This window comes from Schistocerca serialis, chromosome 8 (genome assembly GCF_023864345.2).
Source record: "Schistocerca serialis cubense isolate TAMUIC-IGC-003099 chromosome 8, iqSchSeri2.2, whole genome shotgun sequence".
Lineage (NCBI taxonomy): Eukaryota > Metazoa > Arthropoda > Insecta > Orthoptera > Acrididae > Schistocerca > Schistocerca serialis.
The window spans coordinates 132,564,648-132,708,826 of record NC_064645.1 but is presented as its reverse complement, the minus strand read 5'-3'; the positions used below and the strand labels follow the sequence as shown (position 1 = coordinate 132,708,826).

At 42.2% G+C, this 144,179-nt stretch overlaps 1 protein-coding gene across 1 annotated transcript; it reads right to left on the bottom strand.

Moving 5' to 3' along the window:
- Positions 1-41,745: 41,745 nt before the first annotated feature.
- LOC126416870 (proline-rich protein HaeIII subfamily 1-like) lies at positions 41,746-106,096 on the bottom strand. Its single transcript, XM_050084754.1, has 3 exons — positions 105,967-106,096; positions 102,464-102,902; positions 41,746-41,812 (listed from the first exon to the last, which is right to left on the bottom strand). The coding sequence occupies exons 1-3, from the start codon at positions 106,094-106,096 to the stop codon at positions 41,746-41,748; spliced, it is 636 nt and encodes a 211-aa protein (XP_049940711.1).
- Between the last annotated feature and the right edge of the window lie 38,083 nt (positions 106,097-144,179).

Below are 144,179 nucleotides of genomic sequence, written 5' to 3'. Positions count from 1 at the left end.
CCGGTGTCAATGTGTTCTTTTTTCCATTTCCAGGAGTGTATATATATATATATATATATATATATATATATATATATATATATATATATATAGAACCATCACTCACTTCAGGCACAGCTCGAATAGGAAAATTTCAGCATGAGGTCTTTGAATAACATCCTGAACATAGGCTTTCCACGACAGTTCACTATACTCATTCTGCGAAGTTAAAACGTCGGGTTTCGTTGAACTGTGTGTTGGAAACTGTAAAAACTGAGTCTTACTGTGGTTTAGTGTTAGTTTACAATCTACAAACTATGTACTTACGTCATGGACTGCACTATTTGAAACAGTGCCGATGTTGCAGACAACGTTCTTTATTACTAAGTTAGTGTCATCAGCAAACAGAAATATTTTCGAATCAGTTGTAATACTAGAGGGCATATCATTTACATAAATAAGGAATAGGAGCGGCCCCAGCACTGATCCCTGCTGAATCCCCCATTTGACCATGCCCCAATCAGACTCCACATAACAGCCATTCTCAGCACTGTGCATAATGACCTTTTGCTGTATGTTGTTAAAAGAGGTGAACCAACTGTGAGCTACTCCCCTATTCCATAATGGTCCCGTTTCTGGAGCAATATTTTGTGATCAGCACAATGAAACGCCTTGGTTAAATCAAAAATGATGCCTAACGTTCTAAACCTTTTGTTTAATCCATCCAGTCCGTCACAGAGAAAAGAGTATACAGCATTTTCAGTTGTTAAACCACTTCTAAAACGAACTCTACATTTGACAGCAAATTATGTGAAATAAATTATCAGTTAGCCTTACATACACAGCCTTCTCAGTAACTTTAACAAACTCCGATGGAATAGAAATAGGTCTAAAGTTGTCTACATTATCCCTTTCTCCCTTTCTATAAAAGCGGCTTTACTACTGAGTAATGGTTCAGGAACCTGACCATTCTTGAAGGAAAAGTTACAAATATGGCTAAGTACTGGCCTTATATATGCAGCACAGTACGGTAATATTCTGCTAGGTACTCCATCATAGCACTCCATCATACCCTTGAGAGTCCTTTGTCTTCAGTGATTTCGTTATTTACTCAATCTCCCCCAAGTCAATATCGCAGAGGAGTATTTCAGACATCAATCTCGAAAGGCATTTTTGAAGAGGGTTATACGATTCCCTTTGGAAACTAAGTTTTTATTCGTTCGCCAGCAATACTCAGAAAGTGACTGTTAAATACTGTACATATATCAGAATCAGAAATATTTTTACTACGAACTGACTTAACATCGTCGACGTCCGCCCCAGTAGCTGAGTGGTCAGCGTGACGGATTGCCGTCCTCTGGGCCCGGGTTCGATTCCCGGCTGGGTCGGAGATTTTCTCCGCTCAGGGACTGGGTGTTGTGTTGTGTTCATCATCATTTCATCCCCATCCGGCGTGCAGGTCGCCCAATGTGGCGCCGAATGTAATAAGACCTGCGATATGGCGGCCGGACCTGCCCCGCGAGGGGCCTCCCGGCCAATGACGCCAAACGCTCATCATCATCAACATCGTCGACCTTGAGCTACTGACCAAACACTTTCTTCACGACTGACCATACGGTTTTAACTTATCGTGTGAATCAGCTATTTTATTTGCGTACCACAACCACTTTGCCTTTCTAATAACATTATCAAGCACGTTACTGTACTGCTTCTAGTGGGACAGTGTAGCTTGATTGTGACTACTTGTGACATTTTGATATAATTCCTGCTTTGTCCTACGTGCTATCCTTATCCCACTAGTCAGCCACCCAGGCTGCCTTTTACTGCTAGTACCCTGTTTAGAAGGCTCTAGTGGAAAACAACTTCCAAAGAGCATGACAAATGTGCTTGGGAAAGCATGCATTAGTCATTTATGTAATTGGCACTACGAACATTCTGCCACTCTTGTTCCTTAACAAGATTTAAAACACAATCTATTACTGTCAGAATACCTTTTCTACATAGTTTGAAATTATATACAACATTAGTTTCAGTACAAGAAACTCTTAGGGTTAAAATTTGTGCATTATGGATTCAAGGACCATTCATCCTTTTACTAACAGAATGCCCATTTAGTAATGAAGAATGGATAAAAATATTTCCTATCTGCTACTGTTTTCCTGCACCCTGGCTGGAAAAAACACAGTCTGCATCAGATCAAAAGATTTTATTTCTTACTTTTTCTTGCACAGTCACATATAAAATTAATATTGAAGTCACCATATCCTTCCTATAAACTGAACCAAGAACCTTCTCTACCTTGAGCAGAATTGCTCTGAAGTCAGAGTTAAGGGACCCATAAACGACAACAATTAGAAGTTTAGTTTCTCTAAATTCAGCTGTTCCTGCACAACATTCAAATACCTGTTCAGTGTTATACCGTGGTACATCTACGGACTCAAATGGAATATTATTTTTTACATAAACGGCCACTCCCCCAATTCACAAAGAACTCCTCGAGAAACAGCCAGCTAATCTGCATTCTAGTAAACGAAGCTTCTGAATTGTCAAATTATTTAAGTTGAGCTCCGGTATACCAATAATGTCAGAGTAAACATCTATAAGCTGTTCACTAACGTTATCTCTAATACCTCTTATATTTTGATGAAATATGCTAATTCCTACTCTACTTCGATCCTGATCTCCTCTGAATTTGATTCCTTTGGTAGAGAGACTTCCTTCAAGCAGGCATACCTATCAGGTGACTTCAATCTAAAAAATGTCCAGCTGTAACACCAAATACTACAAGAATTTTTCAATGAATGGTCACACCACCGCCCACTACGCTGTCACCTGTAAGCTTTGCCAGGTCACTCTTCCCATACTTATTGAGGAAGAGGCCATGTCTAGTGAAACCCGATCTATTGATAGACTCAACCGCCAACCCTGCATTGTGAACCATGCCCTCTGCTATTAGTGCCCTCTCAAGCCCTATGTTAACATGCCGAACAGCAGCATTAAGGTGAGGTCGATCAAGACGCTGAAACAACTGCACGAATTGCACATTAGTGCCACCATTTTAATTAGCTATATTTTCCAGATCACCACCTACATCATACTCCCCGTCCCTATCAAGACCATTCCAGCCTTCACCTACAGTCACAACATGATCCTCTTTCGTAAAATTCCTACATAACTCCCCTATGTGAACATTCACTTGAGCCAACCCAGCACTAGGCTTCACAATGCTGGTGGCCTGGTACTCAGTGCCCAACACTTGCTACAACTGCTTGTCCACAAGCCATGGGAAGTACCTAGCAGCAGAACCCTTTCCTTTCTGTTATAATTTTCACGTTACTTAGGCTCCCTAACAGCTGAGGGCGGTCGCATGTTTCCTACACAAACAGGCAGAAGAGGCTCCTCTCTACTGAATTGTGACAGTTGGTCAGATCTCTTGGTTATAAGCAAAGTACAACTATTTGAATATCTCCTCCTTCTAGCTGCCTTCTACAAACCGCCAATTCCCATTCCCCAGCACCCTTCATCCCCGTCAACCTACCTAATTCCGCCTTTGCGTCTTTTAACTGCACCCTTGAGTTCCTCTATCAACTTATATCTGCTACAAATTCTGAGTTTCCAGTAGAGGATCTCGCTAAAATGCTCACTGTCATCCCCAATGCATTCGAACCACCCCCCCCCCCCCCTTAAATAAAGACGAGACTTCTCTCTCATGGTAAAATTTTAACAGTTACTGAAAAAATTAAGCGTCTACGTTACCTAAGTTCAGTTACAACAATAGAACTATGTAAAGAACTAACATAATGATCTAGAATTTAAATCTCTACTAAGAAAGCAACCTCTTTTGTTAATACTACTAAAACACAATTGATACCAGTCCCACAAAAACCTCACACAATTTCTTATATAAATCCAAAATTTCAAGCGACCACTGGAACATGAACGACATTAAACCCAGTGAACGGAAGTTTTACTGAAATATTTCGCTATAAACAATAAGAAACGTCAGCTGAAAACTACCGTACTAAATTGAATAACTAACTTCAACGCATCAGATACTGTAAAAATTGCAGTGGGCGAAGGTTTCCGAAAGTTTATTAAACCGCTTTTCCGTCAGAAACAGCACGAGACTCCGTTGAAAATTACTAAATTTAATAAGTGAATAACAGTGAGCAAACAACTTTGTCAGGAACTAAGTTTAGAGCCGCTACTGCTGTAACCGGACGCCGCGAAATTTAAACACACGGCTAATATTTGGCTGAACGGTTGAAAACTACTAAATTTAATATTCGAATAGAGCACATGTGTTATACACACATTTAAGAGTCTTATAGGTTAAAAATGATTATTAGGTTAATTCTACCATTGCTTTCCAATTACTAACGAAGGTTGTTGGCATACAATTGCAGCTTATGTAAATCAGAACCGGTCTGTTTGGCATTTCGCAACGGAAGTGTGTAATTTTTATGCGTTTCATTAATATTTTTTCCTTCCAAATATTTCTGGAATTCGAGCAAGGCTTTGGTGAATGTGAAGCCCCACAGAGAGAAATCTGTGAAATAAGTTTTAGTTGAAATGGAAAAAGGGATGGGTCCTCAAACATGTTATGATCGTTAACATCAATACAGCACTATGTTTGTTGTTCCTCTTTCTCTGAAGCGATTGATACTTTAGAAAAGAACTGAAAGAATGAATATTTGTGAATACTAATTCTGCTAATCTGACTGAGACCTGGTACCAAGGATGTCAGGACTGGGTTATGATTGTGTATGGGGCGGTAATCAGTTGCTGTTGATTAGTTTATTTTTCAGTCTCGTACACTTCATTTGGAAACAACAACAAATAAAAGGTGACAGTAAATTAAAAAGAAGGCCTTAATGACAACAAATCGAAAACTATATCTCGGCTGAAGGCCACAACATAGATAATTTAAAACTGTTTCACGGCGAAAGGGCCCGCATCTCGTGGTCGTGCGGCAGCGTTCTCGCTTTCCACGCCCGGGTTCCCGGGTTCGATTCCCGGTGGGGTCAGGGATTTTCTCTGCCTCGTGATGGCTGGGTGTTGTGTGCTGTCCTTAGGTTAGTTGGGATTAAGTAGTTCTAAGTTCTAGGGGACTGATGACCATAGATGTTAAGTCCCATAGTGCTCAGAGCCATTTGAACGGCTAAAGGCCTGACTAGCAATCCTTTAAGAACCAGTTAAACATCTACAAACTTGGAATTACAGTTATTAAATTTTTTTTTATAAAATACAGTCATTAAATCTGACCAACCAAGGACAGATGAAGGGGGGGAGGGGGCTCAGACGTTGCTCCAAGGATAGACCTGGGAATGTCCCTCAAAACTTAGCAAGTGATGAGATACGCACCCAAGAGTTGCATTCACTTCACGAGATGGTGACTCAGGCTAGTGGCAGTTAAAACGCATGACCAATAATCATTTGCCAAATCGACCTAACGTCCGACGAACAATGCAACGATGGAATAATACAGCCAAGCCGGAAGGGCGGTCAGCACTACGTCTTCAGACTCCGGTGTTCATAGTATCCAGAGGCAGAAAGCAACCACTACTACCAGAGAAGAGAAAAAACACACACACATCACCGGGACCACCAATCAAGGAAGCTGTCGAACTACATGCCCTACCGGACAGCAGTGGCAACGTGATGAAATGCCCGCTACCGTAACATACAGAAGCTCCAGGGCAGGTAACTGGGGCGTTAGCGGCCACTAGGAGGGATAAATACCACTGGTCGAACTTCACCGATAGTAACGTATAGAATGCAACAATTAATAATAAGAAGTGGAGGAAGGCTAATTAGGTTCGCCTTCCCCAAACGCTCCATTTCAGCTCTTTGTCTCGGCGACACTGCGAGCAGCAACACACAAGTAAATGGTGAGATCTTACAATGGTGGAGGTTTCACTACCTGAACTAAGATCCACTCAACTTAAATTTCTAGTGTCCGATTGACTATAGGTCCCGGGGTCGATTCCCGGCGGGGTCAGGGATTTTCTCTGCCTCGTGATGACTGGGTGTTGTGTGATGTCCTTAGGTTAGTTAGGTTTAAGTAGTTCTAAGTTCTAGGGGACTGATGACCATAGATGTTAAGTCCCATAGTGCTCAGCGCCATTTTTTTTTGGACTAAGAGGTTGTACCCCATGCGACTGCAGTCCTTCCATCTGGCAGTGCACGCATGCCGCCAGTGGTCCCGGGGTGTTCTGGCACTGCACAGTCCTTGCTGCTCATCCGTCCCCAACCGAACTGCCGATTCAGACCACACGGAAACACCACAACGCCGCTCTGAATGTAGTACCACCGTTACTAGATATCGATAACCACCGCTGCTGCCACTAGCGGCCAGACAACGCTTGCAAATGGAGAGGCGCCAATGAACACAAGAAGAAGAAGAAATCTGTAACTGTACCAACTAAACGATGCCAACCCCCCCCCCCCCCTCCCCTGGCCCCACTCAAACACACACCCGGGGGCAACACAACTAGAAGTCTGGAAAATTTGATTAAGATGGACCGTGTATTGCTTACTGGTATTGCTGTCCTGAATCAGAAGATTGATTGGGCCTTAAACACGCATAATTATACACATACACAGAAAACGGGTAGTGAAGTTACCAAGGTTGCCAACACGGACCTCCCTCCCGGGAAAACTATGTACATACACCTGATATCCCGCCTCACCTCTGAAGGTTCTTCGATTGGAGTTATAACGATCAGCTTGTCTGTTGTGAGCCCTGAGAATATTGCGCTTCGCGTGATTCTAATTTTTCTTGACGGCCTGAGGAGTAATGTACACAGGAATTAGGCCTTATAGTCCAAATAAAACCCGTGGTCTAGGGGTAGGGTCTTTGATTCATAATCAAAACGTCTTCGGTCCCGGATTCGCTCCCCGCCACTGCCTAAATTTTGATAAATAATCAGCATTGGCGGCCGAAGACTTCCGGCATAAGAAGTCAGCCTCATTCTGCCAGCGGCCTCGTCAAAGAGGGCGGAGGAGCGGATACAGGTTCAGGGCACTCTCTTGCCCTAGGGGTGGGAAATTGCCCCTAAAGGCGGAAGAATCGCAATGATCAACGGCATGAGGATGCGGAAGGCAATGGAAACCACTGCATTAAAGACACGTAACGTGTATCCACAGGACATGTGGCCTGTAATTGAAGAAGTGTCATGATGATCTCTCCATTGGCAAAAGATTCCGGAATAGTCCCCCATTCGGATCTCCGGGAGGGGACTGCCAAGGGGGAGGTTACCATGAGAAAAAGATTGAATAATCTACGACTGGATAACGTTGTACGAGTCGGGGCGTGGAATGTCAGAAGCTTGAACGTGGTAGGGAAACTAGAAAATCTGAAAAGGGAAATGCAAAGGCTCAATCTAGATATAGTAGGGGTCAGTGGTTCAAATGGTTCTGAGCACTATGGGACTTAACTGCTGTGGTCATCAGTCCCCTAGAACTTAGAACTACTTAAACCTAACTATCCTAAGGACATCACACACATCCATGCCCGAGGCAGGATTCGAAACTGTGACCGTAGCGGTCACGCGGTTCCAGACTGTAGCGCCTAGAAACGCACGGCCACTCCGGCCGGCTAGGGGTCAGTGAAGTGAAGTGGAAGGAAGACAAGGATATCTGGTCAGATGAGTATCGGGTAATATCAACAGCAGCAGATAATGGTATAACAGGTGTAGGATTCTTTATGAATAGGAAGGTGGGGCAGAGGGTGTGTTGGTGTGAACAGTTCAGTGACCGGGTTGTTCTAACCAGAATCGACAGCAGACCAACACCGACAACGATAGTTCAGGTATACATGCCGACGTCGCAAGCTGAAGATGAACAGATTGAGAAAGTGTATGAGGATATTGAAAGGGTAATGCAGTATGTAAAGGGGGACGAAAACCTAATAATCACGGGCGACTGGAATGCAGTTGTAGGGGAAGGAGTAGAAGAAAAGGTTACAGGAGAATATGGGCTTGGGACAAGGAATGAAAGAGGAGAAAGACTAATTGAGTTCTGTAACAAGTTTCAGCTAGTAATAGCGAATAGCCTGTTCAAGAATCACAAGAGGAGGGGGTATACTTGGAAAAGGCCGGGAGATACGGGACGATTTCAATTAGATTACATCATGGTCAGACAGAGATTCCGAAATCAGATACTGGATTGTAAGGCGCAGCCAGGATCAGATATAGACTCTGATCACAATATAGTAGTGATGAAGAGTTAGCTGAAGTTCAAGACATTAGTCAGGAAGAATCAATACGCAAAGAAGTGGGATGCGGAAGTACTAAGGAATGACGAGATACGTTTGAAGTTCTCCAACGCTATAGATACAGCAATAAGGAATAGTAGGCAGTACAGTTGAAGAGGAATGGACATCTCTAAAAAGGGCCATCAGAAAAGTTGGGAAGGAAAACATAGGTACAAAGAAGGTCGCTGCGAAGAAACCATGGGTAACAGAAGAAATACTTCAGTTGATTGATGAAAGGAGGAAGTACAAAAATGTTCCGGGAAAATCAGGAATACAGAAACACAAGTCGCTGAGGAATGAAATAGATAGGAAGTGCAGGGAAGCTACACACGTTGGTGTGTAGAATATATGAGTCTGGCGATATACCATCTGACTTTCGGAAAAGCATCATCCACACAATTCCGAAGACGGCAAGAGCTGACAAGTGCGAGAATTATCGCACAATTAGCTTAACAGCTCATGCATCGAAGCTGCTTATAAGAATAATATACAGAAGAATGGAAAAGAAAACTGAGAATGTGCTAGGTGACGATCAGTTTGGCTTTAGGAAAAGTAAAGGGACGAGAGAGGCAATTCTGACGTTACGTCTAATAATGGAAGCTAGGCTAAAGAAAAATCAAGACACTTTCATAGGATTTGTCGAAAAAATGGTTCAAATGGCTCTGAGCACTATGGGACTTAACATCTGTGGTCATCAGTCCCCTAGAACTTAGAACTACTTAAACCTAACTAACCTAAGGACATTACACACATCCATGCCCGAGGCAGGATTCGAACCTGCGACCGTAGCAGTCGCGCGGTTCCGGACTGAGTGCCTAGAACCACACGAGCACTGCGGCAGGCTAGGATTTGTCGACCTGAAAAAAGCGTACAAGCTGTTCGAGATTTTGAAAAAAGTAGGGTTAAGCTATAGGGAGACACGGGTCATATACAATATGTACAACAACCAAGAGGGAATAATAAGAGTGGACGATCAAGTACGAAGTGCTCGTATTAAGAAGGGTGTAAGACAAGGCTGTAGCCTTTCGCCCCTACTCTTCAATCTGTACATCGAGGAAGCAATGATGGAAATAAAAGGAAGGTTCAGGAGTGGAATTAAAATACAAGATGAAAGGATATCAATGATACGATTCCCTGATGACATTGCTATCCTGAGTGAAAGTGATCTGCTGAACGGAATGAACAGTCTAATGAGTACACAGTATCGTTTGAGAGTAAATCGGAGAAAGACGAATGTAATGAGAAGTAGTAGAAATGAGAACAGCGAGAAACTTAACATCAGGATTTATGGTCACGAAGTCAATGAAGTTAAGGAATTCTACTACCTAGGAAACAAAATAACCAATTACGGACGGAGCAAGGAGGACATCAAAAGCAGACTCGCTATGGCAAGAAAGGCATTTCTGGCCAAGAGAAGTCTACTAATATCAAATACCGGCCTTAATTTGAGGAAGAAATTTCTGAGGATGTACGTCTGGAGTACAGCATTGTATGGTAGTGAAATATGGACTGTGGGAAAACCGGAACAGAAGAGAATCGAAGCATTTGAGATGTGGTGCTATAGACGAATGTTGAAAATTAGGTGGACTGATAAGGTAAGGAATGAGGAGGTTCTACGCAAAATCTGAAAGGAATATGTGGAAAACACTGATAAGGAGAAGGGACAGGATGATAGGACATCTCCGAAGACATGAGGGAATGACTTCGATGGTACTAGAGGGAGCTGTAGAGGGCAAAAACTGTAGAGGAAGACAGAGATTGGAATACGTCAAGTAAATAATTGAGGACGTAGGTTGCAAGTGCTACTCTGAGATGAAGAGGTTAGCACAGGAAAGGATTTCGTGGCTGGCCGCATCAAACCAGTCAGTAGACTGATGACCAAAAAAAAAAAAAAAACCCAAATATGTTCGAAAGGAAGACTGAACAGGATAAGCAAAGAACTGGGAAACAGCGTTAGCTTTCAAAGCTTCATGGCTGGTGGTATTAAAGGCCAAGCTAAGCCGAGGGAGAATAGAATCCCACTTACTGAGAGACTTCTGATGAAAGACAATCAATGCGGATTTAAGGTTAGCCGGCCGCAGTGGCTGAGCGGTAGCAGGCGCTACAGTCTGGAACTGCGCGGCCGCTAATGTCGCAGGTTCGAATCCTGCCTCGGGCATGGATGTGTGTGACGTCCTTAGGTTAGTTGGGTTTAAGTAGTTCTAAGTTCTAGGGGACTGATGACTTCAGCAGTATAGTCCCATAGTGCTCAGAGCCATTTGAACCGTTTAAGGTTACGACTGACCCTTTCCGCGAAGGAGCCCTGCGGACAATACGGAGTGTTAGTCCCGTGCTTCACACTGCTTTGAAAACGGAAGACGTTGAAGGGGGCCGAAATAAAGGAAGGTGCATTATCACAAACGATTTTCTTAGTCGGTCCAAAAACACTAATTACGTTAGTAAAATGCGCTATGGTAGTAGCAGCAGTGACATTACGACTCGGAAGAAGCCAGGCAAACCTAGACAACGAGTCAATAATAATTAATATGTACTGATGGTCTGCTTTGGTTCGAGGTAATGGCCCCACATAATCAATTTGGAGCTTGTCCATGGGGCAGGATTCGCTCTAATAACTCAGGAACCCCTGTTGAAGAGGATTCATCAGTTTGGCCACATGACACAATTGAGACCGAGAAACCATCTCTCTAACGTCTCGGTCCATAGACGGTCACGTCAGATGCTCTTCAATCATCTACAATGTCTTATAGGTTCCTAAATGCCCGACAATCAAAGAGTTGCGAAAGTATTGGAAAACCGGACGTACTAGGATGGCTAGTAGGCAGATCTTAATCTCCCTGGCACGTACCAACCTTTTTCACAAAATGCCTTTGTTGATAACGTATTCATCCAAACGGTCCTCCGCCGAAAGCCGTTTCTTAACGGGTCCCCAAGTGGGGTCCTGATCCTGATGGTCGGCAGTGTCACTAAACAAATGAGAAATACCGCCTAACACGACACAACTAAGATTGCCCCCCTCAGCTTCTTGTGCACCCTCACTATATGGATGTTATACCTACGGCTGAGGACGTCCGCGAGCCCATTCTCAGTGCCCCTAATGTGTTTAACCTCGAACTGAAACGGCGAAATGTGCACCGTCCACCTCACGATACGGCCGGTTTTACGTGGTCTGGCTAGCAGCAAGCTTAATGCTTGATTGTCAGTCTCTAGCTGAAATACTCTTTGCTCGAGATAAAACCGGTACTTCTCCAGCGTGAACAAGATGGCCAATGACTCACATTCGTAAACAGAATATTTTAGGTCGGCGTTGGTTAACCGACGAGACGCATATGCTAATGGCTACCTTCTATCATCGAACTATTGGAGGATGACTGCCGAAAGTCCCGCATTAAATGCGTCGGTTTGGACAATAAATTTCTTATTAGGATCGGGCACTCTCAGAACCGGAGTATTGGCCACAGCTGCCTTAATGTGCTCAAAAGCGGCCTCTTGAGCAGGTCCCCATTCAAAACGCACCCCCTTTCGGCGCACTTCATTTAAAGGAGCCAGCAGCTGAGCAAAATTAGGGACAAAACGCCTAAAATAATTCGCCACACCTATAAACGTGGCAATCCCACGTATATCAGTAGGCAGCGGCAGAGCCCTTCAGTGCCTTAGTCGGCTCCTGGTCAATGCTAATGCTCTCACCTGATACTAGATGACCTAAGAAGGATACCTGCTGTCTGGCTAATGTCACCTTACTCGCTTAAGAGTCAAACCGACCCCCTGAAACGTAGAACAAACTTGCTGGATATGTTGCTCTTGAAACGAACAACTGTAAATTACCAAATCGTCCAGATAATTGTAAACACAGACTAATTTCTAGTCTCCAAGAATATTATCCAGCAAACGAGAAAGGACGGTTGAGCCAGTAGCCAAACCAAAGGGACCGTGTTAAACTCAAACAGATTCCAGTCACTACAAAATGCCGTAACCTGTTTAAATTCTTCGGCTAAGGGAATCTGATAATAGGCCTGATTCATGTCGAGCACGGTAAACCAATTAATCCTGGAAAATCAAGTAAAAGAGTTATGAAGATCAAGTAAAGGAACTGATTCAAGAATAACATTCGTATTTAGGTGACAGTAGTCAACAACAGGCCGAAAATCCCGCCCTGATCCTTAGGGACGAGGAATATAGGGGAGGCATAAGCCGATGTAGAAGACCTAATAACTCCTTGCTCAAGCATTTTGGAGATCTTTCCCCTTAGTATCTTCATCTATAACTCCTTGCTCAAGCATTTTGGAGGTCTTTCCCCTTAGTATCTTCATCTCAGGCGGTGAGAGACGATATGGGGACTGCCTGACGGGAATGTGGTCAGACAGACGAATATGGTAGTCAAGAACAATTAGTAACACCCAGTCTGTCACAGAGAAGCTCTGGGAACCTCTCCAACAAACACTCTAGTTCGGAGGCCTGCTGGGAAGAAAGACGGGGGAGATCAAACTCACTAAACTAAACTTAATATCAACAGCCAGCATTCCCGCATCTCGATGCACATTACGTTTAGCACATTCACAGAACCCAAATTTCTGAGCAGAAGCGAACTTACCGAAAAAAGTGTACCCGGAATAATCCAAGACAAAATTAGTTTTACCGATAAAACCACACCCCAAAATCAAATCAACTGGCAGCTTCTTAACCAAGGCCAAAGACAAAGGCCATGAGAAATCGCCAACTGAGATATTCAGTCGGACTCAACCATGCCAATCGGCAACTCGACATCTCTGCAGCGGAGAAGGGACCGACCTAAGCCTCGCAAGATAACCAAATTCAAGGAACCATTCCAAACTCAACAATGAAAAGGTGCTACCGGAATCCAAAAAGGCACAAACAGGTTCGCCACCTACTCGAGAATAAATGTAAGGCAGAGGAGGTGATGATCGAGCAGCGACACGGGCACTCCAGGGTTTAAAGACTCGATCGCGGTGTCGCTGACCAGCCAGGCGTCATTTATTAACTCTGGGTGTCAGCGGCTGAACGCACGTACGAACTAAATGCCCGGTCCGAGCGCACCTGAAACAACGCCGCAATTCCTTTTTAGCAGACTCAGGTGATGCAGATAATCCGGAATGCTTCTCGACAACGCCCGCGGACTGAACCTTAAATTCACGGCATCTATCGTCCGAGTGCGGCAACGGGGGTATCGCTACAGCAGCGGCACGAAGTTCCTCCCAAATGGACGGACGACCACGAGAAACAAAGTGTGACTTATCCGCCGCTCGCCTCCCCCTCAGAACAATAGAAAGTAACTCCTTTTCTTTCAAGTCAACTAACAAGGAAAACAGGCCGTCCTGACTCTTTCCACATATTGATGTAACTCCTGTTTTCCTTGCTGCATCTGCCAAATATACTGACAGTCGAGCTGCTTTGCGAACTCCCATGGTCAACCTCTCGCTAATTACAAGCTCCCTCAACTGCTGCAAGGAAAACACTTCGGCCATGGCCCTGGATACTAGGGTCCTCAATTCGACTCTAGTTAGATACAATAGAGACAAAACTACTTGATGCGAAACACCAAACGCATCAGCATGTTGCTCAAAGCGAAGCAACTACCATAACAGCCTTCCAATTTGCTCGAGTCTGTCGACAACTAATTCCGTGATGTCTCGAAAGAAATGCACGAGGGGATTAGGCAATTTAGCAAACGCCCCACCTAACCTCTCAGGAGACATAAGGGCGTTATTGCCGGGCTCGCTTGCGCACCGCCCGGACGATAACAAATCCTGCCCCTCCCCCCCCCCCCCCCCTCCGGTCCTCTTCCCATCAGGTTCTAAGCATGTGACATTAAATTGCAATTTACTAACCAAGGACCCTAATCAAGTTGCTGATTCCTTATCACGATCGTGTAACTTTAATCGCCTTAAATCAGATATCCGGTTGGTCAAATGTATCAACTGCGCCCGTACCCTGTCTAACTGACTGCCACTAGGTTGAGTGCCGTCTAAGAAACTGATGTTATCCTCCAGACTACTAAAGCCTGTAATAAGAAGTCAATGTCTGCCTTTGTCCCATGCACAACCTCCGGCATGACGTCAACCAGCTGAAGTATGGTAGCACGTAATCGGGCTGCTACGACCGTAACACTACCCTCAATAGCCTGACGTCTTATCGCCAGCTCATAATTAAGGTGGTCCTTCCTCAACAGGCCAATCCCGGGGGACTGCCTGACCACCATTAGAATTGGTCACCTAAAACAGAACACAGTACCAAAGACTAATATCGCATAACACTAGTAGAGCTACATCTCAGACCAAAAGTAACTGAAATGGCAGTATTACAATCATAACCACGCTCTGCTACCACTTGAGAACTGGTACCAAGGAAGGCAGGATTGGGTTACGATTGTGGACAGGGCCGTAATCAATTGCTGTTGGTTAGTTTATTTTTCAGTCACGTACACTATTTGGAAACAACAACAAATAAAAGGTGACAGTAAATGAAGAAGTGTTCCATGGCTGAAGGCCTTAATTCAAACTTGAAATTACAGTAATAAATTTTTTTTTTTTTTAGAAAAACAAACATCAATTTTGACCAACGAAAAAGAGCGGTGTGGGGGGGGGGGGGGGAGGGAGCGGAGACGTTGCTCCAGACTAGTGGCAGTTTAAACGCATGACCAATAATCATTTGCCAAATTTACCTAACGATGGAATAACACACCCAAGCCGGAACCGTAGGTCAGCACTACGTCTTCAGACTCCAGTGTTTAGGGCATCCAGAAGCAGAAAGGAACCACTACTATCAGAGTAGGGAAAAAAACACACACACACATCACCCAGCCCACCAATCAGGGAATCTGTCGACCTACACGCCTTACCGAGCAGCTGCGGCTAGGCGAGGAAAAGTACAATGCAGTAGCATAAAATAGGCTCCAGGGCAGGTAACTGGGGCGTTAGCTGCCACTAGGCGGGAAAATACCACTGGTTGAACTTCACCAATAGTAACATATAGCATGCAACAATTAATAATAAGAAGTGGAGGATAGCTAGTTAGGTTCACCTTCCCCAAACTCTCCATTCACTGCTCTTGGTCTTGATGACACTGCCAGTAGCAACGATCAAGCGAATGGCGAGATCTCACAATCGTGAAGCTTTCACTATTTAAATTAAGTTCCACTCAATTTATACTTCCTGTGTCAAGTTGACAAGGAGATTGTACCCTTTGTCACTAGAGCCCTTCCATCCTGCAGTTCATGCGTGCCACCAGTGGTCCCAGCGTGTTCTAGCGCAGTGCGGACCTGGCTGCTCGCGCGTCCAGAACCGAACTGCCGACTCACACACCACACGGAAACACCACAACGTCGCCCCAAAGATAGTACCACCGATACTGGATATCGATAACCGCCACTACTGCCACTAGTGGACAGACAACGCTTGCAAACGGAATCGTGCCAATGAACACAAGAAGCATACGACAACCGTAACTATACCAACTAAACGGTGCCAACTTAACAATGGCATCAACGCGAGCCGCAGCACAGCTCACTGACTGCTTGTGTAAAACAATCACCGAAACATTTAAGTCTCATAGAGGAGCAGAATATGTAGCCGTAGAATCACTGAATTATTCACGAATTTCGTTGAAACCATGACGTATATAAGGTAATGTTTTGATACTAATAAGCAATTTTACGGTCTATATATATATATATATATATATATATATATATATATATATATATATATATATATATATATATACAAATTTTAATTCCGTCGTTAAATTGTAATGTGTCTCACAAGTAGTGTGACAATTACGAGTTTTTATAGGTTAATTTAAGCATGAATACAGTTGGAACTAGATGTTAAATTTTAGCCATTATAATAGTTAGTAACGCTTTTTGAAACTAGGTTATTCACGCAAACGACTGCGGATATAAATTTGCTAATTAAGCCAGTTTACCTTATATTACTACACCTTTCATTCAAACATCTTCATGACTCACAATTCGAGGCAAGACTCGGGACTCCAGCCACGAAGTGACCGCGTGGTTAGAGGCGCGATGTCACGGATTGCGCGGCCCCTCCCGCCGGAGGTTCGAGTCCTCCCTAGGGCAGGGATGTGTGCCTAGTTCTTAGAATAAGTTAGTTTAAGATAGTTTGAGTAGCGTGTAAATCTAGGGATCGATGACCTCAGTGGTTTGGTCCCTTAGGAATTCACTACACATTTTTTCAGGACTCTCACACACAACTTCAGTATATGTCCTCTACTTTTCAAACTTCACAAATAAGCTGCTGCATATTTTGTTGGACCAGCACTTTTACTCAACACCTGAGTGTGGTATGTTTTCAAACATCACAAAGCTTAAAACTATGTTGCACCGAGGCTCGATACTGGAAATTGCTTTTCTGGAGCTTCAGCCTCGACTTCTCTAAAATCAGTACTGAGTCAATAATAGTGAATATCACTTAATATCTGTCGCTTGAAAAAAATCCACGGGAGTCACTTCCAGAATTCACTATTGAACTACAATGACTTCTATCCTTTTCTCGTGTGCTGACGACTTTATCTTTGTATTTAGAGCACAGGCGAGTACATTTTAGCAAAATAATCTGCTGCCCAAGCGTTTTCAGACCCAAGTTCATTGCGTATTTGATTGAGAAACCTCAGTTTCTCAAACTTTGATAATTAGCGTACTTGTAGCACCTAAGCTGTCTAATACACGGTTAGGTAATTTCCGTCGCCCATATCTCGTTGCCAGTGCAGCAGTGCTGTTAGTGTTCGGTGATATAACAGCTTACCTGTCAAACATTAGCCGCACTGTCAAGCAACGCCCACGCCAGAACAACCTGTATGTACACGCAGCCAAAGGCGTCGTATATGCTTGTTAACTCACAGCTCGATAGCTGAGCCTGGTTCCGGTGACTGGTCAACGGTATTCAATGGAACACTATTATTAGATCTCTGTGCTGTGTGCATGTTGACTTAGACAGCACGTGTAGACGAAATCGCTGTCCAGTAAAGTCACTAGATCTCTGGTTTTCTGGGAGTTTTCTGAGTGACCTGAGATCGATCGCTGGATCTAGAGCCCCGAAAAATACGTGCACTAGGCTGGAAGGAACCAAAACACTATGACCACTTACTTAATAGCTTTCTGAACCATCTTTGTAAGGCAATATGACACCGCTTCTGCGTATCATCGATTCTACAGTTCGTTGGTAGATTTGTGGAGCTATGTGGCACGAGGTGTATAAGCACAATTTCCGAAAGTAGCTGGCCACTTATTTGTGTATGTGGTGAAGGCTCTCGATAGCGACGAGGTGGGAACCATCGGATTCACATCAGGCGAATTTGTGGCCAGGAAATTAATATGATTTGACTGTCATGCAGCTCCAACTATTGTAGCGCGATTCTTTGTTCGAGACACGGAAAATGATACTGCTAAAAGATGACTTCGTCTTCAGGGAAGACATCAAGTATGAAGGGATGCAGGTAGTCCGCAGCTGGTGTCTTTGATTACTATCAGAAGCCCCATGCTAGCGCAGGATAATGTTTATCATAGCATAACACTGTTCCCACGTGCCTCCCTCTGTGGCATGGTGCACATTTCGAGCAGCCTGCATGGCGGCATTTGTGGAGACGATCTGGTGTAGCAAAAACGAGCCGAGACCCTTCAAGTGAACATGGCCCTGTGTCGATGATCAGGAGCCGACTACAACCGTAACTAACAATGTCGTTGGCACAATATCTGAACACGCAGGGGTCGATTGCTGCGAAACCCCGTGTCCAACAATGTGCTCTGAATGGTGCGCTCCGAAACTCATGTGCGTCCACCAATATTATGTTCTTTCGCCAAAGGTGGCACAGATTGCCATCTGTCCATTTTTAAAGAGGAGAGAAGCCTCTAAACCGCGCGTTCTCTGAAGAGTCGTGGTTCTCCAACGACTCAGCGCGTAGTAGTACACTACTGGACATTAGAATTGATACACCACGAAGATGACGTGCTGCAGACGCGAAATTTAACCGACAGGAAGAAGATGCTGTGATATGCAAATGATTAGCTTTTCAGAGCATTCACATAAGGTTGGCACCGGTGGCGACACCTACAACGTGCTGACATGAGGAAAGTTTCCAGCCGATTTCTCACACACAAACAGCAGTTGACCGGCGTTGCCTGCTGAAATGTTGTGGTGATGCCTCGTGTAAGGAGGAGAAATGCGTACCATCACGTTGCCGACGTCGATAAAGGTCGGATTGTGGCCTATCGCGATTGCGGTTTATCGTATCGCGACATTGCTGCTCGCGTTGGTCGAGATCCAATGACTGTTAGCAGAATAAGGAATCGGTGGGTTCAGGAGGATAATATAGAACGCCTTGCTGGATCCCAACGGCCTCGTATCACCAGCAGTCGAGATGAAGGACATATTTTCCGCATCGCTGTAACGGGCCGTGCAGCCACGTCTCGATCCCTGAGTCAACAGATGGAGACGTTTGTAAGACAACAACAATCAGCACGAACAGTTCGACGAGCATGGACTATCAGCTCCGAGACCATGGCGGCGGTTACCCTTGACGCTGCATCGCAGACAGGACCGCCTGCGAGGGTGTCCTCAACGACGAACCTGGGTGCACGACTGGCAAAACGTCGTTTTTTCGGATGAATCCAGGTTCTGTTTTCAGCATCATGATGGTCGCATCCGTTTTTGGCGACATCGCGGTGAACACACACTGGAAGCGTATATTAGTCATCGGCATACTGGCGCATCACCCGGCGTGATGGTATGGGTTGCCATTGGTTACACGTCTATGTCACCTCTTGTTCGCATTGACGGCACTTTGAACATTGGACATTACATTTCAGATGCGTTTACGATCCGTGGCTTTACCCTTCGTTCGATCCCTGCGAAACCCTACATTTCAGCAGGATAATGCTCGACAGCATGTTGCAGGTCCTGTACGGGACTTTCTAGATACAGAAAGTGTTCAACTGCTTCCCTGGCCAGCACATTCTCCTGATATCTCACCAATTGAAAACGTCTGGTCAATGGTGGCCGAGCAACTGGCTCGTCACAATACGCCAGTTACTACTATTGATGAACTATGGTATCGTGTTGAAACTGGATGGGCAGCTTTACCTGTACACGCAATGCAAGCTCTGGTTTACTCAATTCCCAGGCGTATGAAGGCCGTTATTACGGCCAGAGGTGTTTTTTCTGGGTACTGAATTCTGAGGATCTATGCACCCAAATTGCCTGGAAATGTAATCACATGTCAGTTATAGTATAATAAATTTGTCCAGTGAATATCCGTTTATAATCTGCATTTCTTCTTGGTGTAGCAATTTTAATGGCCAGTAGCGTAGTTTCACAGCCCTTCTATCACATATCGAAGATGTTCATGACAGCAGTACGTCAATATTCGACTAGCTTCTCCTTTTTCGAGATACTCTTTTTCAGGCTCTTCGTAATAATATTTTAACGTGACCGATCTCAGTGGATTTCTCCATTTGCAGCGTATGTCTTCGCTGGGGTAATCCCCCATCCGTCTTTGCTCGACTTACACACTTTCCTTACTGCATCACGTGTCCGTAACGCCATCAGGAAGCACCAAACCACGCAGTGAGGAGTAATAATAATGATTTGGGTTGTCACTGTATATACTAAATATGCATTTGAGGATGGGTCATGTAGCTCCGAAAGCGAGAAAGACAATGAAAAGGAACTGAAGATCATTTCTGCAGGCAGTATCAATTTATTCGTATCTGAACTTATGACAAGACTTCATTCCAACGTCCTGTCAACGGTGGAAAGTTTAAATAAACCACTGGAATTATTCAGACCAACAGCAAACGTCCTCCGGTACACCATAATCTCACATATTCTATACCAAATGACACAACAGAAACGCACCGTATGCTTTCTGTAAGCCGAAAAACACGACCCCAACCTGGGTACCGTACTCTCCAACGTCTTGGAATCTGTGAGTGAACATTCCACACTGTGTTTCAGACGATTGGTACTTGATCAACCCGAGTTTATTCCAAAATATGAACTATCACTACATAAGAGCACAAAGTACGTACCATAACTGAATAGTGATGGATGTGTTGAAGTAGGTATGTTGTTAGACGTATTTATCCTTCAAACTTAATCAAAAACAGAATCACTCACGATTTCAGCGAATCCCAACGACTTCAATTGCATCGAACCACAAGACCGTCAAATCGTCAAGTGTGTCCCCATTGAGAGAGGAGATACTGGAAAAGGTGCTGTTACAAGAACAATGGCCATCAGTGAAGAAAAGGTCGCAAAGAAACTTACGAAAGAGATTCTTCTTCGGTGAAATGGTAGTATCAACAAACTGATAACATTTAATTTAGACCTGGCAAACGCACTACAGTCATATTTAAAGCTGAAACGGTGTAAACCGCAGTCTAAAGAAATAAATTTTAATGGTGTACTGGCAATCCAAGCAGCATCTACGAACTTTAAAGCGACACAGACACATCACACTACTATGCAACATAGTCACCACCGTATTTGTAAATAGTGGTCGGAACATTCTACCAATACTTCAAATCCTCGGCGTCAGAAGGCCGCTTCCTGATAACGGAGCTATTCGAGAACCGCTGTGAGAACGTCTTGAGAAAATTCGCTGCCTCCAGATCATCTTTCAGCTTGACGATCGCCTGTAAAGTGTCGCCTATATCTGAAGTATGTGGCTTTCCTTCCAGACCTTCATCACCACCTTCACTGAGGACTTGGTAAACTTTTGGCACTGTTACATTATGGAAACGCACGATAACCTAAGGAAAAAAAGAGAAGATCGGTAAATGCGACGCACATATAAAGATAAGAAAATGATTACAGTTTACGAAAAACTTAATGATTTATTCAAGAGATAAGGCTTCAGAAATTGAGAGAGTAACTGACTCGTTGTTCTACCTCTGGGCCTTGTACAGCCATTTATTCGTCCTGGCATTTATTGATAGTATTTGGATGTCTTCCTGAGCGATATCTTGCCAAATTATGTCAAACTGACATTAGGTCGCCAAAATCCCGGGAAGGCTGTAGCGCCCTGCCCATAATGTTCCAAAGTTCTCCATTCGGGAGACATCCGGCACCTTTGCTGGCCAAGGTACGATACTGAAAACGGGAAGAGGAATTGTAGAAATTCTCTTTATGTGTGTGGTCATTATCTTGCTGAAATGTAAGCGCAGGATGGCTTTGACACGAAGTGCAACAGAACTGGGCGCAGAGTATCGTCGTTGTACACGTATGCTTTAAGAGTTCTGTGAATGTTTTCCAATAGTATCACTCCTGGTTGTCGGTTCGTACGGCGGGCAACAGGCATGATGGTATCCCATAGCTGTCCGGATTGTCTGAGTAGAGATGTCTTCAGTGTAGAATCCTGCTTCTAAATGAGCACGATGTCCAGCGAAGGAGACCCGTTATCTTCGTCACACTTACAGCACAGCGCTTCGTCGAAAGTACTCTACGCTCCGTTTTGGTGCTCTTCACGGCAGGCCATCACGGGCTTACCTTTCAGCAAGGTGATGTCCGCCTTTCTGCTGCGTGTGTTCCCGTTTAGCTAATCCCACCTTGACCAGCAAGGTCTCCGGATGTCTCCGCGGTCGGGAATGTTTGGAACGTTATGGGCAGGGCCCTCCGACCCACACAGGATTTGGCGATCTGACGTGTCAATTGGACATAATATGGCGCTGATCAGCCAGAATGACCATCGAACTGCTATCGATACATTCCCGCCCAGGGTGTAGAAGTGTAGGCTGCCGAGGAATGACTGGTAGTCAGACGCACACACATGGTGTATGCAGTATCAGTGAGAACGCTATCCATATGTAGAATGGGGAAGGAGCGCGATCTATCTGAGTTTGACCGAGAGCAGATTGTGATGGCGCAGAGGCTTGGCACGAGCATCGTCGATTGTTCGAGGAGTGCTGTGATAAATGTCTTCAACACGTAGTGAAGACAATGTGAAGACACATCGTGGGTTTCGGCGACCAATCCTCATTTCAGAACGTAGTAGTCTGGGTCTACTGGTAAAAAAGGACAGTAGGCGAACTGTGGCGGAACCAACATCAGAATTTAATGCTGGACAGTACCAGTGTGTCTGAACACACAGTGCACCGAAAACTCGTAACAAGGGGCATCTGCAGCCAACTACCCAAGCATATTCCGTGTTTCACACCACGACATTGGTAATTACAAATGAAATTGACACGTGACCATCGGCATTGTACATTGGCACTGTGCCGAACGTTACATAGTCTGATGAATTCCGACACCTTTTTCATCATGCCGATGGGAGGGTGCGAATCCTTCGTATTGCAGGGGAACAGCCCCTTGACACCTCTACTGCGGGACAGAGCAGGAACATTCACGTGAGCATCCATGGGTCCAGTGAAGCTTGTGCAAGACACCCTGTCGGTCAAGGGGTGTCGTCCACTGGTGGCAGACAACCCCTTCATGACGATCATGTTTCCAGATGGCAGTGGCATTTTTCAGCAAGATAATGCGCTTCATCACAAGGCTAGGAGTGATGGAGTGATTCGAGGAACACAGTGGCGAGTTCCAGTTGATATGCTGGCCCCCTAAATAGCTAGGTCTGAACCTGACCGAACACATCTGGCTTGTGGTTCAACGTGGCCTCAGAGCTCATCGCCTCATCCCCGAAATTTAAGGCAATTTGGTGACTGTGTGCAGATGAGTTGTCAACTCCTACTCTAGTGACTTACCAAGGTCTCATTGCTTCCATGCCACGACCCGTCGCCTCTGCTATCCTTGCCAGATATGGACATACTGGCTATCAGGGAGTTCTGGGTGAGCAGTGTAAATCCGCCGGCCACGGAGGCCTCGCGGTCCTATGCGCTTCAGTCCGGAACAGCGCGACTGCTGCGGTCGCAGGTTCGAATCCTGTCTCAGGCTCAGATGTGAGTGATGTACTTAGGTTAGTTAGGTTTAAGTAGTTCTAAGTCCTAGGGAACTGAAGACCTTAAATGTTAAGTCCCATAGTACTCAGAGCCATTTGAACCATTTTCAAGTGTATATCCCCCCCTCCGAGGAGGATATCAGTCCATACCAGGGTGAATAAATGCTTGCAGCAGGGCCAGAGGCGGATCAAGGCGTTATTGACTTCCTCATTTCGTATAGTCGTTTCTCATGAATAAAGCGCCCATTTTTTTCTGAAATTGTAATCATTTGTTTGTGTATACATGCACGTCAGATCTACCTGTCTCCGTCCCATTTGGATGATTCGCTTATGGTGCGCGTTTTTATATGTCTTGGAATGTATACCAACATCTGTTCCGCAAGCCACCGTATGGTGTGTGACGGAGGGTAGCTTTGATGCACGTACCTCCAAGATTTCTTGGTGGATCGATGTGCTGTTAAGATGATTTGCCCACAAGAATGAGAATGACGTGCCATTTCACTGTCACATTGTGATGCAACTGTACCCCAACAGAACTGGGACTGCAAGAAACACGGAACATGCTCTCTCCTCTCAAAATGCGCTATCCTTTTTCCACAATGGTGTTAGCATGGGACGACATGTGTAACCTACTTTCTGAAGTCTCTACGTACATATGAAGGAAAATAATAAAATATAGCAATTTCCAAACAGTGTTTATTGGTATCCCTTGGAGAATATTGCGAACTCAGAGAAGGCTACACTTCCGCTATATAAGATAGTGCAATTAAAGTAATAGAGCAAATCTTACAGGAACTTGTGCATTCGTGACAAGGACCACACGAGAATCTTAGAGAAGCTTCAACAGTCAGGTCCTGGTGAAAGATCTTTCAGAAAATCTGAGGAATTTCTGGTCATACGTGACATCAATGAAAGGATCGAAACCATGGAATCAATATCGTGTGGATTCGTCTGATTTCGAAATAACAGACAAGCAGCAGGCGAAAAGAAGAAATGTTAAAATTCACATTATAAATGTTACTGTGTGGAGACAAAGGTACTGAAGTTTAACTGCGGCATACTTTCGCATGTGAGACATGATATTAGCTCCTTCTATATCGAAACAGCAATTAACGATGTTTAAAATGAACTACGCCTCGAGCTTTGACAAAATAGGTGTTGTGTTCTGCATTTAATATGCCCCGGAAATTATTTCTTTTTAAATCATAGTTAGAGCAGAAAGAGAGTCTCATGATACTGCAAAAGTATCCATATTTACAAGGAAAAAGGTAAAATATCGGATCTACAAAAGTACAAGACAGTATCGTCTGTTACAGCATCCTAAGGGGTAAGTCTAGTTCGAGCATTATGAACATCTAGGAGGACCTCATGCTTTTCTCGAAGAACAGCGTGGGTTCAAGAAAAACATTTCGTATGAAACACAAGCTTGATTTATAGTCATACACTACTTTTCACACAAACCTGGTTGATGTGTAGAGATATAATCGAACTTTCCAGATTTAGGAAAAACGTTTGACACTGTACCACATCATTCTGCAGTTGACAAAGATAAAATCATACGCAGTGTCTTCAAATTTTGTGTTTGGTTTGATGGCTAATAGGATCGTGCATCTTATATTGGCATCGAATGTTTCTCTGAAAATACAGTATCATCGGCCATGCCCTAAAGAAGAACTCCTATGATTTCAGCATACATAAACTGTTTCTCAGACATGACAGATGCGTGAGAAGATTGTCCGCTGACGCTTCTGTGGGCTACACGAAATTATTGTACTTGCATGCATACAATAAATATTAAGGAATCAATAATTTAGTAGACCAATCTTTTGAGCCAAAAGTTGCTCAGAAAGCAGCGAATAATTTTTCGTTATCTCTGCCAAGAACTTTTCCATTATAATAAAACAAATGCTATGGAAACATTACTAGAACACTCTCTCTGAAGACAAAGACACTCCTAGTATATTAACAATATATTGCTTTTACCGAACAAACTTTCAACTGCAGTTGCAAAAGCTGTATGTCTTAATGTGAAGTAAAACTGAAAAGCATCAGGCTACGTCAGCATGTCAACGGTAACTTAAAGACAAATTGACAGCAAGTAAAAGTAAATAGCCAAACCAATCATATAATTTACACAACTTAGTAAAAATATGATACATAGATCTTTTGTTTTTATTGCCTGCTTCTGCTGAGTGTGGCGTGACCACAATTTTTGTTTCTGTCTGAAGGATGGAACCACTAGGGACACTTCCAAATCATAAAAATTAATCTGAACGTGAACCAAACCTGAAATGGGATTTTATCCTTTTATACCCCTCATTTTTCGTCCTTCATTTGCGTGAGACTGGGGAACGTGGAGGGGGGTGGGGAACAGGGTGCGCAACATAACACACACGTGAATATTAAACGTCGAAGTGTCCCTGCACGATCCCCCAGTTCAGCAACTCCCACATCCATTTGTTTGGCGTTTTGAAATGATCGCCATCCGTAGATTGCCTGGCGCCGGCAGGAAAACTAATCCTTTAGACACTAGCGCCTGCTGGTCAATTGCGAAATCTGAAAGACGATAGTGGTGTGGGTGTGTGTGTGTGGGGAGGGGGGGTTCTTAGAGGGACACGTTGACATTGTATTCATGTGTGTCAATGTCGGACCCCCACCGTGACACACCATAGGTGGGTGCGGTAAAGGAGGAATAAAATGATTAATCACCAGAATAATTGCTGGTGCTGTAATCAGAATAATTGCTGGAGCTCATACAAGATCATCCTGCAGACACTTACTTAAAGAACAAGAAATCTTCACTGTAGCCTCACAATATATATATTCACCTATACAATTTGTTATTAACAATCCGAACGAATTCAAGTAATGGCAGTGTACATGGCTACAACACTAGGAGAAAGGATCATCTTCAATACTCAAGATTAAATCTAACTTTGGCTCAGAAGGGGATAAATTATGCTGCCACAAAAGTCTTTGGTTACCTACCTAATAGCATTTGAAAGGAAATTAACAGAATTTCTTAATGGCAACTCCTTCTACTCATTAGATGAATTTTTGGATATAGAAAGTGGGTAATTTCCCAACCTCCACACAAAAAAAAAATAATAATTATTAAGTGTCATGTAATATTTTGTCTAATGTAGTATCTTGTATAGACACCTTCTATTAACCTGACACGTTCCACATCATTACGAAGTGTCGTATTCATGATTTATGGAACAAGTACTAATCTAATCTAATCTACCATTTTCTGTTTAGCACCAGGTTCAGTTTTCGTCGAATGGTGGGGTTCCGTCTTAAATATCAGAGTAAAGGTTGGGGTCACACTACACTCCAAATGGGTTAGACCACGTTGAAACGGGTTGCAGCCTCACAATTTACTTAGAGACGGGTTAAATAGCGTGGGGAGCTGTCAAGGGTTGTCGAGAACGTCGTCCTGTTACACATCGCAGTGCAAATTTTCATTTTCAGCAGTGAAATGTGTGAAATGAATGACCCAACGAAAAGGGCTGGTTTCACTCATCCACTTTAATACACGTCCCGATTCCTTTTAAAGTCGATTATGAGCAGCAGCAATTTCTAAATCTTTTTATCACTCATCGGTAGGAAAGTCTCGAAATTTCCTTAATGTCACGGGTCTGACTCCATCAGATAGGCGACGATAGGTTTGAGATGTATCTAAGAGGGAGTGTGACGATATCCCATAGAGTGAAACGTCCTCATTCACGTTGTTGATAACTGCAGAAGAATGTGGTGCCACTGTGACGCCATCAACCTCCTTACACCTCATACGAAAGAACTCTTCCTTTTTCACATGTCGACATGTTTCTCTTCGAAGGGTTTTCGAGCCTGAGGGTGACGACACAGGGCCATGCTTTTCTACCATCAAATTGTAAGGCTTTTAGGCACCTTCGATCCTATTTCCGAACTCCTATGTCTCAGTAGGCGGAAATGACGGGGTTGTAAACAAGTGATGCATTAATTTTGTCGTACTATATACAAAAGCATAGAGTAAGATACATAGTCGCTTCAAGCTAGGCTGCATCCTTGCTGACCGAGAAGAACTGAAGAGAAACATAACAGTTTAAGTCATGAAGGAAACATACGACGAATTTGTAACCGTCCTAACTGTCCCACTGTATTTGCTTCTGTCTGAAATTTAGCCCAACTTTACCTCACACTCTATTAAAAGTCTACGTATTACCAAAAGTGTTATCCAGCTTAAGCTCGTATGCTAACTTTTCACTGAACAGAAATTAATTTGATTTGAACTGTAATTATTCTTAATACAACTTGCCTTTGTATAGAATGCACAACTAAATTAAAACAATTGTCTGACCGTAATCAAAGTTTCCACTTACCTCGCGTCTTGACAACATTGTTGGAGATTTCTCGAAAGCACAACAGCAAACAGCAAGCAGCCAGCGGCTAAGCTGGATTTCTGTTTCTAAATAGATTTCTAAGTCTTGCATACCACATGTGTGAAAGTGTAATGGTAAACAGTGGAGTGGGGAGAGTTAACCATTCCTATGAAACGATATTCAAAGACAACGATTTTAGTATGAATTATGTATTAACAAAGGCGGACTAAAACTGCGCTTATCATCATACATTACTCAGCTTTGAACAGTACTATACAGTACAAAGTGGACAATGATTTAAAGATGGTACAGTGTTAACAGACAATTTCTATAGAAACCCAAGCTAAGTTAGTTAATGTGTTAACCTATGACTCAGGGAAGTGGGAGGGACTTTCTCTCATCTATGAGCACGTGAAGAAAATTAACTAGCTTCTGATAATCATTTCTAAAAATTAGATGCGCACTGCTGCAGTCTTACCTCAAACTTCTTCTCTACAAAAAATAATAACGTTATTCTAAATTTATAATCTCTTCGCTTTCTAATATATGCATCTTATTCATCCTTGTTGACCTTTACAATCAATCTTTCTTCAACTAAGAGTATATCAGAGTACGCAGAGGCAAGGACTATTCCACAACAAGACCAAAGATTGTTTAAAAGTAACGTAACGTGATCTCACTCTGAAATACATATCGATAAAATATAAAAATCAGTATGACATTAGCACCTTGTATATCCTCCACTCTCCACGAGTAGATATTTGTACAAGTGTCATTTCAGATAGGAATGGGATGAGGACCAAGTTCTAAACATTATGATATGTATATTACCATACAGAGTTAAAGATTAATATTTGTATAGTTCACATCATTCCTTTATATGGCACAAAATGCATATACAATATTCATAAATTTATTTATTCCTATTTAAGAATTCATCTATGGTATAGGAGGAGTTGTCAAGGATATATGATTTAAATTTATTTTTGAAGCTATTATTGCTGTCTGTCAGACACCTTATTTCATATGGTAATGTCCCAAAAATTCTTATAGCAGCATATTTTACCCTTTTCTGTGCCAAAGATAGGTTAACTCTTTGGAGCACGGTGGTATACATAGTATACCACCTTTTGAAAATTTTCTTGTCTCTTTGCACAGTGGTATAACTGCACGACCACCACTCTAATATGCTCACCTAGTTCTCTACTTATCAGACAGATGGCACTCACTGCCTATAAGGAATCAGTTCCCGCCAAGAATTGCATAGATTACAACTGTGAAAGCTGCGTGCTGAGTTGTGCATGGTTTTTGCGTGTGAATAGTGGTTTATAACGAATTTCTTGTTGCGCCTGTGTTTTTTCCATATCTTGGACGTCACAGCTACGGTATGAACCCATGTATACATTCATATGCACAATCTTCCGTTATTTATATACAATTTATTTTGGTGGTATATTATTTGTACCACCGTGCATGTAGCAGTATTCTATTGCATTTCGTTTCCTAGTATAAAATTCGAAATCCTCCGCTACAAAGTTTAGTTTTTAATTGTGTTGTGACTTATTTTAGCTCTTTCTCCATTTTGTTTTGCTTACGTATTCTTTACTTGGATTCAGGCTGTTGTTTGAAAATGAAAATGTCAAGAAGAGGCTTACGAGATGAAGAAATCGAACGATTATTGTGTGAAATTCCATCAGACGAGGATTCCACTGTTGACACCACAGATGACGAATCTGATTATGAAGCAAGCATTGTTGCGGAGGCTATTGTGTCGTCTGAAGGCGAAGTTTCAGAGAGCGAGGAAGAAAGTGAGTCCACTCCGCCAAAACGCGCTGCTGACACAGCGCCAACTTGGGGACAACAATTCAATGCTACCTCAGGAATGCAGTTCGACAGTGAATCAGGACCAAGTGCTTTTATTAGGGACATTGATGATCCAGAACCTATCGATATATTCGAAAAAATATTTCCAAAAGAGCTAGTTCAGCTAATCGTTTTCCAAACAAATTTATATGCGACGCAATCTGGCAAGTCTTTCACTCCAACAACTGACAATGAAATACGAACTTTCCTGGGAATCAACATTTTGATGGGTATAAAGCGTATGCCAGCATACAGAGACTACTGGTCTAGTGCCCCAGAACTTCATGATCGTTATATTGCATCTCTGATGGCAGTAAATCGGTTTGGATGGTTACTGAGGAACATTCATCTGAATGATAACACATTGCATCCAGAAAAAGGACACCCAGGTTATGACAAACTGTACAAGCTGCGACCAGTGATCAAGATACTATCTGAATCTTTTTCCAAGTGTTACCAACCCAGCAAACACCTAGCAATTGATGAGTCAATGATCAAATTCAAAGGCCGCAACAGTATGAAACAATACATGAGAGATAAACCCATAAAGCGTGGTTACAAAGTGTGGATGCTGTGTGACAAGACCTCTTACAACTTGAAATTTGATATTTACACCGGAAAAGTAGGTGACACAGTGCAAACAGGCCTTGGGGAGCATGTAGTGCTGAGTTTGTCCTCTGAACTCGTAAATAAAGGCCATTATCTTTATTTCGACAACTATTTCAATAGCTATAACTTGTTGGCTGGTTTACAGCAGAGAAACATATATGCCTGTGGGACAGTTCAACCAACAAGGAAACATTTACCCAAATTAAAAACAGACAAAGAATTAAGCAGAGGTGAATTTGACTGGAGGGTCAGCAACTGTGGCATCCTCTACTTGAAGTGGAAAGATAAGAGAGCTGTTCATCTCCTTTCAAATTTTCACAGTCCTGAAGTTACTACAGTGACTCGCCGTGAAAGAGATGGTTCACGCATAGAGCTACCTTGTCCTCAAGCAGTGATGGATTACAATGCACACATGAACAATGTCGACAAGTTCGACCAACTGAAAAAATCATATGAAATAAGCCGGAGAAGTAAAAAGTGGTGGCACCGAATATTCTTTCACCTGCTTGATGTCAGTATCGTCAACAGCTATATAATTTGGAAGGAACTAGGCGATAGAGAAAAAATGACTGCCAAAGTCTTCAGGATGAGTATCCTGCAAAGCTTAGTAACCCAGAAAACACCATTGAGGCCATCTAGACTTCATGAGAGTCAAGTCCACGTAAAGAAAAACAAGCCATATGTTTCCTCACGCCAGCGTCTCGACAATTCATCCCACCAGCCAGAGCGTACTACCGCCAGACGTTGTGCGAAATGCAGTACAAAAAAGAAGCAAGTGCGCACTTTCTGGATGTGCGCTGAATGCAAAGTGCCTTTGTGCCTTAGCAAAACAAAAAGGTGCTTTCAAGATTTTCACAAAAAGGAATAAGAAACATATTTTATTTGTAAGGTTTGTAATTTGATTTTGTATTGTAAATGACCAATTGCCAGAAATAAAATTATTTTACATTAATTATACTAATTATTACTGCTTAGAGTAGAATTTAAAGGTGAGTTACAAGCACAAACCAAGATATCTCAAAAACTTTAGGTACGGCCCTAAGTGGCATGGTGGTATATTATATATACCACCATCTAAAACCAAAATCAATACAATAAAAAATTTTAATTCATGTTTTCCTTTATTAGCAACCCCACCAGACATAGAAAATGCATGTTTTATTAAAAAATTAATTAAACATAAAATCTGTGCATCAAAGAGTTAAGCAAAGGATAGTGTAAATCTTTCTTTTTCTGGTATTGTGATCATGAACATCACTGTTGTCTTTAAACTGGACCATGTTGTTGAAAACGAATTTCATTAGTGAGTAGATGTATTGTGAGGCTGTTGTAAGAATTTCCAATCTTTTAAAAAGATGCCTACAAGAAGTACGACTATGAACCCCACACATTATGCGAACCACTTTCTTATGAGCAGTGAATACCTTTTGTCTAAATGTTGAGTTACCCCAGAATATTATTCTGTATGACATCAGAGAGTGAAAGTATGCAATGTATGTTAGCTTACTAATTTCTATATCCTCAAAATTCGCAATTATTCTGATTGCAAAAGTTGCTGAACCTAGTCGCTTTAGGAGATCCAAAATATGAATTTTCCAATTAAGATTCTCATCTATACATACATCCAAAAACTTAGTATGCTCTACCCTGTCTACTGACTTCTGTTGATGTGTTATATTTATTGAAGGAACTGTACCTTTTGCAGCAGAAAATTGGCTGTACTGTGTTTTTTCAAAGTTTAGAGCAAGCCCATTTGCAGAGAACCAATTAATGACTTTTCCAAATACCTTATTTGTATCATTTTCAATTGGACTTTCTTTAACCGGATTAATAATGATGCTCGTACCAACTGCAAACAGTGTCAGTTCAGCTTCCTGTTTCAGATGGAATGGAGGTCGTTCACATATGTCAAGAACAGAAAGTGACCAATGATTGAACCCTGTGGAAGACTTAATGTAATTTGAACCAGGTTAGATGAAGTGGCAAACTTATTTAATTCACTTGACCCATATAAGGAAACTTTTTCCTTCCTCTTCTGTAGGTGTGATTTAAACCACTCATATGCTATTCGATTTATACCATAGAATTGTAATTTCTGTAACATAATGTCATGGTTCACACAATCAAATGCTTTGGACAAGTCACAGAAAATTCCTATTGGTGAAATTTTACTATTTACAAACTCTATTACGTGGACAGTGAAATTGTATATTGCTGTCACAGTGGAACAGCATTTTTGAAATCCGAACTGTGATTTTCTAAGTATCCCATTACTGTTGAGATCACTAACCACTCTTGAGTACTTCACTTACTCAAAGATTTTTGAGAATGCTATAAGCAAGGACACTGGCTGATAATTATTGACATCTGTGGCGTTCGCCTTTTTGTAGAGAGGCCTGGCAATGGCATATTTTAACCTGTCTGGGAAAATACCTTGAGTTAGTGATGCATTACATATGTGACTCAGAACATCAGCTGTAATTGCTCCACATTGTTTTAATATCTTATTAGAGACGTCGTCTACTTCAACAGAACATTTATTTTCCAGAGATTTAACAATTTTACGGATTTCACAAGAGGTTGTTTGGTGAAACTTATTGTGACTATTTTTTTTTCAAAACAGAATCTTCCATGTACTACCTACCTCTTTCTTTTGAACTGTTCTCAACAATTTTTTCTCCTACACTTAAGAAATGGTTGTTAAATGCCTTAGCTACTTGTGTACTGTTGGTTAGGATGGTCTCTCTTTCTTTAACAGTAACTCTACCTACGCCATTGATTACTTTTCCTGTCTCCCTTCTAACAACTTTCCATACTGATGTTATTTTATTGCCAGAGCTGTTAATTTCTTCTCTAACACACATATTTCTTGATTTCCTTCCAAATTTTATCAGTATGTTACAATAATTTTTATAATGTAAAACTACTTCTCGATCTTTACTAGTTCGTTCTGTCTCATACAGTTTTCTTTTTCTTTCTGAAGACATTTTAGTATCTCTAGTAATCCAAGGTTCCTTTAAAAAGTGTGTGGTGTTACACTTAGTAATTTTCTTTTGGAAACAATGTTCAAAGAGGGATATAAATTTATCAAGAAATACTCTGCAGTTATCCCTAGCGTTTGGCTCATTATATACATCTCCGCAATTAACATTTCTTAAGCTTTCTCTGAAGCACTGTGTAGATACCGGGTTGAGCGACCTCAAATATTTACTTAATGGTTTCCGCACTGTACACCCTGTAAGGTTTTGTAAGTTAATCAGTTGTGCATCATGGTCTGACAATCCATTTACCACAGGGAAAGCTAGTGTTTGTTTTACATCCTCTTTCTGTACTAATACATTATCCATTACCATGCTACTCTCCTGAGCTACATGTGTAGGGAAATTCTAAATTATATGTTGTTAATAACATTTCTAGTTGACTTTTCCTATCAGAATTACTTACAAAGTTTACATTGAAATCACCACAGATTAATAACTTCTTCTTTTTGTCTGACAGACAGCATAATAGTCAAACTTTTTTATAAACAACGCCCAGTCTCCTAATGGGGACCTGTACAATGTTGCTAATATCAATACTACATTATGCAGCTGAAGTTCACATGCACAAATCTCAAAGTGTTGCATACTTCTACAGTTTTGCATTTATATCCTTGTTTTATGAAAATGGCAACTCCTCCTTTATCCATCCTAGATCTGCAAGTGTAAGATGCTAAATTATACCCACCTATATTGACACTATCCATGTCCACAGTTACATGGTGTTCTAGGAGACAGATTATATCAATCTCATTCTTATTTTTGAGATCATCTAAACACACTGATAGCTCATCTACCTTATTTTTTATTCCCCTGATATTTTGTTGAAGTATGTTGATACTGCTTTACCCCAATTAACTGTACGTGAAGTCTTTTACTGTATTTATCTTGTTTGTCATCTGTCTGGACTTTGGCTTTAAACGGAAAAACCTGTCTGCCTGGTCCCATTAACCACAGGAATCACGCCTTGTGTGATTGGGGACACCCTTACAGCTTCTGCTAATAGAGAAGCTAACTTACTTTTCCCCATCCTATTCAGGTGCAGGCCATGTGTAGTGTATTCCCACCTACCAATCGCATTTACTGGAACAACATTTATGTGAGATTTTTCCGGTGCCAGGAGCATCCCATTCAGCTCATTGTTAAGATCCCTTACAGCAGCGTTACCCAGGGCTGGACATGGTGCTGAAAGACCTCCAGCTTGCAGCTTGTATCAGTGAAGTATTCCAACATTCGTCAGAGAATATTCCAGTATACTATCAGTAGACATATTTCTTCTGCCTTGGCATTTCTCAAGCATTCGTGGTGAATGGCCAATTAATTACAATTTGATAAATTTGCAACATACAGTTACCTACACTATTACATGGAAAAGATGACCTTATTACTATATCTACAAAAAAGTAATATAGAATAGCATGATAGTTGTACAACAATCAATTACAGAAACATCAGACAAGTAAATCACGTGAAACAATTCATTGTAATAGGCATGATAAGAAACAATTGTGATATGTACAAAATGACCTACAGAGGATTCTAAATCTATTCAAACAAACATGTATTCCTGTAAAAGTAGTGAACACACACAAGAAATAAACAGGTTAGGGTACTGGTCATACACACATGTAAGGAGAAATGAAATATGTAATTAGGAGAAACGTGGATTAGGCAGTAACGAAATTTCACATCAAACAATACTTTATGCAGTCAGTAAAACATCAGTCTGTTATTACACCTAATATGGTCAGTCTAATACACCTAATATGGTCTAGCTATATTTCATCCTTTGTGCACCTATAATTCATTTTTCTCATAGTTTCCACAAACGTCCATAAAATACCTCTGTTTCTTTAACTGTTTGTTTCTTTCTGTCATATATTTCATGCGTTCTCGTAAGTGCACATTATTTATCTCAACTTCCCTACGTAACCATATGCTACCTGTGCTCTATCTAACCAACTGTCATCTTTGCCCTATCTAACCATCTCTCGTATTTGTAACACCTAATCATATTTCATCTGATATTAACCCTAACTAATCACGTCATCTCAAATACGTCTTTGAAAACTTTTCGTTACACATATACATACTGCACAACTTCCGTTCCTACCCTTTTCTTTTTTATTCCTACTTACACACCTTTCATGACTTCTTAGACATACTTGGTGGCTTATGGGTGCTCGTTGCAGTACTATACTTAACATAATTACTATGATAATGGGGTTGCATCCTATAGTAACAATTTATTCAGAAAATATGGGTTATAAAGAAACTAAATGCATGATATAGGTGTAAGAGGCCAATTCAACTTGAAGATTCCTTAAGCTAAGGCAGTGCACGTCTGTTTAGCGTACGCGTCGTGGCAGCAAATCGCTCGACTTTTTGCATTATAAATGAAGTTTGTGGCACCATGATGGTCGCCCAATTATTGTGAAAAATTGCCTGAAACGCAACGGGGGTCATTCTGGCATACGGTGCAATAGCATTGTTTATCGCTAACTGTTGCTGTGTGATGTAGTGAAAGAAATATTTTCGAATAGGTGCTTTCGCTTCTTGTCTCTCTTTTCGATTATTTTGTTTTGTTATTATTATTATTATTATTATTACTTGCGTAACAACGCATATACGAAAAGAGCCGCGAAATACCTTTTATTAATGCTGTGCCGTGAATTTCTTTATTATCATTAATTTTCAACAAAACAGAATTTGTCGTATTGTTATTGTTCTGTATCTGGCTTTCTATTAAAGGAACATTTTTCGTTTACTGTAACTCACGATAAAATTCAACATATCTTCCCTACTTATAGTTATTGAAAATCGAAATTACTTTGTTATGAATACTGATGTTACAGTTCGCAATGATTGTCCAACATCATAATTTTGCAGTGGATTTTTGTTAAGAGTAAAACATCAATAATTACCACGACTAGCACAAGAACATGAGACTATTATCGGAGAGAAAGACGTTTTTTCTATAAGGTTTGCCAGACCAGAACTAAGCACAGCAAGATTCCTATTATGTTACGTAGGTAAATTATCTTTTTTGTACTGTTAGTAATATATCCTCAGCAGCTGGCGTCAACCTGCAAAACACATCATAAAATCTGCTGCTCTGCTCTGCAAGTCTGAAAGCTGAAAGGAATAATTTTATTTCACTATTACCTTCCCGCTTCATGGCGGTATGATAGATTTCATTTAATGCAGTTTGAACGCGCCGCGGCAGCGGCTCGTTCGTTCGTAGCGCTGCTCTGCACCACGGATAATATTTAAATAACTGAAAATGTCTGAAAGGGATAGGATAATATTCCTAGCGAGCTATTACAAATAAAAATGCAAGATTTCATTAAATAACTCTATTCAAAACATTTAAATATGTTAATTATTACACACCATTAAAATGAGTATGTAATGGCGTACATCTCTCAGTCTCGACAAAAGAAGGGTACGCTAGCGTACAATACAACGTCGCAGGCTATCCTACTCTCGTAACTCCAAGAAGAAGACAGAGAAGTTAATGTTCGTTCTGCATTATTTATACTAGTTGCATATTCTCATCCTTGATATTTATCGTCTGTGGCGGTTTCAGTACTCGCCGACACAGATATTATCGAAAATAAATAATAAAAAAAAGTACATAATTCCATACAAGACCAAAACATGATACACAATGTTTTTTCTTTATTATATAATATGTTTTTTGCTAAGAGACGTTACAATGCCCCCTGGTAGCAATTGACTAACGTTAAGAATGTTCGGCAATATGCTGCCACTAACGTCCGTTTTGTCACTGTCTATCACCTTATTTGGAATATTCACTGTTCACTTCTTTGCTCTATTGCTCTATAGTTTTAATTACACTCTTAATGGTTTTCTCACACTTTGCGAGGTGACCGTAAACCTAGTCCCAGGGTCATTACAGTTTTCTGGCTCCCCCATTCGGGCTACGTGCGTTCAGAAAACCTGGGATAACTGCGCCGGAGCCATGGTCATCTCGCCTGGTTTGTCTTAAAACACAGTTTGATTGTTCATCAAAAAAGGTTGGACTTTATCCAATGTTCATAGATAACAAAGGTTATTTATGACAAAATGTTAAACTCTTAGTCTCCTTGTTAAAAATGTACCTTCTACACTCTTTCACATTTGAGTTCTGTGTCACAATGAAAGTCAATCTTTAAACAGTTTTACAATAGTGTAATGGTTTGTCTCTGTACTTATTCACGACAAATGTTCTACCATGGTATGGCATTCGTGTCAGTTTGCTTCACTAATGTGACGAAAACATATGACATATATCACTGAACCAATGAATATTTTGAGTCTATACACAGTACCTAAAGAAAAAAATGTTTGTCACGTAATTTCGTGTCCAATAAATCATTTTCATATTAGTACATTAACAACGTAGTTGGTAATGTTCGGTTGAATGTCAACAATGTACGAAGCGGGCGGCGCGAAGCAATTGTTGCTTAGCGTCGTCTGGAACGCGGCGTGCCAACGACCGCTGGGGTCGACGACCTGCTCGCAGTAACAGCGACGGCGTGCTGAGGTGGCGCCCGAGCAGTCGCGAACCGCGCCGAACCATTCACCAATGTCGGCGTGTTGCAGTGGTTTCCCGCGACCGGCTGGCTGGCGGCACGGCACTCGTCTCTGCTTCTCCGCATGGCTCCCCGTCGTAATGCATGAAACAAATATTCCACAACGGTGTACTGTCTTTAAGGATACAGATTATTAGCTGTGGGAGAAAATGCAACTTGGTTAAAAGCGTTTATTGTTCAGTAAGCCGTCGCTTCGCTGGTATGCACAGGATGTTTTGGCGTGATAACAGGTTTTTTGTGACACTAGTATTCAGGGTTCGTCACACACACGTTGTACTACACACTTTCACTTATTCTCACGGTCGACACGCTGCCAGAGCGTCTCTCAACACGCGAAAATGTTTCGGTTCACACACACTAAATGGTTCCGTCGAGCGATGTTTGTTTGAATCGACACAGAACGGATCACTAACTACCGTTTTTACACACAGTGTATTGCTCGTTGAGCACTGCACTATGACAGTTAGTCACTCAACACTTAACTTATACCGACGTATATATTGGTGCAGATACAACAGTCATTTTCTGTCCTACTACACACAATATTCCGTCCTTTTCTAGATAGTTTATGCACACAGTTTATTTTTAATGCATATCAACTGTTCTTAGCATAATCACTCTCATCTACATTGAGTCCATTGATTTTACTTGTCATTACACACTTTTAATACTATTACTAGGCATATATGGCTTTTTTGTAATTATTTAAAGGTGTGTGATTTTTGGTACATAGCTTTCTTTTCCTTTTTCAGTGTAGCTTGCCAGGTTATCACCCATCTAGCAAACAGATTTTACCATGTGCATGACAGCTTGACTTGGGCATATTGCTCAATAAATACTTCATTTAGTACTAGTACTATTTTTAATAATCTGTCCTACAGGACTACAGTGTAGTTTCCACGTGACTTGATTCGCGTACCGCGTAATTAATATTCAAGGGCGTGTACCAAGTACACAGGCTTCAATTGAAGCATCGATACAGACAAAGCGTAGGTTACAAGGAACGGGTTTGTTTTTGATCGAATTCTGCTCCAGTGTCGTTCTCAGATCACTACTGGCAGTAAACGTTACATCACATAATTGTTTCGTACTACAAAGTCAATTTTTGGCTAGTAGAGACTCTCTCTCAGGGTTCCTTAATTCTAACACAATTACATCTGTTACATTACTATATGAGATTTCATTATTAATTGTACTTATTTACTACAAATGAAAAATGATTCAAGAAATTAATCATTATTTTATCAACAAAAAGATTATTCATGGCTTGATGAGCATATAGTATTTTAATGACACTAATTGTCTGTAAACAAAGTCTTCCATTTGCATGCTATTGCTCAGTTTACTGATTCTACTTTCATGCTATGCTTACTTATTTATGTTTTACTTCCTCAAAATTTTAAATACACACAAATTCTTTTTTAAAGCTCACATACTTATACTCTATAAACACAATTGAAAACTTCTTACTGCTACTATTTACATCTGACAGGTCATTGCACAAATAATTTTACATCTTTCAAATGTCTCTAACCACTAGTTCCCTCCTTGACCAAGGGATGGAGTAAGATGCGCGACAGTATGTTTTGTGGGGCATCACCTCTATATGATAGTGGTACCCCTTGAATATTCCTGGTCGGTCGGTAAATACCATGGTATATTCCGATAGCAGCTGCGTCAACTGTTGCTTTTGTATGTTGCTTAAACCTTCAGATTCCTGTACTTTGGTTTGAAATTCAACAACATTTGTTTCAAAATTTCGATCTTCTATACTCGGATAATAGAGATCTGTCACAGGTGAATAATCATTGAGGTGTAGTACCCAGGGGTTCCTACATTTGATATTAATTCGATTGCAACATGGCACAAGTACCTCCTCCGATTTCATCATAGACAACTCAATCCTCCTACCTTTATTAACTATGCTTAGTTTTCCCGAGGAGAGGTCGATCACTGCGTCCCTCTCACGGAGAAAATCTACTCCCAGAATGCAGGCAACCTTTAACCCTTTAACAATGAGGAACGAGCTCACTATGGCTTCGCCCTCCTTATAAATCTCCACCTGCACCTTGCACTTAACTAATTGGCTCTGTGCACTTATAGCTCCAGACAACTTGCAATTATTAACCGGGAGAGTCGGTATGCTACGACCCTTCCCCAGCGCTTTACACAACTCTGTACTCGTTACACTCACCGAGGCACCTGTGTCGATAATTATATTCACTGCAACATCATTGATTTTCGCTTCTATTATGGCTTGCACATTTTCGTTGCTATCTTTCTTACATTCATGCGGTTCAGTCAGTATATCTTTATCCATATTTATACCGTCGTTGTATCGCAGCATATGAATTCCAGGCATATTATTGTCTTTCGTGTTGCTCACACTCCACCCCTCGGCCAGCGATGGAGAGCATATCGAGGCCGATTCTAGTTTGTTGGATGGCTTGCTTGCGAGATACTTGGACGGCTATTGTCCGCGACCTCTACTATGTGTACGTTTTGATTTGTAGGCCGCCACGACTGCGCAATAGGCGCGTTTTGCAGTGGTGGTCTGTTGTTGTCGTACCGGTCATTACCCTGTCGCTCTGGGCTTGGTCGCTGATTCTGATTCCAATTGCGATTACTGTCGCTGTAATTGCTATGCCACTGACCTCGCGCATTTTTCCAGCGGTTGGTTCCTGGCAGTCCGGAATCGTACCGGTCGTCAAATCGACGCTTTTTATTATGGGACGGCTGCCTATACCCGTTCTGACTTCTACCATTATTACCATTTTGCGAGTGCTCTTACCGCTTGTTACCACCCCCACCATTTCCATGGTTGTGGTTTTGTGTACTATTATTTCTGTCATGTTTACACCCTGATCCATTATTCCGCGAGTGATCACACGCTGCTTTTGCGTCTTCCTGGATTAAGTCTATTGAATCTAGAACAGACAGGAAATGTTCCATGTCGCTCTCTGGTACGTGTATTAATTTCTCTTTGATATGAATGGGTAAATGTGATTTTAGGAGTCTTATTATGTCTCTTGGTGAGATAGGCTCGTCCCAGTAGCGCGTTTTGTTTATATATTTCTCGAAATACCGTCTCAGATTCCCAAGACGGGGTGAGTACGGTTCGGGATTGTATACTTCTTTTCTTAGCCGCTCTTGTATACGAGGCGACCAGTATTTCGACAAAAACGCCCTTTCAAACTGTTCATACGTCATGCAGCTGTCTGCTACTTCCGTAGCCCACAACGCTGCATCACCCTGAATGTATGACATTACGTATTGAAATTTCTGTGCTTCGTTCCACACACTAGGGAAGATATTTTTAAAGCTTTTTATGAATACTACTGGGTGTACTGACTTCCGTTCAGTAGTAAACGTTTGAAACTGCCTATTTTTGATTAAACTTTCTTCAACTAATATTTTTGGACTATACTGGTTTGCTCCTGGGACATAGGCTGTGTGCTCCGAACCGAAGCTACAGCTCTTCGCATTATCGCCTAAAGATTCACCATTGTTGCGTCGCGTATAAGTTTGTGCGTTGCCAAAAACATTGGCTGTTGGCGACATAGTTTCATGTTCAAGATGTTTGCTGCTCTGTGCTAAACCCTTTTCCAAGTCGGATATCCGTTTGCTCATATTCACTTGCCACTGCGGAATATCCTCACTGAGTATTTGTTTGATGGTTTGCACGTCGTTCTGTACCTGACTATTTACTGCGGTACTGAACGATTCGGAATTTCTATCTGCCATGGCTGCTTGTACCTTAGAATTAATATTTTTGTCGATCTCACTCTCCTTCACTTCTAGCCATGAGTTGAATTCGGTTTCAATTTTAGTCGCTTGTTCGTTCCACTTCTGCTCTACAAGCTGTGTGGAATCTATTTCTAGCTTTTCTAATTGGTTGGCTAAGACACCTATCTCGCCTACCCTGTTAGTGTTTGCTACTTGCAGGTTGTTGACCTGTACAGTCAACTCCTGCACGGCCTTAGGTATCGACTCATAATTCTGTTTCATACAGGCAATCTCTTTTTTCATGTTTTCTAACGATTGCACAAGTTGCTGGTCCCGCTCAGCTTGCTGGCGATCCCGCTCAGCTTGCTGGGCAAGGAAATTTTCTGCTAACTGGCGATCTCGCTCAGCTTGCTGGCGATCTTGCTCAGCTTGCTGACGATCTCGCTCAGCTTGCTGTGCAAGAAAGATCCCAATTTTTTCGTCCTTTTCAGCTTGTTGTTGCGCAAATTTTGCCTGGTAATCCAGCACGCGCTCTAATATCGCCTGAAGTGAATACCCACCAGGCAGATTACCACTCTCTGGTTCCTGCTTTTCTGGAGGTGGTGCAATTTCTTTATCTACCTCTCCTTGAGCACTGGTGGGCGGTGGCATCACTTCCTGTGCTCCTGCCCCCACATTTTCGCATGGTATATCCTCAAAGAGAGTACTGGTACTGCTTAATGCACCCGTTTCTACATTTCCTGCACTAACTAATGGCTGTTCCTCAGTATCCATATTACTCGGACGTTGACTACGCAATTTAACCATATTCATAAATTACCTACTCGAACACAAGATCTGACAGTTTTGCCACTTGCACACAAAATATGTTAATTTATCTACAATAAACTGCACGCTAAAAATTACTATCTACAATCATCTTTGCCCTGTCATAAATACTAACATCAAACTACGCACACCACTAGCGATATGAGATCACTTCACTGGAGTTAAGCTTCTACAAACAGGACAACTACACTGTAGTCTTACCTTTAGTTTATCTGATTTCGGGGTTCGGCTGCCCCCGGATTATGTAGTCGTTACAGTTTCTCAGTACTATCAGGATCGTTTCCTCTGACTCGCTTGCAGTAGTGCGTTTCTTCATGAAAGAATGTTTGTACATTCATTAATACATGGCATTAATCATGATACACATACATACATTTATCACTGAATACATACATATATATAACAATAGACACTGAAAGAAAATACATAAAACAATTATTTTCGTGGCCACTGCAAATTCGGGCCCCGCGTTTTTGGGCGACAGTTTCGCTTCTTGTCTCTCTTTTCGATTATTTTGTTTTGTTATTATTATTATTATTATTACTTGCGTAACAACGCATATACGAAAAGAGCAGCGAAATACCTTTTATTAATGCTGTGCCGTGAATTTCTTTATCATCATTAATTTTCAACAAAACAGAATGTGTCGTATTGTTATTGTTCTGTATCTGGCTTTCTATTAAAGGAACATTTTTCGTTTACTGTAACTCACGATAAAATTCAACATATCTTCCCTACTTACAGTTATTGAAAATGGAAATTACTTTGTTATGAATACTGATGTTACAGTTCGCAATGATTGTCCAACATCATAATTTTGCAGTGGATTTTTGTTAAGAGTAAAACACCAATAATTACCACAACTAGCACAAGAACATGAGACTATTATCGGAGAAAAAGACGTTTTTTCTATAAGGTTTGCCAGACCAGAACTAAGCACAGCAAGATTCCTATTATGTTACGTAGGTAAATTATCTTTTTTGTACTGTTAGTAATATATCCTCAGCAGCCGGCGTCAACCTGCAAAACACATCATAAAATCTGCTGCTCTGCTCTGCAAGTCCGAAAGCTGAAAGGAATAATTTTATTTCACTATTACCTTCCCGCTTCTTGGCGGTATGATAGATTTCATTTAATGCAGTTTGAACGCGCCGCGGCAGCGGCTCGTTCGTTCGTAGCGCTGCTCTGCACCACGGATAATATTTAAATAACTGAAAATGTCTGAAAGGGATGGGATAATATGCCTAGCGAGCTATTACAAATAATAATGCAAGGTTTCATTAGATAACTCTATTCAAAACATTTAAATATGTTAATTATTACACACCTTTAAAATGAGTACGTAATGGCGTACATCTCTCAGTCTCGACAAAAGAAGGCTACGCTAGCGTACAATACAACGTCACAGGCTATCCTACTTGCGTAACTCCAAGAAGAAGACAAAGAAATTAATGTTCGTTCTGCATTATTTATACTAGTTGCATATTCTCATCTTTGTTTGATATTTATCGTCTGTGGCGGTTTCAGTACTCGCCGACACAGATATTATCGAAAATAAATAATAAAAAAAGTACATAATTCCATACAAGACCAAAACATGGTACACAATGTTTTTTCTTTATTATATAATATGTTTTTTGCTAAGAGACGTTACAGTGCTATGTGGTTCTATCGTCTGGGTACAACTGCAGCCAACAGGATTATTCTACATATGATATGATATGCTTTTGCAAGAAAAAGTATGAGATTTAACAAGAATTTTCTGTCCAACTCTTAGATTTTTTATTTTTACTTATCCCTGTTGAGATTCTTTATTCTTTATGTACCCTTTATGATGTTGTTTTCTGCTATACCTACTACTTCCTTACGACGTAACTTTTTCGAAGTTTAAAATGATATTAACTTCCTGATACGATCTGGAGATTGTTGATTTTGGAGTACACGTAATGGAGATTACGGTGTATAGTCGATTGGTAACTCATTGACTATCTCTTGGAATATGTGAATGTGTTTGTCCTAAGTCTGGTGTTTACGATGGCAATACATTCTTGTAAATTTCTCACATATCGCGTTCTGAAGGTCTGGACTGAGGCGAATAGAACGTAATAAAAACAGATCTTATTTTGTGACGCCTTAAAGTGCTCAAGCAATTATTTGAGCGAAATTGTGGACTGTTGACGAAAATGACTTTATCAATGCTTCTCGTAGAAAATTACTGACAAAGGCCTTGGATAGTTTTGGCAGTAGCTTTACGTAAAGGTGTAAATGAAACGAATTTTGGAGTTCATACCAAAGCAATAAAAATGTAAGATAATAAATTGAGTGACCTGACAAGAGGTCCTAACAGGTCTTCTACAGCCAACTGCTTCAGTTTAGAAGGAATTATAGGACGTAATGGTGGCCGATGTATCATGGTTGACGGTTTGGCCTTCTGACACAATTTGCATATTGCTAATACTCTCTGCATTCTTTGCTGCATATTATTAAAGTAAAAAGTTGTTCGAAGTTTGTGAAAGCATTTTCTTGGACCAAAGTGAGCATAGCTAAGATGTATTTATCAAATAAGCGCATTTACAATATCATCAGGTATCCACACAACCAAAAGTGAGCCACTTACTGTACATATTTTCAAAAGAATGTTATTACATGCTAAATATAATTGTCTTACTGCACTGTTTGTTTTGTCATACAATTGATTTTTCACATCTTTTCAGGTAGGGTCCTCATCCTCTTCATGCACTACGTCTCGTAAAGGAGAGGAGGAAAAGTTTTCAGAGGCTGCTTTTCGTATATGCAACTAATTGAAGTTTTTCTCCAAATCATTTTCAGAAGTGTTCTTCACAAAACCATTAGGTGCACGTGATAAAGTATCCCCTACATCATTTTGATTGGGAGAATGTGAACAACATTAATGTTAAACTATTGTAAATACAAAGCCAGCCGTTTGCAGCTATCATGGTTTACTTTAGATAACATTAAAAATTGAATTCCTCGACGATCAGTGTACAGCTTAGTATGTTTCCCAGAAAAAAAAAATGTAAATGCCTTGTAGCTAGAGCCTCCCGTCGGGTAGACCGTTCGCCTGGTGCAGGTCTTTCGAGTTGACGCTATTTCAGCGACTTGCGTGTCGATGGGGATGAAATGATCATGATTAGAACAAAACAACACCCAGTCTCTGAGCGGAGAAAATCTCCCACCCAGCCGGCAATCGAACCCGGGCCATTACGTATGACATTCCGTCGCGCTGACCACTCAGCTACCAGGGGCTGACGTTTCCCACATAAGAAATGTGTTCAAATGCATTTGAGTTCCTAACAAACCAACTGCTTAGGTCATCGGTCTCTAGACTTACACACTGCATAAATTAATTTATGCGAAGAACAACACACACACACACCCGTGCCCGAGGGTGGACTCGAACCTCGGGAGGGAGGGGCGCGCAATCCGTGACAAGGCGCCTCAAACCAAGAGGCCACCCAGCGATGCTCCAAATAAGAAGAACCGAAATAAAGAAAATGCCAAAGTAATTCCCAATGCTTCCAAATTGGTTACAAAATAATTTCTTTCAGATTTAGACAAGATACGACTGGCAGAGGCTATACTTCTCTGCACTGTTATACCAGTCTCTTCAAATTATTGGAACACTTGAGAGCCAAGCCTAGCGTACCCGTTGATAAACAAAAGTCTTGTAATAAATGAGGATGAACAAGTATGGGAGCATTAAGAAATTCATCTTTCAAACTGTGGAACTCTAACCATAGTGTTTACCCCAGTGCCACATGCTGTTTTTCCAGTAAGTGAACATAATTTAGAAGTGGCAGGAATTTTCATATTTAAAAAATGACGATAAAAATTTGCTAAGGGAAGGAAACTTCAAATTAGATGGTTTGTGGATGGAGAGTGGATTGCCCCAGTTGCCTCAGGTTTCTCTGAATCTTGTTTAGTACTTTCTGATGGAATTAAATGACCAAGAAATTCTACTCATGTTTTCCCCAACTCTGACTTTTTTAAATTGACAGTGATTCCCGAATCCTCAGAAATATCCAATAAGCTTGTCAGAATATGGTCACGCTGTGACCAAAATTTTTCTGCTATAAGTATATCATCAACATAGGATGTTATGTGTGTTTTCAAGTAGCCAGGTAAAGCAACGTTCAAACCTTGAAGAAAGGCAGAAGTCGAGATGTTGAAGTCATTAAGTAATTTGAGAAACTGCTAGCACAAGCCAAAACGTTAGAAAACAGTATATATTCTACAACCTAGGTGGAACTCTATTTGCCAAAAACTTAGTCGAGGTCTAGAGAAGACAAAATTTTCATACCATACAAATTTTGCAAAAGGTCTTCTAATGTTTCTGGTCTATCTGTTTCTGCCCAGAATCTAATGCAAGTCTAATCGAGCCATCTTCCTTTTTCGCAATATGTAATGGGTCGTTATAAGAACTGAGTGCAGGTTCTAATAATCCCTGTTCTGGCATCGATTGAATTTCTGCCTTGATTTTTTCTCTATAGCAAACTGGAAGGTTGTATGACTTAACGTAATACTTATTTTGCTCTTTGACGTTGAGTATTCAGCACAAATTCCAGGTCAAAGAGCACAATACGTTTTGCCTTAAATCATTATATTGAAACCCATTAATAGTTCCTACACAATACCTAAAAACAATGCAATGTGTGCGCAGAATGTGGAGAAGATCCTTTCTGTCACTTTCTGTACATTGGTCTACTCTACCCACCTTTTCCTGCATGAGACTCTGTATATCGATTTAATCGTAAAAGGTATATGCACAACTTGTGTCATTGCAAAAGTACTCGGATGGAGTTTGCGATGCATTATCTATTAAAATAACCTATCAGTTTATTTCTTCTTCTTGTATCGAGAGTCAGTCTTGCAATGTTAATGAAACTGAACTCAGACCAGTGTTTATCGTTACGCAGTACCATATCTGGCATGCAGCGGTTCGAAATTTTATTTAGAAATATAAATCTAGCTTATCTCCTGACTGCTTGCTGTTGTGCTTTCGACAGATTTGCAACAGTGTTGTCAAGACGCGAGGCAAGTGTAAATTCTGATTAAGGCCATATAATTGTGTTACTGAAGTTGGGCATTTAACATAAAGGCTAGTTGTATTGAGACCAGCTACAGTTTAGTTCAAATTAGGTTGTCTTCAGTCAAAAGTTAGCATACGAGTTTAAGTTGGATAACAATTCTGTTTATACGTAAACTTTCTTAGAGAGAGATATAGTTCGGCTAAATTTCAGACAGAAAGAAATATAATTAGGAGTTTACAAATTCATAAACGCAATCATAGTTCTAGAGTTGCTACAAATCTGGTCCTCCATAAAAGCACTGAATTGTTCAGACTAATCCGATTACAGATTTGTTAATCATGATAGTACACACGCATGAGGTGACATACTGAAAGCAGGATTACTGAAAGTTGACTTCCTTATTCAGATGATATACTGAATAGTGAAACACTAACTCTGGATCTTGCGAATTTGCTTCAGCGGAATAAGTAACAACCTTAGACCATTGCACGAATGCGGAAATGATAAAATAGGACTAATAGTAGGTCCGCCGGGCTGGCCGAGCGGTTCTAGGTGCTACAGTCTGGAACCGCGCGACCGCTACGGTCGCAGGTTCGAATCCTGCCTCGGGCATGGATGTCTGTGATGTCCTTAGGTTAGTTAGGTTTAAATATTTCTAAGTTCTAGGGGACTGATGACCTCAGAAGTTAAGGCAGTGCTCAGAGCCATTTGAACCAATTTTTGGCTAATAGTATACGGAACTTATAACAACTGACGTATGCCTATGTATAGGTCACTTGACCTAGTTAGTATCCCTTACAAGTGTAGATATGTTTCAGCAACTGTGTATCGTTGGTCATGCCCCTATAAACTGCATAACGGAGGGGACTTCGTACTGTTGTAGGAGATTTTGTTTCCTTTTCCATTCGCGTTCTCAAATGGGGAGAAATGGCTCTCTAAATGCTTCGGTAAGGTCACTAATTTTATGTTATTCTTACGATCCCCGCTAATGGTACGCTACGGTAACAGCAGAATGTTCGCACTGTCTTCTTCGAATAAAGGTTCCCTAAATTTACTCAACATGGTTCCACGAGAACTAAGTCATCTCTCTTCCAAGAATTCCCATGTAAGTTCCCTCATCACTGACATTTGACTGTCACATGGAGTAACCCGTACGGTTACGATTGTAGCAACGGCTTCTCTGAATTCATTTATGCTCCGATTTCGTTGGATGAGGAAGAGAAACACTGAAAAAATACTCTACAATTGGGTACTCTGACACGTGCGCCAGTTCTCTTACTGATGCACTGCACTTCCACGGAGATGTACTAAATACCGATTTTACGTAGTGATACCTATTAATATCGTTTCTTAGTACTATCCGCTAATATTTATTCCCTGTGTCGTGGTAACGATAATCACTATTATTCCCGTAATCGGAACTCCAGAGTTCCTTTACTTTTTATAATCAGAACCACAAAATGTTGTGTACGGTACTCGTATTACTTTAAGTTAGATTAAGTAGTGTTTAAGCCTAAGGACCAATGACCTCAGCAGTTTGGAAATTACAACAAAAAATAAATAAATAAACACATAAGACAACAAAAAAATAAGGCATCACAGATGAAGGGATGCAGACGGTCCGCAGTAATATTCACGTAGTCCACTGCCATAATAGGGCTTTTGATTACTACCACAGGACCCACGGGCGCCCAGATGAATCTTCCCCAACAGCTTCGGTCCGTGACATGGAGGGTGTTTTCAGCAGCCGTTCGCATCTATGTGCCATATTTGGACAAGATCATGGATCTGATGTAACAAAAGCACAAATAAACTGACCGAGCTACTAATTTTCATTGACACACAGCCCACTGTACTCGTAACTGAAGACCTGGTGGGGCAAACATGGAAGCACTGCGACTGCATCTAACGATAACTGTTAAGTAGTTACTCTTGCTATACAGCATTCCATACGAGCAAACCAGTAGCTTCTTTTCCTTCAGTTACTCGTACTGTCGGTACTTGGGCTATGCACAGCTCTGTTTAAAAAGAAAAATAACTCGATGTAGTCACAGGGGCGAGCTGCGCACGTCTGCCTTCGTGCCCCACATCTAAATCACTGCAGATAATAAACTGTAGCTGTGATCCTGCAGTAAAATAGTCTTTGCATTGGCTAGAATTGTAAAGTAATAAAATACACAGAAATAGAAAATAAAATTTAAACGAAGAATTGAACAACAAGGGTTCTGTCTAACGTTTTTATTTGATGTAGACGACAGTGAACTAATTTGAATAATGGTTATACAAGAAAGGACATCTCCAATAAACGGAAAGTGTGAGCTATGTGTGGCTTGTGTTGGTGCTGTTGGTAGGTTGGCACTGTGTAATAGGGTTAGTGGCGTCTTGTTTTCTTCTTCTGTTTACTGGCGCCACTACGTTTGCTAGCGTTGTCTGTCCGCGAGTTGCAGCAGCAGCGTTTATCGATGTCTACTACTCGTACTATCTTTCAGAGGACATGAAGTGTTTTCCGGGTCGGGTGTGTCGGTAGTTCGGTTGGGACGGAGCAGCAGAGAGGCGCGGCAGCTTGGGGACATGCCGTGACCGCTGGTGGCACGAAGTTCTTCCCAGGTGAAGGGACGACCATGAAAAAGAAAGTGCGACTTATCCACCGCTCGTATTCCCCTCAGGACACTAGAAACTAACTCCGGTTCTGACAAGTCGACTAGCAAGGTCAAGCAGGCCGTCTTGCCTCTGTCCACATATTGATGTAACTCCTCCTTAATTTGCTGCATCTGCCATATACATTGGAATCGTACTATGACAGAGACATTATCGCCTATCGTACCTTTTCAATTGGTGTACAAGGTGATAGGAATTATGGTACAGGCGTTGTACATACTGATAAACCATTTTCATTATATACAAGAAATAGGAGACTTGTTAATGCTAATGAAAGAATTAATGTTTGGGCCAAGATTGATGGTGTATTAGCAAATTACATAAAAGTACAAGGTGACATTACTGTATATTATCATTCTTAATAAAGATCTTTTTCCTAAAAAGAATTTCTTATCAGCTACTGAAGCATCTTTCTCTTCTGTGGGTTGCAGGGGTTACGACCCCTGGGGAGGTGGATGGGTTTTATTTCATGGCTGTGTGAGTTTGCCTTATGCTGCTGTGTAAGGCGGGTGACCTTGAAGCGGACTTAGCCGCTGAGCGAGGCAGCCGGGGTTCCATTTAAAAAACGTAGGTTTGTGTTAAAAAACATACTTCCGTGTTTTTTTTATGGTTTGTATTAACCAATTACACTAGCCCCTCTCCTCGCGTTCGGTCTGTGGAATCGATTCGTCAGTATTTGATGTGGTTTACGAAATATATCCAGCGGTAATGTTAGGTGACTCACCCTGTATAGCGACACTGGAGCTGTTTGTCAACTCCCACGGTCAATATTTTCTTAATTACAAGCTCCCACTACCGCCGAAAGGAAAACCCCTCTGCCTGGCTCTGGATATGCGGATCCTCAATTCCCTTCTAGCTAACATATACAATAGCGATGAAAGTACTTGATGCGAAACGCCAAAGGCATCAGCGTGTTGCTCAAGGCGAACTAACAATCATAATAACCTTTCAATTTGCTCGAGTCGGTCTATCACTACTTCCGTGATATCCCAAAAGAGATGCACCAGAGGATTAGGCAATTTAGCAAACGCTGCATGTAATCTCTCGGGAGACATAAGTGCATCATCCCCGGACTGGCTCGCGTGCCCACCTAAAGACAGCAAGTACTGCTCCCAAGTTCTCTCCCCATCAAGCTCTAAACATCTGATAAGTGCAAATCATTAACCAAGGACCCCCATTCAGCGGTTGATTCCTTGTAACGATCCTCTAATTTTAATGTCCTTAAATCAGCTATCTGGTTGGTTAAATGTACTAACTGTGCCTGCACCCTGTCTAACTGTCACTAGGTCGAGTGCCTTCCAAAAACCTAATGGTGTCCTCAGGGCCGCTAATAGCCTTACACAAAATCACAATGCTGCTCTCGTCTCACCCACAACATCCGGCGTGATGTCAACCGGCTGAAGAACGGTAGCACGCAAACTGGCGGCAAAGTGCGTGACACTACCGTCAATAGGCTGGCGCCTTATCGCCAGCTGATAAATGAGGTGGTCTACATCTACATCTACATCTACATGACTTCTCTGCAATTCACATTTATGTGCTTTGCAGAGGGTTCATCGAAACCCAATCATAATATATCTCTACCATTCCACTCCCGAACAGCGTGCGGGAAAAACGAACACCTAAACCTTTCTGTTCGAGCTCTGATTTCTCTTATTTTATTTTGATGATAATTCCTACCTATGTAGCTTGGCCTCAACAATGTTCTTTCGCATTCGGAAGAGAAAGTTGGTGACTGAAATTTCGTAAATAGATCTCGCTGCGACGAAAAGCGTCTTTGCTTTAATGACTTCCATCCCAACTCGCGTACCATATCTGCCACACCCTCTCCCCTATTACGTGATGATACAAAACGAGCTGCCCTTTTTTGCACCCTCTCGATGTCCTCCGTCAATCCCACCTGGTAAGGATCCCACACCGCGCAGCAATATTGTAACAGAGGACGAACGAGTGTAGTCTAAGCTGTCTCTTTAGTGGACTTGTTGCATCTTCTAAGTGTCCTGCCAATGAAACGCAACCTTTGGCTAGTCTTCTCCACAACATTATCTATGTGGTCTTTCCAAGTGAAGTTGTTCGTGATTTTGACACCCACGTACTTAGTTGAATTGACAGCCTTGAGAATTGTACTATTTATCGAGTAATCGCATTCCAACGGATTTCTTTTGGAACTCATGTGGATCATCTTACACCTTTCGTTATTTAGCGTCAACTGCCACCTGTCACACCATACAGCAATCTTATCTAAATCGCTTTGCAACTGATACTGGTCTTCGGAGGACCTTACTAGACGGTAAATTACAGCATCATCTGCGAGCAGCCTAAGAGAACTGCCCAGGTTGTCACCCAGGTCATTTATATAGATGAGGAACAGCAGAGATCCCAGGACGCTTCCCTGGGGAACACCTGATATCATTTCAGTTTTACTCGATGATTTGCCGTCTATTACTAGGGACTGCGACCTTCCTGACAGGAAATCTCGAATCCAGTCGCACAACTGAGACGATACCCCATAGGCCCGCAGCTTGATTAGAACTCGCTTGTGAGAAACTGTGTCAAAAGCTTTCCGGAAATCCAGAAATACGGAATCAACCTGAGATCCCCTGTCGATAGCGGCCATTACTTCGTGCGAATAAACAGCTAGCTGCGTTGAACAAGAACGATGTTTTCTGAAACCATGCTGATTACGTATCAATAGATCGTTCCCTTCGACGTGATTCATAATGTTTGAATACAGTTGTTGTTGTTGTGGCCTTCAGTCCTGAGACTGGTTTGATGCAGCTCTCCATGCTATTCCATCCTGTGCAAGATTCTTCATCTCCCAGTACCTGCTGCAGCCTATATCCTTCTGAATCTGCTTAGTGTATTCATCTCTTAGCCTCCCTCTAAGATTTTTACCCTCCACGCTGCCCTCCAATACAAAATTGGATGTCTCAGAACATGTCCTACCAACCAATCCCTTCTTCTAGTCAAGTTGTGCCACAAGCTGTTCTTCTCCCCAATTCTATTTAATACCTCCTCATTAGTTATGTGTTCTACCCATCTAATCTTCAGCATTCTTCTGTAGCACCACATTTCGAAAGCTTCTATTGTTTTCTTGTCTAAACTATTTATCGTCCACGTTTCACTTCGATACATGGCTACACTTCATACAAGTACTTTCAGAAACGACTTTCTGACGTTTAAATGTATACTCGATATTAACAAATTTTTCTTCTTCAGAAACGCTTTCCTTGCCATTGTCAGTCTACAATTTATATCCTCTCTACTTTGACCATCATCAGTTATTTTGCTCCCCAACTAGCAAAACTCCTTTACTATTTTAAGTGTCTCATTTCCTAATCTAATTCCCTCAGCATCACCCGATTTAATACGACTACATTCCATTATCCTCATTTTGCTTTTGTTGATGTTCATCTTATACCCTCCTTTCAAGACACTGTCAATTCCGTTCAACTGCTCTTCCAAGTCCTTTGCTGTCTCCGACAGAATTACAATGTCATCGGAGAATCTCAAAGTTTTTATTTCTTCTCCATTGATTTTAATACCTACTCCAAACTTTTCTTTTGTTTCCTTTATTGCTTGCTCAATATACAGATTGAATAACATTGGGGATAGGCTACATCCCTGTCTCACTCTCTTCCTAGCCACAGCTTCCCTTTCATACCCCTCGACTCTTATAACTGCCATCTGCTATCTGTACAAATTGTGAATAGCCTTTCGCTCCCTGTATTTTACCCCTGCCACCTTCAGAATTTGAAAGATAGTATTCCAATCAACATTGTCAAAAGCTTTCTCTAAGTCTACAAATGCTAGAAACGTAGGTTTGCCTTTTCTTAATCTTTCTTCTAAGATAAATCGTAGGGTCAGTATTGCCTCACGTGTTCCAACATCCAACTATGAAATCCAAACTGATCTTCCCCGAGGTCGGCTTCTATCAGTTTTTCCATTCGTCTGTAAAGAATTCGCGTTAGTATTTTGCAGCTGTGACTTATTAAACTACTAGTTCGGTAATTTTCACATCTGTCAACGCCTGCTTTCTTTGTGATTGGAATTATTATATTCTTCTTGAAGTCTGAGGGAATTTCGCCTGTCTCATACATCTTGCTCACCAGATTATAGAGTTTTGTCAGGACTGGCTCTCCCAAGGCTGTCAGTAGTTCTAATGAAATGTTGTCTACTTCCGGGGGCCTTGTTTCGACTCAGGTTTTTCAGTGCTCTGTCAAACTCTTCGCGAAATATCATATCACCCATTTCATCCTCATCTACATCCTCTTCCATTTCCATAATATTGTCCTCAAATACATCGCCCTTGTATGAACCCTCTATATACTCCCTCCACCTTTCTGCTTTCCCTTCTTTGCTTAGAACTGGGTTTCCATCAAAGCTCTTGATATTCATGCAAGTGGTTCCCCTTTCTCCAAAGTTGAATACAGTATATGCTCCAAAACCCTACTGCAAACCGACGTCAATGATATAGGTCTGTAGTTCGATGGATTACTCCTACTACACTTCTTAAACACTGGTGCCTCCAGCGCAATTTTCCAATCTGTAGGTACAGAACTATCGGTGAGCGAGCTGTTGTATATGATTGCTAAGTAGGGAGCTATTGTATCAGCGTAATCTGAAAAGAACCTAATCGGTATACAATCTGGACCTGAAGACTTGCCCGTATCAAGCGATGTTGACTGAAACACAAGCTACAATGACGGTTGAAGTCCTTACTAAGAAAGAATTCAAATTATTGTTGGCTGAAGACCACGAGCAATACTTCAGAATAATTAACGACTGAAGGCCTGAATTATAAATGAGGAAGACAGTTACACGTTAAAAATACTAAAATAATTTTTTAAAAAATCATTAAAAATGCTACACTGATGGCTGAATGACTTATTAAGAAGAATTCAGATTAATTGTCGACTGAAGGCTACAAGCAATAGGAATAATTTAAACATAATTCTATTTTTTAAACAATTGACATAGTCAAGCCAAATAATGAAGGGAGTGATCCACAGACAGTGCTCCAAGGATCGACCTACAGCGGCGTAAGCGGTGAGACAGTCAGCCAAGCGTTATGCTCACGTAACAGGATGACAACCGAAACTAGGGACAGTTTAAATTCCGACCATCCCTCTTACCAAATCCACCTAACATCTGATAACCATTATAGCCATGAAATAATTCAGGAGAAGGTGAAGTGACAGACAGAGCTGCGTCTGCAGAATCCCGCTTTTAAACACCGAAAGTCAGAAGGAACCACTCCACAAATGCAGTACTCAGACAGCTTTAAAACAACTGCTTATTCAAACAGTAAATACACACAGACTCTCGAAAACAATTCCACCAACAACTCAAACAATGCTAAAACCAGTCAGTGTGGGACAACCAGCGGGAACCACAAGTCGGCACAAACACAGAGGGCCAAGAAGTGGTCTTAAGACAAAATACCATTCGTCCGATCAGACGACCGACCGAACGACCAACCAACGGTCGTACCCGCACAAGTTAGGCAAGAGAAAGGTATCAGTAAAAATCCTCGACTGACAGCTTATCGCCATGAAATCACTTCCTCGGACGGACACACACACGCAAGTGAAGGTTGCACTAATCGAATATAACGATCCATTCAACTTAAACTCGCTGAATCCGGACCTCGACGTGATCGTGCACCCTCGCGACCACATCCTTCCATCGGGCAGTGCATATATCGCCAGCTGTCCCGGCGAGTACTCGGCTTTGGGCGAACCTCACTGCTCCTCCTGCCTTCCCTAAGTACCAAGTTTCAAAGTGATCCTATAATAAAGAGTTAAAATACAGGCAGAAAATACCTTTATCAAATGTGATAGAGTTACGTCGAGAGCTTTATGAGACTGGTAGCAAAATTCCGAAACTAAACAGTCATCAAAGACTCGCGGAAGATAATGCGATTTCATGATCACAGTATGCGAAACATTCATCAGCTCAAAACAGTTCAGAGTTCAGCAGGATGATTCACAAATTAACATAAGCTAGACAAAGAATAGTAACTCAGACACTATCTGTCCTCGGCTCCGAAATATAAGCGGAGCACATTCATACCTCTCGTGAGTTAGAGTCCTTTCAATGGGTACAGTATCGTAGCGGCCGTTCACTGCCCAGAATCAATCATCTACACCGCTGAATTACGTGCGTTACCACAGGCACTTTCCCTTCGTCCAGCGCTCGATACAATGTGTCCCAGTCACTCATTTGAACTCTCGGTAAGTCCCCATCATCACTTGACTCCAGCAGTGTTCCACCACCGTACAACTATCACTGGCTGAAAGTTATCCACGCCAAAAATATTTCCTGCGCTTCAGACATGATTTGACTCAAATGTTACAAACATTCTGTCACATTCAGCCATTTGCAATAAATTAGCCAGTATTCTTGCGCAAGTGCGTACACATTAAATGGCAACGAATTTTCGTTAAATGTAGTTTAAACAATGATCTAGGTCTGTTTGTCGGAAGTGTCTTTTGACTTTCTTTAACAAAGGCAGTGCCCGCTAACACAGGCCAGTGGCCACTTTTAAATTGGCACAGTTGTTTAACAACACTTGCAACCAACATTTAAATAAAGTTACTGGCGCAATAGCAAACTATTTTTTAAATAAAAACACAAGTATAACAAAATATGAGGTATTCATGCTGCATTCATCAGCTGTGTAAATGTGGAGGATACGATGTTCTGAAAAATATTTGCATAATGAGAAATATGTAAAAGACGTTGTAAATCAATAACTGAAATAGATACAGATACGTAGCTTTCAGGTGTGATAGCTATCATCTGAGATACGAGTTTGTTTAAATCGCATGAAGCGATTAAAAATTGCAAATCCAGATGCTGTGAAAGATGAGCTTCTGCAGCTTTAAAGATATTGAGATACTGTTGGGTCTTTGGATGTGTCTCATTTTCCGGAGATCGTAGATATATTCAGATTTGCGCTAATATCTGACTGAGTTAACGTGAATATGAAAGAGCTGTAACTTAGCGATCTTTAAGATTTTCTGACACTCCGCCATTTCTTGGAGAATCTCCTTCACAAAGGACACTCGATAACAGCTGACGAAACTCCCAACTTGGCGATTTTCCCCACATCCCATCCTTTGATAACTCGTGGCCGTGGCGGCCTACCCGGCAGAGTCGTTTTGTCGGCCCTGGGCCCCCATAGTTTCACAAACAAATCCGCCTTACCTTGCACTAGTTCTAGGTGGTCGATTAGCTCACCTACGTACGTGCAACGTTAAAACACTGTTGCTGAGTCCACGTCCACCATTATGAGCAGAACAACGTGCTCCAAAACATTTGTGCCTGCCACAGCATGTACTCTGTCGCCATATCTGGCTTTCCAGACTGGGCAAGCCTCCGATTTCCACTTTCAGCATAGACGTCCAATGCCTTGTCGCCTACTTGTGGTTTCACCGTTCCTCAACCAGATTCCGTAGAAACTGACGACAGCAGCACACGAACAGCCGAGCAGCTTCGTGATTTCCCAGTTGCTCGTTCTTTGGTTCCGGGCCATATCAGACCGCCCTTTATTGGTGTTGCTTATGTCAGTGGTTGCCCCATCTGCGGCTCATATAACCACCAGAATGATTCCGCCTTCGTCGCCGCTGCGCTTCTACACTTTCGTTAGCGAGCCATGTGCCTGCTAAATCACCAAGTCCCGTTCAGTTGAACAGTGGGCAGTGGTCCTAATGTTTTGCCTCGTGAGTGTATCTAATTTTCGGTACATATGCTCAGTACTGAGTTACTCTGCAGCGAAACTTGTCGATCGATGATAATTGTTTGCTAACTGGGACTAGAGCACGAAACGTTGACTTTTGCGTGCAATATCTGATCATACACGACCCTCGAACTGCCCTTACAGCATTTTTAGATCCGCCGTGATCTTTCTTATATTTTCCAAACTCCGCCCAAGTTCTCCTGCATATCTTTCTGACGAGCACTCTCCGAAGAATGAGATTTCGGAGAAATACACTGAGGCGCCAAAGAAACTCGTAATGGCAAGCGTATTCAAATACAGCGATATTTAAACAAGCAGAATAGGGCGCTGAGGTCGGAAACGCCTACGTAAGACAACAAGTGTCTGGCGCATTTGTTACATCGGTGATATAAGTGATTTTGAACGCTGTTTTATAGTCGGCGCTCGAGTGATGGGAAACAATATCTTCGGGATAGCGATGAAATAGGGATTTTCCCGTGCGACTATTTCAGGAGTGTGCCATGAATATCAAAAATCCGGTAAAACTTCATATCTCCGTCATAGCTGCGGTCGGGAAAAGATCCTGCAACAACGGGACCAACAACGATTGAAGATAATCGTTCGGCGTGACAGAAGCGCAACCCTTCCGCAAATTGCTGCAGATTTCAATGCTGGGACTTAAACGAGTCAGCGCTGAACTATTCAACGAAACATTATCGAAATGGGCTTTAGGGGACGAAGGCCCATTCGTGTACCCTAGATGATTGCTCGACACAAAGCTTTACGCCTCACCTGGGCCCATCAACCCCGACGTTGAACTGTTGATGGCTGAAAACAGTTGCCTTGTAGAATGAGTCTTGTTTCAAATTATATCGAGCGGATGGACGTGTACGGTTGTGGAGACAACTTCTTGAATCCATGGATTCTACATGTCAGCTGGGGAGTTTTCAAGCTGGTGGAGACTATGTAATGGTGTCTGGCGTGTGCAGTTCGAATGATATGGGACCCGTGATACGTCTGGATACGACTCTGACAGGCGACACGTACGCTAGCACCCTGTCTGATCACCTGCATCCACTCATGCCGATTGTGCATTCCGACGGACTTGGGAAACTCCAGAAGGACAGTGCGACACCCTTCATGTCCATAATTGCTACAGAATAGGTCCAGGAACACTATTCTGAGTTTAAACACTTCCGCTGACGACCAAACTCTCCAGACACGAACGCTATTGAGCATTTAGGGATTTCTTGCAACGTTCTGTTCAGAAGAGTTCTCCACCCTCTCACGCTCTTACGGATTTACCGACAGCCCTGCACGAATTATGTTATCAATTCCCCCCAGCACTACTTCAGACATTAGTCGATACCATGCAACGTCGTGTTGCGGCATTCCTACGTGCTCGCGGTGGCCCTGCATGATAGGTGTACCAATTTCTTTGGCTCTTCAGTAAAACTTCTACTCTGCGGAATGTGCACTGCTGAAGTAGGCAGGTGGAATGTCTTGCAGCCAGTGTCTGCAGAGGGATTCGCTTATTAGCCATTTATATGCATCACAAATTAGGTACTGATACCTCTAATTTGCATTATGTCCTATGAACTACGTTGTTCTCTCCAGCTGTGATTATAACGATAACTGAAATGTTACATCACCTCTTTACGTTCTCTTAGACGTTTCAGTAATTAGGCGTTTCACAACGTGAAGCAGTTATAAAGGCCCTCACTGTTAACAAGTGTGTTTCCGTGTCCTCTCTCGCACAGCTTTCTGCTGAGCGACATATAAAGATACGGGGACTGGAAGCTATTTTCACAGCAAACAGACCGGGAGTTAGAGGAGTTCGTGACGGTGTGCGGCTACGAGCGGTTAGAAAGTGTTTTCCGATAACGATAACAGGGGGCGATGCCGAGAATGCAGCACGCGAAAGCAAGAGACAACGTTAATATTTCCTCAAAGTGCCGTTATACATCCATTCTCGCTTTGAAAAAAAAAAATGTACCTCAGTAATTAAATCTTACTGACATTATATTACTGTTTATGAAATTGTTCTGCTAAGGAAAAAATATTCACTGAAAGTACTAAGGGTAAATAGACCGCCTCATTCAACGTTCAAGAAGCAGCCTAACGAATATTAGAGTAATATTGGATATTTAACAAATTCTGTATACTCACGAAGCACGCTAGCTTTTGTTTAATGAAGTACGCAGTTACCTTGTCCTATGTTATGTATTCTGAAGTGATCGATTAATTTTCTTCCGTTATCCCTCTTTTTTTGCATCCTGTGACTTTCCTGGACGCTACCGATGCCAATGCCTTGCGCAGTGCCACGGACTTCAGCTTTCGTTGTTGTTCTCCAGCTTAATTGCTGTTTTGTTGTCAATTTTGCTAATAAAAGGATATCATTAATACATGACATGTCTCCTCTCGTGTTAACGGATTCTGAACACTGTTATTGCGCCTTCTAACGGGGTAACGTGTGCCTCAGCTGTATGTCACTGTTCACTTACGCTTTCTTTTATCGTAGATCGAGTCCATTTCCGCCCATACGTCGGTCGACGTACACGTCACGATTTCGTAAATATTCAGTCTGTCGTTGTAACAAGGTGGAAGCTACATGCCTCTAAACGTGAGCGTAAATGGCGCAGCTATTTCTGAATTTATTAATGTAATATGTAAAAGGACGGTGATAACTGCGCACACAAGTTTTCTGTTCATTCCCATCGATACTACGTAGTTCAGATATACTTGTAGCTGCCGTTTATAAAAGTAAGTAATGTGATTTGTGTGACTAGAATCTGTGACACAGAATTGAAGGGTTGGTGTGGTATATTTCCCTTTAATATATAAAGCTCAGTTGAGTTGTATTTGTAGAGGTCTTTGGAAACATTCATTTGCGAGTACTCAGATACGAAGATCATCAGTGAAAATAGTTGAAATACATGGCACTAAGACTATGAAAATAAACATGTCTTTAAGCAGGACCGATGGGAAGCAAGACAGGATAGAAGTCAATCCCAACAATCGAGTTTCTTTGCATGTCGACGGGTGAACATTGTGAATGTGTTGTAGACTACATCTGGCTTTTAACGGAGAATACTATCTTGATCTTAAGATTCACTTCCCCGCAATATTACCTTGCGCGAATGGCGTCATTTACATTCCAGGAAAAATTTACGTGTTTATGAGGTTATCCAGCAATCGATTCTTTACTAGACTTAGCCTCCACTTTTTACTTTTTCTCCTTTTTACTACCTCCTTGAACAAATGTGACAGCGTTCGTTCCTTAAATAACAGAGTTGAGTCCCGTTGAAAGAAGAAATTGTCCTCAACAGAATGTTGCTTTTAGGAAAAAAGATGCAGAGTTGTGAACCCAAAAGTGATTAAATTCTACGAAAACCACATTGTTTAAACTTCAATTCCACGAATAGTGTCTTGTAAATAGACACCATTTTGATTGGCGATGATAATTTTTGGATTAAGTGTTACAGTCAGCAGTCTCCTTCTATAAGAAATGAGTGTGCTGTGATTCTACAGGATCAGTCATCCCCCTCCCTTCTTTGCACATAAACAGTCATCCAAGGCAATACAAAATCCACCCAGTCTGAAATATTGTGCATTTGACGTGTTTGCTAGGGTACTGACAAAAATGTATTTCGATAATCACACATTTGAAGTATCGTCATTCAGAATATATGAAACAGTCTACAACCTTATTGCCTACAACAATTGGTTGTGCTGTTCACAGGATGATAAATTCGAACCAGCGGAGTGTGCGTTCTTCTTAAGATACTTGGAAGATTAAAACTGTGCTCTGGGTTGATTTTCTAACCTGGAATATCCCCTTCCGCGAGCAGTGTTACCAACTGAGCTATCCAGGCACAATATACGACCACTCCTAAGAGCCTCAATTCTGCCAGTACCTCACTGCATTTGGGTATACCCTGCAGACACTTTCCTACATACCACTCTAGATTAACACTCTTAGAAGAAAGAATTTTGTATCAGGAGGATTCTAGACCACATACACTATCTGATCAGAAGAATCTGGGCACCTGTTACTGACATTAATATACAGGGTGTTACAAAAAGGTACGGCCAAACTTCCAGGAAACATTCCTCACACACAAATAAAGAAAAGATGTTATGTGAACATGTGTCCGGAAACGCTTAATTTCCATGTTAGAGCTCATTTTAGTTTCGTCAGTATGTACTGTACTTCCTCGATTCACCGCCATGATTTCATACGGGATACTCTACCTGTGCTGCAAGAACATGTGGCTTTACAAGTACGACACAACATGTGGTTCATGCACGATGGAGCTCCTGCTCATTTCAGTCGATGTGTTCGTACGCTTCTCAACAACGGATTCGGTGACCGATGGATTGGTAGGGGCGGACCCATTCCATGGCCACCACGCTCTCCTGACCTCAACCCTCTTGACTTTCATTTATGCGGGCGTTTGGAAGCTCTTGTCTACGCAACCTCGGTACCAAATGTAGAGACTCTTCGTGCTCGTATTGTGGACGACTGTGATACAACACGCCATTCTCCAGGGCTGCATCAGCGCATCAGGGATTCCATGCGACGGAGGGTGGATGCATGTATCCTCGCTAACGGAGGACATTTTGAACATTTCCTGTAACAAAGTGTTAGAAGTCACGCTGGTACGTTCTGTTGCTGTGTGTTTCCATTCCATGATTAATGTGATTTGAAGAGAAGTAATAAAATGAGCTCTAACGTGGAAAGTAAGCGTTTCTGGACACATGTCCACATAACATATTTTCTTTCTTTGTGTGTGAGGAATGTTTCCTGAAAGTTTGACCGTACCCTTTTGTAACACCATGTATATACTGCCAACCGTTCGCCATTTTTACGGTTTGAACTCTGCAGGGGACACTTTGGATCAGGTGTCTGAATGTCTGTGGAGGAATGGCAGCCCATTCTTGCCATAGTACTTACCCTAGGTAATGATGATGGACACTGGGTTCTAGAAAAGAAATCGATACTCTAGCTCATCCCACAGGTGTTACACTGGGTTCAGGTTGTGACAGTGAGCATTCCAGCACACTTCAGGAATGTTATTGTCCATAAACCATTGTCTCACAAATGCTGCCTTATATCTGGTTGCATTGTCATGCTGGCAGGACATTTTCTCTCAAACAGCTCCTCTACTGTATGCAGTACACAGCTCTATAAAACGTGTTCATACACTTCCACTTATAGCGTTATATTTAAGTGCAATAGCGGGACCTCACCTTAATTCATAAAAACACCCCCATACTTCAACACCATCTCCTCTGTCCTTCACTTTTGGCACAACACATGACGGCAAGTGACTTTCTCCAGCTATTCGCCAAACCCAACCTCTGCCATTGGATTGCCACTGAGTAGAGCGCGATTTATCACGCCAAAGCATCCCAGTCACCACAATCCTATTGAAGACGCTTTTCACGTCACCCCAAGGATCGCATGGCATTGGCTATAGAAGTTTGCGCTTCATGACGAGTTTCTCGATCACTGTACCCTACCCTTTTTATCTCCTTTCGCACAGTGACAATGCCGGAAGAGTTGCTAGTAGCGCTTGGCAAACTACGAGTGATTCCATTTCCTAATTTCTTGCAATTTCTTACAAACACCTTTTGCAATTCTCGACTGTCTCTGTCCATCCGTACATTAGGCTGGCCTGATCTCAGTTTAGCAATGATTGTCCAACGCGTTTTCAAAATCACATCACCAACAGTCGAAATGAGTAGTCTCAGAATGGTTCAGATGTCCCCATTGGGGTTAGTCTCTCTTCAGATATTCTCGTACAATCACTAGTCCTTGTTCAAAGTCACTGAGGACATCTGACCGACCCTCTCTATTGTTAAAACTCCTCTACTGACAAGACAATATTTCTCGCCTCATCATATACTGACTGTTCCACCTTTCGTAGTGCTCAGTTCCGCGTTACACATGGGCGTGTGGATACTTCTGATCATACAGCGTATACGCCACAGTAGAGAGAACGATCACAGAATCAGTTTCTTGGCTCGAGGGCAGCAAACTTGTCGCAGTGATAATACCGGTTTCCGTCAGATCACCGAAGCTAAGCTCAGTCAGATTTACCATATGCTCCTCCATATCGACATCCAGGAATTCCTGTCGGCTGAGGATGACACAGCGGTCTGTTGATACCGCTGGGCCCTCTGAGGCCTGTTTGGACGAAGTTGTTTCCTCCAGAATGAGTTTTCATTGTGCCGTAGTGTAAACCGATCTGAAATTTCCTGGAAGTTTAAAACTGTGCCGTAAATGAGACTCGATCCTGAGAACTTATCCTATTGTGGGTGACTGTTGTACCTATTGAGTTATCGAAGCACGACTTACGACCGGACTTCGCAGCTTCCCTTCCAACAGTATCTCATCTCCTAGCTTCCAAATTTCACGAAAATTCTTCTGTGGGATTAGCAATTATGGAATAAAGGGTACTGCAATGATATGGCTTAGCTACAGTCTGGGGGGATAGTCTCCAGAATAAATTTCACTCTGTATCGGACTTAGCTCATCACTGGTGAGTTCAATCTGAGTTGTTTCGCTTTTTCTGTTTTCTTAAAGGATGTGCTGGGACATTTTATTCTGTTGCATGTAACGAGGAAAAGCATACTTTACTGTATGTGACAAAATATAGAGTAGTAAATATTCTCTCTTTTTATGTAAACATATATAAATAAACTAACCCGAATTTAATAGGTGAAAATCAAATCGTTAATTCACGGAATATTGCGGGTTTGAAATAATAAATACACTTTCTCATTGTTTCTTGATGGTCTTGAGCAATTATTTAAATCATTTAGTCAATTTATTTCACAGACTAGATTTTCATTATCTACTTGCCAAGTGAATGTCGTTTGTTTCACTGGAAGGAGATGTAATAGCAGATAGGTTAGCACATCTGCTATGAAGTGGATATTTTTTTTTTTTTTGGTTTGTAGTCTAAGGAAGTTATTTACATAAAATTTTCTTGCACACTTTATTTCCTAATTGAGAAATATACTTTCTAAATTTGGCCTCAGATTTTTGTATCAAAAGAGACTGTTATGGATTTTTGTGCTATTCACTTAAAATATTTTACCTGACGCAGCAGTCGAAATTATTTATGGATTATCAGAAACATATTTCCAATCAATAACAAAAATCTGAAGCCAGTAACTGACTAAGGGAGACGACTATAATAGCTTTTCATATAAACTTACTGAAAGCCACAAACCAATGCTGACGGTTACAGAGAGCACTGGAGCCTGTTTGACGATATTTTTGGTTAAAAATACTTTTATTTATTAGTACAAAATACGTCGTCTGAGTGGAACTGCTGTAGATCTCCGGAGAACAAGAAGTTAGGTTGAGAATTTTTCATAATCCTCGAGTAACATATTAATATGTGCAGCACAAATGGAATCCAGTAATTTAATCAACAGGCAGCAACTTCATGAAACTGTGGTTACCGGCTTAAATTAGAGAAGTGAAACGGGAAAACTGTATTTCTAACTCTAGCGAACTAATTACACAAACGTATTATTAACAAAGTTGCTTCCGCTACTTTCCTCACCAAGACTGAGATTATCTGTGACCGTTGTATATTACCAAAGCGTCTCCGTGCGGGAGATGGAGGTTAGGTACCAGGCATGTGAAAAAAACGCACTCTTTTCAGCTGCTGCACAGAAGAACTGTTCTACAAATTTGAATGTTATAGTGTAGAGATATGTTTTACTTGTGATTTTGTCATCACGGAACTCAAAAATGAAGTTTAAATTTATTGGAAGAGTCTCGTTCATCTCACAGAAGAAAATACACTGTAAGAAAGAAACAAAACGACACACCACGAGGGAGTTACACAAATTGCTCACAATATGATGCAAAATGGTAAAATGCCGTGCGTTGCAGAGCCATTTCAGCGGGCAGCTGCCAAGGATCGTAAACAGAGGACATGATCGATAATGGGGCACGCAGTCTTTGCGAATTTCATTCTGTGTACTTAGTTGAACATAATCTGTGCCTCTCAGACAGCCCCGTCAACAATAAATGGAGTAATCGGCTAATCTATCGAGGTTGAACAGGAGCGAGACCACTATTTGAAGATGTTGGCAGGTATGGGTGAACCATGGCCGAACATTGCGCCAAGAAGGAAGCAGTCGACCTACAGCGACGACAGAAAGTTTGTGCCCACCAACCGAGAGAAAGCCACTCACAGCCCCAGATTCATCATTATCATCGATCCGAAGTGAAACAGGATCTTCAGTGACCCCAATGACAGTTAAAACGCGGCTCACGGAAGGAGGCTAAGTTCACGGCGTCTCTTGCGCCACCGTTTGTATATGTACACACAAGCCCCGTCTTCAGCATGAGCGCCGTTTCATATTGAGTCCCGATGACAGCGAAGACGTCGTAACGTCCCCTTTGAAAAGCTATGAATGACTGTGCTAATAAACCTCTTACGTTATTTGATTTTCAAACAGCTAAGCAAAACTGAACGTATTCAGACATTTCTCCCTTTACTTGTTCTGATCATCATCCAAATGATACACAATATTTTTTTTTTTATCGCAACGCAGTCTGATTTTGAATAATCCCTACAAAAGAATGGCCCTGACTATCAATAACCCGTACCTTTCATGAAGCACTTACCTCACAGAAATCTTGGTTACTTGAACTACTGCAAAACAGCGAGCACCAATATCGCCAGCTAAATGAAAGATTCTAACTATTCAAGGCACTAACTGCTGATAGGAATAGCTAGCAAATGAAAGATTTTGATAGAGAACAAACACTTTATTTACCTTAATAATGTTCAAAGGATGACATCTATCTTTACAATTTTTTTTTTCTGGCGGACACACGTCCAGACCGTGCTCACATAGTAATCTCTCAAAACTCTGGCATTTCTCTCTCCACATCCGCCACTGCTGGCGGCTCACCTCCAACTGCACAACGCTACGCGCTGTTCACATCAAACTGCCCAACACTACACAAGCGAATATTCCAACAATGAGTCCAACCAGCCACAGACTGCACACAGCACAGTCAGTGATTTTCATATAGAGCGCAACGTGGTGGTACCAACATTAAAAACCTAAACAGCCCACTTACAACGTATCTTGAGTAGCTCCGGACAATGGGGGGGGGGGGGGGGGGGGGTAACAATCTGTCGCCCACCCTACGGCCCTTGCAACGAGGAGTACAGCGAGTAGTAACACATTTGGTTGTCATCCACGGCATCCTTACATCAGAGCGGTACGTCGACTATATTATACGCCCCGTTTTGTTGTCCTTCATGGCTATCCATCCTGCACTTAAATTTCTGCAACGTGATAGTCGCCCGCACACGAGGAGAGATTCTACTACATGTCTAATACTATTCCAAACTCTATTTTCACAAGCAAGGTCGACAGATTTCACGCCAAATGAGAACGTTTGAAGCGTTATGAGATCGACCATCAAAACAAATGGACGTTTTGTCGACCTGAAGTGTCATTTGGGTAGAATATCGCACGACATGACTCAGAAGGACATGCAACAACTTTTTCACTCAGTGCCAATCCGAATAACTGCTCGGATACAAATCATTGACTTGCTCATTTCGTGAAACAATTTTTCTTGAATAAATTATGAATTTTTTTCTGTAATGTTGACCATTTGTTTGTCTGATGGCGATAGTATCCTGTACACAAGGTACGAAAAGGCAATATGTTAGCGGAACAGTGATTTCTACTCAGGTAATTTATGTGATGAAATGTCCAGTGTAATTATGTTTGCACGACATTAATTAACAGACTTTGAATGCGTAATGGTAGTTACAGTCAAATGCATGGCGCATTCCAATTCGATATTCCTCAGAAAACACAGTACTCCAAGATGCACAGTGTCAAGAGTGAGCCGAAAATTCCACATTACGTCTCACCATGAATGACACAGTGGCACACGGCCTTCACTTAACGACCGAGAGCAGCGTTGTCAGTGCTAACATACAAGCAACACTGGGTGAAATAAGCGCTAAAATCAAAGTGTTACGTACGACCAATGTATCCTTTAGGACTGTGGGATGAAATGTAGCATTAATGGTCTATGGCAGCAGATGACAGACGAGACTGACTCAGCTAATTAGACGGCATCACATGCAGTGCCTCTCCTGGTCTCGTGACCGTATCACTTGGAAACATAAATCCTTTTTCTTTTTTTGAGCCGTCACTCTTTTGGTTGGTTTCATGCAGTTCGCCAAAAATTACAATCTGTGCCAACCTCTTCATCTCAAGTAGCAACCTACGTCCTCATTTATTTGGTGGATGTATTCCAATTTCTGTCTTCCTCTACCGTATTTATCGTCTACTGCTCCTTCTAGTCCATGGAAGTTATTACCTGATGTCTTTACAGATATTATCCTGTCCCTTCTTCGTGTCAGTGTTTTGCGTATCTTCTTTTCCTCTCCGTTTCTGCACAGAACCTTCTCATTCCTTACCTTATCAGTCCACCTAATTTCCCAGTTTCTTCTGATGTACCACATCTCAAATGATTTTCCGGTTTTCCCACAATCTATTTATCACTCCATACAATGCTGTTTTCCAAATGTATATTCTCGTAAATTTCTTCTTCGAATTAAGGCCTATGTTTGATACTAGTATACTTTTCTTGGCCAGGAACCCTTTTCTTACCACTGATTGTCTGCTTTCGGTGTCCTCCTTGATCCGTCCGTCATTGTCTATTTTGCTGCCTAGATAGTAGACTTTCTTATCTTCAGCTACTTGGTGACCATCAATCCTGATGTTAAGTTTTTCGCCGTTATCATTTCTGCTACTTCTCATTACCTTCGTCTTTCTTCTGTTTACATTCAATCCATGTTCTTTACTCATTAGACAGTTCAGTCCATTCTGCAGACCTTCTATCTCTTCTTCACTTTCACTAAGGATAACAACATCAGCGAATTTTTTCATTGATACCCTTTCACCCTGAATTTTAATTTCACTCCTGAGCCCTTCGTTTATTCCCATCGTTGCTTCTTCGATGTACAGATTGATCACTGGGGCGAAATACTACATTCCGGTCTTATATAGTTTCTAAACCTAGTACTTCATTCCTGGTCTTCCCCTTTATTATTCCCCATTGGCTCTTGTACATGCTGTATATTACCCGTATATCCGTATAGCTTACCCCTATATTCCCCGGAATTTCGATTTCGAACTCCATATTTCATTGTGGAACGCTTTTTGCACATCAACAAAGCCCATGAACGTGTCATGATTTTTCTTCGGTCTTGCTTGTATTATCAACCGCAACGTCAGATCTCCCTGTCTGGTGTCTTTACATTTTCCAACGAAATGTTCCTCTTTTCATAGAGTCTTAGCTGGTGCAGTCTCCTTAAATTTCCTTTCCCCAGGACTTGCTATATCACAATATATGTACCTTGCACACCTATAAATCCATTGTTGTTATTGTCATCATTGTCATTATTAATATTAATATTAATATTTATTGTCACAATCAGTAACAGAGCTGCAGTAATGCCAGCTGCCCTCACGTGCAGTATTACGAGTACTGCTTGCATTAACTTTATGAATTTCGACATATCCATCCTTGTTAAACACGAAGACAGTACCACAGCCCAAACGAGTATTACGGTAGCGTTGAAAATTATAATACTAAGTTTATTAGTTCGTAGTCAGTATTATTTGCTCACACTGCCACTTCCGAGACTGAAATCATTTTAATACTGTTTTTCATATCAAAATTGTTATTTTTTTTAGGAAACCATGATGCAAGAGAAGGCCTAGTAGCCCCAATCAGATGAGGTTAAATAAATACAAAATAAAGAAAAGTGTCTCTGTGTTACTCATGACCGTACATTGTTGTTAAGAAAAGGTGCAGTTGACAATATTTTGAGGAAGCTCACAGCTGCCACCTGGAAAGTTGGTCCTCACGTCCTGAGATATTTTGCTCTCGTATTGTATGCCAGCTGCAGAGTACGCCTCACCTATGAGGACTGCAACAGCTCACATCAAGTAGGTTGACACTGCAGTGGATGAGACTGTCCAAATTTTGCAGGAATGTATGAAGATACGTCCTGCTCCCACTGTCAGAAGGACGGTCGCTGCTCATGCGGAGTGGACGAAGTAGACAAATGGTCACCGTCATCTAATGCTTGATAATATAGCTTTAGTCTTGAAATCTAGAAAAAGATTCATTGGTAGGACTCACTCACTGGATTGAACTCCGGAGTCTGACCTCATCACCAGCAGCTGACGCTGGATATCCTTGCATAGGAACAGCTAATCCTAGGGAGACTACTCATTCGTCTTTTGATGGGCGTCCCCTGTTGTAAAACCAATACACAGATGTAGGGCGTCCTTCCAACCGGTAGAGACGTGTCTCTGCGGTCCCTGAGTCTGCGGAAGAGCATAGTATCCAGGACATTTTCTCATGTGCCATGTACTGGATCCACCTTGCGCAGGCGAATACCCGATCGAGGCCAACGCAGTTACTGCATTCTGAAAATACTGAGTGAACATGGAAATGAATAAATAATGCCAATGTCCAGAGTTAAATGGAACTAGACCTTCAAGAATTTATTTTCACACTGCAAAGGTACTTGCGTCGTTTTGAAACTTTCTGGCAGATTGAAACTATATGCCTGATCGGGGTAACAGCCTGGGACCTTTGCCATTTGTGTGCAAGTGCTCCAACATCTGAGCTGTCAAAGGACGACTCACAAACCTGCCATCAGAGCTTCACTTCCGGCAGCACCTCTTCTTTTTTCTAAACTCGATAGAAATTCTCCCGCATGCCTTGTCAGACTGGCGCTCTCACAAGGGAGGATATCGCTGAGAAGTAACTTAGTTACAACCTAACGAAATGTCTGTGGCATTAATTATCACTCCGTGGCTGGAAGATCGAAGATCGGAAACATCGTGGCTAGTTAAAGTTTTGTACCGCACTGCGAGCCAAACCTGCGACCATACTCTTCCCGACCAAGTTGTCCACCCTGTGAGCTATCCATGCAGTACCCACAACCAGCCCACACAGCTTCGTTTCTGCCAGCACCTCCCTCCTTCCTTATCAGTGCAGAAGATCCATGTTTCGACACCCGATCCGGCACATTTAATACGTCAGGAAGATTCAAATTAGCGCACACTGCGCTGATAATGAAAATTCATTCAGGAAACGATACCTTAGCTATAGCTAATCAATTTTTCCACAGTATCCTTTCTCCGAAATGCTCTGCTCCTGCAAGGTATACCAGAGAACTGTGAAGTACAAGGTAATCGTGCATGTACAGCCATGAGAGAAGGTAGTGTGACGTTCTTCTGTAGCTCAGACAGTAGACCACAAGGCCGCGAAAGGCAAAGTGGCCAGGTGTGGGTGATTCTTGTGCCTATCGCGGACCTTTAGCTGAACGGCCTTCTTGAGACCAACTGGCTTCACTGTTTCCCTTCCTTCATAACCGTACTCACTCGTAACGCGACAAGCGCTGCACCCTACTGCACAGGCACTGGTCACATCCATTCAGCCTCAATGCTAGCCCACTATGGAGTGTTGTTGCGGCCCCAATTCGATTACGGCGCGATCCGTTGTCACAGTGATATCGAGTTAGCACCCACCAAATTGGACAAAAATCATTACCGTTGAGTTATAATATACATCGGAAGGAAGCCTTTAACGCCTACCAATGTTCTGCTGTTGTGAACAGCGGTAATGACACTACGTATTAGGAACCAGTTCTTAGAGGAAAAATTTAGGTTCCTGAGAATCTACTTGTATGCAAAGTAGCATACCTCCTGTAGTCATTCGTGAAAAATAAGTATGCTCTAGTGACAGACAAGCGAGTTGCTGAAAAATAGTAGCTATTTAAGGAGAACACCTTCTCACTGTTCTATTCAGTGGTTTAATTAGGACTTCAAAACTCCTTTTCTTAATTAAACGCTAACAACATGTAGACAACAACAGCGCAGATGCAGCGAGCAGAAGCTATTGCAGTATTCCGTGGTCCATCAAAATTAACAGATCAATCATATGTGAATGTCGCCTTCTTTTGCACGGTTCTGCAAAGCAGAGTATATTCCTTGTCTTAGAAAACATCGAAATTCCTCCTAGGATCAGTGAGCACTAGCGACGTTTTCATTTGGTCAGGTCTCTTGTACTAAACAACACCATGTGTGACCGTTATATCATCGATTGCTACACCACAATAGTAGTAGAAGCGACAACGTTCATGTTAAGAACACCACGCATTAGGTGACTGAGCAGCGGTGGTATTAATATTCTGCGGTCCCTTTCTGGATACCGAAGCGCAAGGCCTCCCATAACACGAGTACGTGGACGTCCTCGCAGAGGTTAAGCACACAACAGGTAGTATTAATGTAGATTCAATATATCTGCACGGTTACCGTCGTTGAAGTGAAGTGCAACTTTGATACATGAACTGCAAACAATCTGCTATTCTGTGATATTTTCCTTTGTATTCGTACCAATGCAACCTCAGCTTACACCTGCCTCCATTCTACGACAGTTATGGTGGTTAGTGTTTAACGTCCCGTCGACAACGAGGTCATTAGAGACGGAGCGCAACCTCGGGTTAGGGAAGGATTGGGAAGGAAATCGGCCGCGCCCTTTCAAAGGAACCATCCCGGCATTTGCCTGAAACGATTTACGGAAATCAAGGAAAACCTAAATCAGGATGGCCGGAGACGGGATTGAACCGTCGTCCTCCCGAATGCGAGTCCAGTGTGCTAGCCACTGCGCCACCTCGCTCGGTCTATGACAGTTCCTATCCGCATCTCAGCCTCTTATTGTATGCTGGTGTTCTTGGTGCAATGGTTTTAAATGACAGCAAAGGCAAGATTTTAATTATATATTTATTGCTACTACAAGGGACCTGAAACATAATCGATTTATTAACGCTATCGGTAGCGTTAATTGTACCGTTAACCAACACATTCAGTACAAAGAGGGGTAACATTTGCTGTATCATGTCCACCGTCGGTAGCTGAGTGGTCAGCGCGACAGAAAGCCAATCCTCCGAGCCCAGGTTCGATTCTCGGCTGCGTCGAAGATTTTCTCCGCTCAGGGACTGGGTGTTGTGTTGTCCTACTCATCATCCGAAACGACGCGCACGTCGCTGAAGTGGCGCCAAATCGAAAGCCTTGCACCCGGCGAACGGTCTACCCGACGGGAGGCCCTAGTCACGCGCCATTTTTTTTTTTTTGCTATATCATGACCATACTTATGCTACTATTGATTTCTGTTCTACAGGAGCTTTATTCATTCTTCCTGCAGTGTTTTGCCTCATATTCCAGGTGATTCTATACGGCGGGGTTCTACACAATCTGCTTTAAATAAGAGAAAGGTTTGGGGATCTGGTTCTATCAATGTGATTCCTTGTAATTATCTACATTTATTCTTTTAAAATAATGCTTTCAATATTAGGTAGTAAATACAGCACAGTTTTTTGGCACGATGAATATATTTCAATTAATAACGACAGTTAACAATTTTACCTTATTTACAAAACGAACTTCAGTCACACTTTAAGAGACGCGCCTGTCTTAAAATGTGACTGAAGTTCCTTTTCAATTATCTTCATTGTCGTTCAACGTGGCAGCACGCGAGAAACATTCAAACATGAACACACAAAGGCTACAGAAAAAGTGGGTGAGCATGGTTGGTATTCCGATTAAATGCGCCAACTTACACTGTCGGAAAGTGAATCAAAAAGGAGATTGCTGAGGGGCGTTGAATGACTCCACACTGACGAAGACGCAAATTATGTTGTACATTATCGGGATAGCCACTGATACCCTTTTAGAAAAAGAAGCCGTGGTGGAGCGGTTCAACCAATGGGATTGAGGGCGAAGTTTTAAATTTTGTATAAATTAATGAATATAGCTTTGATGGGCTAATACTCCACATCAAGGGATTGAAACATACGGTGTACACAGATATAGGGTAGCGAACATTCAATGGCGGAAATGATCAGATGTCATCAAATAATACAGAATAGATACTTTGTATCTATGCTGTATAAATTGAGTTTCGTTATAGCTAATATACTGTTGTAAGTATTTTGAGCCTTTGAGATTAGCGCAGGGCTAAACGCGAAAGACAGAAGAAAATTAATAAATACAGTAGTGAACATTAATATCAGTTTTCAGTGCATTAAAAGACGGCCGCATCATTTCACAAACAATTAATGCATTTTGCTGATGAATACAGTGATATAATTATTGTTAATGTTGAGGTTGAAACTGTTCGGCAAAGAATACGAGAAATGTGGCCAGAGGCAGCGGTGAAAACGCCGCCAACGAGAGCTCTCATGCGAGACTAAGTAGTTACATGCAGCAACACAGACCTAAGCTAGTTAGATAAAACCCAATTTCCTACACGACGTAGATACAGGGTCAGCTACCATTTTTGTATAGGGAACTACGGCATATGTTAGCTTATGGTGCATCAGATGGAGCTTAGGAAAACTGCCGGGTGGTTATAATCAAACTTTCCCTGTTCAACACGTTGTAACACGGAAAATAGTTACCGTACGAGTACCACACTCAATAGTATTAATGTCCTTAGTTTGGAGTGCATGATTTCCATGCGCCACAGTGCCAGCGTCCAGTTCCAACTATGGCCAACAGGTGCCACGATCAGGTATCGTGATTCATAGTGTCACACACATGGCAAGTCGCAGTGCATTTGCTGACGTGTCAAAATGAAAGTGGACAAAAGGAACAGGGCGTTATTGGTGAAGCTCTATTATCAAAACAACAGTAATATTGCAGCAGCACTCTGAAAATATCGCCGGTTGAAAGGATTACGGAAAGGTCCTCTGATGTGTCGGCAGCTGGGCCGATACCTTGTATTTCGAGATGGCTGAAAATGCACGCTAGACTAACGCAGACGGGCGTGAAGTACTGGAACAGGCTACGTAATTAATGCTACGAAGAAAAGTACGTAGCTGGATTAATACTTATCTTTAATCAATCATTGTGGTACATCGCTCTTGACTATACACAGGAGACTTTAATTACAATCACTGTAAGGCTAATGGCGCCTTGCTAGTTCGTAGCCATTAACTTAGCTGAAGGCTATTCTGTCTCTCGGCTAATGAGAGAGAAAGGCTTCGTACATCTAATCGCTAGCTAGGTCGTCTGTACAACTGGGGCGAGTGCTTGTTCATATCACGAGACCTGCCTTGTGGTGGCGCTAGGTCTGCGATCACACAGTGGCGACACGCGGGTCCGACATGTACTAAATGGACCGCGGCCGATTTAAGCTACCACCTAGCAAGTGTGGTGTCTGGCCGTGACACCACATCCTCTTTCTCCACCTTCTGTGCGGAGCATGATGAGGTAGTTCGAATCAACTGGAGAACTGGGCGTCGCTCCGAGAAGAGGCCGACGACCGGTTGCACCACCGGTGGTCGATGAAATCGCTGTTGCAATGGCAGATAACGCTGCGGGCATTCCCGGTCGACAGGCAGTGCGCCGTACTGTGTCACGACAATTGATTATCCCGTGATTCACTGTGAGGAAGGTGCTTCGAACCATTATGAAATGGTATCCATATCGTACAGCAGCTTGCACCACAGGACGCACAACGACATGTTGACTTTACACTCCACTTTCTCGCCATGACAAATAGACAAGGGCTGGCCCTCGACTGTCTTTTGGACGTTCGAAGCTCATTTTTCTGCAAGATGTGGCCCCAGCGCACATCGCTCGTGAAGTTCAGCTGCTTCTTCGAAACACATTTGGAAACGATCCTATTATCAGCCTATCGTTTCCTAATGCTTGGCCGTCAAGATCACTTGATCTCACTCCCAGAGATTTCTGGTTGTGGGGCTACCTCAAGGACTGAGTTTACCAGGGCAACATTCATATATATGTTGATCTGCAGCGCAGCATGTCAAAAGTGTACCCAGCATACTTACGTATGCTATGCACAGTGCAATCCTGCGCTTTCAGGCTATGCTCCTCTTGTAGCAGTAATGGTACCGATATGTAGCACATTAAGTGTTCCAGTTGAACAGATTCTGCATTAATTCTCTTCCCAATGCACTTGAAATTAATAAGTTTGGTACTAGTACGATAATTAGTTTTCGTGTTCTAGTATTTTAAATAGAGAAAATTTAATTACAACCAACCGGTATTTCCAGGATTTTGTGGGAACAATTACAGTTATGTGCGGCAGTTTTCCTTTTAAACCCTCCCCTTTGCTGTTTCCTTGTCAAACCCGAAACAGAAACGGTCGATTATTCATACTTGATCATGATAATAAACTCTAGTCAAGGGAACAAGGAAACTACTGCATTAGCTTCCTAAGCTTTGGAAAAAATAAAAAAAAATCCGCGTTTTTGATAGACACGCCTGAAAGATTATTAAAGTAAAGCACTTGCTGTCAGACAAATGTGTCTATAAATACTAATATAAACTGTAATTAGACGAAATATTATATAAGTAAACAAATAATTTACTGAAAAGACTGACGAAGTCTCACACACGACATAAACCCTAGTCTTAACGAAACGTAGTTTTTTACCATATTCAAGTATCTGCCAATATTATTTACCATCGACTAAAAGCTACAATTACGATCGCCATTCAAGAGCTAGATGAACAGATGTATGTTAATAGTATGATATAACGATGTATGCTTTGTCGATTCAGCGTTGAGTATTGTCTGGTATAGAAAGGGCTTCATGATAGACGGCACCTTTCAGTGCTCCTCATAGATATAAATCAAGAGGAGCCAAATCAAGAGACCTGGCCAGCCACTGTACGTCGTGTCCACTGTCAGGAACCTTTCATTCGACATTTGTGTAGCAACACGGGAAGAGTGAGCTGGAACTACAATATACACGTCACTTATCGAGTAGTACATCCGATAGAACAACAAATAGAATGTCCGTAAGAAAGTGTGCATACGTATTTTCATTTAACATCTATGGGCTGAAGTAAGGTCAGAAAAGTGTATTTTCGTAGCCCTCGCCCCATAGGTTCACTCTTTACAGTGGTTGTTCCTGTAACTGACGAAGCCACCATGGGTATTCAGCTGCTCTGCAAAGCGTATTATCTATATTTACGTAACCGTGGTTAGTAAACGTTGCTTTGTCGGCAAATAGCACACGCTGGAAAAACGTTGGTATCGTCTCCCAAGCGATGAAGAATAAACCAACAAAATTCTACGCGACTTTCTAACTCGTGCTACTATTGACCGTAAAAAAAAGTCTCATTAAGGTAAATGTCTGAAAGCAAGGAATGTTTCGGTAGAAACTACGTACCGTCAGAAGACACCCTGCTATTTATGCAGTGTGGCTAAGTAAACAGTAGAATGGCTTGATACAACGATGTAGCCTGGCATACGCGTAGTTACAGTAAAACGCAGTAGGTGATACTGGGCGACTTTCCTTTCAATTTTGCAATATTTACCCGGTCTTTTTTTTTTTTTTTTTGCTAAGAGTTTCATCCTCAACATTAACATGATTTACAACACTGTACACTTATTTTCAAGCGCTCTCGGATGCCATTAAAGAAGCACATTTCACTATTTCAAAAACTTATACTTGCTTCACTATCTCGGTAGATACAAGAGTCAATATGTTTTATCACAGCCCCAAGCAGATGCTTATTAGCGTGCTATCATTTGCCAAAAACCTTGTTCCGATACCTGGAACCGTTTAAGGAACAAAGTGGTTGTTACATTTTATGTGACTCAGCCTGTATACACTGTGAGCAGTTAAGGTCCTATCACGCCTCCTCGCAATATTCTTTGAACTGCCTTTAGACCTCTCGATGTTGTTCCGTTAAGGGTGACGTTGTGAATTGTACCAGCCACGAAGTCGCCCGTCCACTCACATATCTGGTCCTATATTGGTAAGCTCGTATTTAGTTCACTAAACCACTGTGAGAACTGTACGAACTGCCTACATGAAGACAAGGATCACGGCATCAGCCTGAGTTCCGACGTCTACGGTGCTCTTGCTCTGATGGACAAACACTGAGAGCCGACATTCACTACCTCTCTGTTTATCAAACCACATTGATTTTTATAGAGGAGATCTTTTCTCTCTACAATCTTCTTAATACGTGAAAATAAAACATGTTCCATAACCCTCAGACACATTGTAGTCGTCGAAATAGGTCTTTATTTACAGGGTGAATATTATAGAACTATATGTAATAAAATCGTCATAAAGTCTGAACGTTCAAACTGCACAGTTGGCCGCGGGGTAAGATTGGAATTAGTATGGTTTGGTTTTACGACGAAGACCACTTTCGTTTTGATGGGTTCGTCCATAAGCAAAATTGGCGCATTTGGGGGCTGAGAATCCAATTTCGCCATCCACATATATATTCTCCCTCAATGGGTGACTGTGTGGTGGGCAGTGTCCCGTCACGGAGTAGTCGGTGCGATATTCCTTGATGGCACCGTAACTACCGACGGTACGTGAAGGTTTTGTGAGATGATTTCATCCGCGTCATCTCAAGTGACACTGATTTCGACAGCATGTGGTTTATGAAGGAGCTCGACCCCATGGAAGTAGGGGAGTTTTTGATGTACTGGAGGAGCACTTTGGTCTCTGGAGTAACCAGAGGTAAACGGCATGACCCTTGATTGGCCACCATATTCTCCGGATCTGAACACGTGCGACCCCTTTCTGTGTCGCTATATTAAAGACAAGATGGACAACAATAGCCCCAAAACCACTGTTGAGCTGAAAACAGATATTCAGGAGATCATTGATATCAGTGGTGTTCCGACACTTCGGCGGGCCATGCAGAGTTTCGCGCCACATCATCGCCAATGATGGCGAGCGTATCGAACGTGTCATAACGTAAAACCGCATATCTGTAGTGACGTTTCCATGTTGCGTAAAGCGGTTCCACGCCAAAGTTTGTAACTAACTAACTTTTTTTTCATGTAGTCCAATAATTCTCACCTTGTATGTACAACTGTCCTAACACTCTTGTTGAACACGGTAATAAACTGCGCGTTTACCAGTCGCTAGGTACCCCTCTTGTTCCAGTGACCTACGATAATCTGCTGCTAATAAGAATCAATTCGTTTCGCATAATTTGTTGAATCTCGAAGGTACTCGTACGGTTTAAATACCTTTTCACTATTAAGCGATTGTTCTTGCATTTCTATTTTACGATCACTTATTTCAGTGTCTGCAATTTCAACGTTCGTGCGAAAGGGCGAAACGAATTTTAGTTTCTTAATAGCAAATTCAGATTTTTACTCTTCTCTCTGTCATCCTCTATTTCGGTGTAGGTGTGATCACATTTTCCGAGAGGCTGGACTATTTGAAACAGCAACTGACCACTAGTATTATCACTATTGTCGCTTCACAAGACGCAGCACTTAAAAGAAATTGCTTAAACAATTTAATGGATTGGCGCCTGTACTTATGCTTGAGTGGCTATTCCTTCAAAAAATATAGACTGCTAGGTAACGGTGTAATATCTACACGTTGTTTATTGTTTAAGTGAACGAAAGCGTCATATACACCACTGGCCATAAAAAATTGCTACACCAAGAAGAAATGCAGATGATGGTTCAAATGGCTCTGAGCACTATGGGACTTAACATCTATGGTCATCAGTCCCCTAGAACTTAGAACTACTTAAACCTAACTAACCTAAGGACATCACACAACACCCAGTCATCACGAGCCAGAGAAAATCCCTGATCCCGCCGGGAATCGAACCCGGGAACCCGGGCGCGGGAAGCGAGAAATACAGATGATAAACGGGTATTCATGGGACAAATATATTATACTAGAACTGACATGTGATTACATTTTCACGCAATTTGGGTACATAGATCCTGAGAAAGCAGTACCCAGAACAACCACCTGTGGCCGTAATAACGGCCTTGATACGCCTGGGCGTTGAGTCAGACAGAGCTTGGATGGCGTGTACAGGCACAGCTGCCCATGCAGCTTCAACACGATACAACACTTCGTCAAGAGTGGTGACTGGCGTATTGTGACGAGCCAGTTGCTCGGCCACCATTGACCAGACGGTTTCAGTTGGTGAGAGATCTGGAGAATGTGCTGGCCAGGGCAGCAGTCGAACGTTTTCTGTATGCAGAAAAACCCGTAAAGGACGTGCAACATGCGGTCGTGCATTATCCTGCTGAAATGTAGCGTTTCGCAGGGATCGAATGAAGGGTAGAGCCACGAGTCGTAACACATCTCAAACGTATCGTCTACTGATCAAAGTGCCGTCAGTGCCAACAAGAGGTGACCGAGACGTGTAACCAATGGCACCCCATACCATCACGCCGGATGATACGCCAGTATGGCGATGACGAATACACGCTTCCAATGTGCGTTCGCCGCGATGTAACCAAAAACGGATGCAACCATTATGATGCTGTAAACAGAACCTGGATTCATCCGAAAAAATTAAGTTTTTCCATTCGTGCAGCCAGGTTCGTCGTTGAGTACACCATGCAGCGTCAAGGGTAACCGCAGCCATGGTCTCCGAGCTGATAGTCCATGCTGCTGCAAACGTCGTCGAACTGTTCGTGCAGATGGTTGTTGTCTTGCAAACGTCCCAATCTGTTGACTCAGGGATCGAGACGTGGCTGCACGATCCGTTACAGCCATGCGGATAAGATGCCTGTCATCTCGACTGCTAGAGAAACGAGGCCGTTGGGATCCAGCACGGCGTTCCGTATTACCCTCCTGAACCCCCCGATACCATAGTCTGCTAACAGTCAATGTATCTTGACCAATGGGAGCAGCAATGTCACGATACGATAAACCGCAATGGCGATAGGCTACAATCCGACCTTTATCAAAGTCGGAAACGTGATAGTACGCATTTCTCCTCCTTACACGAAGCATCACAACAACGTTTCACCAGGCAACGCCGGTCAACTGCTATTTGTGTATGAGAAATCGGTTGGAAACTTTCCTCATGTGAGCACGTTGTAGTTGTCGCCACCGGCGCCAACCTTATGTGAACGCTCTTAAAAGCTTATCATTTGCATATCACAGCATCTTCTGCCTGTCGGTTAACTTTCGTGTTTTTAGCAAGTCATCTTCGTGGTGTAGCAATTTTAATGGCCAGTAGTGTAATAAAAAGGTTACACAGCAATTTCACTTTGAAATAAACTAAGTTATCTACAAGAGCACCGGCCAAATACTTTGTAACTCCCCGGAGAAATCGACAATCCAACTCTAGACTTGGTGAAGCTCTATATTAGGTGAGGAGAAGTAACTATTCGAACTATTCAGTACCGGTGTGTGGAACATCATCGGAATACTCGGCTGTTCCAGCTTGAGAAGTCTGCAGTGGTGGAGCTCTGCCTTAACGAAGGAAATAGGATGATGTATGACAAGACACAATTCATCTCTCCTGCTTCTCGCTATTGGGAATGTGTTCTTAAAGAATCCATTGAAATTGGATTATCAAGTATTATTATTAACGGGGATAAAGGTTTTCCTCTAAGTAAGATATGGAATCCGATTTTGTCCGACATTAAACAACAACGGTCTTCTTTTCGACCATTGGATTCTTCTAACTAGTGCTGTTGCAAATTTTCGTTTCTGCCGTCCTCTCCCACCAGCGCGGTGAGTGTCTACTTGCCCCCAGGAGGCGCTACTCAACATATCGCGCACACGCAGTGCTCTGTCCGTGGTGTATAAAAGTTTTCGTCGTTATGGCTGGAATTCCCCTCCCTGGTTCTATAAAGCTCCCCAAATACTCGAACGCAATGCGCCCCGCCTCGCCTTCCGCATCCGCCTCCCGTCCCCCACGCGCATCCTCTACGACCTCATCCCCTTCCCCCACCTTCTCCATATCCTTGAAAACATCCGCACACTATATATTGTCCGCCGCCTTGATCCCCCTCACCTCCTGGTGTCTCCCTTTCTCTCCACCCCCAAACCATTGCTGCGCCTTTACCGCTGTGTCCCACCCTCTCTCCATCTCTACAACCTCTGCCTCCTTTCCCAACGGCACTTCCACCGCATACCCCTCTCGGATGATGAGCTTTGCCCTGACATCTACCCTTCCTACCAACTCTAACCCCATCTTCCTGCCTCCTTCTCAGGGCTCCCTTTCCTCCTCCTTTCTTTTCCTGAGCGGCTTCCCCCTCCTACTCCCCACCCCCTCTCTCTTGTGCTCCCTCTCAGTGTCTCTGCACTCCCTCCTGCCTTGTCATCCCTCTTCATCTCCTGCCCCACCAGTCTCCTGCCTCTTCGTGTACCTGCTGACACCCCTACTCTCTTCATCCTACTGCCTCCCTTGCTGCCCCTTGCTCCCCCCTCCTTTTCCATCCTCTCTGACCTCTCCCTCAGCAGATCCCACCTGGCAGTTTTGTCCTTCACCGTGTGTGCTCCAAGTGGGTTTTAAGTGTGTTGTTATGCCATGTTTTTAATACTGTGGCTGACTTTTAACCTGTGCATGTGCATTCAGTGTCTTCTTTGTGTTTTAAGACTCGCCAAGCATGTTTTTAACTTTATGGTGTCCCCCTACGAATGTCTCCCTGTCAGCGTATTTTTACCTCCATTATCTCCCGTTACTCCGTTTTACATTCCCCTTTTTTACCGCCTTATATATGTAGCATTTTATTCTTGTTTCAGTTTTCATGTCATTCGGCTGGAGAGTGGCGGATTGTGCCGCTGACAGTCCTCCCCTGCCCATATGGGGCAGGGGAATGAAATCACATTAAAGAAAATAAATGGCTGGAATTCAGTTCTGGCGAGGCACTGCACGTGCATTAACTCACCTGAAGACGGCCAAAATATTGTGTCTTGATGATGATATAATCTGGTTGCAAACCTGTGAAGGATATCTACCTGTCTCATAACAATTATATACACTCCGTATTAATAACTGTCTTGGTTTCATCCTTTTGGGGCACCATCAGATTGTCTACAAAAGCTAGAGATCAATCAGATAGAAATCAATAGAGAAAGGGGATAGGCCTGTCCTCTACGACTATATAGGCAAAATGAACTAAAAATTATAGAACATTCCACAAAAGTAACGGGATATGTAATCAGTACACCACAAAAGCAAAGGAAATGGATGCTAATGTAACAGTCATAAGAAGATATTAAATTCAAAGCTGACCTATTTAAAAGAAATGAAAACAACCAGGAAAGAAAATCGCCTCTTTGTGTTATCAAGAAGGTACAAGAAGGTGGTGGAACAATTTCAATGACTATCACACGTTACCTTGAGCATACCAGCTGACTCTCCAGTAGCATTGCAAAATGTGGCCACATTTACAGAATAAAAGTTGTATGAGCCACGCACAGCACAATGTCCATTTGATGGGCACAGAAATAGTACTGCGACAGATCAAGATGCTAACACCATGTATAGTGCGATAAGAGGTGCCTGTGTGGTGGGCATGACCGTCGTAAGGCACAATTACGAAGCACAAAAACTTTGTAAACGTCGTAAACTGATATGCATATACGTAAATCACTACAGTCCGAAAGTATATTAAGGAGAAATGTAGAGGAACAGAAAAAATAGGTAAATTCCGGACATGAGAAGTAGCATCAAAGTATGGCACTAAAACCATCATATGGAGTAAAACATCTAAATTTAAAAGGGCATGAACAGCATATGCATCAAAATCAACAATCCAAACACCAAGGCATCAGGTTCAGAGGTAGTTATACGCATAGTGTAACCTAAGAAGAGGGGAAGGCGAGGGCAGAACCATTTCATTAAAGTGAAACATTAGTGGTCCATTGTAAGCATAGTGTGCAATGTGCCGAAAAAGAAAAGGTAATAGGGAAAGAGGGCAGAAGAATTGAGGGGGGGGGGGGGAGAGGGAGGATGAGATGGGAGTTGAAAACCAAACCAACAATGGGGATCAAGGTGAAATAACAATCAAGTATTAGCCTATACATTAATTAAGAGGTAAATACACTTATATTATCTGTACAATTACTGGTTGTGATGGGGGGGGGGGGGGGGAGGCGGAAGGGCGAGAGAAGCCATAAACAAAATTATAGATTGAGTCACTGCATCAATACAATAAAGGCTAGAACAAATATAAAGAAATATAAGTAGAAAGTTAGGAAGCTAAGAGAATCGGCCGGGGATGACGTAGAAAAGCGGACGGAAACCAGCCATGGGAGAAAGTGGAAATATAAAGAAAGGAAGCAACATGGATATAAGAAGAAGAAACTGTGCTAACAAATCATGTGACGATAGCCAATAGCTTACATAAGTAATTAAAAATAAATTTGAATGAAATTATCAAGAAATTTGTAGTAGTAGATATGCAGATGATGGCAAGATAGGAAGATATCATACGCTGTCATATACTCAATCTTACACCTAGTAATGAGAACTGAGAGCAAGCTAAATAATCCGGACGGTTATTCTTGCTATGACTTTACTGAAGCCTAAGTTCTATCTTTTTATGCGATCAGCTGTGAAGTGTGGATCATTTATCTGTATATTATGAATGACTTGCTTAACTTTGTGACATTTGGTTTCTGCAATTTATTAGCATTTGGTGTATGCAAAATTCAGTAAGCACCCTGTGACTTACGTGCTGCATCCGATGATAAAAATTTGTTTAAAACATACAAAGCATGAAACAGCTGCTAACAGATCATAATAACACTTTATGTTAACTGATAAAAAGTTGAATTCTTTTAGAGTCTTTAGAAAAAACTGTAATGATATTATGGAAAAAATAATGTCCCTGGTGAGTTTCTAGCGCTGTGAATGGTGCAAAAAAGGCATCTGATGACCTAGTTCAACTGAATGTACACTAGACAGCAAAAAAAGTGGGTCACTGCCGAATGCAACCAACATAACGTAGCTGTGTTTCAGGTCCTCTACACACCAAACCCCATGGGGTTGACTACACACAATGGTAACCGCAAGAGACTACTAAGAGACCAAAGGTCTCTATGGCAATCAGTCTAAGCGTCAACTAATATCGCCATACAAAATATATTAGAAAACACGTTCTTAGCGATGAGAAACCCCATAACACTCATAAACTAACTTTAATTACAACAAGTGACATTCCAAAAGTTCTGAGAAAACGGATTATTATACATATATCGTACAGTAATCCTGAGTGAAAATTAAATACTTGAGACGATATATGGAGTTACAAAGCTGTACGGCAATTATGAAAAAGGTTTTCACTCTGTAAAAGGTTTTCCATACACGTGCTGAAGGTCGCTCAACGGCGAGTGGCTCTGGAAACTGTATATTGGAAGAACCAGTAGAAAAACGCGATTAACGGCAACAAGCACTCTAAGGAAATCTCAACATTAACAGCGACTCACCATTAATATCACTGTTCTCGTAACACATCAACAGCTACGTGTACACAAATTTGAACTTTAAATGGCATGACCAACGTCGTCGTTATGGACCTGGATTCAAACCCAGCACCTATAGCCATTGCCACCTAAGCTAAGCTTTGTTGGTGCCTTATTGAGACCGGATCACTAGGCACAAAGAGACGTAAAGTGTAGACGTTTGCACCAGTATCAGTTATCAATTAATATCCTGAAAATAGATGACGAAAATGTTTGTACTTTACTGGGAATCCTGTCATAACAGTTACCGTCCTGGGAACTACCCCCATCGACGTTTAATATGGTGTCATTGACAACGAACAAGGAATGCTCATGTTTAAAATTGAAATGAGACCATATAAAGCTTGTGACAGGGATACGAACCCAGCACCTAATCGGATTGTTAACGAAGTACAGTCATGCTCAAAAGTATCCGAACGACCTGGACTGCATCTCGCCTGATTCCCATGCAACCCACATAATACGGCTGTCTAGCAGGTCCTCTAATCGCTCCCTGATACAGCCGTTTCACTATTGAAAATGGTTCCAACAAGTCACCACTAGAAAACACTGCTCTTTATCGCAATAACTCAGGATGTAAAGTAATACCACGATACTAAAAATATCAGGGAACACCTCATCATGGATAAGACTGCCCTTAAGGCTTGTAAGCTCGCATTTATTGCAATAACTGACACACATAAAATGTCAGCACTCTCATTATTACGTCAGATAGGTAATGCACGTAGTAAGTTCGTATTCATGATTTCCTCTTCAAAGTATCATACCATACTTGTTATTTAACACAAAATGTCAATAAAAATTTACGTGATTTACGAGCAGCTAGTTGAGAATATGTATGAACTTCAAATGACACGACGAACAGACTCGTTCTGCATATGGATTCAAACCCAAGTCATGCAAACTAAAATTTCGTGACTGACGGAAATTAACAGTCATTCGTGACTAGGCATAGAGAGAGAGATATACTTCGAATTTAGACAGTATCAGTTAACAAATATCAACTTTAAATTACATAACGTAAACATTTTTAACGGACGCGAATTCCTACCCAACATCTATTGTCCCTGTTAGCGAACTACGAGAGATGTTAAATACTGCTTCTTCACAAATAACTTACTTGAAATGCAGTGAGGTAAAGCTTTGTGTCGGACAGGGATTCGAACCCAGAATCTAATCGGACCGTTATCGAAGCACAATCAACTATGACATATCGGATTTTCTCGGCAGTAGCTAGATGTATTACACTCCTGGAATTGGAAAAAAGAACACATTGACACCGGTGTGTCAGACCCACCATACTTGCTCCGGACACTGCGAGAGGGCTGTACAAGCAATGATCACACGCACGGCACAGCGGACACACCAGGAACCGCTGTGTTGCCGTCGAATGGCGCTAGCTGCGCAGCATTTGTGCACCGCCGCCGTCAGTGTCAGCCAGTTTGCCGTGGCATACGGAGCTCCATCGCAGTCTTTAACACTGGTAGCATGCCGCGACAGCGTGGACGTGAACCGTATGTGCAGTTGACGGACTTTGAGCGAGGGCGTATAGTGGGCATGCGGGAGGCCAGGTGGACGTACCGCCGAATTGCTCAACACGTGGGGCGTGAGGTCTCCACAGTACATCGATGTTCTCGCCAGTGGTCGGCGGAAGGTGCACGTGCCCGTCGACCTGGGACCGGACCGCAGCGACGCACGGATGCACGCCAAGACCGTAGGATCCTACGTAGTGCCGTAGGGGACCGCACCGCCACTTCCCAGCAAATTAGGGACACTGTTGCTCCTGGGGTATCGGCGAGGACCATTCGCAACCGTCTCCATGAAGCTGGGCTACGGTCCCGCACACCGTTAGGCCGTCTTCCGCTCACGCCCCAACATCGTGCAGCCCGCCTCCATTGGTGTCGCGTGAATGGAGGGACGAATGGAGACGTGTCGTCTTCAGCGATGAGAGTCGCTTCTGCCTTGGTGCCAATGATGGTCGTATGCGTGTTTGGCGCCGTGCAGGTGAGCGCCACAATCAGGACTGCATACGACAGAGGCACTCTGAGTTAAAACTGTCAAACAAGATTTGAAGAACAATAAAACGCCACTACCAGACGACAGCTAATGTAGAAAATACTCTTCTAACTATTTTGGCACGATGAGCTCTCCCCGTACATAATACAAAAGCTTCGAGCGCATCTGCTGCCTGGACGCCTATTAAACCTGAAAAGAACAAAATGACGCAGAAGTTAGCCTTTTTTCCACATGCGACTATTTTGGGTTGAGATGTGAAGAGAATTATGTTCGAAGTTCCATTAAATTGATAACCTTAGCAGACAGGAGAATTGGGTTTAAAAAAAATCTAGTAGCGAATGTAATAGAACACGCGATGTCTTATCAACAGTGCACGACGCTTACCGTTACGCTACTAGCTGTGACATAAGTACAGCATCTCGGGAAGTGAACCACAGTTCCTCCAGAACTTCGGCATTCCACAGTGCTGTGAGATAATGCATATGGCCGGATATAGACTTCTGAGAGACAGACAGTTACAGCATTTCTTTTGCACTGCACGATGGTTTCAACAAACAGATAGCGCAATAGAGTAGCTCAAATGGAAAGGAACACTTCCTATTTAAATTTCTGCATCCTACACTGTTGGCAGTTCTAGGCAGGTGGCAGGTACGATATTTTTTTTTCGGTGATTTCAAAATAGAGTCGAGTGAATGCACTGGGTAGCGAAGGCAGCTAGTTCATGGCGATTTGGTCAACCAAGTAAATGAATGTACTGAACATCCTGCAAACCAATACAGGGAGCCTGTGTGACGGAATTATCATCTTGTGTGCCGCAACAGTGTTATGATAAATAAATGAGCCGTAGAGAAGTGAGTGTGGTGGTCTATTGGACTGATGATAGTTTCATACGCTGTTGGTCTCGGTTCGGTTGTAACTTTTGCCGATGTTTTTTGATAGGGAGCGGTAGATTCTATTCTCTTCTGGCTACGCCAAGTGAAGAAGGTATAATGGCATTGTGGTCTGAAAATCACATTACACATGATATTCCTCCTGTACCAATTAGACGTTAGGTGGAACCACAATAAATTAACGCGTGGCGACATGTAGATACTCTATCACCAGTAACTTTTCTTATACTAGTTATTTATTTCTAGTGACGAAACAAACCCTGTGTGTGGTCACAGGACACTTATTCCGTCTTTTATTTGAGCTCCTGTATGTCGATAAAATTGGTTCTGAACTGGGAATGCAAGTCAGACCGCCCTTAGCGCGGAATTTTATCGCTTCGTGACAATACAGCTCGAGTACAACTTGTTGTTTGTTCAAAACTGCAGATTCCCCAACATCTCCACATATTGCGCATGAATGGGTTGGAATCGTGGCCCAGCACTAAACTTTTCACTATGTAATCTCAAGCTCTAGCATGAGAACACCTATCTGCTAGTGGATACTAATTTTTATTTTTAATGCATTTTCATTCGTTGTCAACACTAACGATATCTGACGTTTTGACTCCCAGTGAGACACAGAACTATTTGCGAGATCACTGTAAGTTCAGGGATGTTATTCCAAGCTGCTGGTGGATAAAAATTTGGTAAGTGTCGTCGCTTTGTGTGTAGTCAACAACCATATGTTTAGGGATTCGATTCTCAGTCAGCACTGAACACTTTTTCATATTATTTCTAGTTCAAACATGCTCACATGTCGCTGCTGGTGTAACAAACCCATTCTTAACGTTCCTTTCCTCTGGAATATAACAGCGATATGTGCCGTGTTGGAGTCCTGGAAAGGAAAAATTAATGTTTCGTCTCGTCATTTCATTTAATACATCCAGCTACTGCCGAGAAAATCCGATATGTCAAAGTTGATTGTGCTTCGATAACAATCCGATTAGATTCTGCGTTCGAATCGTTGTCCAACACAAGGATTTAGCTCACTGCATTTCAAGTAAGTTACTTGTGAAGTAGCAATATTTAACATCTCTCGTAGTTCGTTAACAGGGACAATAGATGCTGGGTAGGACTTCGTGTCCATTAAAAATGTTACATTATGTAATTTAATGTTTATATTTGCTAACTGATGCTGTCCAAAAAGAGGTATTTCACTCTCTTTATGCCTAGTCAGGAATGACTGTTAATTTCCGTCAGCCACGAAATGTTAGCCTGCATGATTGGTTCAAATGGCTCTGATCACTATGGGACTCAACATCTGAGCTCATCAGTCCCCTAGAACCTAGAACTACTTAAACCTAACTAACCTAAGTACATCACACACATCCATGCCCGAGGCAGGATTCGAATATGCGACCGTAGCAGTCACGCGGTTCCGGACTGAAATGCCTAGCACCGCACGGCCACCACGGCCTAGCCTGCATGATCTGAATTTGAATTCATATGCAGAGCGAGGCGGTTCGTCGTGTCATTTGAAGTTCATACATATTCTCAACTAGCTGCTCGCGAATAACGTAAATTTTTAATGTCATTTTGTGTTAAATAACAAGTGTGGTATGTTACTTTGAAGAGGAAATCATGAAAACGACGAACTTACTACATGCGTTACCTATGTGACGTAATAATGAGAGTGCTAACATTTCTGGTATGTCAGTTATTGCAATAAATGCGAGCTTACAATCGTTAAGGACAGTCTTATCCGTGATGAGGTGTTCCCTGATATTTTTAGTATCGTGGTAGTACTTTACATCCTGAGTTATTGCGATACAGAGCAGTGTTTTCTAGTGGTGACTTGTTGGAACCATTTACAATAGTCAAACGGCTGTACCTAGGAGCGGTTAGAGGACCTGCTAGACAGCTGCATTATGTAGGTCGCATGGGAATCAGGTGAAATGCAATTCAGGTCGTTCGGATACTTTTGAGCACGACTGTACATAAAATCAGAAGTTAAATATCAAATGTTTTCACCAATAGCGAAATGCTGGAACCATAATTGACGATAGAATTGTTTTTGCCTGACTGTGATTCGAACCCAGCATCTAGCTCCGTCATTTTCTAGCCAGAAACAGACGATAAATAGCTATTGTTGGTTCACCAGTAGCGAGATGGGCGCATGTTTAGCCAGACATCAGGCGACGAAAAGTTCTGTGCTGAATGGAATTCAAACCCCGCACACGTGGTCATGAAGAAACTTTAACTATCAAATTCTTTTCCAGTAATAGCTAGGACTGCCATGTTTGTACTTTCAATGTTGTGATGGAAGATACTCTGCTGGCTAGAAGTTGAATCCACAACATGTCGTCGTTGGTGATCACAACGAACACAGCGTCAAACCCAAATCCGTTTTCACCAGTAGGGTGTAAGGAAACGTTTGATCTTGTAATGTTGTGATAAAACGCTCATCATTTTGCTGTGAGTTACAGCTGACAACGCACGAAGAAACATTGAAAATGCAACTCTTTTTCACCAGTAGTTCGGAGTGCACATGCTAGGGATTGAAATGAAATAATGAATATTTTGTGCTGATCAGGATTCGAAACCAGATAGGTGCCATTCGAGGACACCTAGAAGAGTTTGCAATCTTCGGGAACATAGTGAAATCGAATTCTAATCCCAGTCCAGCACCACAATTTTCAACGTCTCAGTTTCAAATAAAGTAAGACCCTTGTGAACTTACAAGGCAATTGGTTCATTAATATGAAATACGTTTTCTAGTTTACGACGGCTTGCTGGTGACGGAGTCACTGCCTTATGGGGTTGCTCCATCTGTTACAGCTCAAACGAATGACCAGTCGGCAGCGAAGGGATGTTATCTTTACTGCGGATTTTGAACTACGGAGCTTACTGGCGTTCTGCACTTCGCGTTACTAGGGGTGAAGGAGAGCTACTTGTGTGCGTTAAAAATCTACGCCCGACGTGAGATGTGAACCTACACGTTTTACACATCAATACAAGATAAATCCACCAGACCACAGAACCCCTGCCAAGCACATAATTATGAACTGCAGAGTATTCATTTTGATGTCGATGCAGATGTCAAGGGACGCGTAACAGGAAGGATGGCGGGATCTGGGAATGGATAGAAGTGTGCAGAAGTGCAAAATATAAGCGTCAAATGTTTGCAAAGTATTGCTTACTTAGACGTTCGTTTTATCTTAGGACCGAGAGATAAGGAAGGACTGTTCTCAGAACGAAGACGGGGTTATAGGGAAGGGGAGATCAACGAATACGGTTTCATAGGTAGTGAGAGGAATGATAGAGAGTAAAGACAGCAGTAATTAAAAGAGAAAATACAGCGTCATTGGAAACAGCTAGATTTGTTTACAAAGTTTTAGGGGAGTGTAATAGAAGGGCACTTGCGGCGATAGTGTCAGAGAGAGAGTATGTGGGAGAGAATAGAAGAGATATTAACAACGAGTCAACATAAATGTTTATATGTGTGTGAAATATTATGGGACTTAACTGCTTACACACTACTTAACCTAAATTATCCTAAGGATCAACATACACACCCATGCCCGTGGGAGGTCTCGAACCTCCGCCGGGACCAGCCACACAGTCCATGACTGCAGCGCCTCAGACCGCTCGGCTTATCCCACGCGGCAAGTAAACATGATATGAAATCGCTGGCGTATTGTGTGGAGGACGGTGAGTGTACTCATGGATGGAGGGGAAGAGAGAGACGTATCTGAAATAACAAAAACTACTGTGACAGAGTCCATCTACGCTGATTAGTTTGTAAGTATGTAGACAGGGTATAAATGAAATTATAATAGAATACTTAACAAACTGTATATTCAAACGAAACCCACTTGAATTAAAAGGGCAACTCAAAGGAAAGCTAACCCATATTGTATCTTTTCTGTTGCCACGCGATCTTCCAGTAGCTTCCAAAGAGGAAAAATGACGAAAAATAAGACATAACAAAACATTTTAAGAACTCTAATATTTTATCCGGAATCCTTCATTATTTTGTACTTCTATCACGTGTCTTGGCATAGAATGTATAAGCCGTCGGACGTAACAGCCTGAAGAAGCAACTTCCTCCCAGGCTTCCAGGACGTAGTCCCAAAGAGCGTCCGCAGTAGTTGGTTGGTTTCGTGGCCAGTTCTCTCTTAATGTTCTGGCGACCTCAGCTCACATGTTTTCCATGGAGTTAATATCAGCCGCCCGTGGCGGCCAGTCCATGACGTTGACGCCAATCGTGGATAACCGCTGCTGAACAAATGCAGACTTGTGAATGGGAGAATGGTCCTCTTCCAATGTGACGTCCCCTTCTGCGTGCAGCATTCGCACTGACGGAAGCATCACATTTTCCAATATGTGGGCATACTGCGAGCTGTCCAGATTTCCTTCTATCCTGTGAAGAATTCCTGCCCCTCTCGAAGAATTCCAAACCCAGAAGGTAACAGATAGCCGGTCACTTCTTCTCCTCGTGATTACATATTCGCGTCGATGGCGAGTCCCTTGCGGCCTGTAAGCGATTCGTGGACCGTCGTTATTGGTGGAAAATACCTTCTCATCAGTGAAAATGACGCTGTCCTATGACGCCCTCAGATGGAGCTCCGCAAATGCTAGCCGGTATAAAACGTTGTCTTCGCTGAGCTCTTGATTCATTGCGAATCCTCCTGCATGCAGTCCAGCGTTCCCTCAGCTTTCGGCGAATCGTGTCACTAGAGCCGGGGAAGTTGGTCTCCTGCCGCAACTGTTTCGCGTTCAGAAAGGGATTTTCTCTGCTCCTAGACACTAGGTCCTTGCCTTCCTGCTGTGAGATCACTCTATTCCTGCCTGAGCCAGGCGCCCTGTTGGTGGTGCCCCTTTCAAGGCAGATCCTCCACCATCTCGTTGCAGTGGTATGTGGTACGCCATACCGCCTGAGAGCTTCTCTGATGGAACATCCATCTTCCTCAATAATAGCGACGACCCTACCTCGGCCGGCTGGAGTGGCCGAGCTGTTCTAGGCTCTTCAGTCTGGAACCGCGCGACCGGTACGGTCGCAGGTTCGAATCCTGCGTCGGGCATGGATGTGTGTGTTGTCCTTAGGTTAGTTAGGTTCACGTAGTTCTAGGTTCTAGGGGACTGATGACCTCAGATGTTAAGTCCCATAATGCTCAGAGCCATTTGAACCATTTTTTGACTCTACCTCGAATAGACCTCTCCCAGTGAGCCATTACGGCAGACAGCCTGATGTGTATTTCTGCTTGCCGCTCTTATATGATTCCAGGAGAGGAGGTAAACATATTTCCGTCCAACGGAGCGGCAGAGGCAGAGGCATGCGGCGCAGCCGTGCCGGCTCGTCCCGGGCTGTTGGCCCACCAACGCCACCGCCAGCTCGCTCACTTCCGTCTCGCCTCGGCCAGCCTGGCTGGCCCGTAGCTCGCGAGCCGCGGCTAGTACAGACCCGGGCCGCATGGCCACGATCACCCCCTTGAAGGATCCAAAGTTTTACCTAACCAACCCAAGCCTGTAGTACAAACTAACGCAGCTACAGCTATTTTGCTATAACATGTGCAGGCACACCTACAGTTGACGATTTATTCAAATATTTGGCGAACAATACTTTCAAAAATACATTCATTTTAAACATAACTACTACAAAATATTTCACCTAGCTAGCAATAGCATGACGCAGGAAACTATACTTTCTTGTAAGCGCTGTGCATTAGATGTAGCCTTAAGAAAACCTGTATACAACCACGGCAACTGAGCAGAATGTAAACGTAAACAGGTTTGGCGGCAGCTTCTCCAAATAATAGTATATACATAGTATATACATAGTATAAGTATGGAAAAATTAAAAGAGTTGATAGATTCAAATACCTGGGGGAGTGGGTCCAGGCCAATGGACTGGATAACACAACAAATAAAGAAAGAATAAAAAAGTTGGAATTTGCATATAAATTAACACAAAACTACTACAATAAGAAATCAATATCCATACAAGCAAAGATTAAACATTATAATTCAGTTATTAGGACACAAGCAACATATGGATCAGAGTGCCTAACATTGAATAAGAAAGGCGAATTAAGAGAACTAGAAAAAAGATAGAGAAAAATATTAAGAAAAATTCTACGTCCTGAGAAAAACAAGGAAAACAGGTGGATTAAAAGGAGAAATGAAGACCTATACAAAAATACAGAAAAGATCACAGATACAATGAGGAAGAGGCGGCTAAAATTTTATGGACATTTAAAAAGAATGGAAGAAACACGAATTACAAAGAAAATTTTTAATTACGTTAGTAAGCTGAAAAACACCGTAGGATGGATAGAAGCAGTAAAGAAAGACGCCAACAAAATAGGTGCTACAGAAGAAATAATACGTGACAGGAATAACTTTAGGCTACTTATAGAAAACGCAAACTATGAAGGAGATGCGCCAAAACCTCGACCCAAGAGAGTGTGGACACATGAGCAGAGACGAGCAGTTGGCGAAAAAATGAAGAAGTACTGGGAAGAACGGAAGAAAAAGAAACACCATAAGTCTTAAGTTGTATGCGGTCCATAGCTGGCCAAATTCATAATTAAAAAAAAATAGTATATAATACACGTTTTGTGCACTTATAACATGTTCTCAGTGTCTCCGAAATAATACGTGCTGCACGACGGAAATTACTTTCTGCTGAGGCACTTCTCAATGATACACGACTACTAGAGAACATTGCTCTTTACGGCAGTCAATCCACTTGTATATTAACATCATGATATCGCAGACATTAGGCAGCATGTTACTAGGGATGAGTAAGGCCTTAAGGTTTGCAACTAAACGTGCTACTCGTAGCTACTACTGAATATGAAGTTGATTATTAACGTGCCTTCATAACCATGTGTGCGGCGTTCGACTCTCAGTCAGCATAGACATTTTCGTCAGCTTATCTCTAGTTAAACGTGTGCACATCTGGTTGATGGTGAACCAACATTGGACATTTCTCGTCTGTACCTGGTTAGACAACGGCGGCGGTAGGCGCCGGTTTCGAATCCCGGTCATTTAAGGTTCCAACCCCACTACTGGTGACAAACTGTGATATCTACATTCTGATTTTACGTACTTATTCAACAATCCGATTAGGTGCTGGGTTCGCATACTCCTCCCGAGCATTACATAATGGCATTTCAATTTTAAACATGTGCATCCTTTATTCCTTGACAATGCAACATTATACAACGTCTTTCGAGGTTAATTATCAAGAAGGTAATTGTCACGTTAGGGTTACTGCTTTCGTACAAACATGATCGTCATTTACGTTCAACTTGATAATTGATAACTGATACTGTTGCAAATGTCAATATTTGACGTCTCTTTCTGCCTAGTGATCGAGTCTCGATAAGGCACAAAGCTTTGCTTGGTTAACAATGGCTATACGTTCTCGGTTTGCATCCAGATCCAGAACGAAGACGTTGGTCATGTCATTTAAAGTACAACTTCATGTACAAGTAACTGTTGATGAGTAATGTGAACAATAATATTACTTGTGATTCGCTGTTAATGTTGGGATTTCCGTAGAGTGGTTGCCGCCGTTAATCACATTTTCTTTTAACTGCTTTGTATGACATAAAGTTGATGCGAAACCACTCCCCGTTGAACGTTGAACGACATTCAGCATGTGTTGGGTAAACCTGTCAGACAGCAAAGAACTTGTTTCCAATTGCCATATAACTTTAGAAATCCATATACTGTCTCAAATATTTAATTGTGCCGAAGGATTACTGAACGATTTATGTGACAAAACTAGTTGTCCCATAACATTTGAAATGTCACTTATTGTAATTAAGTTTATTTTACAAACGTTAAGGACTGTCAGATCTCTTCTGTACTATCGTGGTTTTACTTTACATCTGGATGGACTGTCATTAAGACTGGTATTCTCTAGTAGTCTCTAGCGGTACCCATTGTGTATCTTACAACGACTGTACTGTGGAGGGTTGCGACACTGTGCAACGCAGATATGCTATGTTGATTGCATACATTCAGGTGAAGCCTACACGTTGGAATTCAGGAGTGATCCACTTTTTTGCTGTCGAGTGTACATTAGTCATTATAAAATTTTTACTAATCATTTTGGTCAGTTTCGCTTTCGCTGTTTCTATTAATTTCGTGTGTTTAATGGTTCAAATGGCTCTGAGCACTATGTGACTCAACTGCTGTGGTTATCAGTCCCCTAGAACTTAGAACTACTTAAACCTAACTAACCTAAGGACATCACACACACCCATGCCCGAGGCAGGATTCGAACCTGCTACCGTAGCAGCAGCGCGGCTCCGGACTGGAGCGCCTAGAACCGCACGGCCACCGCGGCCGGCTGTGTGTTTAATGTTATGATATATTTCACAGTAGCAAGTTGTTTGCTTTCAACCAAATACAACATTGTACCTCATTGTTTGTTAGGAAAAACCTTCACTTGTAATTATGTGGTGTTATCTTTAACATGGCATCACCTTTACATGTTTGCTATGTACTGCTTGATCTATTTTGGATCGTTAGCTTCTTATTCTATGTGAATAACCGTTCTACCGACAACGCTCTGTACAATTACTAGACTGCTGATAATTTTACTGACTATAGTTGCTCTGAAAGAACTTATAAGCGTTTAGATCGTAAACCTGCCTGTAAGTGCGATGTTTATAACTTTACACTAACTAAACAAATTGGGTGACCTGTAACGTTTTATATTTCATCGTTTAGGGTAAGCTAGAAAATGTTTTATGAGCTAAACCAATAGCACTATGCAAAATAAGTGATAGTTGAACGATTTCACCATGAGTTTGAACGATTATGTAGCAGCTGATTTTCCTCTTCTATACGCACACAGGAACTTCAATCTTAGTTTAAAACACTAATTATAGCTTCTAGTGGTTCTGTCAGTGCAATTGTGGGATGCACCCTCAACCATGTCTCCTTCTCATGATCCAGTGTTATCGACCTCCTTGTGCCTTCTGCACTCGTCGATTCCTATGTCATTGTCCTGAAGACGATCCACAACGCAACCACTGCCCACCTGCAATACCAAACACAGCCCCCGCGGCTCGTTGGAACGATAATACGGCCTCGCTACGATCAATGTCAACGGCTTTACTTGTGCTGTCACAACCTGTATGCTGCAAGATACATTACGAGCTGAGGAACTGGATGTCGTTTTCCTCAAAGAAGTCCGTTCAGGACTTTCAAATGGCTCAAATGGCTCTGAGTCTGGTTCAGGACTTTGTCTTCATATTTACGGATATGAGGCCTACGCCATGCCTTCAGATGTGGGCGGGGAACGTACGGCTATACTGCTCAGTGAAGGGATTATGGCAATTTGTGTACACTATTTACTGTTGGCCCACGGGGTCAGATTCACGGTTGGTACCGTTCGTCTGGTGAACCTGTATGCTCCTTCCCAAACCGACGGAAGGAGAGTGCCTCACACCTTTTATGCCGAAGTCATAGCACTGCTCTTCCAGGGCAAAGCCGACCACTTGGTAATAGGCGGACATTTCAATAGTGTGCTCAGGCCATCCGATCAGATGCCGCGCTATAGTACCTGCCCGTAACTTCAGACGCTCATAAATGGCTTTGCTTTGTTGGACTCATGGGTCAGACAACATGACGATTCAAAGGCATACGCCTACTTTATTTGTCATTCCGCGATCCGTTTGTATCGCGTTTCCGTCATACGCGACCTGCGATCGACAGTTGCCGACGCTGAGATGTGGCCGGCAGCGTTCACGGGCCACCTAGCTTATGTGCGTACTCTCACCCTCTCCCGCCGTCTCGTCCGTCGAAGTAGGGGTCCGTGGCGCCTAAATGTGTCTCTTCCTGATGAGGTAAATTGCAGACGAGGAGTTCACGTGGAGCAGATGCCAATGGCGATTATCGCCCATGGTTACACACTTCAGTGGTGGTTACAGTGTGTCAAGTCCGCTTTGTGGCAAACATTACCCGGTAATGGACAAGATAAAGCGCACTGGTGTACCGCGACTACTGATTCCTACTACACTGCGCTCCGTAAACTGCCCGTGCTACCGCCGTCTCCAGAACGACAACCAGCAGAACTCTACGTCAAAGAACAATTGCTGCGTATCACCGCGGTATGTCTTGCGGGTGTGAGGGTCCAGGAGAGGACAACTCATGATGTAAGTGGAGAACAACCTTCCCTTCAAGACATGAGCAGACGCAAGAGGCATCTTATTACTGAGGTCGAGACGGAGTATGGAGGACGAGCTGAAACGGAAATGATCTTCCGAGCATTCACACAGTAAAATACACTTTTTCCCGAGCGAGAGTACAACATTGATACAGGAGTCAGGAAAGTCCTATCCGAACTACCTGTCTCTCGGAACCCACAATATGATGCTACGCTCTTGTCAGAGGTCATGTCACACGGTGCTCCCAAAAACACCCCACGCCCCGACGGACTCCGTGTTCAATTTTACAAAACGTTTTTTGATGTTATGTGCCCAAAGTGGACCAGGACGTACTGACAACTCCTGAACCCCGATTTTCAAGTATCATTTGAATTCACTGAGGGCCTCTTGATTCCGGTGCCCAAACCTGTAGGAGGCTACCACACACTTGATTTTCGACCATTGATAGTGCTAAACACCGACTACAAACTGTTGACAAGCATCCTCCGTGAGAGGATCAAATCCACAGTAATGGTGGCGAATGACACTGACCAAACCTGGTTCGGAGGCAACGCTAGTGCGTTTAAAAACTCCAAGTGTGGTGGCGCTAATGTAAACGTGCCGTCTCCACGCTGTATTTTGACCATGCTTTCGATCACGTCGATCATGGTTTCCTGATTGCAGTTAGGGAACATATCGGTATCTCGAGCGTGACAACATCTGTTGGGCTTCGTTTGACCCATGGGGCGATCACGAGGATTGTGGTAAACGGCTATCGGTCCGCCTCCACCCGAGCCAACAGGTCCGTCAGACAGGGCTGTCCTCTTTTGCCATGTTATTCGCCATTGCCCTCGAACCCGCTCTTCATGGACTGCGGTGTCTCTTGGAAGGTGTTATCCTACGCTCCGTAACCTTTCGTTGTAGCGCCTACGCCGATGATATGATGTTCTTAGCACGGGCTGGTGAGGAAATATGAACGGCGCTTTCCTGGCTCCAACAGAGCGGGACGTTGACAGGAAGTCTAATCAACCCACAGAAATCAAGTTACATGGAGGTGGGACGCGGAATGCCTGCGGAACTGGATGTACCCCTGACAAAGATCCCAATGCTAAAATATTTAGAGAAATCGTTCCATCGACAAATACAACGTACGACGGCCTTTACGAATCTTGAGGTCTTACGACTCCACACACAGACTCGCCTCAACAAATTTTGATAATTGGACATTTTGCTACGAAGTAAATACGTCAATGTGTACGTGGCTTCTCAACATTGTGCCCACATATTACCGATTACAGATACGATGGATTTCAGGATACAGGCAATGTTCGGACACGTGGTGCACAGTGGTGCAGCTTTCAACATCCGTTTTGTTACTCTTACTTTACCGTTCCACAAAGAAGATCCTGGACATACTCGACTCTGGCTTTCACCAACAGATAGTCTTCCTGGCATCCTGATAGCAGAGATGGCCCCACACACGCTGTGCCCACCGGTACCTGTCGGACGTTTGTCGTCCTCGTTACCGCATATTAGTTTGTCGTAGAACACAGTTATATATTGGGACTTATACCGGATACACCGAATTCGACAACAAATATTTATTATACCGTTCTCCAACGTTCGTTTCCGGCTAACGACATTGCACGACACCACCCCACGATCAACTGGACGACGGTCTGGTGAGCCATTCACGCGCCTTTCCTGTCCACGCGGTCGATATGGTCACTAACGAGAAATTTCCTACCTGACGATGGCTACATGCCATTCACCTAGTTGACGATCCCATGTGCCCTCGTTGCGCAATGATAGAGACGGACGAACAAAGACTGAACTGTGACCTGGAACGTGAGTGCTGGAAACTGATCCGCCAGATACCGCCTTTGCTCCTATGCTGCACCTCTGTTTCGATTGTGGCCCTAGACTTCTTTCATCCCGACGCCGTCTATTTCCCGGTAACCGAGATGAATACGGTCAGCTGGGTAAAAGAAATGTCGATTCATTACATGTAACCTGACGGCAAAAAGGAAGCCTTCGATTTAAGGCCATACATGTAAATGTAGACCGGTCGCCGGGTGCAAGTCTTTCGATTTGACGCCACTTATGCGACTTGAGCGTCTGTGGGGATGAAATGACGATGAATAGGACAACACAACACCCAGTCCCTGAGCGGAGAAAATCTCCGACCCACTCAAGAATCGAACCCGGGCATTCTGTTGCGCTGCCCATTCAGCTTCCGGCGGCCGACGGCCATACATGGTAGACTAGTGCATGGTCTTAACGAACAGAACGCAGAACCGCCACATTTTTGCTAACTATTTGGTGTCGTCATTCATGCTCCCACCGCCCAGCCTAGGTGTTCCGGGTACGAGAAGAGGTTGACTTGCAGACGTGATGTTAACACGATCCCCATACTGTAACAGCTGACTGTGTGCGGCTTACTGGCCGCCCACTTCGGTAAGATGATCCCATCGGCCAACGTGGCACGTTTTAGTTCACATTATAGTCATAATGTTTGGCGTATGGCTCCCATATATTTTTTGATTTAAAAACAAAAAAGAAACTTGAGACAGCTCACTACGGTGATAGGAGGAGGAGGAGGGGGCGTGATCACGGGCAGGCCTCGGATTTCGACCCCTGCCCGACTTGCCTCCTTCAGCCTGTCGTTGGTCATTAAAAATAAAAAAAAATAAATAAAAGAAAATTATAATTAAATAAATAAACTTGGCAGCCTGCGACGCTCGTGGCGTGTCGACGCCGCATGTGGCGAATTCTGGAAGTGTTTATAGAAAATCAAAAAAACTAAGTGGTAGATTGCTCGCCTGCACCGTGGGCGGCCGGGATTCGATTCTCGGCTGATGCGTTTGTTTTTATTTTACTGTTCTGGTTTCGTATACAAGAAGCAGAATAATGGCAGTTATCATTTCTGTCACCAAACAAACAAAACATGTTTTACTCATTTACTGCTCATGGAATTACAGAGAGTTTGCTTCAAGTTTTTTGCCAAATCACTTCTTTCGGGCAAAAATTATAAAAGAAATTAATAAATAAAAAAAATAGAAAAATACAGAAAAATTGTGGATAGAGCATCTACCTGGTAAAAAATAGGTCAGTAGAACACTCTCCCACTAAAACGTGGCGTAATCTGCTAACTAGTATGCGACTACGTAGTGTGAACGTTTGGTTTGTGCCTTGGATATTCATTTTATTTTTGTTCATTACTCCGTCAATTCATTTAGTCAATGGAGAACAAAGAATTAATAGAATGAACAGTTAACGTTTCTTATTAAAATACTTTCGGCTCTCAAAAGGGCTCATCATAGGTACTTCTTTACTACTTCATAAAAAAAGGAAATAACAAGAAAAGCTCTTAAGGCGATCTCTTACGTATAGTCCGTAATATGGTTTCGAGTGCCGGTCTAGCAAAAATTTTTACTGTCATCTTTACAGTATAGAGTTGAAGGTGGTTCACATTCGCAACTGTGACTACATATCCTCAGCTGATTGACCTCGCTGCTCTCCGATTCCTTGCCCAGGCTGTTCCAGCTCGACAATTGTGCTCACTCTCCCCCACTCTTTCCTTCAGGCCGCTGAATTTTCCTTTCTGTCGACTTTCTTATTGGCGGGCTCAGTTTTTAATGTCACTCAATGAAAGATCAGTGCTGGCTAAACACACTTGCTACTCTTTACGCTGTGTGGCAACTCTCTTAATCTTGCGAGTCGAAAACTTCCTGCGCCAAGACTGGTGTTTAACATTTTTGTGGCGGTGTTCGTAGCGACAAACAATTCACTGTGGAAACGGCTTACGAAGTCACCGCCACACTTTTAATAGCGGGCCGACCGGTTCGCTGGAACAGTGAACAGAAAGATGAAAACCCAAACACTCTGATTAAATAAAAGTCGGTACTTATCTTTATTATAGAAGATACAGAAACACCGCAGTGAACTCCGTGTCTACAGAGATCTGTCTAGTTCGAGTCGGAGCGGCTAGGTCAGCGTCGGCTGACGACAAACAACAACTCTGCTGCGATGAACACACAACTGACTAGCAAGTACACAATGCGGTGGCGAGTATACAACTGAGCGGCGAATACAGAACTGTCCTAGCGCTCACGACTCCAGCGGTTAAAGAAGCCAGAAGCCAGCGGTGGCGCGCGCAGACTTGCGGCGATTTCCTGTATCGCTGGCGCTGCTTATGCGGACGGCGTCCGGACTTTGATGTTGCCAACCTTTTGGCAGCGGGCTCGGGTGGCATTACTGGCTAGGATATAACACTCCTCCCCCCCAAATCGCCGCACCGTCGTTGAAGAATGACGTGGCGAGCGTCGACGGCGGGGGAGGGGTCTGGCCGCAGGCGTAGCGGACGAGACCGGGGCGGAGACTGTTGTCGGTGGCAGTCCCCGGTCCGCACTCCAGCATTGGCTGCGCGGGGCCCCGGGAAACACCGACTGAAAACCGAGGTCAGGGTGCACGCCTGTGACCATGGGCGCAGCTTCTGGTACTGGACGCGACGAGGCGTCGGGACCCACGAAGAGAGGCAGCGTCTCCTGACGCTGCGTCGACGGCTGCTGAGTGGGCGCCGGACAAGGCGCTGCGGGGTCAGACTCCTTGGGGGTGCCGAAGGAAAGCGGCTGCAGGACAGGCTGCACAGCCACCGCTTGGGAAGGCGGCCCGGCTGAGGGGTCGACGTCCATCAGCTCTGAAGGCGGTGGCGACTGAAGAGGGACCACAGGCGCCGGAGCGACCACCCGGGGCGCTCCCGGATGAAGCTGCGCGGGAGGCATCAACGGGACGGGCTGTCGGCGTGGTAGCGGCGACGGCTGCTGCTGCTGCCCTGGGGGCGGTAGCGAAGTCGGAAGGCGCGGCTGGAACCCGCCGCGGACCAAATCTGTGGACAAACAACGAGCGGCAGAATCCGGGCGGCCAGCGCGGCGCAACTGGTTCTGATGCCTCCTGTGCACCCCAGTAGAACCTTGAACAGTATAAAAACCGCGACCCTGGACACTTATCACGGTACCACGTTCACAACGACGGCGACCGTGATAAACTCTGAAAAAAAACGGCGTCGTTGCGCTGAAAACGCGTGCGATGCTCAGAAGCGGCGGGTCGATCCGGGGGGTGCAACAACCGTAGTAGGGTGCGATGACGACGGCCGTGGAGATGCTCCGCAGGCGAAGGGCCGTCGCGTGGCGTGGTCCGGTACGACGACAGGAACGTGATGAGGGCCTGCTGACGAGAGTGCGTAGCACGAAGGCGGTCCATATGATCCTTGAATGTGCGTACAAAACGTTCCGCTCCACCATTCGATTGAGGGTGGAACGGCGGAGTAAGAACATGGCGAATGCCATTGGCAGAACAAAAACTTTCAAATTCAGCAGAGGTAAATTGTGGATCATTGTCAGACACTAAAACTTCTGGAAGACCCTCAATACAAAAAATTGAAGTCAACGCCTGTATAGTTTGTGCAGACGTTGTAGACTGCATGGGCACAACAACCGGAAAATTACTAAATGCATCTATCACGATGAGCCAACGAGAATTCCAATATGGACCAGCGAAATCAATATGTACTCGCTGCCAAGGACCGGCAGGGCGTGCCCACTCAAAATAGCGTTGAGGCGGAGCAGCTTGGTGTTCGGCACACGTCGAACAATCTGTAGACATCTGCGTAATCTGCTTATCAATGCCGATCCATGTACAATGACGGCGGGCAAGCTGCTTGGTGCGGACCACTCCCCAATGACCTTGATGCAACAAGTCGAGGACCTTGGATTGGAGCACTTGGGGAACCACTACACGAAGCTGGTCATTCTCGGTGCGTAACAGCAAAACTCCGTGCGAAACAGACAACAGATGACGTTGCGGATAATAGCGACGAACCACAGGATCCGATATGTCCTTTGCCTTGGACGGCCAACCACGTTGAACAAAACGTAATAGTAAACTCAGATGAGGATCCGTAGCTGTCTCACGTGCCACTTGACGATAATCAATCGGAAAATCCTGGAGGGATTGTAGCTCATCGGCGTCAATCTGATGGCAAGAGTCGTCAGAGGAATCGAAGACATCATCCACAGCAATCGGCAATCTAGAAAGCGCGTCAGCGTTTGCATGCTGAGCTGTAGGGCGATACAGTATCTCATACTGGTAATGTGATAACAAAAGAGCCCAACGTTGTAGTCTCTGAGCTGTCCGCTGAGGAACTGGTTTAGACGGATGAAACAGTGACGTCAGGGGCTTGTGATCTGTTACTAAATAGAATGGTCTACCATAGAGGTAGTGATGGAATTTTGTGACACCGAACACAATAGCCAACGCTTCCTTGTCCAATTGGCTATAATTACACTGAGCTTTGTTTAGCAATTTAGATGCGAACGCAATAGTACTTTCGGTGTTACCGACTCGGTGAGACAACACAGCACCGAGGCCGAAAGAAGACGCATCACAAGCTAACACCAGAGGCTTGTTAGGGTCGTAATGGACCAGACAACGATCATTCAATAAAGTCTCTTTAAGCTGCTGAAAGGCTGATTGGCAATCAGCTGACCACACAAACGGAACATTCTTACGGCGGAGACGATGCAACGGTGCAGCAATCTGTGATGCATTAGGTATAAACCTAATATAATATGTCAATTTGCCAAGAACTGCTTGCAATTCCTGCTGATTGCGAGGGGCGGGCAAATCACGAATAGCTGCTAAATGTGACTGGGAGGGATGAATGCCTTGAGCATTAATAACATGTCCCAGATACTCCATCTCCGTAAGGGAAAATGAACATTTATCGATGTTGCAACGTAGGCATGCCTGAGACAACACTTTAAACAAACACTCCAAATTACGGAAATGTTCAGCAGGCGTCCGACCGGACACAACAATATCGTCGAAATAGTTGCAACACGATGGCACATTAGCCAGAAGTTGTGACAAAAAACGCTGAAAAACAGCTGGAGCTGACGCACAACCGAAAGGCAAACGCAGAAAACGTAACAACCCCAACGACGTGTTTATGACAAAATACTGTTGTGATTGCTCGTCGAGGGGCAATTGCAAATATGCTTCACGGAGATCAATTTTGGAAAAGAAACGAGCTTCCCCTAACTTATCCATCAGCTCGTCCGGTCTAGGCAAAGGAAAAGAATCAATGACAGTCGGAGGATTAACTGTCGACTTAAAATCAGCACACAAACGTAACTTGCCAGACGGTTTCTTTATAATAACTAAGGGAGAAGCCCACTGGCTCGCTGAAACAGATTGAATAACACCGTTGTTTTGCCAACGACGAAGTTCATCTTCTACAGGTGCCCGGAGGGCGTGAGGCACTGGACGAGCACGACAAAATCGAGGCTGAGCATTATCTTTTAACGTAATATGAGCGGCAAAGTTCGCAGCACAACCTAGTTCGTCTTTAAATATGTCACTGTATCGTTTACACAAATCGGTTATGCTGTCTTGAGGAACAACAACAGAATTAATTTGCAACACATTGTCTTGGATAGACAGGCCAAACAAGTCAAAACAGTCTAATCCGAAAATGTTTACACTGTCTGTAGCGCGGAGCACTGTGAATGAAACTGTTTTTGTATTGCCACGGAATGGGGCTGGCACGCTACATACACCTAACACAGGAATTTGTTCTCCACTATAAGTAGCCAAAGAATGTTTTGCCGCTGAAAGTTAAGGGCGGCCGATAGCCGCATACGTAGCACTATTTATGAGAGTCACAGACGCTCCAGTGTCTAATTGAAAATTGAAGGTCTGATCCTGGATGCGTAGCTTCACAAATAGTTTATTACACTGTCTCTGGATCGGTGCAGTGGAGGCGGAAGACACAAAATCAGCGCGTTTAGCGCGTGTTCGCTGCTTACGACAACTCGTGGGTTGGGCGGGTGGAACAACAACTCCCGCTTCACTTGCAGTCTGTACATTACGTTTTACAGCGTTTGAATTACGCTTGGGTCGCATAGCAGAGGGCTGGGTGGGTGGCTTATTGCGAACAAGTTGATTACCCACACGAACCGTGGAAGAGTCTTTAAACGCGACCTTCTGGGCGGGCTGGCTTTGAAGAACATGAATATCCATGGGCTGGGCAGCACTAGAATTATTCTTGCGTTTACGCAAACAAACAGTCTGGATGTGTCCTTTCCTTTGACAAAAGTGACAAACCGCGTTTCTTAACGGGCAACGTTCACGAGGATGAGCAAGAACACACTTAGGGCAAGACTTAACTCTATCATTTTGCACACGCGGCTGACGAATGTGTTTAACATGACGCGGCCGGCTAGAGTTTACAGTCTGACTCTGCCGGTGGGGCCGCGGGCGTGACATAACTTGCTTAGCACAGGCAATTTGAGAAATACATGGCTGATCTAACTCACACTCAGCATAGTCAAATGTATTTTGGGCTTCAATGATGTTCATCACAGTCTCTAATGACGGGTCAGGCAACTTTAAGATAGCAGCACGAATACGAGAATCTGCAATGTTTTGAGTAATAGCGTCTCGTAACATGACATCACTGTAGGAAGTTCCACACACACAATTAAATCGGCACTGACGGGTGAGGCCCCGTAAATCTGTTAACCACTGTTTATTAGATTGATGTGGCAGTTTCTTTAATCTGAAGAACTTGAATCTGGCTGCTGCCACATGAACTCGCGACTCGAAATACTCAGCAAGCTTGTTAACAACAACGTCATAGTCTAAAGCTTCTGGTTCAAATGGTTCAAATGGCTCTGAGCACTATGGGACTTAACATCTATGGTCATCAGTCCCCTAGAACTTAGAACTACTTAAACCTAACTAACCTAAGGACATCACACAACACCCAGCCATCACGAGGCAGAGAAAATCCCTGACCCCGCCGGGAATCGAACCCGGGAAAGCTTCTGGCTGGGATTCCGGGAACAACTTACAAAGTAGTCGATAGACTTCCACGCCTGCAGTGGAAATTAAATAAAGCTGCCGCTCAGTACCTGTGATTTTGTAGACTGTCATGTGCGCCTGCAACTGCGCGAAATATTCTCGCCATTCTTCTCGTGATGCATCAAAAGCACGGAACGGTGGTGCTGCCTGTGCTTGTTCCTTTTGTGTTGGAGGATTAGCCGCTTGTTTGGCGGTCGCTTCCACCAGACTTTGTATTTGCTGACTCTGTAACAAGATCAACTGTTGTAATTCGGCAGACATAGTGAACACAAAATTAAACCAGCCACCAAAATTTTTTCGGTATAATTAGTATAACCAGAAACAAGTTGAACCAGCCCTGCACACGAGTTCGGAAGTCCTCGTCGCCAGTTTTGTGGCGGTGTTCGTAGTGACAAACAATTCACTGTGGAAACGGCTTACGAAGTCACCGCCACACTTTTAATAGCGGGCCGACCGGTCCGCTGGAACAGTGAACAGAAAGATGAAAACCCAAACACTCTGATTAAATAAAAGTCGGTAATTATCTTTATTATAGAAGATACAGAAACACCGCAGTGAACTCCGTGTCTACAGAGATCTGTCTAGTTCGAGTCGGAGCGGCTAGGTCAGCGTCGGCTGACGACAAACAACAACTCTGCTGCGATGAACACACAACTGACTAGCAAGTACACAATGCGGTGGCGAGTATACAACTGAGCGCCGAATACAGAACTGTCCTAGCGCTCACGACTCCAGCGCTTAAGAAACCAGAAGCCAGCGGTGGCGCGCGCAGACTTGCGGCGATTTCCTGTATCGCTGGCGCTGCTTATGCGGACGGCGTCCGGACTTTGATGCTGCCAACCTTTTGGCAGCGGGCTCGGGTGGCATTAATGGCTAGGATATAACAAACATGGCAACTCCTTTGTCATTCTCATGCTTGCTCCTGCGTTAGTGCTTCCCATTATGCGGACTGCTTTCTAGTACATTAAACAACATTTTTTCTTCCGAAAATCGCTGGGAATAACTTCAGATGCTTCACTGCGATGCTGAATTGTGAAGCAAGCTGCAGTCCCACAAAAGGCTAAAGCATTTGTAGGAGGAATGCCTGTAAGACTTCGGTCGAATACCTTGGGCATTTAGAGCTCAGCTAAGCCCCTCTGCTTTCAGTCAGTTTTTAAAAGCAAAAATTTCGATAACGTCTAGAATATCTATTTCCTTTTCTCTCTTGTATATTTCTGTAATTTACTTCATTGTGTACAGGCATGTATCGATTTTAATTTGTTTGAAGGCAACAGGACTCAGTAACACTGTAAAAGCAATCGCTGTCATTTTTCTTGAAAAATGACCTTTTTTCGCTATGGGGACAAACACTGACCACACAAGAGGACCATTTTCTAAATCTCACAGTTGTCCCTGCAATGCTTCACAAAACAGAATTCCTAAATGTTTATGGCATTCTAAGGAGCTCAGAAGAGTATCGAAATAAAAGAACGTTCTGCGAATACTCTAATGCCAGACACGACAGGGGATCCCGTTTATATGAGAGTTATAAATGCCTACAGATGTCACCATTTTGTCGTTGGTGGTCCTAAGATGTCAGCTGACAGTTGACGTTGCTTTAACAACTGAAACCTACTCCTACAACCAATGTCGTAAAAGAAAAAAGTGAAGCTGCTGTGCATGTGTATCACTCACTAACTGTCTTAAGGAATAGTAATGTTATCAAAGTGCATCACATAATGAAATACATCCACCTTGAGTTCATCGTTAGCTACTAATTTTGTCTGCATTGTAAAATGGACAGTCATGACATGAATTTGCGCGTGGCATCCCTCCCAATGAAATTGGACCCGTTGATTTTTCTGCCACGGTAATTCCAGCACGGATGACAGGACAACGAAAATATTGCCGCTTTAAAAATATCAGGACTCCGTGGAAAGAGGGATAAAAAGACTTTATGTCTCCTGAAGTAGGACCAGAACCTGCAGCAGAACATCGAGTCAGCGACAGAGAGAATACTGAGGAAGAACGTCACCAGCGAGAGATTACAGAACTAAAGAAGAGGAGGCGAAAATGCTGTTTGTGAATGATTTTGAACACCTTCAGACACAAGTATTTAGGAAGTACAGAATCACATCCTTTAGAAACTATAAAATACGGGATCACGGTGATCGTATTTTGTGAATTTAAATTTTGAATGGTTTTGAGCCCATTAATGGCTTCAAAAACTAAATTTGATGTAAGACATGCTATAACACAAAGTAAAAATACCAATATTTTGACAAAAAACAACTACTCAGTGTAGGAAACTTTATCTCAGCTTGGGGCCACTTAATGGGTAATGTCAACTTAAAAAAGAGTATATCATTTGATAAAGGGCAATTTATCAATATTACATATGGTGGGTTTGTTTTCTAAAAGTGTCAAACAGTGGTAATAAAGTAAAACTATAAAGCGCAGTATCTCAGAACATCTATTTTCCATCACCGATATTCAACTCTGCCAAAACCCACTTAAAATTAGAGAGTGATATCTACTTTTCTCCTTTTTTACGAGGCGTTCAGAGTTTAGTGCTGAACTTAAAAATTACAAAAGTTCAAAATCAAGAATTTCCAGTAAAAGGTCCCTTGTCTCTTTCCGTCTCACATATTTACATATTGCTTAAGTAGATTACTTTTCTCCTCAACATCTGACTGCGGAGAACTGCAACGTGCGTTGGAGGGAACCCCAAAACGTGGCCTGATGAGTATGCTTCTTTGTCTAATTCCACCTACACGTAGGCACACTTAGAAGCAATCGGCAACTGTTGATGTCACGCACCTAGCGTGTGATTCTATGTAAAGGTACCATAACAATTCAATGAAAACCGTCGTTGGGTGTTAATAAACTGATAATTCAGTGAAAGGAAACTTTTGCAAGTATCGGAAGAACTAAAGATTGTACAAGACTGTCAAGAATTTGATTTTGGAAAAGAAAATTCATGGAAATAACGTCTTTCTTGGAGCTTGCCATTCCCAAAATGATGCGTTTGGTGAGACACAGTTTGGTGAGGGAGACGTGAGGGTGCAACCACACCAAACATTTCAGAACTCTGGAGGAAAATATAGTTTAGAACACTTGTTGGGAGGTCAGTGTGTCACCATCCATTGCGAGACCCGGCAAAACTGGTTGCGCACCTACGCAGTGATTATCGGGCCTTCCTGGTTTATGTTCTGTCCAGTTGCACTGAGCTACAGCAGTAGTTGCTGCTCGGCTTCTGCGAGCTCACTTTACCTCCGTCGAGCAATTTGACACAGTGAATCATTCCACCACTAACAGACCATATGCTACTGTTATATTTTTCTCGTGGTCATAACTTACAGTTTAGAAAGTGACTTTTCTTCTAGATACATACACGCATAAAAACAAATGCATCACCTCGGTTCCGAGAGTTCCGGAACCTCTACAAAAAATTGGAATAGAGATCAACATGAACATCATTTCCGCCTTTGATTGCTCATGAAAACCACTCACTGCATGCTGTAACACCATACAGTCTGACCTTCAGAGGTGGTGGTCCAGATTGCTGTACACACCGCTACCTCTAATATCCAATACCGCGTCATCTTGCATTGATGCATGCCTGTATTGGTCGTGGCATACTATCCACAAGTTCATTAAGGCACTGTTGGTCCACATTCTCCCACTACTCATTTATAGAGGACAAGACGTAACTTTGCAGATACCGAATTCAGAAATAAGGAACAATGACTGTGGCACTCCTTTCACGCCTGCACAGTTATACGTTCCACAGTGCTACAGCATCTGCTGTCTATCATCTGGAAGAGGAGCCACATTAAGCTTTGTAATCTCCATTTGTACGGAAAAAGAATGTATGTTTCTTATAGAAACCCATAGTTTTATTCTAAGCTTCTTAGATTTTTGTACACTTGAGCCTAAATGAAAGTGGAGAGTAACTGTTCGCATGAAATTTCGGAAGTCCCACCAATCGACCTTTTCCTGTTATCAATGTAAGCAATAATTAAGAAAGGTATCTGTGCGTCTTCTTTGTCTTAAAATAGTTTCCGATATTTGGTAGCATAATTAAGATGTGGCTTAAAAGAGCTGCACTGAAGCGTTTTAATGCGAAACCTGACTTTTTAGTTTGGGACTAGTTTGCTATAGATAACTGTGTTAGCAGTGAGAGTGATACGAATGAAACCATCTCAAGTTGGGCCAGTTAATGTTTCTACAAGTAAACGTAGGAGGTATGACGAGCCAGACAGCACTTTAGGATACTTGAGCAACAATGCTAATGCGCTGCATGTTGTATGCAACGAAGTCCTCCAAAAAATCACTCTGGATCCACCTAAAGTACGTCGTTAGGAATCTGGTCATGGCGAGATAAAGGGAAACATAGTTGAACTAGAGGGAGACCAAGAGATGAATACATTAAGCAAATTCAGAAGGATGTAGGCTGCAGTAGGTACTGGGAGATGAAACAGCTTGCACAGGATACAGTAGCATGGAGAGCTGCATCAAACCAGTCTCAGGACTGAAGACCACAACAACAACAACAACAACAGTTGAATTAGTCTCTTGAAAGCATGACGATAGCTAAAACGAAAAATAAATATGCTTCGAACAACAAAAAGGTCGATTAAAATTCAACTGAGGGTTTTTCTCAGATGTCAGACAGCTCAATATGCTGACTCTTACTCGTTCTAAATCTTATTAAACATTCCGCTAAGGAGGCGGTACAATGCACGACTGGTGAAAAATTATCAAAATATATAGCTAAGATCTCACTTTCTAATAACAAGGTATCTTAGCGTATCAAATATTTATTAACCTGTCTTAAAGGATTTACTTTTCCTCACATACCATGCAAATTTCCATAACAAAAGAGTGAATATAACGACGTAGCTTGAGTCACAAAACCAATTATTATAATGAAATATCATTACGAAAACGCATTAACGGAAGATCTTTCATGCAAATCTCTACCAACACGAACGAAATATGTGTTCTCCTAAAATACGCGTTCTCCCTAATTCTTAACCTAAAGAGAATGAAATGTCAAAGAACACCTGCTTTGTCCATTACCATCCGTACCGACGGAGCATAGGTCATGTGTGACATAATAGATAGGGCTCACCAGCTTTTGAAAAGAAAACCGTCAAATACGGATACGCATTTCATGAGACATACAGAGGTACCTACTGTAAAAATTTATCCCATAGTTATAAGAACGCTCTTCAACAGCTCATCAAAATAATTGCCATAAAATCGTGGCCTCTAAGCAATAGCTTATATGAAGCATTATGTGAGGGCATGGGAAGTGAACATACAACTCTTCTTCTACTTACTGAGATAAGATAATTATGTCGGTTAAAGGTACTTGCCTATAATCTGTAGCTAAGGGATGAATTACGTGGTTTATTTTTGGAACACAATTTGGAATTGCAATTGTGATTGTTTGATAGAAATTGTCTTATTCCAATTGTCTACTTCAACGACATTTTTTGCGGATAGCAGTCAACAGAACACGGCTTGTCAAGGCATATAAGTAAATGCATTCACTGCAGACGAAAAATTTCCTGCTACCAAGAAAAAGTAAGAACGTTAAAAAATTTCATGTGCTCAATGGAGTTTGCGTGCTGCTCCCAAAAAGAAGGCTTCTTAGAAGACGAATGGGTTGAAACAAGGAAAACTTTACGGAAGAAACTATTCAGCTCCTGAAAGATTTGAATGAAGCAATTGATCAGCGTTTTCCAAATGAACATCAGATTAAGTATCAAAATAATTTACCGATTAATAGCCCATTTATTGTCAAGACGGTAATCTCGCATTTATCCGTAGAAGAACACGAAACTTTTACTCAACTTACGTCTGACTCCTCGCCGGACGAAAAATTTAAATTAAAGCGTTATTGGAAACGTGGTGCAGTTTAAAAAGTGAGTATCCTCAATTCTTTCAAATTCTTTTGTTGATATGTTTACCATTTGGAACTACATATATGTGTGTGAAACAAGGTTCTCAGCTAATGTGTGAAAAAAAAAATTGAACATACTTGATGCAGGAACTGTTACGACAATTACCTGATTGCAAAATTAAGTTACTTCAAAGACTTTTTGTTTTTGAAGCATATTGATTTTATATAAAGTAACTTTCATTTTTGTTGCAAATAGAACGCTGAAAGAAGGAGAGTTTGAACACCCTATTCCGACAATGTTAAATTTAATGACTTGGCTTCCGTGTATTTCAGGAACCACTGTAGCCATTGACATGAAACTTTTACAGAACGTTAAAACGTATGATGTGCGTCTACTGAACTACAATAACTGCATTTAAGCCACTGATTTCTGAGATACAATTTTTTAAGTACACAGTTAATATTGAGTGATCTTTTTTGCGAGCTACCCTAAACAATTTGAATTATACATAACATTATGTTCTTCTTTTAGTTCAGTAGACTCAGAATATGTATGTTACTACTCGCTGACAATTTGAGTACTGTACTCGAAGTGATTTCTGTAATTTAGGGAAAAATGCAACAGAAAATGTTAATTTTCAGGAACGGCTTCTAAAGTTTCAAAAGACTATAACTCACTTAATATATGCTTAATTTTTTATCTTTAGTCACTCAGAAGCATCCTGCACCAAACTGTACATCATCCTCTTGATCTTTTCCAAGTTTCTTTTTCTTTCTGGACTCCTCAGCGACCAACAGTGCTGCATACTGGGCTTTATTGGTGCGAACCTTGTCCATCCGTTAAAGTTCTCTGATGCAGTTTGCGCCAGGGTTAATTCCTAAATGCTGTAGCACTTTCACCCTACCAGTGTTGCCATCATTAAAAGAAATAACAGCATCACTGACCATCACTTTAGTTTCTTCATTACAAAAAAAATATTTTTTTTTTTTTTTGTACGCGAGTCCGTATCACATTATTGAACGACTAATTGGGATTTTGAGTGTGATCATGTAGACACTTCTTCAGTAATTCAAAATTTGCTAGGTCTCTGTAAATAGGTTTTATCATATCCATGAGTGCTGCTGGGATAGAATGTTTATGGCTGTATGAACTGTTTGAGTACTGGGCAAGGCGGTAATTGCACCACGAGTCAGGTCCAGCAGGGCAAAGGTTGTGTACTGGTTTTTAATCAGTTGACAGTCTGTGGAAGAATGTAGCCCATACTGCCTGCTTCATTTTCAAGAAATTCTCAGTATTATTTCTAATGGCCATCGCATGATACTGCTGTCGTTCATCAATCATTTTGTCTGTCAGCCTGCCTCTTATGGTTTTACCATTAGAAAGTTTCTCGTCCCTCAAACTTTGTTTCAACTTCATCAATGTGGTGCTCATCTTCTTCTGGACATGACCAACAAATTCCAGATTTGTGAAAATCTCCTCACCATATGGGTGAGCAGCTACTACACCGTTATTTTCTTTTGAGGTTCCATCACCTAAGGACTAAGTGTAACACACTCCCCTTTCGTTCACAGATCGACTAAAAATTTCAATAGCTGCAGAGTCCTCCATACCACCACTTGTTTCTTCATAATTTCTGTCACAGATATTCCCTTCTTCTTTCCCTTATGACAATGTTTGGTTAAAATCTGGAAATCTATTACCTTTCCAATATCCACATTGGTCGCCATAGCAACAGAATTCTTAGAACTGTAGCCACGCTTCTGACAAGTGTCATCAAAAGCCATTGGTATGTCAGTCATACCATCATTTATTTCAACAGCTTCGTTTACAGACCCTTCATTGACTCACATGCAAAAGATTTCACAGCAGCTCCAATAAATCCTGCATACGTGTCTATTTTACAACCTGGGCGCGGCATATTCATTGTTTCTGCTGCAGTGTGTCCTTTGCCAATAGCCCTCAATCCATATAACCACCTAAAATTTACATCAAAAAATTAGCTTTACACATATCAGAATTCCAAAATGAATGAGTACATTTACAACTAGCACAATTAATGATAAGTTTCCTGACTAGTCCTTTTGATACCTCACTGTCTTAATGTGAACTAACGGGCCCTCCACATATTTTACAACACACGCATTCTGCTAACACTCTTCCTAGGATGTGTGAGTCTATCAGAATACAACCTAAACTACCATTTACATCGCTTTCGTTTTCAGAAAACTGTGTATGACAAAGTTTTATTTTACTCTTCGAAACACTAATGGGTGTTTCTCTAGATACCGACGAGTTTGCATGCCCTTCATTGTCTGTCATTTCACGTGCCACATTTTGAACAGAGTGTTTCCCTTTATTCGATAATTTGTTACCATGAAACACACGTTCCTTAAAAGCACTTCGTTTTGGAGTCATACTTTACTTTTTGAGATATTAACAATTTAATTCGTCACTTCGACATACAACGTGTGGTTATGCTGTGAAAAGATACATTACTTTTCTTGACAGTGCTACCAATACAAACACGTAATTTAACCACTATAACACACCATTCCACAGCCTTCTACTCAAAAAACAACCGATTTTGTTAGCTCTTGAAGTAGTGCAAGTAAAAAATTTTAAATTTTCAACTTGTGTAGATTATATTTAAATAAATTAAATAAAACTCTTCCCACGTGTGTTAATAAGTGATGTATACATAAGTTTATTCGGAAAATTTCAAATTTTATAATGAGATGCAGGAACTGTTATGACAATCATGTAGTTCCAAAATTAAGTTACTTTAAAGACTTTTTGTTTACTTTCGAAATTACATTTGAAGCAAACTAATTTTATTTAAAATAACTTCCTTTTCGTTGTAAATAAAACGTTGAAAGGGTACTGTATATTGCGTTTCAACTATTTCAATTAAAGTAATATTGACTTGCAATCGAGTCATGCTTTCAGTAACATCTAATGTACACTTGGCATTGCTCTAAATGAGAGAAGAGGTGTTAGTCTGTTTCATTTCATTTTCTTATCTATGTGTGCACTTCAAAACATTTTTCTTGCAGTATCCATATTCGATAATTTGACTTTGTTTAAACTTCTGCGTGAATGAACTTTCTGCTAGTGATATTGGTTCCAGGGAAGATAGAACATGTGAAGCTGGAAGTTTACTAGGTTGACACTCTGCCAATTGGTAAAAGAAAGCAAAGACTTCGGTAGTGAGGCTACGTCAGCCGCAGTTTACAAAACTGGTTAGGCGGACCTCGCCTCTATTGTCCGAAAGTGGAAGGAACTTGCAGTTACCAGCACTGCGAATCGGTGTCTGCTGGAGACGCTGGTGGTAAGGCAGATAACGTATCCCTTCTTTAGTTCTATGAAATGAGGAGCCGTCTCCAACACTGTAAGCATGTGAAGTATTTAAGTTGGAATACTACTCAAAACATTCATTTCTTGCAGATAATATCGATCCACGTCCGACAGAGACCACATGGACTGTTACTGATGTGCTTTACGATTCTAAGAACCTAATTTAAACGCTAGGAAGTTGCTTGTGCAGATTTTTTAGGTACCAGAATTGTTAAACGGAGTTTCGTAATTATCATTTCCCATATGGCAGGAGAAGGCTATTTCACACTCATCTAAGCAGTTGCTAATTGCATGACCATATTTTAATGTCCTTAAATGTGTGCGATTGGTACACGAGAGTAGATTATTCAGTTTGTGAGTTTGCTTAAAGTAGTTAAAATCTTCAGTTGCGAGGGAGCATTCATACCTTGTCCTACATGCATATTTATTACAATATAAAAAAGATACCATAGTAAATGTTAGGAATAATGTTAGGACTAAATAAATTAATATAATAAAGTTAGTACACGTCTCTCATACATCGTGGACGCTTCACGCTGCGCGATACCGTACTGAAGCATATATGAGCACGGGCACCACGCGTCGGGTGAGATGAAGGCACAGAATGTGAAATTATACACTGAAGCTCGAAAGAAACTGATATAGGCATGCGTATTCAAATACAGAGATAAGTAAACAAGCAAATAACGGCAATGCGGTCGGCAACGCCTGTAGAAGGCAACAAGTGTCTGGCGCAGATGTTAGATCTGTTACTGCTGCTACAATGGCAGGTTATCAAGGTTTAAATGAGTTTCAACGTGGTGTTGTAATCGGTGCGCCAACGATGGGATACAGCATATCCGAGGTAGCGATGAAGTGAGGATTTTCCCGTATGACCATTTGGCCACTGTGCCATGAATATCAGGAATCCGGTAAAACGTAAAATCTCACATCTAAGTTATAGATTTAAAAACAATTCATGAACGTTTTTTTATGAAATGGAAAGGTGCTTACAGGTAACCTCTAATTCATTGCATCCAAGCAAACTGCTTTTTCTCATCTGGCAACCAGGTGGACATCTTACAGTTCGCTTTCAGTTCACTGTTTACGTTACCCATCACTGCAACTGCCATCTTTTTAATACAGAGTTTCATTTGTTTTTCTAAGTGTTACCAACATTCTCAGTTTTCTGCATTCAACTGTTTTGTGAATGTGGGTATGTATGTATGTGTGTGTGTGTGTGTGTGTGTGTGTGTGTGTGTATGTGTGTGTGTATGTGTGTGTGTGTGTGTGTGTATGTATGTGTGTGTGTGTGTGTGTGTGTGTGTGTGTGTGTGTGTATTAGAGAGGGAGAGAGATTTTTTAATAAAATAAAAATTATTTATTTTATTTTTATTACAATTTTTTATTTTTACTATTTTCTCTCTTCTGACATAGAAAACATGTACTCTGACAATCCAGTAGCAGAAACAATAAATATCATAGATCAAAACCTGAAAGACAACAGCCAGCTACCAGATGAACACATCAAAGAAATACACAAGTTGCTGGAACTGATAACTGAACAGAACTGCTTTCATTTCAATAATGACCAGATGAGAAGAAGCAGTTTGCTTCGATGCAATGAATTAGAAGTTACCTGTAAGTACATTTCTATTTCCTAAAAAAAACGTTAAGAAACTGTTTTTAAATCTATAACCTAGATGTGAAACCATAACTTATGTGTAAAAATGGACAAGTCATGTAATATTTCAGGACACCCACTGAAGACGTCTTGTAAGAAAGGCGAAACGCTTCTGAGTGCATAAACAAAAATTACAATTTCGATGTACAGCATGCAGAAAAGGCATTTTCTTGAAAATAACTGCAATTTATATACAGCTGCTGCGAAAATGGCCACTACAAGAAACGTGTTTTGTAATTTCTTGCGGGTTCTAGTGCTTACTAGAATAAACTTTTATTTTAATAGCCGTGCAGTGTATTGTACCACACGTTGAAATCGACCTTACTATTGAACCTCGTATCGTACAGGCTTTTGTTTGTTTTGGATAGTGTAGATCGGTGTCGGTTAGACTGTCAGTGAGAGAGTACTTCGAATTCCTGCTGCTAATAAACCGAGTACACCATTAGTTTGTTACATATTTTTACGAGCTTCAAACAGGAGCGACTGCAGTATCGGATGGGAAATGTGATTGCCGTGTACAGATGCGAGCTGAGTTGGCGAACATATGCTCACAGCTCCAGAGTGCATTGGCTTCCGTCACGCAGCTTGAGGCTGCTGCCAAGTGATATCACTGTGGGGGATTGGACGCGGGGATGAGAGGGACGTGAAGCACGTCCCATGTGTCCACTGATGGGTCCACTGCTGTGGGCGACCCACGTACTGAGTGCCTGCACTGAGGTTGACTCCTCACCCATGGTCGAGTGGGAGTTATTTCCAGTCAGACAGGCAGCGAAAAACTTTCCGAGGGGCCGATGGTGAGGCCTCCACAGTTCGTCTGACCTACAGGTTTCCGGCATTATCTGTGCCTGACGATGTCTCTAAGCCGGATACACTCGTCCACCCCGTTCAGAGGAAGATTCTCGGCCTACGAGGTCTGGGAATTCACAGAGGGTGGGTTTCCTGGTATTTTGGAGCTCCAACGTTAGGCGCATAATGGGGCCCCTCAGGAATATGGCTCCCAAGGAGGGGAAGGAAACCTGTGTGCATACATAAGGGAGTGATTCCAGATGTGGAAAGGTGTTGACTCGTATCAGTATCAATGACGCGTGTCGCTTTGGATTGGAAGAGATTCTGTATGGTTTCGGCCGCCTAGCGGAAATGATGAAGACTGCCAGTCCTGCCTGCGAGATGAAGGTGGACCTCACCATTTGCAGCATCGTCAATAGAACCGACTGTGGTCTTTGGTGCAGAGCCGAGTGGAGGGTCTGAATCAGAGGCTCAGGCGATTTTGTAACCTTGTAGTCTGCAGATTCCTTGATTAGGGCTATCGGGTCGTGGGTTTCCGGGTTCCGCTTAATAGCTCAGAGTCAGTTACAGACAGGAGATGGTTACACGGGTAGCGGGGGCTGTGTGGAAGGGGCTGGGCGGTTTTTTAGGTTAGAGGGTCTCAGGAAACCACAGAAAGGGCGTCCGTTTAAAAGGGGGCAGGTAAAACACAGTAAGGTAATTGCAGAAACAATCTGTATTGTAGTTGTAAATTGTCGTAGCTGTATTGAGAAAGAACCAGAGCTCCAGGCCCTAATAGAAAGCACTGAAGCTCAAATAGTTATAGGTACAGAAAGCTGGAAAAAGCCGGAAATAAGTTCAGCCGAATTCTTTTCAAACGATCTAATAGTGTTCACAAAGGACAGATTAAACACAGTTGGTGGTGGAGTATTTATTGCCGTTAGAAATTGTTTGCCTTGTAGTGAAATTGCAATAGATAGTTCCTGCGAAATATTATGGGTGAGCTCATACTTGACAGCGACCCCCCACCCCCCCCGCGAATCAGAAGATATAGTTGCTGAACAGTTCAAAGAAAACTTGTGTCTCATTTCAAACAGGTACCCCACTCGTACAATTATAGTCTGTGAGGACTTCAATCTACCCTAGATATGCTGGAAAAGTTATATGTTTAAAGCCGGCGGCAGGCATAAAACGTCATCCGAAATTGTACTGAATGCTTTCTCAGAAAATAATTTTTAACAATTAGTTCATGGCCCACTTGAAGCGTAATTGCTTGCGAAATTATACTTGATCTCTTAGCAACAAATAATCCTGGACAAATAGTGAGTATCGTGACGAATAGAGGGATTAGCGACCTCAAGTCAGCTGCTGCTAGCATGAATACCGTAACAGCCACAACCATCAAAAAGAAACGCAAAGTATATCTATTTAAAAAAGCTGATAAATATGCTCTTAACGCCTTTTTAAGAGACAGTCTTCACTCCTTTCGATATGATCATGTAAGAGTAGAAAAGTTGTGGAATGATTTCAGAGAGATAGTATCGACAAAAATTGAGAGATATAAACCAAATAATCTCATAAGTGATGGTACTGATCCCACACAGTACACAAAACAGGTCTGATTGCTGTTGCAGAAGCAGCGAAAAATGCATAACAAAGTTAAAAGAACGCAAAATCCCGAAGACTGGCAAAGTCTTGCAGCAGTTCGAAATATAGTGATTACTTAATTTCGAGATGCTTTTAATAATTTCCACACCGAAATTCAGTCTCGAAATCTGGCAGAAAACCCAAAGAGATTCTGGTCATACATAAAGCACACCAGTGGCAAGACGCAATCAATACCTTCACTGCGAGGTAACTACGGTGAAGTCACTGATAACAGTGCCACTAAAGCAGAGTTATTAAACACGGTTTTCCGAAACTCATTCACCAAAGAATACGAAGTAAATATTCCTGAATTCCAATCAAGGACTACTGCCAAGATGAGAAACATGCAGTAGAAGTATATATCCTTGGTGTAGCAAAGCAAATTAAATCACTAGTTAAACCCAAGGCTTCCGTTCCAGATTGTATGCCAGTTAGGATTGTCTCAGAGTATACTTATACAATAACTCCGTATTTAGCAATTATGTACAACAGCTCGCTCACGGAAAGATCCGTATCTAAAGACTGGAAAATTGCTCAAGTCACCCCACTACCTAAAAAGGGAAGTAGGAGTTATCCGCTTAATTACATTCCAATATTACTAACGTCAATTTGCAGTAGGGTTTTGGATAAAATATTGTATTCGAACATTATGAAGTACGTCGCCGAAAACTATGTATTGACACGTAGTCATCACGGATTCAGAAAATATCGTGCTTACGAAAAACAACTAGCTCTTTATACTCACGAAGTAATGAGTGGTATCTGCAGGGGATGTCAAATTGATTCCACATTTTTAGATTCCAGAAGGCTTTCGACACCGTTACTCACAAAAGGTCTTCTAATCAACCTGCGTGCCCATGGAATATCCCTTAGTTGTGTGACATGATTCATGATTTCCTGTCAGAAAGGTCTTAGTACGTAGTAATAGACGGAGGGTTATCGAGTAAAACAGAAGTAATATCTGGCGCTCCCGAAGGAAGTGTTACACGCCCTCTATTGTTCCTAATTTGTATTAACGATATAGGACACAATCTGAATAGCCCTGTTAGACTACAAGAAGATAATGCTGTCATTTACCGTCTTGTAAAGTTATAAAATGACCAAACCGAATTGTAAAATTATTTTGATAAAATATCTGTACGATGCGAAAAGTGCCAATTGACCCTAAATAAAGAGAAGCGTGAAGTTAATTACATGAGTTCTAATAGAAATCGTTTAAAATTTCATTTACGCGATAAGTCACACAGATCTGGAGGTTGCAAATTCAACTAAATACTTCGTATTACAATTACAAGTCACCTAATTTGGAACGATCACATAGATAATGTTGTGGGTATAGCAAAACAAAGGCTGCGATTCATTGGCAGAACACTTAGAAGGTGTAACAGGTCTACTAAAGAGACTGCTTACACCACGCTTTTCCGCTCTATTCAGGAGATTGCTGTAGGGTGTGGGATCCGCATCAGGTGGGACTGACGGATGACACCGAGGAATAGGGGTGATAGGGGTGATACTGCTACAGACATGTTACGTGAATTGGAATGGCAGTCATTAAATCAAAGGCGTTTTTCGTTGTGACGGGATATTTTCATGAAATTTCAATCATCAGTTTTCTCCTCCGATTGCGAAAACATTTTGTTGGCACCCACTTTCGTAGGGAAAAATGATTATCACGATAAAATAAGAGAAATCAGGGCTCACCCATAAAAATTTAAGTGCTCGTTTTTCCCGCGCGCCTTTCGGCAGTGGAACGATAGAGAGAGAGTTTCAAGGTGGTTCGTTGAAAGCTCTGCCAGGCACTTTTAGTGTGAATAGCAGAGTTATCACGTAGATGTAGATGTCGATACCAACAGTCAACTCTGCAGGACAACGCAACCCAACAGCCAATGGCGTTAATTCGCTTACGATACTTTATAAATCTAGCGTCGCACCTTTACAGAGGACGTTGCGTGAACACACGGCTAAAAGTTTAGTGGTATGGAGTAGGATACTGAGACCAAGAACAAAGATCAGTATTAGTTTAAGGAAAACACATGACAGGGTGGACGAAATTGATGCGTCATTAATCACTCCCAAACAATTATTTTTATTTAATAACAATTAAGTCATGAGCCAACAGACTGTTATGAAGATTCCTGCGAAATACACCTAAACAGTCAACATTATTAAATTAAATTAACAATAAGGACATTTGCACTACACTTGAAACTATAAATAGTACTCGAAAAATGTCAACTGTGCAACACAGGGGCGGTCCGACTACGGACAGTTAATTAATTAAATAGATAAATCCGCGGCGGCACTGTGTTTTGGCAACTAGATCACAATGTTGGCTGACAACACAACAGGACTTGAATATAAGCTCAACAAACGTTAAATAGAGACGTTAAAATGTATGCACTCCACTCGTTATTCTGCTCTCATGTAGACAAGATACAGCCAATGTGCCCGAAGGCTACCCAGACATAAAACCAAATCAACAGTAGTACTTCATTGACAGACCACAAGCCTGTTCCAAATAAATCACGCGAAGCGCTTAAATAAACCACCAGGATCATAGAACACAATTAAAATGACAATGACCGTTAATTTTTTTAAAGAAATCGAGAAAGTCAGTGATCAGTTTGCCCAAAGAGTTTCATCACAGGCCGACAAGGGCCATGGAATTATATGTTAATTAGGTCGCAACCCGCCGAGGATCGATACCAAAAGAATAACAACAACCTACTCAACTTGAGACCGCAACGGGAGATCCTCAGAATCGCATGTGGCCTTCCAACACTTAGGCCTCGTGCAATGACGGGAAAGTCGCCAAAGCAGAGGGAAAACACATCACTGCCCAGGACCAGCATAACAGAAACGAGTCAACCGCTGTCGATATAAGGCTGTCAACACATACTGAACAACAAACAGCAAAACCAGTTTGATAAAAATTAGCTTAGACAGTAATACTTAGACCGTCAATTAAAAATTCAGCTATTGAAGCTTCAGTATGGGTGCGGCCCTCTGATAATATTGCAAGTTAAACTTCCCAGCAGTAGCACGAAGCAATGTACAAGATCATTTAAATGAATAATCACATAATAATTCAAACAAGATTTTAAAAGTATCAAGGTACGCGTTTACTGTGGCCTCTTATGGGGTAATAGGCATTGTAATTGGGATACCTACCAAATAGCATATGGTCAGTTAAACTGTACCCCATAACCCGAAGGACTCTGCAACACGGAGTAAGGAAGTGTGCAAACCCAGGCACGCACACACACATGACACACACATGTGTGCCTTTAGGCTAAGCGCACACAACTTTAGTTACAGGACAAAACCAAAGACTGGCACCAGGAACAGCCATGAGCTCTACAACAAACAGAAATTACTATCAGTAGTATCAGATAATAACACCAAACCGTCATTTCATGTACAAATTAACGTTGCAAAATAATAGCTTGGCGGATACAGAAACCTTCAGATTGAGACACACAGCCCCTGGAAACTGGACAGAAGTAACAAGCTTTGAGTAAAGTACTTACTAAACAGTATTTATAAATAATTTCAAACAAATATCAAGGAGGCCAAATGCTTCAGGACCCCAGATAGGAACCGGATAATACTGCCCTGCTGCTCGTGGAAACTATGGAGTTGTTCAGTACATCTCAGGGTATTTAGCCACCACGATTGGCTGATGATACGTATTCATTTAAGATCTCTGCGATCGACTTTGTATCGAAAATGGTTCATATGGCTCTGAGCACTATGGAGCATAACGTCAGATATCATGAGTCCCCTAGAACTTGGAACTACTTAAACCTAACTAACCTTAGAACATCATCCACATTCATGCCCGAGGCAGGTTTGAACCAGCGACCGTAGCGGTCGCGTGGTTCAAGACTGAAGCGCCTAGAACCGCTCGGCCACACCGGCCGGCCATTGTATTGAGTGGCCGCGGTTTTCCTCTTTGGTCGCTTTTCGGCTAATTAAGCGCACGACTCTGTGGGAAGAAGGATGATTTTGGTCGGTTAATTGACGCTCCGGTGCCCAGTCTGGTTGAACGCAGTCGCTCTTTGCTCTTAGTCTGTCTCTTCCTGTCACGTGGGCAGCGAGGCTGCGTACGGAGACGTGCGTGCGGTCGACAGGTGTGTACTGTCTGCAGTAAGAGGGCGATGGTCTCGTCTGTACTGCTAAGTATGTGAAAGTGGCTTCTGAATGTATCAGCCTGCAATCAGATATGCTACACAACCAAACGGAGGGAATTATTCAGGTTCTTAAGGTTCTGCTGTGTATATGTATTGAATTTCGTTCTGTTTGCAGTTACCGGCTCTCCCGGTGTTTGAACGCCCATGTTATATGTTTCGTATTGACCACTGGGGCACAGCTTATTGAACAGTAGTCACGTGTGTGAAATGGTGGATCTGCGGAGGACTGCAGATGGGCTACTTGCACCACGGCGACATCAAATTTGGAAGATCATTTCATTGAGTATGTTGAGAACATAGCCAGTATCAGGAAGGTGCAGGATGAGCAGGTGGAGGTATGGAGGTGATGAGAGAGAAGCAGAAATAATTTAAGCTGTTTGTGAGAAACAGATTGTCTACTTCTACAAAAAGCTCACTGCGTGGTAATGTTTTGCATCTGATATACCGTTTCAGTATCTATTAAGTTGAAAAATAAGAAAGCTAGTGGGTCCCTTGCGGCCGTATTCGTGTATTGAAATTTTTCTAATGCTTTAAGGATTGCGTTAATCTGGATACTGTCCAGTTTCTGTGTGGTTTTATGTTGTTGTGCCAGTTGTATAATCAGCGGTGCGCGTCGCAGTTGTAGCTGGTCGCTACAGTCCGGAACCGCGCGACCGCATCGGTCGCAGGTTCGAATCCTGCCTCGGGCATGGATTAGGTTAGGTAGGTTTAAGTATTTCTAAGTTCTAGGGGACTGATGACCTCAGCAGTTAAGTCCCATAGTGCTCAGAGCCATTTGAACCATTTGTAGCTGGTCATTTAACTGGGGGCGACGCCTTTGCTCCGGCCATTTTGAATGGTAACCAACAGCTCTGCCGCTGTGTTTATCAGTACACTCCAGTTCCTCGGCGAATAAGTTGAGTCTTTTATTATTTGTTCCTAGTGACGCAGATGCGACCGTCTTTCCTTTTTCACCGTTCCTTTCAGCTTTCATTCAGGCTCGATCTGAGTTGTAGTTTCCGCGCACCCATGATGTGCTGCATTACGTGTCACTGAAATTTTGTAATGCCCGAAAGACGCCTTCATTTTGCTGGGTTTTTAGTAGTTTATTAAGAAAGAGAAATTGTGAGTTGTTTCTACTGTTATACCTGGAAAGCTGTCCTGCTTCTGTGGAAATTTATTGTTATTATGGTTCTAAAGATGCATGTAAAGAGAGTTTTAAAATTATTTATTGTTTGGGGTGAGCTTTGACGTCCGTAGACATTTTGTTTCTTTAGCAATGTTTCAGATTCTAGGGCAATTATGTATATTATTCTCGGGTAACAGTTTGTTGTTATTATGCAATTGTTAAATACAGCCGGCCGGAGTGGCCAAGCTGTCCTAGGCGCTTCAGTCTGGAACCGCGCGACCGCTACGGCCGCAGGTTCGAATCCTGCCTCGGGCATGGATGTGTGTGATGTCCTTAGGATAGTTACGTTTAAGTAGTTCTAAGTTCTAGGGGACTGATGACCTGCGCTCTTAAGTCCCATAGTGTTCAGAGCCATTTGAACCATTTTTTGTTAAACACAGTATGTTGGAAATCACAAGTCAGAGTTTGTGTTTCATTGGTAATTATTGCCTTGTCTTTATTGAGTTGAAGTATCCTTGAGCGTGTGTCCCACGTCTCAGCTGATCACGCCGTAACCAGGCTGCACGCAAGGAGAACCGCTCCTTACCCCTAAATTCGTCGAAGCAGGAAAACGCAGCCCAACGGGAAATGGCGTTAATTCGCTGCAATCGCCATGACGTCGAGCACTCAGGCACATTCGTCCAGCTCCGTGTCCGACACACCACTTGCCACCACGCAACCCCATAGGAAACAGATATACCAGCAAAAATGATACGACGAGGAGCAGAGTGGATGTAACGGGTGCACGAGTGGCGTCATTAGGATCAGGCGCGAGCCCTCATGGAAGCTGCCACGGCTCAGATACATTAGTTACAGAAGACAACCTACATATCTGAGGGGTCCACCTCAGATACACTACGGAAAGAGTGTCGAAATATAGCCTAAATTCACTAATCGTAGCCCACAACACAGGGATAAGTTGCCGAAGCTTCTCCGAACCGTTTTCCAATAATTTGGGAGATCTCCTCACAATGTTTACATAGTGTTGCATTAAAGAGGTTCTATAGAAAAGCATTAGTGGTTCCACAATAAACGTGGGGATCTAAAAGGTCTCTTCTTATCGAAAAGATTACGGATCACTGAATCTAGTGACTCCGTAAAGTTATTCGTGTAACGTTATAAGCCAGAACACCGTAACAGAAAGCGGGAAGACGTGCAGACGATCCTGTATTGGTGTAGGGACTTGCTGTTGACACTGAATGTACACAAATACCACTTATTCCTCACAAATTTCTGTACTGTTCCCAAAAAAACACTGAAACAGGTAACTACCGTAAAATTTCTGGGAGTAATCACCCAGAGCCATCGGAAGTTCAATGACCTCATGAAACAAAATCAGATGTCACGTTGAAAAAATGCAATTCTTTCACGAAATAAGTGGCTTACAGAATATTTATCCCACCGACTCTTGATTATTGCTCATCAGCCTGGAGACTTTATTTATTTAAAATTTATTTATTTATTTACGCGTAAAGTTCCGTAGGGCCAAATTGAGGAACAAATCTCCAAGGTCATCGAACATGTAAGTACATGAAATTACAACTTAAAGGAATAACAGATAAAAATAAAATATTTATGAACCCGAAAAAAGTCAGTCAGTAAGTTTAAGTAGGCCTAAACGCAATCAACAATACGACAAGAATCAGCTTAATTTTTCAAGGAGCTCCTCAACATAATAGAAAGGGTGACCCATGAGGAAACTCTTCAGTTTAGATTTGAAAGCGCGTGGATTACTGCTGAGATTTTTGAATTCGAGTGGTAGCTTCTTGAAAATGGATGCAGCAGTATACTCCACACTTTTCTGCATAAGAGTAAAGGAAGTCCGATCCTAATGCAGATTTGATTTCGGCCGAGTATTAACTGAGTGAAAGCTACTTATTCTTGGGAATAAGCTAATAGTGTTAACAAGAAATGACAGTAAGGTATATATATATTGAGAGGCCAATGCCAAAATACTCAGACTCGTGAACAAGCGTCCACAAGGGGTTCGTGAACTTACGCCACTTACTGCCCGTACCGCTCGTTTCTGAGCCAAAAATATCGTTTGAGAATGGGAGGAGTTACCCCAAAATATAATACCATATGACATATACTAACGATAATAATCAAAGTAGACTAATTTTCGTGTCGAACGATCGCTCACTTTAGATACCGTTCGAATAGTATAAATGGCAGCATTAAGTCTTTGATCAAGATCCTGAATGTGTGTTTTCCACGACAGTTTACTATCTATCTGGACACTTAGAAATTTGAACTGTTCAGTTTCACTAATCATATGTCCATTCTGTGAAATTATAAACTCAGGTATTGTTTAAATGTGTGTTAGCAACTGTAAAAGCTGATTCTTACTGTGATTCAGCACTAGTTTATTTTCTTCGAGACACGAGCTTAGGTCATGAACTGCACTGTTTGAAACCGAGCCAATGTTGCACGCAACATCCTTTACAACCAAGCTAGTGTCATCAGCAAACAGATATATTTTAGAGTTACCCGTAACACTATAGGGCATATCATTTATGTAAATAAGGAACAGGAGTGGCCCCAACACCGATCCCTGGGGCACACCCTCCCCCTCCCCCTCTTGAATGTGCGCCCTTCAATCCCAAATTACAGCCATTCTCAACATTGTGAATATTGACTTTTTGCTGCCAGTTGCTAAAGTAAGAGGTGAACCACTTTTGAGCTACTTCCTGTAATCCATAATGGTCCATCTGGAGCAATATTTTGTGACTAACACAAACGTCTTAGTTAAATCAAAAATTTGCCTACATTTCGAAACCTTTTGTTTATCCCATCCAGTACCTCGCAGAGAAAAGAGAATATAGAAATTTCAGTTGTTAAATGACTTCTAAACCCGAACTGTAGGTTTGATAGCAAATCGTGTGATATAAAATGATTGATTATCCTTATATACACAGGCTTTTAAACAACTTTAGCAAACACTGATGGTATAGAAACAGGTCCCTTCATCCCTTTTTATAAAGCGGCTTTACTACTGAGTACTTTAATCGTTCAGGAAACTGACTATTCGTAAAGGAAAATTTACAAATATGGCTAAATACAGGGCTAACATGTGTAGCACAGTAATTTAATATTCTGCTAGGCACTCCATCATAACCATGAGAGTCCTGAGTCTTCACTGATTTACTTATTGACTCACTCTCCCCCTTGTCTGTATCACAGAGGAGTATTTCAGACATCAGTCTCGGAAAGGCATTTGCCAAGAAAGTTATATGATTCCCTGTAGAAACTAAATTTTTATTTAATTCACCAGCAATGCACGGAAAGTGATTGTTAAATACTGTACATATATCTGACTTATCAGTAACACGAATATTTCTACTGAGAACTGACTTTATATCATCGACTTTGTGCTGTTGACCAGACTTCCTTCACAACTGACCTCATGGTTTTAATTTTTTCCTGTGAATTAGCTATTCTATTTCCATACCATATACTCTGTGCCTTCCAAATAACATTTTCAAGCACCTTACAGTACTATTTGTAACGGGCTACTGTAGCTTGGTTGTGACTACTTGTAAAATTTTGATGTAACTCACACTTTGTTCTACATTGCATCCTTATCCCACTAGTCAGCCACCTGGCTGCCTATTACTGCTAGTACCCCGTTTAGAACGTTCTAATGGAAAACACATCTCAAAGAACATGAGAAATGTGCTAAGGAAAGCACTATATTTATCATCTATGTTATCAGCACTATAAACACCCTGCCACTCTTGTTCCTTGACAAAACTCTCTGTTGTTGTGGGGTTAACTTTTCTACCTAGTTGGTAGTTATATGTGATATTTCTTTGAGTACAAATGACTGTCGGTGTTAAAATTTGTGCATCGTCGTCTGAAAGCCCATTCACCCTTTTAATAACAGAATACCCATCTAGCTATGAAGAATGATGAAAAATATTGTCAATGACTGTGCTACTGTTCCCCTGCACCCTAGATGGAAAAAAAACAAGGTCTTCTAATGTACTTGAGCGGATCAATGAAAGATGTGCAGATGATCCAGCGATGATTGGCGCGATTCATAATAGGATCGTTCAGTTAACGCCAGAGCTTTATTGAATTTCTGAAATAACTCTGTTGTCAGGCGGTAAGAGAAAGTCGTTGTGTTCTAGGGAAATTTTGAAGTTGAAATTTCGAGAGACATACCTCTCGCGCAACGAGAAATATCTCAGAAAACAGAGAGCATACGGTGGAATGCTCGCAGTCATTCTTCATGCAGGCCATTCGAGAAATGAACAGTGACGGCGAGAGGGGGGGGGGGGGGGGGGGTGTTGGCGGTACTACGTAAACAGGAGGCACGGAAGGAGAATGTCAGCAGCTGTAACCTCCGCGAAATTCACTGTCACGTGTCTTGCGGAGTACAGTCATAGCTTCAGATATCGGACACAAAAAAAATGTAACATTTCGTATAAAAATGAAATTAAAACCTTACTAATTTTTTCTAATTATTACCTGTATCAGACAAAGCTTTGTGTTGGCGTTGTCTAAAGCCGTATGGTAGGTGTAAATTTGTAGCACAAACTATTCTGCGTCTGTTTGGATATGGCCAACTGTGCCAATGATTTACTAATTTGAAGGAAAACTTTATTATTGCTCTGCCACCTTGATTTCACCTTTATAAATTTTGCAAAATACGTGTGTTCCCTCTCTTCAGAGACAAATTGTTGTTCATCAACGTAAAAATCCGACTTTGAGCCAATTGAAAGGACACATTTTTAGACTGTACGTATCTTTCATCACAACACACAGTCTATAGGAGAGTGATAGTTTCCTTTCGGATAGTAGGAATACTTCAGATGGTCCAGACGCCGGTTAAGTTACGAGATTGACTGTCCTCTAATCTATTCCGTAGCACTGATCCTCACCATCAAGCGGATACTCTCGGTCTGTACTGCAGAAACGTGTACGATGTTTATCTACATTCTAAAGTAATATGCCAAGAGTCGTGAGAGAGAGTGAGAGTGCGGAATTAGCTGCTCCGTAACACAGTGAAGAGGAACCACACAAGTACTGATTGACACACTCACGCCGCCGGGAACAAAGAGGCCTAAGGTGTTCGACAAATTCATAGCGTAAGTATATTTAGGCTGTCCTCCCACACATATTTTTAGGCTTAAAGCTGCCTCTTGCGGGCAAACGCGACACGTCAGAGACGTCTATGCCGCTCATATGGGATAAGTGTGGATAAATGAAAATCAAGTAAATACTGACAACACTTGTTTTCGCTTAGTTTTCTCTACATTACGAAGCGCGGAATAGTGATTAAGTGTACTGAGAAGTAATTAACTGGTCTACATCTACATCTACATCTACATTTATACTCCGCAAGCCACCCAAAGGTGTGTGGCGGAGGGCATTTTACGTGCCACTGTCATTACCTCCCTTTCCTGTTCCAGTCGCGTATGGTTCGCGGGAAGAACGACTGTGTGAAAGCCTCCGTGCGCGCTCTAATCTCTCTAATTCTACATTCGTGATCTCCTCGGGAGGTATAAGTAGGGGGAAGCAATATATTCGATACCTCATCCAGAAACGCACCCTCTCGAAACCTGGCGAGCAATCTACACTGCGATGCAGAGCGCCTCTCTTGCAGAGTCTGCCACTTGAGTTTATTAAACATCTCCGTAACGCTATCACGGTTACCAAATAACTCTGTGACGAAACGCGCCGCTCTTCTTTGGATCTTCTCTATCTCCTCCGCCAAACCGATCTGGTACGGATCCCACACTGATGAGCAATGCTCAAATATAGGTCGAACGAGAGTTTTGTAAGCCACCTCCTTTGTTGATGGACTACATTTTCTAAGCACTCTCCCAATGAGTCTCAACCTGGTACCCGCCTTACCAACAATTAATTTTATATGATCATTCCACTTCTAATCGTTCCGCACGCATACTCCCAGATATTTTACAGAAGTAACTGCTACCAGTGTTTGTTCCGCTATCATATAATCATACAATAAAGGATCCTTCTTCTTATGTACTCGCAATACATTACATTTGTCTATGTTAAGGGACAGCTGCCACTCCCTGCAGCAAGTGCCTATCCGCTGCAGATCTTCCTGCATTTCGCTACAATTTTCTAATGCTGCAACTTCTCTGTATACTACAGCATCATCCGCGAAAAGCCGCATGGAACTTCCGACACTATCTACAAAAAGCAATTACAAACATTCAAAGAAATGTAACTGTGGTGTCACCGCCAGACACCACACTTGCTAGGTGGTAGCTTAAATCGGCCGCGGTCCATTTAGTACATGTCGGACCCGCGTGTCGCCACTGTGTGATCGCAGACCGAGCGCCACCACAAGGCAGGTCTCGAGATACGGACTAGCACTCGCCCCAGTTGTACGGACGACCTTGCTAGCGACTACACGGACGAAGCATCGCTCATTAGCCGAGCAGATAGTTAGAATGTATCGCTCATTAGCCGAGCAGATAGTTAGAATAGCCTTCAGCAAAGTCCATGGCTACGACCTAGCAAGGCGCCGTTAGCCTTACATAGTTTGATAGTTATCGTATGAAATGTCTCATCAAGAACACTGTATACAACAAGGATAGAATAAAAGTTAAGTATTCGAGGAGCTGCATACTTTTCTTATTAGTATTCACTACTTATCCTGTTCCAGAATTGACGCCCGTCTGCGTTAGATAGCGTGCATTTCGACCTCCTCTATCTACAAGGTGTTGGCACATTTGCCAACACATCAGTAACAATGAAGTCATAGAGAATATCTCTTCTGCATCCTAGCAGAAGCTAGCATTCACAATTAACTTCTCTTGCGCTTACCGTAGCACTCAGACTTGGACTACGAATGTAATGGAGGCAAATTCTGATAAGGTCACAAAAAGTAAATGGATCAGTTTCTCAAAACAGACGATGCTACCTAGTTTCTGCATACTTGTGCTACTATACGACTAGATCTGCGATATTTGTAATACATTTCTAACACACACAATACTCATATGGCCTTCGGTGCGATGATGTGAGATTCGAGGAACAATGTAGAACCATCCCTTTACGTCCGCAGCTCGTGGTCGTGCGGTAGCGTTTTCGCTTCCCGCGCCCGGGTTCCCGGGTTCGATTTCCGGCGGGGACGGGGATTTTCTCTGCCTCGTGATGACTGGGTGTTGTGTGATGTCCTTAGGTTAGTTAGGTTTAAGTAGCTCTAAGTTCTAAGGGACTGATGACCATAGATGTTAAGTCCCATAGTGCTCAGAGCCATTGTTTTGAGCCAATCATTTGCTGACAATGAAATAGGGTTATGTAGAAACCTATAATCGTCGAAGACTAATTCGCTCGATTATTCGCCTTTAGTCTTGGAAGAAAATACGCTCGAAACATTTTGTGGAAGGACGTTCTACCCTGCATAACTGTTCATGACCAACGTTAACAACAATCTATATTATGTAGGAACACAGATAGGACTGTCTTCATTACTAGGCCAGGAAAAAAAGAAAGGCCAACTCATTGTGTCCTGAGATGTTTTTAAAGAGCAGATGGATACCAAATAGTTTATTCTATTACAACAATGGTTCCTAATCTTTCTGAGACCATTACCCCTGAGTGCCAGCAGATATTAACTAGTACCTCCTCCCACCTCACTTCTCCTTTGTCAATATTAGCGTCTAACGAAATTTTAGAAAGAAAAAGAATCTTTCAGCACACGTGGAGTTCTTGCCGTTGTCTAGCACCTCTTTAGTACCTAGTCTCCATATTTGAGTTGTTTGTCATTCTGTGGACAATATTTCGATCACTATAATTTTTTTACAGGAAGAGACTCGTATGAGAGCCCTGGAGGCTGACAGAATTTTGTTTTGTGATTGAGAAAGTACGAATGTTACGTGGAACCGTAATTGATATTCATTACTATAGTAATGTAGACTACGAGTAAAGCAAGGTAGAAGAAGGCTATTAATTACTAATTTAGTGAAGTCATTGGAATAAGAACTTATTAATGAATTAATATTATAAGACGAGCTTAAGTGTTGAACAACATTAACTATTGTGAAAATTGTTCTGTAACTATAGTGAAAAGTGTCATATTTACGTGTTAGGTTTGAAATGTTTGCCAGATAGTGACGTAATTTCCTAGTTCTGGGTTATTAATTATAGACTACTCCCAGAAGACTGATCATTTGCAGTAAAATGAGTATAGACTCCAGTCACACTAACGTGACCACCGCCTATGTTCGAAGTCAACGTGATAGAACCATTCACAAATGGCACGTGGCAGGACTAGCAGTAGTGGGCATATAAAGTGTGCCGAGTGGACGCGGGAAATGGTGTGGTCGTTGTCGAAATGCAGAAACGGAGCGATTTACCTTGAGGCGTAGCGTCTCTTCATCGCACCTTTTAGGTGGGAAATGACAGCAGTGATCAAACGTGTAGCATGAGTCACTCGCAGAACGGGTGGCGTCGGATTGCTCGAGTGTACGTAGTTTCTATACGACCTGATAAAGGTCACTAGCTGACGGAAGCTGTTTAAGCTGCAGTCAAAATATTATCAATTTTATTTCCGGTTCTGTTTGTTTAATTTTCTAATTCTTTATTAATTACTACTATAATTGTGCCTTTGTTACGGGAATGAATGAAGCTGTGACTGTGAAATGCTGTTTTATGTAAAGTTTTAGTACTATACAGTGAAGCAATTTGTCATGTGAGGAATATTCGAGAACGACGTCTGTGTTAGACATGCGTGCCGCGTACCGGGGAATTTGTTGAAACTATTTAGTCAGTTTATGGTACTGGAGAAATAAGATTATGATTTCGGTAAAGTAGTTATGTTAAGAGGGAATTAATTTCATGTTTATTGGTTTTATAGATTTATTTAGGGCAATTGACTTTTCTGATTCAGTGGCAAATTTTGATTGGTTCTGTATACAGGGTGGTCCATTGATAGTGACCGGGACAAATATCTCACGAAATAAGAGTCAAACGAAAAAACTGCAAAGAACGAAACTTGTCTAGCTTGAAAGGGGAAATCAGATGGCACTATGGTTGGCTCGCTAGATGGCGCTGCCACAGGTCAAACGGATATCAACTCCGTTTTTTTTATATTTCTTTACGTACTACACGAATATGTAATAAAAAATGGGGGTTCCAATTTAGAAAACGCAGTTGATATCCTTTTGACCTATGGCAGCGCCATCTAGCGGGCCAACCCTAGCGCCATCTGGTTTACCTCTTCAAGCTGGACGAGTTCCGTACTGTCTAGTTTTTTCATTTGATGCTTATTTCGTGAGATATTTGCTCCGGTCACTATCAATGGACCACCCTGTATATGCATCGAATTGAGGGGGTCAGATGCTCCTTTCTGATTGGCTGTGATGTTTCTCTGCCAATCATAATTTAGTATATTCGTTCGTTTTTTGGCGAACTAGAAATTACTTTTGTGTAGAGAGAGTAGAGTCGTGGGTTGTATCTCATAGTGACCAGAAATATTGATGTATGCTCCGTTGAAAATTATTAATGTTGTAATATTTCGGAACCAATATACTTGAGAAGTGCTGTAAAGTAAGGAAGAGAGTTCGAGTTAAAGCACGGAGTGAAATTCAGAAATTTTGGTAACTTTTAAAATAACTAAATCCCGCTTTCCGTGTTGCTTACTCTCGAACGTGAGCACTGTGTTACGTGAAACTGATTATACCAACATTTGAGAGCGTGATTCTAAAAGAACCAATCCGTTTGTAAACTTTCTGTGACTGATAGTTCATAATTACCACAAGCTTGCTACTGTTATGAATGATGTGTTCGTGTGGACTTTCCATTTTTTGTACAGTTTAGAGTAAGGCTTGATAGTGACTGATATATACAAGCATAACTAGAAGAGTGAAATATTACGCACATACATAATTCGTTTAACTATTCCTTGCACCGAAAAAATTATTTTAGTGGGAACTGAGCTTATGGTGTGTACAGCCATTTTTCCTATTGCTTTTTTCTGCTGAGAATTCCATGTCAGATACTTCAGGGATGCTTGCGAGTAAGAAGAGGTACGCCGCCAGGTGAGTGGAACTTTGCAACGCAGTGCACCGCCGCCAATGAGGCATCAATGCTCGGGAAGTATATAACACCATAGAGGAGAGAATCGCGTTTGAGAATAAATGTGAAAACGAACAGTGTCGAAGGGTGGTCAAAAGACAGATAGAGCAGTGTATGGCAGAGTGGAAAAGCGGGACAATGCAAAAAGAACTGTAATCTTGTGGTGAGAAGAAGAAGAAGAAGAAGAAGAAGAAGGAGAAGGAGGACATCGTAGATACGAAAGAAGAAGCGGTGTGGAGTTAGCAGACTTAAGGACGGATCCAGAGGCAGCTGCTATTTCAATAACTGCTCTGACACTGTCGGCAGTATACGGCAGCTGGTGCAGGAGGCCGAAGACGGACTCGCAGATTCAGCGCGCCGAGACTACATTCGAAAAATGGAGATATTTCAGTTTAGTTCATCTGTTGTTTGCTTGCATCAAAAGAATTTTTAAAATGGAAGTGTGTGATAAGTCTGTAGTTATAAAGGAAGACGACGTAATTCAGGTTGATGGAAGTGCCAGTCAGACAAGGCAGAGAAATGTAGGTGAAACAGAAATTAGGGACGTTGCAGTTCCAAATTTTCAGCAGTTATCTCCAATTGTGGGAGAGAAACAGGAACAAAATGTTTTAACAAATGTAACAAGGGAAGAAGGTACCAGCTCTTTTAATAATAGATTGAGTGATTTTAGCCATACTGATTTATCTGACATGAACCAGGGTGACCTACATGAACAGGAGAGGCAGATGCCAAACTTGATACGTTGCAAAGTGAAGCAAAATGAACAGGGAAGTGAAACGGAGATGTCGGCAGCATTAATACGCAGCACCAATGAATGAAATAAAAATTTAGCTGGTAAACTTCAGCAGCAGTCTGGAACTATGCTTAGCGTCAACAAACCAAATAATAATCTAACTAATGAGCCTAAGCGGTCTGATACTACAAAAGATGTAACTGGTGAGCTTAAACAGTTCAAAGTTGAAACTGTACTAAGAGAAAAAGAAGAAAACACGCTGCAGATCTAAAGGCAATGTTACGAAAAGTATTGAGCGCTTTTGAAGAGAAGGTCGAAGTTAAAGTTTCTCAAGTTGAGGAAACATGCTAGAAAACCTCAGACAGTGTAAGAAAGCAATGAACAGAGGGTAGCTAATGAAAGCAATCGAAGAGTGGGTCAGATATAAGAAAATGTTTAGAGCATAAAATAGCACAGTGCCATGTATATGTGAAAATGAGCATTGAATTTTGAATAATAAAATCAATGAAGAGAGTGAAAATTGTTTAAAAGCTGTTGTGTCTGCCCATGTGGAAGAAACAGAGACCAACATTAATCATACCGCTAGTCAGGTGGTGGTGGCATCAAATGATTTGCATGATCATGACAGCGACTAACCAAAGAGAACATAATATAAAAGTTCGTACTAACAGTGTGGGCGGCAGTTCGATAACCGAGTGGGATGAAGTAGGTTGCATTACTAACGGACAGTTCTTACTTTCTGATCCGGCTGGACATGCTATCCAAAGGAATTTTGGAATGAGGTTGTGGACCGATAGGTAGAAAATCGATTTTGTTTCGTCAAAATTTATGGGGGAAACGAGGACTTGGAGTGTGAACGATACGATACCTTGCAAAGTTTATAGATGCATTTTTCACGGAATATTGGATAGACAAAAGAAGGTGGAACTGCAAAAGAATTTCTGGGATGGGGAAAAGTTTAATCAAAGAAACGAGAATTTAAAACGATTTGCTTTAAAGTGCGTGGCTAATTTATGGTATCTCACCAACAAATTGGTGCCAAACAGATTATAATGGTTTTGGATGGGAAGCTGCCCATGAACTGACGTAACAAAACAATTGCTGCTCCCACGGACGGTATTAATAAATTTATTAATTATCTGGAAGGAGTAGAGAAACTAATGCAGGAGGAGGAGGAGCAGGCCAATAGAAACTTTAGTCCTCCGAACTACTCGGAACCTCGACAGAATGTAAATATAAACAGGGTGGATGTATCTCGGGGTAATGGTAGAGGTAGAGGCGCAAGAGGCGGCCGCCATGCTACGGCAGACAGGCAAACTAGCTCCGATCAAGGACGTGTAAGTGATCGCGATCTGTTATATGACAATATGATTCCAAAACAGACTACATAGGGGAGTGAGAGCGGGAGAGAGCACAGAACCACGGATCATGGGAAACTAGATACCGTCCGCGAAGTTGCTGACGTTCACAGGACGGAAAATTGTTGTTTAAAATCACTAATTAATCCATTTGTGGTGCACAACGAAGAAGTGACTAAATTAGGGAATAACGATGTGGACAGCACGAATGAGACAAATGAGGCAAATACAATCAAAATATGTGTATTTAACGGTGGCTTAGACGACCTTTTGGATAGGAATAGGTGAAGTGAACGTTGTAGTAATGAGACATTGATTCGTGTGTGTACAGATGATGACACAGGTTCGATCAACACGGAAACGTGTGCGATATAACAGACGAGTAATCTTTTCACGAAGAACAGGAGAGCACGGACAGTAAGGAATTGCAGGGTTAACACGAGAGAAGTATTGTGGAGGTGAATAATGAGAATTTGTTTGTAGTAAGGACAAAGGGGTATAGTGAGGAGGACCGTAACGGGGGTGAGTTAAGTAAGGGTTTGGAGGAGGTTCAGAATGGAAAAGGTGATGTGTGAAGGTGTTTTGATTTGTCATTAGTGGACAGACAGATTGCTATTAACAGGATAAACAGTGAAAATAATCCTACAAATGTCCGTATAATGTCTAGGCATGGGAAAGGTTTTGAGGGAAGGGAAGTTGTGCATGACTTGCTAGATCAATCTGAAGTCAGCAATAGTGCGGAGAAGACAGACCAACCTGTGCATAAGTTAGTTATACATGGGGAAGAAGTGCAGTGTTTAGCTGACAGTGGCAGTGATCTTTGTGTTGCTAGTCAAAAGTAATTAGATGATTTGCCAAAGAAGGAGGAATTAGTAATAATGCCTGTTGTGAGGATTGAAATAATTGTAGCCACAGGAGAGTTTAAGAAACATGTTAAATATGAAGTGTTGCTTCCTCTTAACGTAAATGACATACAGTTCTACCATCACTTCCTGATAATTCAAAGATTAAGTGCGGCCATGTTGATGGGCATACATTTCCTCAATAAATACAAAGGGAAGCTAGATTTTAAAGAGAATTCCATGAGGTTGGAAATACAAGGAGGAAATATAATTGTAAAATTTTCTGGGAAAAAGGAATTTAACAACTGATGAGAGTGACACGTTTCCCATAAGGTATTGCAGAAAAAGAGAATATATGGGCGGTTATAATAAATACGGCACTGAGGAAATGGAGGTTGATCCAGAACAGTTTCTGGTCGTATACGACAAGATAGAAGAGAAAGTAGAAGAAATACGTGAATTAAATGAAAGTCATAAGGAGGAGTAAAATGAGGCAGGGGGTATGCTCACTTTGGTAGGCACATCACTTGACGAGTGGTGCCTTCCCTAGATGGATGTGTCCATTCATACTTTCTGGTAAACCCTATCCTAGCTCCTTCCTATCCAAGTTCTATTCTGACAGTGCTCTTCAATTTTTGTTTAACTCTTTTCTCTCTGGGGTCTATCCTATTTGATTTGACCCCAACTTCTGTTGACCAGGTGATTTGGAAAAAGATCTCTGGTACAGTTCTACATTTGAAATATCTGTCATTTCTTCCATAAACAATTCTTGCCAAGTAGGGTAAGAAATAATTTTTGTTCTTGCATAATTTTATATGCTTGGGGTTCAATACTCTGTATGGAAGTTAAATTTGGAAGTAATAAGTTTCCAGTATCCGTTCTAAATGATAAATTAGAGTCAACTTTGGACTTTGATATAATGAATGTATTCTGTGGCGATAAGAGGTCAATGATGGGCATTAAAGGAAGTGAAGTGGAATTTGCTTCAGTTAAAGTCAGTGGTTATTGCGTACAGGCAGAATGGAATGAAGGTGGTGTTTTGTTGGTAGTAACGCTCAAAAACGGGTGCTTACCCCAATGAAGAGATGAAAGTGTACGATGAACAGGGAATTGTTATTGTGTAATATGTAGTGGGTGAAATCGTAATGCAAAAAAAGGTGCTTGCTTTAAGGAAAGGTTTATATGGAGGAAAAAGATGTTGATGTTGCCGGGGTATCTGGGGCTGTAAGCGATCAAGTGTAGCTTAACGAGTTAAACTCTGTTGCAAATAGTATGAGCGTAAGTGTTGAGCAGGCACATTTGTTTTGTTAAACCATGGGAAAGTAAGATGGTGAGAGAACTGGATTCTAGTAATTGGATAGCCAGAGAAAAACAGATTCAGAAATGTACTCTTGAAAGTTGTGTTTTTAGTAATGTTGAAGATAACAGACAGATAAATGGTGTTGGGGTAAATACTTTATAAGGCATTGCAGTCTTTTCAATGCTAGGTTATTGACAATTATAAAGTACTTGAATTACTGATACTACTTCTTCTTTTTCTTTTCGTGTTGTCAGATTTCCTCTTCTGTCATTCTAAGCTTTGGTCTACCATCTATTTCTTCTTCCACTTCTGTGGTAAAGTAGAAGCAGCAGGCGTATTGCCATGCTGATGGTTATGGACAGAGAGAAATGTATAAGTCTGGAAGGAAGACTTAATGTAATTAGAAGTGGTTATAGGATCTGGTTAAAGCGGAAAGTAATTAATGAAGGAATAAGGTTATTTGATGCAGAGAGGATATATTATTGTTGAAGAATAGGCAATTGATATTGAATCAATGGTGTAAAGATTGGTAAATGTAAATGATACCTGATGATAACGTGCTGTTACACTGACAAGTGATAACAGATTTTGGAATACTGACGAAAATCTACCAGATGCGGCTAATTGAAATAAAATGAATAACATGAAAAAATAGAATTTTACTTGGAATGCTGAGCAGTTACCCCATATGACTAAAACCAAGTATAAAAGAGAATGACTGAAAGAAGGTGATATTCATAAATTTTCTAAAAAATTTCATGCTTTTGGATCTAATTTCTTTCTGTATTATGTCTGATAATTTTATTGTGAGGATTTTGCAAGTCATTCTGGCCCATCTACAATACATGTAATTGTTTATAAACTGTGGAGAGGAAATTGTATAACTAGGTTATGCTATGTTTAAAATATTTTCCAAGAATGATTTCTACTAGATGTAAGTCAATGTTCAAAGAACTTGAATCTAATTAACGTAACTCTTGCAGTTAGCTACCTAAATAAAGTGCTTACATTAGCTTTAGTGGTTGTATGAATTTAGGAAATTGTTTCAGTTTCATTACTTATGGTTTCAAGTAAATTTAATTGGGTACCACTTTAACGCTTTAATTAAAGTTTCTATTATTTCAGTGGAAAATGGAATTAAAGAAATATCTGTAGTAGATATTTCTTTCAGGAAGACGTAACTGTAAATTGTAGTCTTAGAAGAAACTCTGTTTACAACACACAGTGGACTTCTAACTGAAGCCTGGACTGTAACTGAAGGTTAAATGTTATAGAGTGAAATATTACGCACATTTTCTTTTCATTTTTGAGTTATCAGTCTTCTGACTGGTTTGATGCGGTCCTCCACGAATTTCTCTCATGTGGCAACCTCTTCATCTCACAGTAGAACTTGCAACACAGGTACTCAATTATCTGCTGGATGTGTTCACATTTCTACCTTCCACTACAGTTTTTGACCTCTACAGCTCCCTCTAGTCCTGTGGAAGTCAGTCCCTGATGTCTTAACAGATGTCCAACCATTTTGTCCCTTGTCCTCGTCAGTGTTTTCCACATAATACTTTCCTCTCCGATTCTACGCAGAATCTCCTCATTACTTACCATCTCAGTCCACCTAATTTTCAACATTCGTCAGTAACACCGCATCTAGAATGCTTTGTTTTTCTTCTGTTCCGGTTTCCCCACAGTCCACGTTTCACTACCATACAGTGTTGTGTTCCAAACGTAAAATCTCTGAAACTTTGTCCTCGAATTAAGGCCTATTTTTGATACGAGTGAATTTCTCTTGGCCAGGAATGCACTTTTCGCCAGTGTTAGTCTGCTTTTGATGCCCTCCTTAATCCGTCCGTCATTAGTTATTTTGCGGCCTAGGTAGCAGAATTCCTTAATTTCATCTACTTAATAACTATCTAGCCGGATGTTAAGTTTCGCGCTGCTCTCATTTCTGCTGTTTCTCATTTCTTTCGTCTTTCTGCGATTTACTATCAATCTATATTCTGTACTCATTAGAATATTCATTCAATTCAGCAGATCATTTAATTCTTCTTCACTTTTACTCAGGAGAGCAATGTCATCAGCGAATCTTATCAATGGTACCCATTCACCTTGAATTTTAGTTTCATTCCTGAACCTTTCCTTTATTTCCATCTTTGCTTCTTCGACGTACAGATTAAACATTAGGTATGAAGACTACATCGCTGTCATACATCCTTTTTAATCCGAGCATTTCGTTCTTGGACTTCCACCCTTCTCATTCCATCTTGGTTCTCGTAAATATTGCATATTCCCCGTCTCTCCGTGTAGCTTACTCCTAGTTTTCTCAGAATTTCGAACATCTTGCACCATTTTACATCGTCGAACGCCTTTTCTAGGTCGACAAATCCTAACTCATCGTCATCTAGCACATCCTCAATTTCCTTTTCCATTCTTCGGTATATAATTCTTGTCAACAAGTGGGATGCATGAGGTGTTACGCTTACTGTGTGATAATTCTCGTACTTGTAAGTCTTCGGAATTATGCGCATGATATTTTGCCGAAAGTAACACGATATACTGCCAGACTCACACATTCTACAAAGCAACGTGAATAGTCGTTGTTGTCACTTCCCCTAAAGATTTTAGAAATTCTGATGGAATGTATCTGTCCCTTCTGTCTTATTTGATGTTAAGTCCTCGAAACCTCTCTTAAATTCTGTTTCTAATACTGGATCCTCTATGTCTTCTAAATCGACTTCTGTTTCTTCTTTTATCACATCAGACAAATCTCCTCCTTCACAGACGCCTTATATACTTTTTCCATCTATCCGCCCCCTCCTCTGCTTTAAACAGTGGAATTCCCGTTGAATCCTTAATGTTACCACGCTTGCGTTTAATTTCACCGAAGGTTGTTTTAACTTGACTATGCCGAGTCAGTCTTTCCGACAACCATTTCTTTTTCGATCTCTTCACGTTTTTAAGCATCCATTTCGTCTTAGTGTCCCTGCACCTCCTATTTATTTCATTCCTCAGCGACTTGTATTTCTGTATTCCTGAATTTCCCTGAACATTTTTGTACTTCCTTCTTTCATCTATTTCTGCCGTTACCCATGGTTTATTTACAGTTACCTTCTCTGTACCTACGTTTTCGTTTCCAGCTTCTGTGATTGCCCTTTTTCGAGCTGTCCATTTCTCTTCTACTGTACTGCTTACTGACTATTGTTTACTGCTGTATCTACAGCCTTAGAGAACTTCAGGCGTATCTCGTCATTCCTTAGTACTTCCGTATCCCAGTTATCTGCGTATTGATTCTTCCTTATTAATCTCTTAAACTTCGTAACTACAACATTGTCATCTGCGTCTATATCCTCTCCTGCGTATGCATTACCATCCAGAATCCGATTTCAGAATCTCTGTCTGACCATGATGTAATGTAACTCAAGTGTTCCCGTATCACCTGGATTTTTCTAAGTGTACCTTCTCCTCTTGTTTTTTCTTGAACCGATTATTCGCTGTTATTGGCTGAAATTTATTACAGAACTCAAATAGTCTCTCTCCTCTCTCATTCCTTGTCCCAAGATCATATTTTCGAGCAATATTTTCTTCTATTCCTTCCTCTACAACTACATTCCAGTCCCCCATGACTATTAGATTTTCATCTCCCTTTGATAATGTTGAAGTTTGGATTGTGGGGCGGTCAACTGCGCGGTTAGGAGTGCCCGTACAAATTCCCAACTTTTGCTCAGTCCAGTCTCGCCACTTTCATGAATGATGATGGAATGATGAGGACAACACAAACACCCCGTCATCTCGAGGCAGGTGAAAATCCCTGACGCCGCTTGGAATTGAACCCGGGACCCCGTGCTCGGGAAGCGAGAACGCGACCGCCAGACCACGAGCTGCGGACTCATCCCCCTTTGAGTATTGTGTTTGCCTTTCACTATCCTCATGTAGTTTCTCTATCTTTTAATCTTCAGCTTGCAATATCGGCATGTATACTTGAACTATCGTTGTCAGTGTTGGTTTGCTGTCGATTCTGATTAGAGTAACTGTACCACAGAAGTGTTACCAGTAACCTACTCTCTGCCATACCTCCCTATTCATAACGAATACCACTCGCATTACACCATTTGCTGTTGCTGTTGGTATTACCCATACGTATCTGACCAGTAATCCGAATCTTCTTCCCATTTCACTTTACAGGCCACTACTACATGTAGATTGAGCCTTTGCCATTTCCTATTCGGATATTCTAGCTTCCCTGCAACTTTTAAGCTTCTGAAATTCCACTCCCCGACTCGTAGAACGT

Coding starts and splice junctions, on each gene's coding strand:
- LOC126416870 (XM_050084754.1), bottom strand. CDS start 106,096: ATGGATATTCATGTTCTTCAAAGCCAGCCCGCCCAGAAGGTCGCGTTT. Junction 102,903..105,966: donor CTCTGCTATGCGACCCAAGC/GTAATTCAAACG, acceptor GTTTGTCCACAG/ATTTGGTCCGCGGCGGGTTC. Junction 41,813..102,463: donor CACCCTGACCTCGGTTTTCA/GTCGGTGTTTCC, acceptor TTTCTTGCACAG/CAAGCTGAGCGAGATCGTCA.